The 144,179-nt window shown below is 38.1% G+C and overlaps 1 protein-coding gene across 1 annotated transcript; it reads right to left on the reverse strand.

Moving 5' to 3' along the window:
- Positions 1-315: 315 nt before the first annotated feature.
- Positions 316-76,999, reverse strand: LOC139708871 (uncharacterized). Its single transcript, XM_071620834.1, has 17 exons — positions 75,113-76,999; positions 71,544-72,464; positions 65,527-65,703; positions 55,013-55,126; positions 42,246-42,329; positions 25,943-26,122; positions 24,205-24,228; positions 14,215-14,241; positions 8,663-8,833; positions 7,467-7,565; positions 6,457-6,546; positions 5,176-5,239; positions 4,370-4,480; positions 3,243-3,422; positions 2,196-2,333; positions 1,198-1,306; positions 316-835 (listed from the first exon to the last, which is right to left on the reverse strand). Exons 1-17 carry the CDS (start codon positions 76,739-76,741, stop codon positions 667-669), a joined length of 4,287 nt encoding a protein of 1,428 aa, XP_071476935.1. The 5' UTR covers positions 76,742-76,999; the 3' UTR covers positions 316-666.
- Between the last annotated feature and the right edge of the window lie 67,180 nt (positions 77,000-144,179).

The raw sequence follows: 144,179 nt of genomic DNA on the forward strand, positions 1-144,179 counted from the left end.
AAGAGAATATTTTTGGCAAATCACTGACCCTTGAAATGCTGATCATCACAGAATACAAAACAAAAACATGATCCTCAGGTTGATGTAGTGAACGTCGGTGGAAGAGAGATCGCTCCAGATATAAAGGTCAGAGACGGTCACTGCTGCTCCTGTCCACCTCTAATGTGTGGTCAACTGGCTGATTTTAGTCCTCCCTGGGCGACTTAACTCATCCACTGTCATCACGAAACAGCCTGCGTTTGGTCAGACGCCCAAAACCTCCAATGCAACGCCAGCAACTTGGCGAGATGATGCAGCTCCCGACTGACACATCGTGCAGAGTGAATCAACTAAAAAACAAGTCTTTCACTTTTTCATACATACTAATCTCCAACTGCTGGATTTGAAAGGGGCCTAAGTGATGACGGAGAGCTTTATAAATAAGGAAAAAAAAATGGCGTACACAGCCAGCTGTCACCGACTTGCTTTTATTATACGAAGAAGACAAATCTAGTTTAAACATGCTTGTGTATTCACATGGTATACAGTGAAGTGAAATCCCCCATGTCTTTGATGCGCTTTCGACAAGGAAAGTCCGCAGATCATACACTGCTGAGTTTGAAGAGTTCATCCACAGGGAGGGGGGAGTGGGGTGCGGTTCATGATGTCTCCCGGCTTGACACCGCTTCAGAAGATGTGGTCGTACTCGAGGAGGACAAACTCCATCACCTGGTTCTGGTACACGGTCGCCATGGTCATGTTCATGCTCTCCCGCTCCGGCCACATGAGTGTGGGGCCAAATACCGTGGCCAGGTTCTTGGCAGGCATGCGGTTGTGTTGTACATTGTCCATGACCCTGGGGGTGGGGAGATCAGATGGTTGGGGGGGGGGGCAGGGTAGGAAGATAAAAAGAGAGTTGGTTGAAAATATTGCTTTGCTTTTGGATAGGTAAAAGACGCTTTGCCCTTTTATTACTAAAACAGAAATGAGACAAATAATCTCTGCAGCTACAATTTCTGACAAAATGTATGGCAAACAGGCCTACACACATTTTCACTTCTCCATATCAAAGCTGTGCCAATACTGTGATTGTACAGGTGAAGGAAAAGAGAGAAATCAATATGAAAATACCCGACCAAAGAGTAGCACACACACACACAGACATAACTACATGTGTAACTCTGGAAATGGACCCAAGGTTTTCTCAGCTCGGCTTACCGTTTGAGATGAGAGAAGAGTGTACGAATGGTTTCTCGGTTGACTGGAGGCATACCCCTGATCAGTTCTTGGAATGCTTTGATTTTCTGCTCTCTACTCGGTATCTTGGCTGCAACGAGAGGAACAAACAATGGCAACAAGACGGTCACATGGATGGTCAATGATGGTTAAAAAAAAAAATGTAAATACCACAAGACAGGGGAAAAATTTGCTGCTGCAAAGGCGCACAGATCAAAGTGAAAATTGACACCCCAGTAGGAATGGTTATAACTGTATGAAAAGAGGCATGTTGGATGATGATGTTGTCAACTGAGAACTTTCCAACTGTTTTGTGCATACCAGATATCCATACTTAAGCGATTTTAATCCTTTCTTCCCCAAACATCATCAGCTCGGTTATTGCAATACAATCAAAAGACGATGAACAGGATCAGACTATTTCTGACTGCTAGCGACAAAATGTTTACATTTATATGAGATTTAATATCTTAACAGGGCTCGACACTAACGGTGGCCCGGTGGCCCGGGGCCACCGAAAAATGAAAGTCGGGCCACCAAATTTCAAAAAAGGGCAAATTTGGTGGCCCGCCTCGGGCCACTAAAATTTTTTGAAAAGTATGTCAATAAATTTGTAACTTTTTGCGCGAGAAATTAGCAGTTGAATTTGTTTAAAGGATGGACGAAAAGGACTGAATGAGTGCCCGAGAGTGAGTGTTGCAAGTTTGTTGAAGTTTATTTATGAGTAGATATGTCCAACTTTTAATTCTTACTATCATAAAACTTAAATATTTGACTCATTAAAAAAAAGTACTTTTAATGTTTTTTATTGTTTCTTTTTTCGGGACACCAAATTTTTCTCTCGGGCCACCAAAAATTTGAAATTTAGGATTTTGGTGGCCCCATCTGCTCACCAAACAAAAAAGTTAGTGTCGAGCCATGCTTAATATCTTAATATCTTATATTTAATATATGAAATTTCTGAGAAACAGGAAGCTCACTTATTGATGCAATGAATCTATCAAAGGTGGCGAATGTGAAGAGAGGCTCGGGGAGTTCCCGAAAGTAAAGCTTGAGGGCACCGGTGATGACGTGGATGTCTTCCTTCCACGGCGATGTCTCGAGATCGACAGGCTTTTCTGGAATTTCACGGAGTAGATGGGCAAAGAAATGTGGACAAGACGAACAAAATATATTTTAGCACTCTATAACTGCTTCTTCATATTTTTGCAGAAATCTTCAATAAATAAGAAGCAAGTGAAAATTGTGTCTGTCTTTTCAAAGACAGAATCGTCATCACATTAACTCATCATACTTGTATCTACATTGGCCCTTGATCCAAACTAAATCACCATAGCTAGTAACTGATCAATCTTGCCAATTCTCACACTGTTGGGTTTGAGATTAACTCCACAGGATTTTTTTAATTGAAGGATGAGTTTCATCGAAATTAAAACTATGCAATTACCAAGGGTAATAAATCGTTATCAATAAAATTACCAAGGGTAATTAAAATCGTAATTAATAAATTGATAATTACAGCCAACTTGAACATGGTGTGAAATTATACCTGAAATACACATGATTTTTTAACGACAATCAAATGAAACCCGTTGATACAATGGAAAGTTGACAATTAAGAAATCATTGTAAACTAATTGATCACTAATTACTTCCTCAATTAAAATGAGACAATCTCTCAATACAGCTGCCTTTCCTCTCCTAATGAAAATCTTTATAGCTTTGTCATATACTTTAATAAGTGCTTTTCACAACACTCATAATGTAACTGCAACTATCATATTTATCTGAGAATTTGCTTTAGAGCAGGGAACAAGGAGCAAGGAACTTTGCCATGACAGTTTTTCTTTCTTTAATTCCTTGAATAAATGAAGGGGCTTTGACTTCTCTGAGGATAGAGCTTGCTTTTGTAAACACCTTGTTCTCTTTTCCATCGACCTAAGTTCACCAATCAGCAGGACTGATCAACTCTATAACATGTGCAGAAAACAAACAGAATTAAGAGATCGACGTCAAATTTGCGTTACCTTGGTCAACTTGGAAGCGCAGTTTCTGTATCATGGAGAGGTTGCCGCTGACCCTGTAGATTCCGTCGCACATGAGTCCCCGCTTGTCTATCGTGGCGATGCACTGGGACACAAAGTTGGGCACCAAAGTCCGCTCTTTGTCGCAGAGCTTGATGATGTGTTTGCCGAAGACATTTTCGTCTGAGCGAGAGCAAAGGAATACGAGAGATGATTATGAAAGATTACCCATATCTTTTTTTTTTCCTTTGCATGTAATATGTTTGGGCAGTGCCAGTCTTGTTAAGATTCTTCATTGTTTTCCTCTCTAATTTGCATAGCCAACAGTGAACAGAAAATTTCATGTTGAAGCTTACTTTCTACGGCAAAGTAGTGCAATCTAATTCTTTTCTTTTAAAAAAAAAAAAATTGCTCAACACAATGGAAACTGGTCTAGCAGAGGTGAAAAAAAAAAATTCCGATTTTAAAACTTAATCTTTGGGGTTTGCTTGTTTCTTGCATTTTTGTCTGTTAAAGCATTATCGGAAATATTACGTTATTCGCATGTGATAAGGCCTCACCACCGACAAGCCTCATCCCAATGGATTTTGTTCAGATCAAAACTTCATCACTTTTCTACATTTTGATAAGAAACTTGATTATTTCTGCACGTTTGGGTGTTTCCACACAGTTTGTGTTTGTTTTATCACAAGTTTACCAAATGATGCAAGCTGCGTGTCCTCAGGATTTCAAGTGCATAAATATAAAGATGAATGACTGAGTGCGTGTGCGCGAAATAAACCTCATGTGAGAGAAAGCATGCATGTTTGTGTCTTCATGAATACACACAAAGAAGGTATCATACATCCTTGCTAAAACAACTCAATAGCCGAATACAACATTCCATGATATAGCATCGTCACCAATATTGATTAACTTAGTGGCTATCGAGTTGCTCGTTGGCACATTGCATAGAGCATTTAGCAATGGCGTGTGTGTTCATTAGGCTGGTGTTTCTTTTGGTTGTAAAGCCCAAAATTTGGGTGTTCTGCCATATAGGTCTCACTGTACGATTACAGCTTTATTCATATTAAAAATAGCACAACCTTAACACCAGGGAATACAACAAAAGTGTTTGCACATCACGGTACCTTGTAGAATTCCTTTGCGCTTGAGTTCATCTTTCTCCGGTCGGCGGATCATGAAGCTCTTGAGTTTCTCGCGAATGTTACTCTTCTTCACTGCATGGGCTTCATGGGATACTGTTTGAAATTGAAAAGGGAAGAGGTTATTAAGGTACATATATACAAATATCATTAACCTATTTGATATAATGCACCCACCTATCATGTATAAACTATCACATGATCACACTTTTTTTATGAAACTAGAGAAATGTTTCATTTTGTAAGCATTTTTCTTCTTTTTTTTTCTTTCTTCTTGGATAGAAAACCCATTTAATACAAAACATGGAGAAAATATCTTCATTACAAAATGTGCAGTAACAACAAGTAAAGCTCCAGAACTCATCACTGAACAATCACATCGTCGGGCGCCCTTGCATTGGCCGTTAACGCAATACAAATTGTATTTCGTTAACGGCCAATGCAAGGGCGCCCGACGACATGAGAATTGAAATGTCTGCATCGCCATCTCCTTTCATTTCAATTAATATCTCTTTTCAGTTCTGGAACCAGGAAAATATAAAGAGAAATGATCTTCTCATAAGGCTGGAAAGTTTAAGCATTGACATATGAATCCAAGTGCCTCATTAATAACTGACAATTGACTGTTTAAAACGTATGTCCAAACAACAAAGATGGTATGGCCTGGGGAAGTATATTGATAACATTTCACGAGTCATAAATTTCTGATAACAATTTAATATTTTGATGGGCAACTAGTTGTCAACTGCAACACAAAGAGGGCTCCTTCATCCCACCTCTAGGTGTCATACCTGGACTATGGATATCGTTGATATCATCTGGACTTGGACTGGAATGCCACAAACTCCCCTGACCCTGTGAAAACAACACCAAAGTACAAACATTCTATCATGACTCCACTAAGTATAGATACAATGAGTCTACTTTAAATCATCTCAATTGCTTTGTGTATAGTTAGCCTTTACGCTGCTTCTCAGACCTATGCAGAAATTCAGAAAAGTAGATGCAAATCTTGAGATAAAGCTATGCCCTCTTTAGATACTGACCTCTATGGCTGAGCCAAGAAATGGGGCTGGACATGTCAAAGGAAATACCTTCTGCTGCATCTTACTGAATTCAGTGAATATAATGGATTTTTCACTCCCTTCCTGAACACAGAGATAGCTTTCTACTGATGTCAATTTTTTATCTTGAATCACAATTAGTTGCTTCACAGCCTTGATCTCACAAGAGAGAGTCTACTCTTAGATTTTTGATGTGTGATTTACAGTTTGTGTGTCCCCTTTACACCCCTTTCATAAGCTGGTATATTGTAAGGGGTAAGCAATTCAGACCTTTCCTCATGACGATAAAACTGAGAACTTCTTTATAATGGAGGGGAAAACATTACTGTAGTTTTCCAGTGAATTCATTGGACCTCTCAAAATGTTCAACTGTTATTCTCAGTGTAAAAGAGCAACGTATTGTCGAGTGACACGGGGTTAGTTTTTAAATTTCTTCTTAACAAATTCTGAGGTGTATTACCGTAACATTCCATACACGATATTGGGATACATTATTCTTTAATCATGGAAACTTTTGTGAAATTTGCAAAAGGGATACAAAACCTTCAAGGTAATGATCATTTTTTGACATTGCTCACAGCATTGCTAAATGAAACTTGTGCAATCATTCCCAACAAAGTCCCACTTATGAAAACTTGTGTGCGCATTCTTTGACTGTAGAAATGATGCGCCACAATTTCTGGAGATCATGCAAATGATTTCATCACTCACTTCCTCAGAGCTGTATGTGTATAAAACTGATACAAGCTCACATGGACTCTTTTCTTCTTGGCCTACTCCTTACAATCTACTGTAATTTTGTGAGGGTTGATTATCACAAATTTTGCACAGATGTCAGATGGTGAAAACATCTTGCGAAAATGTTTGTGACCTCCTCATTTCCGAAAATAGCCCTACGCAAAAATAACAGCTTTTAGAGTATTAAATTTTAAATGAAAACTGTCGAGAGACATGATCTAGAGACAGACATGCAGTCAGTTAGTGGTTCCCATGTCACGTTTGTCTCACCGATATTGCTGCTTTGATGGCCTCAAACCATGAATTGCTTGCCACCTCGTCTTCACCTTGTAGGATGTATGACCCCTGCTCCGCTTGAAGCTGTGTGATTGTGGGATAAGATACAATGTAATTGGTTTGTAAAACGTGATAGGTTTGATGGCTTGGATGCACATGGTGACGGTTAAGGAGGAAAGTTTCCACAAATGCATACAGTGGACTTCTGTCATAACGAAGTGTTCGGGACCGGCAGTTTTCTTTTGTCATACTGAAATTTCGTTAAAACCAAACAAATAAACAATGAAAATACATAGGGAGGATAATGTTACATCCTGAATTTTTATTTCGTTGTAACCGGAATTTCGTTATAACCGTGTTCGTTATAACAGGAGTGCACTGTACTTTTTTTCATTCACGTATGTGCACAACAATCTCTTTCAGTGCTAAATCCTTCACACGACTATCGAAAGCAACAACTAAATTTGTTTATAAACACTTGCAGAGTTTTAAGGTTATGCTTACTTTGAACATCCCCTTAACATTGAGAGAGCAGCTACGGGAAATCTTGAACAGTGAACAAATGGGCAAACCCAACAGTGGAACTTCAGTATTTTTCCCACACTAAATTCAAGATAAGGTAATGCAGTGTCATTGCTTAAAAGGGAATGAAACCAAAATTTATGTGAGGATTGAGTGAATGCAGCAATATTAGTAATAAAAACATATCAGTGAAGTTCAAGGAAAATCAGAAAATCCCTTCAAAAGTTATCAATTTTTAAACTTTCCATGCTGCCATAGCTTGATGAGATGACCACAACAGCTTGTGATGCTAATGCAGGACAATAATATGAAGAAATCATACAGAGAATTCCACCAAATGTCAGTATAGCCAATGAATAGACCAGCTGTAAAACTGCTGCCATCTTTCCGCCTTTCACTTGGAAGTGGAGCTTCTATAAACTAAAAGCAATAAAAATTCTTGAAATGACAGTGATGGGAGGGGGGTGGGGCAAGGGACTCACCTCAAACTGTAACCTCTTGGAGGGCTTGCTCCCTGCCTTAGTCCAGAAGATGTTGGCCTTCCAGAGACTAATGGTGATATCGGGATTGCTACTATCCTTCTGTGGGGACACAAAAGCAACGGGTGGATTTAAAGAGATCCATCACTGACAAAAGAGGCACATCCATCATCAGAGTGATACAGAAAGATATGCAGGAGCACATATTTGTTTCGTTTACAAAATGGTTGATATATCTTTGATGTCGTATATGGGTTTACTGGTTTGTAGAAAAAGAGAGAGACCCTCCAAACAACCCATCACAACATCAAATAATCATTCTACACCTTTACAATAGAATAAAATGAGACTGCTATTTGATAAACACACTTGCACATACACACCTACAACACATATCAACATCTAGATGGAGTTTTTCGACTTCTGAACAGCTGTCTTTGAAATTCATACATTGTATTACTGGGCATGTCATGCCAGTAAGTTATATTAAAGGGATGGTATCGTATTGGTGGAGATGAGAATTGGGCTTTTAACTTTTTGCGAGATACCAAGAAAGCACTTATGATATACTACAGAGCATACCAGTATAAGAGGAATTCAAAGTCTATTTGATGAAAATCGGGTTCGGAATGACTGAAACATCCAAAAACAAAGTAAAACAAAGCAATCATAATAAAGTGTGGGTCCCACACTTTTAGAATCGCTCTTTTTTGGATATCTCAGCCATTTCAAAACCAATTTTCATCAAATAAACATTGAATTCCTCATAGAATTACATGCTCTTTCATATTTCATAAGAGGTTTCCCATTATCTTAACAAAAAAATGTTAGAAACCTGAAATTAGGTCTCAACCAAAACTATATGATCCCTTTAAGTGTTAAAATGGTAGAGGGTTGGCAAGGTTCAGTCATTCATGTCACTGTGTGATTTAAATACATGTGGTGTCAAAAATGTGAAATGAGATATATATCACCACACTCAGAATCAAAGCATGAAGGAATGACTCTGAATTTTGATGCAATTTCATCCTCCAGTTTGAACTTGGCCAGTACAATAGGGTTGAAGGATAAAATTGGCCATCAGATTAAGGCAGCTCAAGGGCATGCAAACACACACTCACTCACACACACACACACACACACACACACACACACACACACACACACACTGACACATATACATATACAAGGGACATTACCTCATAATGCTTGCTGTCCTTGTAATGTTTCAGCTGCGATCCAGCGAGGACGCCGTGACCCGGCCTGGTCTTCCGCGCTCGACTTTTGTCCTTCGTGTGTAGGAGGGTCAAGATCCCTTCCTTCTCCCGAATACCCATCTCGTTCACTATTGGACTGTACACGCTTACCCTCTGTTCTCCCCCGCAAATAAACAAAGAGAAAAGATACACAGACACAGAGAATTAGACGTGGCATTCATACACAGCAGAAGGTCCCCCTGAGGAGGACCATACAAGGAGCTATTTATATGTGACAGTGCCCTCTTGTGGTGGATTATAACTATGTTGTGTGGATGACACCTACAACTAGACTGGTTGTGCTGTAGAGAATGTGTGCTGGGTGTGGGCCAGATATTACCCCATGGTCGTTATTGATGGCATGATTCACATCTTCATCTAGATGACAGTGAGATGACGTAACTAGTTCATAATCATATTTGCTTTTCTAAAAGTGCATTGCTAAAGCCATCATTTAATTTGAAAAAGAAATACAACAGATCCACAAACAAATGAAGAAGGATGGAGATAAATGAAGGGCAATGAAACAATGACCTTTCATCCTCTGATAAAACAATGTTCTCTTCCTGGTTATTATGGAGTATACATTCATGATTAAAATGGTAATAACAAGATCTTGTAATTTGTATAACATTTTTACTTTACAAGTCATACAGACTGCAAATATTGGAACCAGTGTGTTGCCCACAGGTACGCCATAGGAGAACAGATGGGTTTTGTAGGTGCACCCTGGTTTGGGTGGCTAGGAAAATGCTTGTTTGTTCTCTGGTATTTTTGAAAAGTTTATCGGACCATAACCCTTTCGATAGAATGTTATTGTTGTTAATTTTTGGAGGGATAAATTTCAAGTGATTTTGTATCAACAAAAAATCAGAACAAAGGCACCTACAAAACTTAACCTCTTGAGTCTCCTTTTATAGTTATAACAGCTAAATCAGGAAACTACGATGATCAAGTATGTGACAAATTTTTATTTTGGGTCAAAGGTCATAAGAACATTGCATATCTGGAAACATAACAACCAAAGCCCTTGTAATGCCAAAGAGTAGTGGTAAATGTAGCATGAGAAATACATACAATAAAGATACAAATAATATATCTGAGATTACAAACATGAATATCCTTTTAACAAATGCCAGCTAGGTGAGATCATTTCAATCACAGTAGAAAACTATTGATTGACAAAGGTCTTGAAAATGGTGAATGGAAAAAAAAAATCACAGACAAAATGTTAGTGGGCTCTGTGAAAAAAATACATGTACCATACCTGGAGTATTCGACACAGAGCATATATATGGATGAGAATACATATTGAGTGCCAAGAGATGAGTTTTTTGTTTTTGTTTTTGTTTTTTGTTTAAAGCACAGCAGCAAACAAATGGCAATTCTTTATAAAACGTGATGCAACTGACAAAGGATAATGCAATGTATGTGCCTCCTACACTCCAGAAATTTGTGAAAATCACCATATTGAATTAGATTGCACGTCAAGGGATTCATACAGATCATATGACAGTCGTGGCAAGAATGTTAGTCATCAATTAGCAGTTAAAGCACAAACCAAAGAAACCACTTACGTACAGTAGATGTCACTGAATGAGCGTACTGCAATGGAATACTTCAACAAGTCTTTTTTGAGGAACTCATGGCGTGTAGTGTATTGAGAAAAGATATTGGTTGCTCTCTCATTATATATGTATGAGATAGCAACCAATCTCTCCTGCCACACCCCAGTACTGCCCCCAACATAACCCTAACCACCCCACCCCCTTTCCCATCCCATCCATCCCATAACTGAAAACCATCCTCGAGTACAATATAACCCTCACAGTCCTCACAAGTGAAATTGACACTGACATTCTACACAAACAAGTCTCCAGTGGTAGTGCCAGGGCTACAAAATGCCCATATAAGGAAAGATTGCAGGCAATTAAAACTAAGCTCTCTTCGAGCAGTTTTAAAGCTGCACACCACTCTCTGCAAACACATCATTCAATTCTTTCACAAAATACACCCTCTTCTCCCAAATTCCAATATTTTCATCAGATTTCCATTAATGTATCAACCAGAGATTAGGCATACTTCCAAACATATAAGTACTGACATTACTAAGACCATGTTGGTTTAAAAACGTATGGATTTATCAGATTTTTTTTTTTCTTTTTGCTATGTTAACTTGCACAACATGGTATGGCAAAACAGACAGAAATAGCTAACAAGAGACATTGTAAAACAGGTTCCACTTCAAACTTTGGAGTTATGTACAGAAACTGAAACTTTATCCCCCCCCCCTCAAAAAAAAAGACAAAAGGAAAGCCCATTAAAAGTGTGTAGCATGCTAAGTTTATGACATAAACATTTCCAGGAGATTTTTTTTTTTTCATTCTGAATATCTAATTCAAGAGATAGGGGTATTAACAACACATATCAGCTCTGAATGTAAAATACCACCACAGATTCAATTTTATTTTAAGTTTTTAAAATAGAGCTACTAGAGGATCAAATGATTACAACAGCAGAAGCTTCAATGGCATTGGACATGGTATAATAAAAAGATACTACAATTTCAAAGTCTTCTTTGTTCATTAAACAGTGAGACATTTGTAAGTGTCGGTTTGTACATGGGAGTGGCATTTCACTAGAAGCAATTTGGTGCTTGATGCTTGACACCATGAGTCATAAAATAGAACTTGGAAGCCATACGAACAGGCCTCATCATATGCCGTGGAGCAATTCTGCATCTTCCCATCATATACCATGTCTCACATGACAAGATTAGGAAGGAAAATGCCGACTCTGGAACAGATCACATAAAAACAACAGAAGCAAAAACCATGATCTGTTGGCTAACTTCAATAACCAAGAGGACAAGTAGATGTCACATTTATTTCCATTGACCTCAGTTTACTTCTAGATTGATTATAAGTTTTTAGCTTCAGTAGGTCAGTATTCAGCTCAATTCCAAGGTTAGTTTGTTAAGTTCACAATATCCATGTTAAAACAACAGTTTGTAAAGATTAATCACAAAGTTCAAATTGAATTTGATATCAAAATTGAGTGAAATCAGAGAAACATAACGGTAAAAGCTTGACAACAATCATACAAAAACTTAAGTTATGGAATGGTATGGAAAGTCTCCACCAAGTGTTCACCAAAAAGGGTATCCTATATACTAAATTGATTGAATTTAACAACACAACTACCATTTTGTTCAACAGACATCACACTGTTCACTAAAAATCACTTGTACACTGTGTAGTCTTGCACTCTGCAATAGTCCAGATTTAGTAGGCCTATTTCTACAATGACTTTATCACTTTTCCTGATAAGAAAAAAAAAAATATGTGATACACAATCCTAACTCATTTTGTGACAAGATCAAAACTGAAGTGCATTGGTTTTTTAAAGTAGTACTGAGCAGTAACTTTGAGTCCTCTTCATTGCTTGATGATAACCAATCATTGCTTTCTCTAATTCTTTCTACTCTTGCATATTTGAAAAGTGATGGAGTGCCAAAAACCGCAACTTTTAAGTGGGTATATATAAATAGCATTTCACTGGAAATATGGTAGATAATGTTAGTACCGCACTTGGCAAATAGGTGATAGTGTAAACAAAGTGTACATTGTGTATGTAACATGGACAAGAATACTGTATTATTGTGCACTAGTGCAATACATACTATATATGTGGGAGTGAATATATGGTAATGGTTTTTAATAAAAAACCCTAAGGGGGTGAAGGATCACAACCCCATATACATTCATATCTAAAACAATTCTCTTTACTCCGATTTGGTTTCGCTGGAAGAATTCCACACAATTCATAGGGAAATGGATTGTGTGTCCATGAGCGAATAAATGACATGAGCCTCAGTTTTCAGTTCAGGAAATCAAATTCTTTGAAAAAATTTAGCTTTCTTTTCTGCTACCTTCATTTGGCCTTTGCTAGAAAGAGATCATGATTCACATTGAATCAACTGAATAAATGACCAACAAGTATTACCCAGTATTGTTACAGAGGAAAGATGATATACTCCATAAAACATGTGCATTACAATGCAGCACAGGTCCTTTCACTCTGATTGGAGCTGTTTGAGTACATCACATCTCTTCAAGCAGTGATTTGTGGTTTCACTTTTCAATGGCCCAGGGTCATCACATTAAAGGGATGGTATAGTATTGGTTGAGACGAAGATTCAGCTTTTAATAGTTTGCGCAATACTTACAGACCACTCTATGACATGCTAGACAGCATACACATGTACAATTCTTATAAAGAGAAATTCTAAGAGAAGTTTATTTGATGAAAATTGGCTTTGAAATGGCTGAGATATCCCACAAAAAGAGTAAAACAAAGCTATCCTAATAAAAGGTGAGCCCCACCTGTAATTATGATCCCTTTGTTCTGGACATCTTAGACATTTCAAAACCAATTTTCATTAAATAAACATTGAACTCCTCTTAAGAGTTATCATGCTCTTTCATATAAGAAGTTTCTCATTATCTCATGAAAGAAAGCTGGAAACCTTAAGCCCTAATCTCAACCAAAACTATGCCATCCTTTTAATCAAACACAACGCTAAGGATTCTTTGTTCTGTACAGTCAGTGGTTAGAATATATTCCAGGCAGATTTTCTTTTATCCGCATATCATATTTTGAACACTATAATGATGCTTAGATGAATCCATAGCTGTTAAAGATTACATGACCGTAAAATGGCCAGTGTACACATGAACTAAATAAACAAAACAAAGACCAAAATACACAAACACAGAAGTCCTAGCAATGTTATCTAAATTAACATGTTAATCTTGGTGAAAGAGAAACAGGTTTGGAATAAGGAGTTATTTTGTGCTTGAGAGGGAAGTGATCAAACACTTCTTTTATACTCAAGCATTTTCACTTCCTCTTCAGTTATGTGAGAACAGAGTTACAAGATCTGCTGTGTTTATAATTAGTAGGTCCTTTAAACCCCTTCTCTCTATAGCATTCAAATTATTTGGGTGTGGTAATAAGGATAGTAAAAATGTATACAACATTTTGCCCAAAGTGAATATCACTGGCACCATAATGCCCTCTTCAACTCCAAAAAGAAAGAAAAAATAGAAATGTTGAAAAAAGAAGAAGGAATACCCAGAAGTTTTGTGGTATTCCTGTGGAGTCACAAGAATACCATATAATCATCCATTCTAGTGATTAGCACACAGGTATCATCGTAACATGTAAACCTGATGCTTTTAAACACCATGCATAGCAAAGGGGTGCACTGATAATGCAGTTAATAGAATACTTGGTTATCTTTATTAATAGGCACAGCAAGTCTTCATCAAAAACTGGTAAACTTAAAGATGCCTTAATTTTGGGTTATCTCTGCAAACCATTCATCTGTTACTCTGCAAACATTAAAGAAAAAAAATAAAAACCAAACATACTCAAAACACATACCACACATTACATTTTCATGAGCATGTATGCACTTTTCCATAACTTACATTGTGCTTCCTTTTCATTTCACTTTTCTGTCAAGGGAAAAATAAAGGGGGGAAAACCTGATGATTAACACAGGGCAGAGATTAACAACCTCTATATTATGTAATTACGTGAAATGATGCACACATAGCTATGCATTTCCATTAAATAATAGCTATTGTTATGATAATCATTGTAAAGTGGCGTATACCTTTTACGTAATTCAACAATTGAAAGACAAACAGTGGGTATGTTTAATAACACTGCATTTCTGATTCTCATCAGGACTACCTCAAAGTATGATATCATTTTAAAGAGTAGTATGATACTGCCAAGCAAACATTGTCACAGAACATTTCTGGCAACCTTACTCATCCAATAAGTATCACAAGAATATAAAGTTTGACACTCTCAAATCATACCCGTTTTTCTGCTTTTCACTTCAAACTTTCATCACAGAAAAGATAGGATAAAGTTGAGCTTATTGGGACAATCAATGCCCCCTCCCATTAGCCAAGACATTTGGTAAAAACTTCAGAATGCCTTCAAGGACCATGAGTAGCTTTAAAAGAAAATCTACCCCTATGGAGTAATTGTTTGGAATGACTAATTGTTTGGAATGACATGCTATCAAATTGACAAGGCAGTTGATGTTTGTGCAAACTTTAAATATTTCTGTATTCTTACAAGAACAGGAAGGATAAATGGTCATCTATGAAAATTTTTGCTGTCTCTTTTTCTTATGACTAGAGTCAGGCTTTGATGCAACACTGCTATGTAAAAATCTTTCATAAAAAATATGCACTGTAATTACAGCTCTAATGCCTCTAGACTGATCATCCCTTAAATCACATTAGAACAAGGACTCATACATGTGCAGCAATTTGCTCTATTAACGGGGAAACACATCAGATAATGATCATACATTTTCTTCCACTTGAGAAAAACTGATAATATTGAGCAATTGCCAGAGAAGGGGCAGAATACAATGAGCATCACCAAATATGGTGAGTGCACGCAGTCTGGCTCCGCCTCTCTTGCCAAATATGGCAATCTCCTAATAAGGACGAATGTATACTGGGTGAACACACTTAAAGTGGTGCGATTCAAGATTTTGTGAAGAAGGTGGTCCATTCAGTGTATGGCTAATCATAAACCCAGTGTGCAAAGGTCGGGGGTGGGGTAGGATAGGGTAGGGGTGGGATAGGGGATGAGTTGGAGATAGGGTGGGAGATGGTATATTCCCCATTGAAAGCAAACAAATGAACCAGGGGCCCTGGTCACAGAGACTCCAACTCTCCCGTTTTCGACGGGAGATCTCCCGCCGAAAGCCCATTTTTGCACAATCTCCCGTTCTCCCGTTTGAGATTTGATTTCTCCCGCCCTGGCTCTGTGTCTCCCGGTGGAAAGGATTTCTTACTTATTTCTATCGTATGTTGAAAAAATAAGCCTTAGATAGCACCAGAGAACATCTAGAATCCTAGGAACTTCGCGCTTCGCACACATCAATTTGGAGCCTCCCGTTTGCTGGGGGTTTCAGGCGGGAGAATCTCCAGATCAGAAGGTGCTTGGGGTTGGAGTCTCTGTGGTCATCAATACCTACGCTGGTTTCTTCTCAAGTCAAACCAATGTGGCATGTAGCATAGATAGCATAGAGTGTGCATCACTACTTCCTTGTTCGATTTGCACTTCTTTCATTTCACAGTTTATACAGTCAGAAAGACACATGCATACTTGTGTATGGTGTATTCGGGAATGGACTGACAAAAAGCTTAAAGGGAATTCCACTCTATATCCGGGTTGACTTTAATGCATGCGCAATGATAAACAAAAAGGCTGCACTTTCACAAAAGTTAAACATAAAATGAAGAAATTTAAGGAATTCAAAGTTTCATGTTTTAATGAAACAATATCATTAGCAACTACAGGCAAATCACATGATGCTGATGCCATTGTGCTACATGTTTCCCAAATGGAATGCACAGAATCTCGCTTCTTTTTTTATGACATGAAGGAGTTACTTCAATCCTTGCAAATAAAAACTTGAAAATGATAAGATTTATCAAATTGACTGAAATTGCAAATCATAATAAAAACATAATTTTTGTCACACTTTTGCACAAAAAAAATGTGAAAGTTGTAATGCAATGACATCATCATCTGTATGGATGTAGTTGCAACAAATATCAATATTTTGAGAAAATTAATGTGATTTTAAAACACCATAATCCTCTAGTGTTTTTTATGATTCTAATTTTGATGAAACTTCCTTCTTTTTGTTTGATTTCACTCTATGTATCACAGTCAACTTGAATGTAGTGTGCCATTGTGTTTAAAATCACCTACAACTTGTATTGTATCTCCCCCCCCCCCCCCTAGTGTTGCAGCTTTTAGGCCAAAATCAACATTCAAAGAACCTTTGCAAGGGCAAATATGTGTTGACTTCTATTGATTTAAATACAATACTCTGATCATCACTTATGTGGACAAAAAAAAATACAATAATGCATGTCAAATATCTTATAATTTTTCTGCTTTCCTTCAGATTACTCAGATATGCCCACAAAAAAAAAAACCTTCCAAACCATGATTCTGTTGATGACATCATCCACTAATCACTGCTGATGTGCAGATATGCCAAACAAAAGACATTGTATGGAAACATGCAAGTTATGATCAGTCTAGGAAAAGGTGCATTGCAATGTCATTTGTCAATCATTTTATTATCATTATTATTATCCTTTTTTTTTTTGGCATTTGCAAAGCAATACAAGTAAATGACCAAACAACAGAAAAACAAACAAAACAAGCGTAGCACGTTGACAGCAATTTACAGATGTTGTCATCTACAGAATCCTGGTTTGGAAAGTTTTTTTAGTGAGCGTATCCAAGGAATCTTAAGAAAAAATAATGAAAAAAAAATCATTATATCAACATATGGCACATATTTACATATTCTTTTGGCCACATAAAATGTAAGTAATAATCAGTGTATCATCAACAACAACAAAAGTCAACATGCATTTACATTGTACATTGCACAGGTTCTTAAGCATGAGTTCTATCTGCTTTGGATACATAGGTCTGCATTCTTCCCTAGTTTCGCCAGGGCAAATGAATGCATCAAATATGCTAACAATTGCCCTTTCTTCTTCTTCTTTTTCCAGTACACAGCCTTGCTGAGGTGTTTAACTTTGATGGAAGTTCTCCAATAGTTATGAACTGAGTACAACATCTTACTGTGTTTTGTTTGTTTGCTTGCTTGCATATTATAGGCAGCCAGCCAATAGGCAAATGGGATTAGACAAATATATTTTTGTCATCAGTTTGGGAAAATCATTCAAAGAGTGATTTCTACTCCTAAATCCACATGACTGAAGTAAATGTTCAATGCTCCAGCAGGGATAGAATGGCTTGACAAAATTATGTTTAACAAACATAGGTTGCTTCTCTTACAGGCACTAATCAAATGCCCTTTACAGCAATCACATCTCCCGTGATCACAACAAAGTTGCCCCTAGATTCACTAGCAGTTTGTTGCCATTTCATTGCCTTTTAGTTGCCTTACTGTTGCCTTATTGTTCCCTTTTTGTTGCCTTTTTGTTGCCTTACTGTTGCCTTATTGCTCCCTCTTTGTTGCCTTTTTGTTGCCTTACTGTTACCTTACTGTTTCCTTAGTGTTGCTAAGCTTCAGAAGCTGCCATAAATTGTTGTAAAAATGTCATTGTGTATGCCATACACTTTGCGAGTATGGGTCACAAATCTGGACTTGTAGACAACTTTGTGACTAAATGTGAGTGGCTAACTTCACGAACAGGAACCACTGCTATGGAACAAGATATATGTTTCATACCTTTCCAGAATGCAAAGTTTGTGATTAACAACCTTAAAAATGTTTGCACCGCATGAGTGTAACTGGCAGGCAATATTTTGGTATGTTGCCATTTTTGAAATAATTACGATGACTTACAAACCTTTAAATTACGATGAAATAAAGGTATATAGTATAAACGATAAACTAGATGGCTCTATTTTGTGCGATAGAGCCCAAATTTAATTTACATACCATAGAATTAGTTATATCACATATGAAATATACTTTGTATTCACAATGATACAGACTGAACTACAACTATGGCAAATACCACCAAATTGAGAACATACTACCAAAACAATTAAAACTATTCAAAGAAAAAAAAAACACCAATAAATGTATGCTGCACTGTTTTGTCAAATTTGTTGTACTGTCAACTTCAAAAGATTCCCTGCATGCACTGTTTTTTCATGTCTAAAGGGCTGCAAAGCATTCCCAAGATGAGCACTCAAAAATACCAAAATGTGAACAGGGTCGATCGAATATATATACATATTTATATAGCAAGATTAATGTACGGTGTAAGGTGACAATCTCACAATACTGTAACAAAGGCATCTGGATATAACCAACTACATGTAATGATGATACAAATTCAATGACATCAGTGGGGTTTATCGGTTGGGATTATAAGGACATGGTTTATGAACCAGGATGACATCATTTTCTGCCTCTATTTCAATCTGTGCGCGGAATATCAACACAGCTATTCCATGAAATACAAAAATGAGTGATGAATATAATAGAGATAGACATAGAAAAATGACTGGCATATGAAACTGCCAATATAGGAAATGTTCATGCTATGACTTTCCACCATGGGCAAAATTCAGTGATCATCACTTGTTCATTATCTTATGGATGAGAGTATTTCCATATTCTTTTTTTTTTAATACCCTTCCTACTTTTTGGCTACTTCAAGACAGCGCAAAATTTGCAATGAAATGTTCCACTTTTGCAAGCATTGCTCCTTAGAGTAAACTATATTTTATGTTGAATAGAAAATGTGTGACATATTTGACTAGGCTAGGAGCAATGTCATATTAAAGCAGTTAATGAATGGGCGTCTGCTCAGTTAAGACTTCCTTTTGCGCACATATCGAGTTTCCACACGCATACCTAAACAGCGGCAAACTACCAAGGTAGTTACTTTCACTACATTAAAGATTTAATGTGAATAAAATCTGCTGACAGGACTCTATAATCACAGTCATTACCATAGCAAACCTGGCATGGGATGAGGGTAGGGAAGAGAAATAGTCTTTAAGTGACAGACCATATCTTTAAACTGTCTTCAGAAGAAAAAAATACAAAGAAACACACAACAAGAACAACAATATATTGTGTGACATTAGCACAATTGTCTATGGCTATACATGTCATGACAAGATTTTGCCGACTGTTTTAAAATGGCAAGGTATTGGACAACGCAACAATGGTGTACCACGAGTTCTGCTCTGTGACAAATCAATATGAGACAATAATATTCATACTTATGACACCGATACCAAAACTTGTGACAATGATGATGACGATGATAGTAATAATGATGACAACAATCATAATATCAAAGTTTATAATCACCATCACCACCATAATCATCATCATCACCATCATCATCATCATCATTATCACAATGATGCTAAACCATCATGCTATAGGGAAATTTTGCTGCAGAAATGATCCTCTTCCCTTCATCAAATTGGCAACTTTGAATTACACTGGATAGTTTATACTGGAGGATAAGATAGAACTATTCATATTTATCAATCTGCTCAAAATCAGACCCAAAAAAATAAGTAAATATAAAATTACAAAAATTTGCCCATTTGAGAGCCACACTATGTTGCCAGTTGAAGAATCAGTTCAATATTTCATGATAAATAACTTTGGAAAATTCTGCAAGTATAGACAACATTCACACACAATCAACAAAAGTCTGAGTGAAAGAGAACATTGTACTCTACCACTTGAACATTTACGAGGAATAATAAAGATTTACAATTTGAAAAAAAAAATGGTGTCTTGGAATGGATGAATTGATACACAGATATAATATCCATATGGGGTCTGACACAAAAGACTAATAGGATATGTGGTCTGTAGACATTAACGAACTTGACTTGATTAATGACATACCTTTCTTTCATAATACCAGTCCTGCAGAGACAAGAAAACCAACAGATGCAGCTCCTCATATAACATTTTTTAAACAAATCATGACCTGCGTTAACAAGGGTGCTGAGCTTATAGGTTTTAATGAGATTATGCTGTCTATAGTAAACTTTATAACAAGATATAAAAAGCAAATTAATTTTCATTTCTTGCTTATATATGCACGCAAAATGCCCTGTATAGTAATTGCTTCATCTATCAAATTCTTGGAGAAGTGCTGCAAAAATTATTAATTTTGTTGTTATTAAATCAAAACGTCTGATTTCATGACATATCTTTTATTGGAGAAAGATTACATGGAGATGGATAAATACATAAAACCTGCAAAAACAAGACCAACCTCCACCCCCTAAAATGTCAATTTGAGACAGAAACAAATAGTATTCATTTCAGAAATATTCTTAAATCTAGCAATTCAGAGGCTGTCAATCATCCTGCAATCAGAATAAACAGCACTTGGTATCATTGACTATGATAGGATTTAAATGATTCAGAGAGTTTTCATTCTACTTTACAACTAACTATCACTCAATGTTAAATATCATGACAAAGAGATACAGGCTAAAACTGAGAAATGTGTTTTCTGGGACCTTACACGCAAATTAGATTAGCTCTATGTTATCATCATACATATTGTAGTTGCTTGATTATGATTTTGTTTGTTTTGTTATATTTCCATTTGTCAGTTCTCCCTAAAGAGTATATCGTCCTTGTAAACTGATGTACTTGTACATGGCTGTACTATATAAGTGTGCATTTTTATAGAAACTTTGAACTGCTTTTGCACTTTCGCAGCATAAAAAGAGACACAATGGTCCTAAAAGTAAACATTGCAAGTACTTCCAACGTTGATGTTTTCCTCAAATGGATATTCCTTGTTCTCTCCAAACAGTAATTTGATGTATTAAACCCCCCCCCCCCCCCAAAAAAAAAAAATGGGCTCAGTTTTGATTAACTATGGCCATAAATGTTGCTATAGATTTCATTCCCTGTTAAGTCTTCAGTAATGAACATCAAACATGTAGGAAATCAGCCTTGGCCTGCAATTTAGCATTCTTTTTTTTTTTTTTTTTTTTTTGGGGGGGGGGGGGGGATTTATAGCATATTAAACAATGATAAGAGAGTCCATATCATTACGGGAATTATCACTCAGTAGCCATTTATTGAATGATATTTGTCACCATGTCCCTGCTTTCAAAATCTAGATTTTGAACAAGATGATATGCGAGGAAGACGTAACTATTGAGGTGCCGCATGTCTAGTGAGGCAGGTAATAAAATCATCAAAAACTTGGCATAAAATCTTGTTTTTAGAGATAGCATCTCTATTTGGTAACAGGACACCAATTTCATGATACATTAAATGCAAGAGGGGGAAAAATGACCTTGGTGTCTCTGTGCAGGTTTCAGAAAGAAAACAAACATTCAATAAAAAGTTTCCTTGATAAAGTGTGAAAAAGGAAGACTTTCAGTCTCATGTCATTTCCAACAAATAAGCTCCATAAAATGTTGCCTATAATCACCTGTACATCTATAAAATGCATGTTTTGAAAAGTAAGCACAAAAAACATAACAAAACATGATGACAGACTAATGAAAGAAATCTGGGTTGGCACAATGATTGGAAACAACACTGTGGGTGTGTCACGAGATACATGGATTTAAAAACAAACAAACATTTATCAAATGTTCTGATAAACATACGAACATTCATTAGCTGATTATAGTCAGTGATTCACAGTATTAAATGCTATTGATATATGTGTATGGGCCCTATATATGTTTTGTCCACTCCCTAATTACTGGCATTTTCTACAGAGTCAACGTGTGACTTCTTCATTTATACATTAACCATACAGGTTTTTCCCTTAATAGTTCAAAGGTAATTGTTTGAATATTAAGTCATTTCTGCTAGACTATCATTGTGATATAAAGTGTTGCAGACAGGAGAGGGATAAGTTTTTCACCTTCACAATCACCAACATGATACATGTGTATTCTGCCATGGTTGTACAATATGCATTCCGCATACTAGTAGTCCAAACCAACAAGAATCCTACAAGAAGCTACAGCGTGTATGCTTTCTGTAGAGTTGAACCGGTTTCTTTGACAGACTTGACTTACATAATGTATCCCTACACTACTCTCTGTACTTTGGATTATTTGGGGGCTGAATGGTGGTACTTGGCAAGTTTACAAAATATCAAAGTGACAGACATCGGCTCAGTCTTTTACTACTTCCTTTCATGACAGAGACAGTATCTATACTATGCATACATACAAACAAACAAACAAACAAACAAACAAACAAACAGAGTGACAGACAGATGACATATAACTACCAATCACTTCATGTTTTGCTGGGGTTTTCCCTTCTGACCCCTGAGACAGTTTGATGCAGCTGAAATATTGTGCTGCAGTATCATGATATTGTGGTATTACACATCTTGAACTTTCTCTTCCTTTTTTCAAATTTTCCTTTTTGTTTTGTTTTGTTGAAAACATCTCTGGTGTACAAATTATTGGCTCCTTGCACCTCACAAGCATGTGGTATCTGGTCAAAGCATAATTCTGTTTCTGACTCTTTTATTTTGAAATCTTTGAAAGACGCCACGGTCCTTGGAGTACTGCAAAAGTTTCATGCATTCCATGTGACATGAAATTAGAACGAAAATAAAAATTGCATTAATTTTTTGCTTGTTTGCGTTCTTGTTATTTGTTTTGTTGTTTTGTTGGTGTTTTTTTACATTTGCTAGTGTTGTAGCATGTAATGCAGACTAGTAACCTTTCACTGTATGTAGTTCATGTTGTCACAGCTGTTAACCACAGTGGCAACAGTAAGCCCTTTCTAAGTGACAGCTCAATTATTGTGACTACCAACAAAATCATAAACATGCAAAAGGCATCTTAACCTACCGCGATGTGATAACATTACTGATGATTATTATTTCTACACGTTCAAACTCCTTTCAAGCTTGGAGAAAAACTTTGGCAGGCACATGCTGCCCAATGCCAGTTGGTGTCTGCAGAATATGAGTGGAATTTTATGCCAGAGCTTGCACAAAAAACAAAGGGCCAGTACATTTAGAAGTTCAACAAAACACAAACAAACAGAGAGTTAAGCATGTGAACCAAAACAGCCCTCATGCCATCCAGATAATAGTTGTCCCCTTATGTCTACCACTTAGGGTGCATTCGAGCGCTCTAAAGCAAACCAAAGCGGACTGAACCAAAGCGTACCGTACGGAACTGTGCCAGATTTGAAGCGTTCGAGCGCTCTGTGGAGAAAGCGTACCTCACAAATTATTTTTAGAAAACGTCACTCTTGTTTGTAGCAAGAATGTCATTCACCTGTCGCTTGAACTACTTACAGCTGTCCCAAACAAAGAGAATGATGTTTTTGCATTGTGACGTATGCGCATGATATGCACATGCTTTACAGCAAACTTTCGGTACGCTTTTGGAGCACATCGGGAAGTGGTCCACTTTTGGCTCGGTACAGTACGGTACGGTACACTTTAGGAGCGTTCGAGCGCTCCTCTGGCGCGGGTACGGTATGGTACAGTTCGCTTTAGGTGAGCACTGGAACGCACCCAAACGCACCCTTAGAGATGCATATAATGTCCCAATTGATACATGTACATATTTACAGGCTGAGGAAAACATGACATATACTACCCTGTCTGCTGAGCTAATATTTTTGCGCATTTTGTGGCAGGCTTTAAGACACAGCTGCAATATTTAGAACCGCTTTTTGCCAGTGATGGCTTTCATTTGACAGAGCCTTTAATGTCAGCTCGAAACACAGAACATTAAATTGATGATAAAAATCATGCACATATAAGGTTAGCAGTGAAAGTGCAATAATTGCATGTTGGGTTTTCCATGCCATGAAGAAGAAGGAAAAGGAAAGAGCAAGAAGATAGTAAAAGTATTAAAAGCCGGTACTGTATGAAAATGAGTACCTCTTCCGTCATGGGTAGTCCACGCTATACACGGATTGTGCCATCGCAAAGGAGGAAGGGGAGAGGGGGGAGGGGGGAGGATGTAAAACAGAGAATGCAATGAAAGACGAAAACAAGACAGAGGATCAATCTGACTGTGACATGGGTTCATCGTTTCTTTCATACACACAGCTACTGGATGCGGGTGCCGTGGCAACAACAATGCAAATGTTATGCTCACAAGAGACAAAAGCAACAACAACGGGATGTTAAGGAAACCTTTTATCAGGTGAAGGAAATAGCAATGTACGCACAGAAAATAAAATCAACATGTATTTTCAGGGACAGCAGGTAAAAATGGATTAGGAGATATGTACTGGCACCACACACAGATTTTTTTCCTTCTTTTTGAACAAATTCTATAGTGGAGTGGCAAAAATGACAAGCTTTGTTTTCAGTTTTTTTATTTTTTCCCCTTTTCTGCACATGATACCACTTTTTTATTTGCATGAGTGTGCAGCCTATTGCTGACATTCTGGCTGTAATTTTTCACTAATGAAATACTGTATGAAGGGAAAATAGACAAGAAAGGATGACAACATTCAATTTTTTTTTTTTTTTTTTGGGGGGGGGGGGGGCAACAGGAAATTAAAGTAAGTCTTCATATTTATGACAATAATATGGCATGGTCTCTGACAAAATGCTTTGGTTTTAACATCAAAGCGCTTTAAAATATTTTTTTTTTCTTCTTTTTGCTTGCCTGCTACAATGTACCGAATCTAAAACCTTTCCTCATGAGACTATGAAAATGTTATAGCCTTTGTTTAGGGTCCATCACAGGCAATGGAGTATTAGAAAACAATCGGCAGGACAGGGTATAACAAAGAAAGAACCTTAGCAAAAATGCTGCAACTTGCAAGGCTTTACCAAAGGGGAAGGGCGATTAACTCTTTATTAATCAACTGATTAATCACACTTATTTGTGGGCAAAACACATTTACCACATACATGTAAACAGTAATAAGGCCATGCTTATAGCAGATGTATTAGATTTATAACCAGCCTTTGACGAAACTAGTCAACTTTTTTTTTTTAGTTTATTAGAAGAGAACAGGTTAATCATCTGATTTTCAGTCCCTAGCGAGCCTTCTACATCTTGAACAGAACTCCTTTACATGCCTCAAACATCAAGGAAACAAAGAGAAGAATGCAGTAATAACATGCCTAACAAAATGGAAACAATCACCATCTCACAAGAACAATTTAAATTAATGTTTGAAAAACGCAGTTCAGTAAAAGTAGCACGTAACTAACATCAATCACCTAGAAGATTCCAAACCCAAAGAATCTGCACAGTAAAGAGGTAGAATTAACCTCATATTTGAATTGAACTCATAACAGGATTGATTCCCCCCCCCCCCCCCCCCCCCCGGACAAATAGAATTATCACACAAACCCATGTTGTTGTTGTTTTTTCTTCCTATGAATATTTGGCCTGGCATCTGACACAGAATAACATTACTAGAGAAGCATCAGGCTGGTATCAAAATAACAAACACCATAATTGAAGAAATTCAATCTAAAAAAGGAAATAAGAAACACATTCAACATAAGATTTCTTGTCAAGACGGAAACCATACTACGGACAGAATCAAAGATTAGGAGACAGATAGACAGACAGACAGTCATAGAGACAGACAGACAGACAGAAAGACAGACACAGGCAGACCAGAGGAACGAGAAGAAAACACATCCTTACATCCAGAAACCTGCTCTCAGAAGGGAGGTTCGCGCCCGGAGATGGAGCTAAGTGTGGGTGGAAGGAAAAGGGGCGCGCCGGGCGTGTCTCGCCCCCTTGCCGCAGGGACTGGCTTGGTAACCTGGAGTCGTCTCCGCCCGCTCGGTCGCTGTCAGATACCATGCGACGGCGTGAGTTCACCTAGAAAGACAGATGCGTTAATGACAAGGGGAGTGGGGAGGTCAATTCAGAGGATGATTTATATTAGGAGTGTCGGGGTGGGGTCGGGCAGGGTCAAATAAAGAAATGTTATAGAGGAGCTTAGAGAAGTGGTGTAGTGGTGCAAAACGAGGGACAGTGTCATCTCATGAATTCTACTGAGCTGTATGGTTACCATCATCTCCATACAATTACAATCAATAATATCCATTTCCTTTTTCATTTCCTTTACAATGACAACATTGGTGGCAGAGTGAAAGACTCTCTCACCAAAGCATAGCATACTCATATTTCAATGTGTATGCGGAGTATGCTTCATTCATTCATTCATTTCATTCATTCAGCCAGGCACATTGCATCATACGCTTTAAATGAATGAATGAAGCATATTCAACTATTAACACATCGAAAGACTTAATACAGAGACCATGACCACGCTGCGGAATAGAACCAAGGATGAGGTTCAACAACAGTCTGGATATTACACAGTCTCCCAATCAGGTTATTGGGGGAAACAATCTTCACAGTGCTATTTCCTGCTTCACACACAGCACAAATTTAGAAACAGACCTGCCCCATTAATTTTTCACTTTCACTTTACTGACTGAATGGGACTATTACTCTACTGCTCGACTAAAGTCTGTTGAAGTGAATCACATGCATTCAAAACCTTCGCCCCCGAAATGATAATTAAAAAAAGACAAAATAAGAAACAAAAAACTTTGTGTGGCAAATTCTTATGCAAAGTAAATCTACTAGTGTGATTTCCTTTGTGTGTGTGTGTGTGGGGGGGGGGGGGGGGGGTTGAGCAGGGAGAAGTAGCAAAGTTTAATATGTATGCTAGAAGATATTATAGGATATTATATTATAGGATAAATACAATTGGTCTACATTGATATACGGCACAAATTCTGATTTCATCAGCTGGCACATATCCTCATCTCAGAATATTCTGTATACGATGGAACAATGGGATGAAGGTAATGCTTCAGAAAATGGTACAGAAAAATGGACTTGAAAGGGAAGTTATTGTTATATTAACATCGTTTTATTATGCTCACAAAGCAGATTGTCTCCTGTACTGATGCAAAGTCCAGTTATTGGTTTTTCCATTTTCACACTGTATACTATACGTATACTTTATTACTAGTCGAACAAATGCCTTAAAAACACAATCTTTTCACTGTTTGGTATCATTTGCTATTTGTTCAGAGGAAAATGATCTATTGTTCAGTACTCCACAATGTTCTGCCTTGATGAAGACATTACAAATGGATTACTATCACCTGATGTTTAGAAATTGTAGGCTGGTATTTGACTATTAAAGCACCTTCCTATGTTTGATGATGATAAACAATTACATCTGTTTTAATGATATATCAAACTGAAATGTAATTTCAAAGCAGCCTAACGCATCAGTAATCATATGTCTGATATCCTGATTTACATACGTCAGAAATATATGGACCTTATGAGGGGAGAAAGTGCCCACTGTTCAGACTAATATGAAAGAAGGCTTTAAGAGATATGTGCAATATACACATTCACAAGTATATACACACACACTTGCACACACATACATACACACAAGACACATGCAAATCATGTTTAGCAGTGATACACCCCAACATAGGTCAGATGGTCAATACACATCCTACATATATCATCTTTTACATAGAATCATAAGATAAAATATCATTTAATACTTGTTAAACATTGTTCTTTTAGGCACAAGATTGCCCATCATGCATACAAAGGTTAATACTGCCCTGTAGATGGGGGGTACACATTCCATCAAACGACAATACTGTAAAGTATACACAATAACATTCCGCAACTGATGTAAGAAATCATCACTGCTGCAAAATACAGTCTTACACAAGGATTAAGAGTAAAAAATGTTCTGATTTCCTTTTTGAAATACATACTGTGTACAATCGGCCACACAGCCCTTGGGTGCTACAGTATCAAAACTAGTGATATATTACAAACCAATGGCAAGCGATCAATCACTTGTTTCACACTGACATATCCAAGAAAATCTATGTTGGTTCTTATGCATATGCACATGGAACCACTATTCCACATGGACCGACCAATAGTAGTTACAGTCAACCTCCTCTACGTTGACTTTGCACAAGTCGTAAAATTGGCTAAGTCCAAGAAAAATTCTACCCGCATGGATACAAACATTCATTAAAGATATTGTGTAGGCCAAAATTCATGTTAAGTTGAAGAGTTTCCTTCCCTTCTACATCATCAATTTGAATAAGAGACACAATCTGTCTGCAGTGATACAGGAAATATATTTTGAGATATCTTTTTTTTTTTTTTCAGTTTCAAGGTTTGATTTCATTTCTGCATTTTTTCCACAGAAATCATGAAAATGACAACATGTGTATCTGACAACAACAAAATAAAGAAAAATTAAGTTATCTGGTTCTTGCACATCATACTCGACGAACGAGGAACTACTCATTACCTTCAAACAACTTGAAGAAGAATCACTTTTGTTGTCATTCTATACCCTGGACAACTGAAGAGTGCTTGAGTGTAAAGAGATGTCACAGTGACTGACCAGGTCATCTTCTCTCACCCCACTTTCAGACTAGAGAGTTCTCGTATGGATATATGACGTATGGATATACGACGTTTTTATTTGTCTGAATGCTCTTATATTGAAACGTCGTATCAATATACGTTGTATATCGAAACAATGGTTTGAGCGTTGTTTCAAATCATTATCCTATATCCATACAACGTATATTTGTGTCTGAATGCTCTCATATCCGTAAGTCGTAAGAGTAGGTGAGGCTTATTCACAGCGCGCACATGTGCGCACTTATAATGGGCGGCTGACAGATTGACTGTGACATAATCGAACTTGACAGCATAAACAATTTCTCGTTAATGATCTGGCGCGAACTTGTGAACTACCAGATGAATCCCAAAGCAGAGTATAAACACTATGCGCAAAGCCTGCGTAAATTACGTACTACCCATGGAAAAGATTCACGTCTACTCAAGAAATATCGCTTGTGCGCTAGGTCTGAATGCTCTCATACGATTATCGTAAAACGGGGTGCTGAGTCTGAATGCTCTTATATCGAAACGTTGTATATCCATACGTCGTATGAATGGGCCTATACGATAACTCGGTGTGTCTGAAAGTGCCACTAGTCTCGGTGACCCACAGGCCTGATGATATTCCTTCTAACAGTCACAACTTTGCTCCAACAAACGGCTTACCTTCACTTACACTTTCACTTCTACTGCCGTGTAAGACCAAAACTGCTACCACTGATAACAACTTCCTCCATGTTGGTAAGACCACTACACTGTACAAACACTTCCACCAGAAGTACTCACTCAAGACTCACATTTTTCACCAGGCATTCGATTGCTAACTCTCTTGGAGGAGTCTGCTCCTTTGAAACTTTCTTCAACAGGTATGTGGCAATATACAAATGCTGTCATCATCACAGAAAATGTACAACTCTCCTCTGCTCTGGGAAGAAAACTGCTAACCACTGAAAATAACTTTTCTCTTTGCTGTCATGTTCTCCAGTAGCAGATGTATTCCACATAGCAGGTGGGGACAGTATTATATATATTGCGAGTTTTGAAAAGTTTTCTCACCGGTATATGTGCATGGGTCTGTGATGTCTCGCACACCATGCAACAAAAAGCAGGACATACACTTGTAGGAGGATATTCCTGGAATTGGCCAAGCAGGAATTTCCCTATAAAAGGACCATTTCCACTGCAAGCCGGGCTGAAAAGGAAGAGGGCCCGAACAGTGTGATCACCACTTGTTGCTATTCGCTTCTATCATTGGCTACCATGGTAGTGGCAGCACTGAACATGAACAAACTGCCAGCCTTCCTGAAAAAACCAAACACAAAACAAAAACAAAGACAACCTCCCCCCCCCCCCCCAAAAAAAAAAAAAAAAAACTTCCTGGATGGAAGTTGCATACAAATGATACATATCATACATATTACTTCATCAAAAATTTCATGACATGAGCTTGTGGACTGCCATTCATCAAGGAATTTCAGTCAATGTACTCAAACACATGTGTGGACCACACGCAATACTGTAAACATTAAGTGGAAATTTTCGTGCATTTCGCGCAACCAGAAACTAGCGCAAAGATAAAAGCGTGTGAATATTTTTGCCTGTCATATGTTCCAGTAGTTGAGGTCTTGATTCCGTGGAATCAAAAACATCATGTGTGAGCGCAAAAACTTAGTCACGCGAAAATGTCCACTTTTTCAGTACTTCAAGATACCATTTCTCAAAATCTACACATATGGCTCATGAGCACTTACTGTGGACAAGTCTCTCTCTAGTTTCTCACTCTATCTATCCATTTCTTAATGTATCTCTTAGTTAAATACAAAGAAGTCTCAAATTTATATAAGAACTCAACTGATCTCACTGCCTATAGAATGAGAGAATAGACAAAACTGAGACCAACATTGGAAGGACCAACATTGGAAGTGAAAAGCGCAACATCAAACCAACTAATGCTGCAATAATCTCACCCTACTAAGGATACTGTTCTCTGTACAATCATGAATGCAGATTAGCTGGTTAACACTCCTGATACCCTCATGATCTCAAAATATGACTGATACTGTATAAGATCACTCACCTACAGTTATTGCAGAGTTAACAGTTCTTCAGTGGCATGTCCCAAGTACCCATTTATAGTGTAAAACAAGAAACGTGTTGTTCGAGTTGCTTCCCAATGCAGAAGATGTTGTACAAATGTACAATGTAACTATAGGCCACTCACGAAAGTCCATTTCACAGTGTATATACTATACCATATAAGGATGGTGTATCGGCTCATCCTAGAAAACTGAAACCACAATTATTCTTTCTTTCAATATACACCCAACCCAAGCTCTTCATGAACACAACAGCATTATTTTCATCTACATCAAAACAACTGTCTGCTTGCAGCGCCAACCATGAAAACTGTATCCTGTCTGACCACTCTTTGAAAGAAAAAAAAAAGAACAAAGAAATAAGCAACCAAACAAAACCCTAACATCCTGGAGTATAATCCTAATGCAAATTAGCAGGAGCACAAATGTGTTTACTTTTATTTTCAGAGAAAACCAAAAAGCTTGGGTCCAGCGGGAGGTGGATTTAACGGGTGTCCCTGGGTCCAGGATGGTCACTGTGACGAATTGAAATGTACCAGGAAACTATACAGGATGCCTTTACCAAAACAAACATATTAAGCTGTCAGATTCAGTTCTGTGATAGCTGTTACGCATTCCATGAAGTGCACTAATCCTCCATCTCTCCCCCTTGCTTTAAAAAAAAAAAAAAAAATCATAAAAAAAGTGTGGGGGGGATCTTAGTTATAGACGCATACAATGATGTGACCATTATCTCATAACTATCTAGAACAAGCAAACAAGGTTTGTCATCTAATGTTTGATGACAAAGAATGATGAATATGAGAACTGAATACACAATGGTGAAAACAAAACACAAATATGTGGATGAGGGCAATGTACAAACGTATGTGTATAGTGCAACTTTGTTTTATAGGTTTCATTAGATGCTTTTGTGAGATTTAACCATGATTGCTTGAAAATGCTGCAAACCCATGTTCAAAATCGGATAAGAATTATCAGAAGTAATGGTGTAAACAATCACATTTCTAAAGAGTTTTCACATTCTCCAGGACTCAAGACATTTGATTTGTATTCATGAACATGAAGAATGTTCCCAACACACTGATCATGAAGCACAACATATATTCTAATTAATAATCCAAAGGGGTCATTCATGTTGTGTTCAGTACTAATAGATCTGGTTAGCCTTGTTGCTTGTATGTTTTACAGCTGTCATCAAAAACCAACTTTCTCTACAGCCGCATTCACACACGGGAGTTCATGGTTTTTGAATCGCACTGCAAAAATGAATTTCATTTGCTACCGTATGCACAAACTGCGCATGACAATTATCCTTAAAGTTTCAAAAAAATAAAAAAATAAAAAAATCAACAGTGACCAGAATGTGACCATGGGCATTCTAGTATGCAGAACTATGTGGTGTCGGCTACGAGTTGAATAGTGGGATTAAAAAAAAAAAAAAATTGATACGTCTTCATGTGCTGTTCACACACACAGCAGAGGGCAAATTATCGTGATAGTTTCAAGAAAATAAACATCCGGCAGGACTGACTTCCACACTGCAATGCAGATCATGATAATTAATGACTTTTTTTGTGCAATCTTGCACCAATCGCGGATCACTCGCAATCATTAGCTCCGTAGTTGGTGTCTGATGTGTGCTCAATGTAAATGTGGTGTATAAGCACGCTGAGTGATTTTACCCTTCATACTTACCACGTCTTCCGAATCCGTGATGACAATGCGGGAACAGCCATAGCGCATCGAACTGTTCGTAGTCACCTGGCTCATGAGCTCAGGTTTGAAAGTGATGAGAGTCGTCATGTCTTGTGATTTTTAATCCTCTCTCTCTCTCTCGTCAATTTGATGTCTCTTTGTTTCTCAAAACACACATTCAAGAATATGCACAGTATTTTACCAGTCTCATCTCTGAAAGGTGAGGGGAAGAAATTCCCCTGTCACAACACTGCACTTGGTAAGGAATCCACCAAATACAGCTTTTTGTTTGAAGGAATTCTGGGTTTTCGTCAAGATATCAATATTGGAGTACAGTTCTGTTGATGGCATTGTTATCCATCAGTAGTGGAATTCCAACTCTGATTGAAAGATTACAGGCAACATGCATTGTCAATCGTACAAAATGTAGCTCCTCTGCACATAATCCATGTTGGGTGGACTTCTGGCGAACTTCTGGCGAAAATAACAACAATCAGAGATGCATACTGAGTATTCTCAGCAGACAGTTGATGTCCAACTTCCGGAAACAATCCCCAGAGTCTGTCGAGAGCATCTTTACAGAATTGATCTTGTTTGAATCATGGATGAATGGAAGACTAGTTTGTCCACTGGAATTCTTCAGGACAGTAACAGCAACTATCAAGTTGAAGGAGCTGAAATGGCTATCTGGGTGAGATCATGGATTATCAATCACAACCTCCCTGTTTCAAATCCCCTGGCTGTAGTGGTTGTGTCCTGAGGCAAGGCACGATATCCTCATTGCCCAGTTCTTTCCGAGAGAGCCCTGAAGACATTGATCTGGTGGTTCCTTGCAAATCTGCATTCATGCAGTGCTTCCTAAATAAACAAAATCCACTTAATAATTCAAAAAGTGCTTCTCGAAGGCAAGTGGTTCTCTCCAAGTGTTTCACTCAGCGAACGACGAACAGACTGCAGGTTGTTACTCCATTCCACATGCTACATATATATACATACACACTGTATCTCCGAGGAACTATGAGGTAACTCCCAGAGATAACGCGTTACTCAGCACGGAACCATAACATCCCTTTGTTGAAACTGTTGCTGCCATCAGACTTTATAACTAGTCATCACTGACACTGTGGAAACTGAAACAAAGGCTGGCTCTGGTCACAACCTCTTTCTATATATCTCTCTCTCTTTGTGTTTATAGTGATTGACTGATGCACACCTAATCAGCATCGGCCTACAGCTGTACTGTATGTGACATAGATAATTCATGGACCCAACACACTTTATTGTCGGTAGGAGGACAGTCACGATGACATCACAGGGGTTCTCCCTAACTATGGGTGTTGAGCCTACCTCTTTTTTTTCTCTCTCTTTTTTCCCCCCATTTCTGGCACAACTGAGTGAATCACCACAATGTTTCTATTATCACTCTCTCTTTTTTATTTTTCTGGTCATGATGGTATGCGTGTGAAGTCACACTATACACCTTTTTTTTCCTCTTTTGTATATGTGTGAAATGTCTACCTACTGATATGTATGACTGCAGCAGTACAAATACCTGTGTGTGTTTGTGTGTGTGTGTATAGGATTGTGTATTCCGAGAGGGTGTAGTCATGCATTTTTGCACCCTCTATTACTCTATGGTACACACAAGTGACCCTTGCCCAGATACTCAATCAACAAGGAAAAAGTAGACCACGGCACAAGCAGAAATCTACAAATACCAGGAAATGCACGTATCCTTGAAGAGAAGAATTTTTAAGAGGAAAAGATTACGTCTGCCCGAATATCTCAGTTCGCCATAAATTCAGTTACTACATCGGTTGTTACTTGGCAAAAAGGTGTATGTCTGAAAAACACCATGTTTTTGGTTTTTACCATTCGGGGGGTTTTCTATGCCGCAATTTTCATGTGAACACCTTTCATAAGTCATCAAGCATTTGTTGCCGAGATATTTGGGGCTATCTCTGTATCATTTTATCAGTCTTCCTGCTTTTGATGGCAAAACGGTACAATAATAGTGCTAACCCACACTTTCGTCAAAATTGAGTTACATGCATTTTCATAATCCTTATCCTTCACTCTGACCTCCGTGAAAATATCATATTTGAATTCAATCAAGAAGATGATAAAAAATGCATGTATTCATGTTTTATTAATGTACAATGTGTGGACTTTCCAAACATTCAACAGCGATTATCTCAAAATGACTATGCGGGGTTAGCACTTTTTTATTGCACCGACCCCTTCATATGTATATACTTTCATAAATGCACAATTTCTCATGGTGTACAGGTATGTGAAGATACACCTGGGTTGTAGTCCCTGTCAACGTGGTTTGGCAAAAAGTGTATGTCTCTAAAAGTGCTAATTCTGAAGTATTTTTTAAAGTTTGACGCAAGAAAATGATCAGGAAATGAAATTTGAAATGTATACTAAATCCTGGCATTAAATCCAGGCATTAAATCCCTGAGTGCTGCACAGTTAAGATGGCTTCTACGGTCAAGGAAACTGTCAAAACTTTAAAGTCGATTTTCTCGGCTTTGTAGTTGCTGTAAAACAGCAGACAAACACCACCGACATGATGCCACTACAGAAACGAATGAATGTCACATGACAATTAAGTTTAATAATAAATAGGCCTATAGGCTACATACATTCATACAGATGTTTAAATGAAAACTCTACAATACTGGCACAGCTGTACAAAGAAGACTTTTTAATCTACCAAAAAATAAATTTTGTAATTTTTATTAGAGAGGGTATTAAGTGAATTAATTCATGTGGCTGTATGCTTTTTCTGTGCCTACATGGAAGTCGTATGTGAGAGGAAATTACTAATTAATGTTAGCCTATAAACCACAAGATTGGCTGGAAACAAAAAAATAATGACCTTCAGGACTTGTTTTTTCCTTTCATTCTTTTTCCTCTCTGTTAGTGAATACACAAAAAATTCTCAAAAAAAAAAGAGGAAAAGAATGAAAAAAAAGAAAAGAAAAAAAAAAACTGGTGGTCCAGCATGCATTGATTATGCAGTCCACACAGCATACAGTAGCAATAGAGAAATAAATCACCCACTGTAATGGCCTCATTATTTTTCATCAGTCACATTCATTGCATATTTGTACAAATCAGCATATGAATATTTTTACTATGTTATATATTGTAAACATTAACCTTTGATGGTGGTGCTGATTAACTCCCAATGATCTCATCAATATCATATACTATGAAGTAAGATTTACTTTACAAAGCTGGACAAAAATCATTTGCAATGGTGACATGTAAAATTCAGAATAATAAACTCCACCTTTGCATGGATATCCTCCTCCCCCCCCCCCCCCCCCCCCCGCAAAGACAAACAAACAAACAACAACATCAACTCATTCAACAGAAATCTGACACAAGAAAAAACACCCATAGATGCTGGTTTGCATGAAATAGATCGTCAGAAACAGAAATGAGGGGAATACAGAAAAAACAATTGGAGCCAAGATTTTCCCAAATCCAGACTGATTTGATCATAAATTGCAAACTCCACCTCCTGTGGCAGCAATGCACAGCCATGCCCTGTTGTAAAACACCCTCCTATCCAGTCGGCAAACAAAGCCGATGCATTTATGACTTCTCGCCATCTCGTTAAAGTTCGGCGAGAATTGCGATGATTCACCATCGCTCCCACCAGCAATATAATGGCGAGACAAACCAAAGGCAACAGCGCCACCGCTGACGAGTGCGTGAGACCCTGCTGTCCATTAATATCACTTCTCTGCATTAGATTGGATGGAGTGTCATCAAATCATCACCGCATCTCCCATGCTTTGCTCATCGGCAGTTCTTGTCCAGGCCAGACACTCTCTACTATCACTGGCTCAAAATCAGTCTCCTTCGGTCTTTGTATAGGGGCATTTAACTCACTGGCACATGTGGATTCAGTGAAGGCAGTAATATTAGTACTATGCATCGCAAAGTTTGTGGAAATTCAGAGAATTCAACATATTTTTTTTTTTTAAAGGAAAAGTACATATTACTTTAATTTGTTTCTGACATGTATACATTGTATGTAAGGGGTGATGTTACTCCCCCTGCCTTCCGAGAGAGGTACAATGTACAGTAGTTCAGCTACAATCACTTGAATTGCGTCAATGACCAGTGCAGGGGATACCCAACAATACATGGACACAGTGACATTAACTTGTTACTTGGGTGTGGATGATATCAGCATCACAGTGTCAGCATGTACGCTATCACATATCACACTCACACACAGACACACACTTCGCATATTATGTGCATACAATTAACAATTGTATGAAATCAACTACAAAATATACCGTACTGAACAATACTACTGCACTGCTAATCTCTTTTATGTGTATTGTGACCAACACTAATGACTTCTATTAAACAATGTCTCAATGTAATTGCCAATTCTCTCTGAGGAAGAGACCTGTACCATCCATTTAATATCTAATTCTGCAATATAAATACACTGATTTGCCACATTATTTGGTAGCCCACGTAAATGGCAACTGGCCATGCAGCGGATCAACAGTCTTCCTGCATTGCACAATAGACTGCTTTTGTAATGAATTCAAATTTTATAATTATGCATGCTTGTTCAAAAAAGTTGCTCTTGACAACCACAAGGCTTGCTCTACCTAGCAAAAGCTAGTTACATTTAGACGGTGATCCTCAACCTCCAAGGATAAGCTACTATAAGTTTGAAGATCAGCTCTATGGGGCGCCAAGTGTCACATGGTCAATTCATGATGATCTGGCCATTTCATCAAAGAAATCAAGTCATTTCGTAACAAAATCAAACGTGCGACACTTGGCATCCCATAGAGCTTATCCTTGAGGTTAAGGATCACTATCTGAATGTAACTCAGGGAATATTAATGAATTCCAGCCAATGGAACTTAATGGTAGGAACAGGTGAATAAAATGCTTCATTACTACGCTGTAGGAAAAGAAACATCCACTGATTGTAATACATTACAAAAATATTCTTTAAAGATTGTCATACTTGTGTCCCCTATGATTGACCTTCTGCTTCCTTCAGGTAAACATACCCAGAGCTGCAACTCCAGCTCAGCACTTCCTGTAGAATATTTTCTTTTCTGCCTAAAAACCACCATTTTGGGGATTCCCTAAACTTGTATGCTGTTTTTTCATGTGAAATCCAGTTTGCCAAGACTGCAATGTCATTGAACTTAGGCTCACTGTCTTCCTTTCTAACTGGAAGGTATTCAGACAACTTTCCCTATTTTAATTCTCGACACATGACCTCATCCCCCCCCCAAAAAAAAAAAAAAAAAAAAAAAACCAACCACATACCCTGACACAACTCAAGCCTCTAGTCCCCCACATAACCTTCTTGAAATGCACATTCAGTTTGGCTACATTTCTGAAATAGAATAATGATTTTTTTTCTTCTTTTTTTCATTTGTAAAAAGCAGTATCTCAAGTATCCACTCTAAACTACCACACAAGGGAAAGTAGAAACCTGACAAAACCTTGCTTGACATTAACATCTACATATCGATCCTCCTTTCTTGGCAGATTCTGAGTGCAACAAACACACATGCTCAGTGGCACTATTAAGTCAAGCAGACTCTTTTATCTCTGAAAGGGCTGACATTGTCCTACTAACATCCATATAATGGTTTAAATAACATCACAACAGAAACTAAATAATGTGAAATTGTATTATCAAACATAATCTTGAGTTACTACTGAAGTCTCCAATTACCACAAACATGACTCTCTCTTCCTCACTTTCTTTCTTCACACACTGACACACAACTACTTGATAACAACCTGAAGACAAGGTGTAGTACTACCGGTAATCAATCGTGCGCTTAGAACAAGAAACTGAAAATTGCTTGCTAATAATTAACCTAGCACAGAGGTAATGAACAAAAATATCATCATCAAGACTGACACCTTCTTACCTCGTTGTAGTCAGTAATTATTGTATGCGGACAAACACTTTATATTAAATTTTTTTTTCTATATCACACAGAAAATGGATACATTTGTACAGTAATGACCATCATATTTTGTACATATTAAATTATATCACAGATATTTGAAACTGCAATGGAACTTTTGATTTCGCTCTACATGTTGGCCTAAATGCAGATCAAGGGGCAGATGTTTGAAAAACTGAATAAGCAGAGCATCATATGGCAAGGCATGTCTTCCTCAATTTTTCAGAAAATACATTAAAAAATAATTATATCGTATATGAGCTCAGAATAAAAGGCCGGACCAGCAACATCTGTGTCCAATGGCAACTATTTGGTGTTAGGGCTCTGGTTGAGAGAGATGCCTTTCTAATATTACTGTGAGATTATGTCATACTACTCACCTCTTTCCTACAGTGTAGCTAGATACAACTTGAAGAATTCAATACCTTTATGACTTTGGGAACTGCTGTTACATTGCAACATTTGTGATTGTGGCTACCCAGTGATTCACATGCAGACCTCCCAACCTTTCTAACTGAAAAATAGGCATGATTCGTCTCAAAAGTAGGAAAGAAAGAGCAGTTCCCATAGGAGTGTGTAGTAAAATTATCAATAAAAATAGGAAACTTGTGTCGAAACAAGAGCTGGGAATGGTCAAAATTGAGGTTCTTTCCTCCAAATTCAGAATGGTTGGGAAGTCTCCACTAGTTTTGGAACATCATTGTGATCATGAATACAAACCCGTTGCACAAAAGTTATGCACCACAAACTCTCAAAGCTCTCCTTAATTCTCATGACGAATTTGCTTTAAGTGAAAATTTTGAAATGGGAAATTCCTCAATATGAGGCAGAATTTCATAATATTTTCATTTTTAAATGATCCTACAAAGAGGGGATATTCCAAATTTCTAACTTTGAAAAGATGCAAGTAACTTAAAATCAGTGCCATTATGGTATTGAACCAAATTCAATAAACCACAGATGAAAAACAGTAGCTCACAGGCCAAAAATAGTAGATCAAAACATGGCCGGGCCACATGAGTCTTTAAAAAGAAATAATAATGAAAAAGAAAATATATAGTGATGAAAAAGAAAAGAAAATCATATGCAGGAAATATGGGAGATAAACATAGTACAACATAGTACAACAGAGAGTAAAAGAATATAATCAGATCTCATCCCAGCAATAAAAGCAAACAACTTCTGCAAAATTACCATGTGTATAAAGGGCAAAACACATATCACATTCATATCAGAACGTAGCATACTAGTATACTGAATCAAGCACTCTGATCAAAGGTTAAAAATATGGAAATGAGACAAAAACCACAGTATATCAATCAGCTGTACACACACACACACACACACACACACACACACACACACACACACACACACACACACAAATAGATGACTGAAGTTCAAACATTCTTTTTGAAACAAAACATTTGACTGAGAAAAAATAGCTTACATAATCATTTTGATGCAATTCTGCAAAGGTAGGAATGTTCACATATGCATGTTCACTATATGTATTCATGCATATGATATACATCATACATACTATGAGTGACAGTTAAAACACAAATAAAGCCTCAAGTGCATGTACACATGCTCGACACTGCAATGAATCTTTGGCTTTGCTTTATGAAACGTGGATGTAAACACAGAAACAAACAAAAGCAACATTTCGTATTTTGTTTGGATGTTTGTTTCTCTACATTAAAGATAATAAAAAGTTTTGGTACCTCAAAAGTTTCCTTGAATTTCCTTGTCTTAGTTTGTGTTTCAGGTTAAAGTACCTTTCATATAACTAACACTGTGAGACTTACTCGCCCCAAAGTGCTCTCATGTCTTAGTAATCATGCAATTAACTGCGACCAGCAGCCCCATACGCATAGCGACCAGCAGTCCAATACGCATAGCGTATATAATTGGGCTTCGCATTGTAGCATTCAGGATCATGACAGATTTAGTATCGCAGGATAAATGTCAACTTAAAATCCCAAAAATTCTTCAATTTGAAGACTTACCAATTAAGGTGAAGTATTGAAAACAGGCTTCGGGCAACGTTTGGTTCTGCCTATAGTCCCTTTCTGTTCGAATTGATGACTGAATGTGACTTGGTCGAGAGGACCTTGGGAGAGCTACATACACTGAATACTACAGCCAGTGCATGCGAACACATCACATGCGCACAAATTTCAAATCCATCAACGGATAAGATGTTTGTGTGCGCATGCGCTGGCCGTAGTAGTCAGTGTATGTAGCTCTCCCAAGGTCCTCTCGACCGAGTCACATTCAGTCATCAATTTGAAAAGAAAGGGACTATTGGCAGAACCAAACGTTGTTCGAAGCCTGTTTTCAATACTTCAAATTAATTGGTAAGTCTTCAAATCGAAGAAATTTTTGGATTTTAAGTTGACATTTACCCGTGATACTAATTCTGTCATGATCCTGAATGCTACAATGCGAAGCCCCATTACGCTATGCGTATAGGGCTGCTGGTCGCAGTTAGCTATGCGTATAATGGGCTGCACACTGCTGGTCGCAGTCAGTGGTTTCGTACAATATTTATCGACGCCGTACGGCGACGGCTCTGGTACGAAACCATTATTGCATGATTACGATAAAGACATGAGAGCACTTTGGGGCAAGTAATTCTCACAGACAACGTACTTTAACGTGAAACACAAACCAAGACAAGGAAATTCAGGGAAACTTTTGAGGTACCAAAACTTTTTATTATCTTTAACATGGCCTTACAACTGCTGATCACATAATCTAATCAAGGGTTACAAGTACCTCACACATTCAATTCTGGTAATAATAAGATATGTATTAATAATAAGCATAACATGCACCTCCTTTCTCAATATGATCCATGTACAAGAACCATTTCAAATTCATTTTCCCTCCCACATAAAATGAATCAACAGCATATAAAGCAGACATAAAACATACAAATTAATGCAAAGCAATAACAGCATTACAGGGAAAGATGTTCATATAGAACTCTCAGATAATAAAATCTGCAAATCCAAATTATTAACCTCTTAACGACTATGTTTCAGTTCTCTAGAGCAATAACTACAGACTGTTTGATTGCCCATAGTTAGGGGTTTGCTCAATACACACAAGCTTGCTTTTCAAAAGGCCATAAGAAAACAAGGCATGATGAATAAATGGATATGAGAGCAATCGCAATAATTCTATAGTCCTGCATGTGACTGAAGTTTTAAAACTGCACAATAAACTTCAGTTTGGTTTCACTAGTACTCTTTCAGAATTGCCATAGCGTCAGCTTTAGTTTATGATGAAACAAAATGAACCCACACATTCTGTAGGGGACACAAATGGCATCTTGACAAATACGAAGGCATTTGCAGCAATCAAAATGCATGTCTGTCATGGACAAAAATTATTCATTTTTCCTCCCACCTAAAAATACAAGTACTGATTCTTTGGTTTCAAGCCATGGTTGCAAGCAGTGGTCATCACGACTTCCCTCAGAGAATTTGGGACAAAAGCTCAAATACTCCTGGCTATGGTCATTATATTTCAGAGAATTTTACACGTTGTCATTAGTATCCGCAACATATGTCATCAGCATACACTTGAAAAAACTCTTTTCTCACACCGCCTGCAAGCAAGACCCATGATTCACCCATTTCTCAATTTATACATGAATAATTCATTAACTTTCCCTGTCAGATTATGCTGTGAAATTTGCAGCTAGATGCAGAGGATTGTACTCACCACAGCCGGAAGCTCCCAACACGTTTTGGATCTATCTTCGCTGTAGAAATACGGGTCTCCGTCGCTAGGAGTAGCTTTATACCACTGGAAAGAAACGATCAAGAATGATCAGAGTTAGGAACAGAGTCAAGATGCCAAATGCGCGTGCACCCAATAACCGTTGCATCGGCGACATAGATACGTGACATCAAACTGATGCCAATGTAAACAAGGTTTGGTGGAGTCTTCAAGTTGGCTCTCTTCCTTTCTAAACGTTTCCACAACAAACATCCATCCATCGATGCAAGTCTTTTTAATAGCCTGTACAAGCAGGTACTCCCCACCGCCTACTGCTTACACAGTATATCTTGCTGTACGTGTCTTCATTATCACTTATTTTGCAAGTCAATCAATATTCACAAAAATAGCACAACTCAGAAAAGTACTGCATCCCGTAACACAAATAAATTGCATATTGTGCATCTAGGGTGAGAAATTGCTATTTTTTCTCTCTTAAAAAAAAAAAATCATAGTACTTCTTCTCATTCCTTCAATGTGGTTTTTTACGTAAATTCGACCACTTGTGAAATTGTCTTACAAGTACCAACCAGTTTGTGAAATACTTCACTAGCAATATAAATGGCATTTATACTGCAAATCCAGTGGCAGGCATGGCCAATTTTCAAAGAAGACAAATACAGTATGGACTGTTGATCTCTTTTCATAAAGAACAGAATAATACATGGTGCCATTCTGCATTGTTGTTGTTTTTTTGACAAGCAACACGTTTCAGAAAAATTCTTTTAAAGTCTCATGTCATGTCAGATGCATGCTTGTACATGAAAATATAGAATAACAACACACACAAGAAAAAATAATCGAGCAATAATGAATGAACCTGTGCAAGTTGTGGAAGAACATGAGTGACGTAGATCACATTTGTACACCATCACACGTTGGAAATTGGTCCTGAAGAGATAATGTACAAAACTGACACTAAAATATCTGTCTACCTGGTCCTTTTCTTTTATACCTTATTTGCTTGATGTGATGAGCCAGAAAAGTGACATTTGCTGTAGAAGTATGCACAAGTTTTTTCTTCAATAGATCACTAATTCCATCATCTATTGAAAAAAAAAATAACACTAGTATTTTGTCCTATAGGACAACTTGTATTCTTGATGGAAAGACCACGGAAGTAATCAAACTCAAACTGTATCTCCAGAGGAACGCAAGAAACGATGAGAATTGAATACGAAGTGAAAACAGGATAGGAGTCACAGGACAACATCCATTTCAAATCAGAATCAGAGCAAACTCAGCTTTGCTGTGGCCGACCTAGCGACTGATTTCATCCTTCTCTGACGTTTGTGAGAGGTTCTTGCTATTTAACCCACTCACAGCCAGTCTTAAGCATCGTCTGGCCTGGGTCCAAGGCAAGTGGATATTATGGAAATTGAAAAAAAAAAAATCCTTGTAAGTGCTTCTAAACACGCTGCGGGCAACTGCGAGTTTCAACAAGCTTCACAAACATTCCCGAAGTTTATGTACAAGGTGAAGCCGCCAGCATCTAATGAATATTGCACACAGCTGTTGCATGGAGCGCGTACTATTACCACTTTAAGATGCTCTGATATACAGGAAATGATGATCAAGTGGATCAGATAGGTACATGTACTGAATATCACTTACAAATTCAAAGTCTCTGAGATGTAAAGCATCAAGAACAACTCCCATTGCATTGGAAGGCCAAGTCCAACAAATGGGTGCAAATGGGATATCACTTAAATAAAATCACAATCCAGGATCCTGAATGCAATTAGCATGATTTCACTTGTGTAGTTTGTAGAAATATTCATACCAACATGTCTTTTGTGAAAATGAACTGAAAAAAAATACCCTGACAATTCGTCACAAGTTTTTTTTGGGGAAAAAAAAAACACCACAAAAATATTGAATGGGCCCTCAATCCTCAAGCAAATTTTGTCCTCCCAAACCTTTGAAAGCATTATCTGCAGTATTCTTCAGGTGCATTTATGCTTTCATTTTGGGGGCCAAAATCAGGCTTTTGAAACGTGATTAGTGCAAAACGCCGTTGCGTTCATGCTCATTTCGATAGAAACGCTGATTCAAAACGCCGATCCAAAACGCACAAAAAGGTGCGTTTACGATCAGCGTTTCTGACTAATCACGTTTGGTGGGGAAGCATAAACGCAACAGCGTTTCTATACGCGTTTAGAGTGACGTCATCTAAACGCCTTTCCGGTTCACGTGAAAAAGCGCGCGCCCGGCCAGCCAGCTACCCTGGCCTGTGCAATTTTCCCATGTATTGTACATACGCATGTCTTTTCCAGCTGCTCTCCCAGGCCAGGCCACCAATCGCAGCACGCGCCCCAATTTGACCTGCCTCTGCTGAGGTCAGCGAAGTAATCGCAAACGCTCTTTCCAAGGCTCGAAGAAAGTGAGTACAAACAGTGCTCCCGTGAACGGCGTTTTGAATCAGCGTTTTGAATCAGCGTTTCACAACGCTGATTCTGCCTTCGCAAATTGAGCATAAACACACCCTTTGACTGTTCAGTAAATCACATTTTGAGGAAAAAAAAAAAAATTCCCAAAAAATTTTGGTCTAGTTTGTGAAATAGCGCGCTAATTTGTAAATTAGCACGCTCATTCGAACAACGTGCTGAGCCCACAGAACTCTACGTAGCATTCTGTGGTTGTGCGAGCTAAGTAAATGCTACAAAGTACGCATGTGTCAACTTTTGGGTTAATTTCCAAAGCGGGCTGTTTTCGAGCTGATGAAGACGCACATTCGTAATATTAGGCTATTGTCCTAAACAGCAAAATAGCCCGCTAGTTTGAATTTTGGTCTGATGAAGACATGCCTAGAATGTCTTGCTTCCATACCCATGACTTTTCATGCCATCAACTGTATGGTTTAGTGCAGCATGCTCAAATCATGAACGATGATATCAAAGAGACACTGCACTAAGCACTGCAGTTTATAATGACTTGAAAAAATATTGAACAACTGGAAGTCAGCCAGTCTGACATTGTATACAACATAACAAAATCAAGCATAGCTCGAGATCTTATAATATACATTGTACCAGCTTATAAACTTGGCACCAATTTCAGACGGTCTTCCATGACGCAGAAGGCAGATTCATAGTGTATCTTTAATTATTAAATGATGTGTTTGTTGAAACAAGAGACTGATATGAATGTGTATATAGATTCAAATGAGTGCCAGTATGTTTTCCATATAAAGTCATGGCTTTGTGTTGATCTACCCATAATTTCCTCGTGGCCACTTCCTCATAACAAGCCAAATGAAAACAACGAAAGCAGACTCCCTCAAACAATAACATCTAGTCGACACTGGGAGTACTTCAAGCTGTTGCAGAAAAGAAAAAGAATGAAATGATTCAAATTTTCTCCTTACAGGTTCAAAGCATCTATTGTCAGATCTCCAAATTCCAGTAATGTTAGTATGTTAGATGTCTCAAGCCCTGTTTTAACAGACTGTACCGCAATAATGTCGCGACAACATCCACAGAACAAAATTTCTTGGCTTGGGCAATAAAACAGCAGGGGAGAGCGAAGGGTACCATTTTAACAGACACACACTGAAAACCTTCCGCATAGGTTTCTACAAAGGGGGTGTGTCTACTGATGTGACTACACTGCCCATCGGCCAGCGCTGCCTATCATTCTAGATTGTGCGCATTCAGGAAGGCAATGATGTAATAGTAAGCAAAATGTGGTTACAATCACTATCTCAATTCCATAGAGATCAGTGGTTACAATCCCATGCACATGGCACACGGCGTGTCAGGCATTCTCTATTTGCAATGTTGCACATGTTGGTTGAGTGTATCAAAGGAATGTTACCATGGTTACATCCTAATAAAAGGGTTGTTGGGGTAATGTCACAGTAATTACCCTAACTGGCTAGGGTGGAATTCGGCAAAATTTTTTCCCCAAAACGTCCAAGCAACGTGAGGACCGATTTAACGGGCAGGGTAAAAAAAAAAAAAAGATTACTTGGATGCTACTCGAACTTTGTCGCAGTAACTTTAGCTCGAAAAGCTCTGTTAAAACGGGCTTTACGGACACTATTTTAGCCTTTTGGTGTGCTTTGAGTGTTGATTGGCACAGAAAACCACATAGCATTGCTATATAGACCAAAATCCCTGGTACAGAAGGGGTTAACATTATGGCAGCTCAATTCAAGATACTGTTAATCATTGCTGACAGATCTGTAGATTGATGTTAAAGGGAAATTCCAGTCCAGTCAAAAATTATTCTCAAACAAAAGAGTAAAATAAGACAAGCACAATAGGGAAAATTTGATGCCAAAGAAATGCATACAGAGTATCTCTTTGGCATTCATTATAAATATTCCAAATATCATTATATATTTTGCTTAAAAGAGATTCTCTAAAACGATGACTTTCAGTGTGTTGTATGGTGAGTTGAGTTGCACTGTGCTCATGCCAGCGATGGCATTGAATTACAATATTCATAAGGGAATAGAGCATTATTATTTGCTTCACATTCACAATATACATGATATTTATTCAATTGGTGATTCAGTCATTTATACGTTCATGGTTTATAAATGCATTCTGAAAGCTGAACCGGAGGAATACACCGAGCATCATATATCACAAAACATCAAGGCCTTTAACAGGAAGAAAACTAAACCATCTGACATTTAGACATGAAAGAGGATCTAGGGCATGAATTGTAATGTAAATTGACTATGGCATGCTCAAAGGCTCTTTCACAATAGAAACAGGAATTAAAGCATTGATACTTTTCTGCCTTGAGCATTCAGAGAAAGTCACCAGGGCCCTGTTGCATAAAAGTTGAGATCAAACGTAAGTCAGGAAATCAATCGTAAGTCTCTAAATACTCAATTCTGATTGGCTGAAACCTGACTTATATCTGATTTTTCTGACTTATGTTTGATTGTATCTTTTTATGCAATGGCCAAGGACTGATTACTTTCTCATTGCTCAAGGAAGACCTCCAGATGATTTTTAGACTTTTGCATCTGAACATTTCAGTTTCAGAATTTAAAGTGACTGGGATGAGACACAAGACTGTTTTCAAAATTTATAACAAATCACAATGAACAAGGATGATGACACTGCAGCATCACATTTAAAGAATGCATGATTGGGTGCTCAAGGAAACAGAACAAAAGAAGAGAACATCTTCAAATTCTTAATCGGTGAACTTGTTCACAAGCAAGTGGCATTATAACTGAATTACATTGCTGTATTACTGGAACATGTGGGCCTCCCATGTCATCATCCTTGATCAGTGTAACAATCATGCTTTGGGATTTTCAGAGTACTGGTTTTCTGCTCAAGGACCACAATGAATTCCACAAATCTGTGCATGGCACTATCAATTTATGTACTACCTGTTGTGAAATCATACAGTATCATTGTCTGGAATGCCCCTCTAAGCCACTGGTCACTGATACAGTACTCTCCTCGTAATCGGGTATCGCTTAAACGGGTATTCCGTTAAATTGGGTAGTAATGTCAAAATCAGTTCCAATGCACGTTAAAATTACCTGATAATCGGGTTGCCTCTTCGCATAAATGGGTAAATAATTTCTTCTAGTCTAATTTCTACCCACACTTTATTGCAAATATAAGGCTTTAAGAAATCAAGAATGTCAAATTTTCCTCGGCTAATTGCAGTCTCTGCTTAATTTGCAAAGAAGACCGATCATTTGGGGAGTGATTAAACATGAAAACACAATAAGAGTCATGTACCATACAGTACTTGCCACACGTAAACGAACATTGCACATGTAGCTGCAAAGGCACTCACTGTTGAATAGACAGACGGGAGTTGAACACACTTGCTCTCCTCCCTATAGCTCACCCGCTACAACATTCACAATACGGAAGTTTGCAACGAAAATCAGGCCATGCACCAGCTAAATAATTTTGCTTTCCTCCAGTCACTTCTTGAAAAGTAACCCGACATTCTACGTGACTAGTGCACGCAAATAGACGTTTTCATTTCGGAAAACGTCTGCGTGTTAGGCCAAAAAAAAAAATTGTTGCATTGGCGTAACATGAGATTTTCAAATAGGGTCGGTCGGGCGGATTTTTTTTTTTTTTTTTTTTTTTGCTACCTACATTTTACGAGTAAAACTCGTGCTCAGCTCAGTAAACAGTTACAACTGCTGCACCGAATGTGCTGTGTTCATCTATTCTACAAATCATTTATGAGGCCGATATTACTGGAATTATACCCCTTCACAGAATTTAAAGATGTTGAAATCCCTATCCTGAATGTTTTCACTTCATATTTTACTATTTTGACTTAGATAAGATAGATGCAAATTGACCCATATGTACCATCTTTTCATCGCACACGGCGATCTCTATTACAGTCCCACATATACAGATTCGTGTAAGTTCTCCACACAAGAAACCTATGGCAAAACTGTGCACAATACATCGCAGTCTGAATGCTACGTATACACTGAATAAATCTTGTTAGAGTACGTGTCCGTGTTGGAAACAGATGACGTACTGATCAAGGAAGGCTTATGCGAGGCGCTAGATCTCTCCCTCGTACATCCGATATCCCCAGAGCCGTTTCCACTTCTGGGTTTGTGCGATCGCGATCACAATCAACAAGATATTTGATATCGATAGCAAAAAAAAAATAATAAAAAAACATGGGGTCGGCGGAATTTTTAGGGTCGGGCGGGTTACGCCAATGCAACAATTTTTTTTTTTTTTGCCTTAGCGAGGAGTCTCTAGTCAAACGACAAAGTTTTCTGAAGACATATTTGTCCATCAAAACCAGTGTAAATCATTGTAAGGTTTGTATAATGGCAGTGCAAGCACACGTGTTAAGCATACAGTATAAGTATTTGGTGCAGTGTACAATGCATGAACATACACATAGTGTTTGTCAATAGATGAGACATGTTCTTCTGTTAATCGGGTACTCCGCTTAATCGGGTAAGAAACGCTCTGCCCGAGCCCACCCGATTATGCGGAGAGTACTGTATTAGTATTTGACACACACCTCTCAGATGCCACCAAATGAGAACCCATGTGTAAGCTCTGGTTTAGACTAAAGGGAGGGGCATGAAAGAGAAACCTTCTAACTCTGGGATATATTTGAGTCATCCCACATGATGATGACGTATTCAATTTTACGAAGGCAATATCACAGCCGTGAATATTCTGTTAGGTGTAATATCTATCATGAGTCATTTAATTTTCTACACCACAAGATATGCAATGCCATCAGCCAGAAATAAATTGATTGACAATATACTGACATTTCCCTCTTCAAGATTTATTTATTTATTATTATTATTATCTTTTTTTTTTGGGGGGGGGGCTTAAATGCATTATTTCAAAATCGATCTTTTGTGCTTTCTTTGGCAGTTTTGGTCATTCAAGTGTTCATTTCTGTGTTATCTCATATTCTGTGTTAACCATGTATAAATATGTTCAATGCTTCAGTATGAGTGTATAGCTCATTTTTTCTGTATAACTGCAGTATTTCTTTTAAAAAAAACCCACTGAACAAGACTATCTTGCTTTATTCTTTCAAACCAAATAAAATATATCACTAAATGGAAGATAGGATGAATACAATATGAATCCATTGGAGGCATGAAGCAAAAGTTTAAGACATGATATGTAGGAAATTAAAGCTTTATTCATGGGATCTCAAAAAGATTCAATATTCTAAGACATACCAGCACTGGGATGACAAATTTACATCATATCACCGTGATTTTGATGAAACTCACTTGGTGGCTTTAATTTTACTTCTTTCACATCTATGACAGCTTTCTCTGTGTAAGATACATCTTGAGTTGGGTGACATTCCCTTCATGTGTGTGTACCAATCGGCTTTGCAGAGTTGTGAAAGGAAACATCAAATCACCAAACTGGCTGCCTAGAGGGCGCCCTTCCAACACTTCAGTTCTTTGACATTGACCCTCCTGCTAGTTACATTCCAACCACAGTTGTTTATTGTTTCTTCCTTTCATTTTTTTTTTTTTTTTAAACCCAGCTTCATGGAGACGACAGACCAGAACACAGAGCTCAATTTGTTGTATTATATTTTCCTATTAATGACATGATGTGGTTTTTGATACCCTGGAATACCAAATAGAAATCTGCCATTTTGTTGAATTACTTTTTTAGCACTGTACCCTGAATTAACAAAAAATGAGTGAAGCAATTTCTTCTCTCTTTTTTTTTTTTGCACTTTATGCAAAATTTTGTTACACTTACATGCTATTGTACAAAAGACTCTATGAATTCCTTTTATGGATCTTGGTCTTCCCAATGTAACTTGGAAATTGGATTCTGTTCATCATCAAAATAAAAAAAGTCATCATTCTTCCCTTAAATTCTGTCTTCCTTTCATCAGATGATTTGATGAGGGAATGACTCCACTTTAACTTGCACACATGGCACCTGGAGGAGTTGAGTCTTTGACAATATAAACTAGCATCACATATATCAGGCTATCACGTAGAAGGCATACAGGCATGGACAGGTGAGGCCAAGGAAAGTGCAGTAACTGCATCTAAGCTTGAGCTTGAGCTTGCAATCATCGAAGCCAGATCACCAATATATATCAGCTTTGACAGCATTTTCTTTTTTGTTTTGTTTTGATAAACATACAACAGGGATTTGATAGGCACAAAATGAAAGAATGGCATATTTCGTATTATCTGAAAAAAAACAACAACAACAACACACAAACCACAACATGGCTGCCTTCGGCCAGTAAAGCATAATGCTTCTTGGTTTCTAAAATTACTTATAATTTGTCTGTCACTGGTTGTCAAAATCACCCACTAAGTTTCGAATAAATCATCATTTTGTCACTTGAACTCCACCACACAGCCACTGTATTGGAACTGAAGTGCAAGTTACACTTTATGTAGCAGGGAGAAGAGAGGGCAAAAGTGAGCTCAGCATGCTGGTGGATTACGTAATGCATTTTTCAGCAACAAATATTATTCATTAATGTAGTTTCCACGGCTGCTCAAATATTTTTGAATACCAAAAGGCTGCATTTTGTTGTGATTTGTCTTCTTTCAGTGAGGTGATATTTGCTATAAAATTTCAATTTTGCAAGAATATATGATGAAAAATGAATCTTGTCAAATGTCTCATCCCGTTTAAAGGCATTATTTACCAATTGCAGATGAAACAAAAACCTAGCATTAGTGCTTTAAAATAGTTCCAAAATGTGACTTAGGGATAGAAAATACTACTGTCAAAATCAGAATCCGTATTAATGATGTTAAATATTGTTAAATATACGAAATGTGAACAAAAGTTATAATAAAAATGTTTCAAGACTAAACTGTCTATAGTTATGGTTTATTGAGAAAAATACTGATATCTCCGTATATTTTAGGCTTTATTGCAAAAATTTTAAATGGTAGGATGTTTTGTAATACAACAAACCTACACATATGCATCAAATGTGATATCTTGAAAAAATTTTAAATCACTGCTCCCAAAGGTAAACTGGACCTTTAAGCAGGAATAATATGTCATGGAAATATTGCCACTATGGTAATACCATTTGATCAGTCTTCCAGTTTATCGGAGTTCCAATGAAATGGCAGCAACTGTACATCTACTGTCTAATTTTCACTGAAAGGGGATTCTATATTTGCTATAAATTAAACCATGACTGTATATGGATGGAAACATTTTTACTATAACCATTCTTCACATTTTGTATATTTAACAATACTTAACACGGATTATACTGGTTCAAATTTTTACGTTGGTTGCTTCTATCCCTAACTCACATTTTAGAACCATTTTGAAGCACTAATGCTGGGCTTTTGTTTCATCTGCAAATGGTAAATTTTGCCTTTGATGTACATTTTTGTTCCCCTCTACAGGAAAAAGCACAAAACAGATAAAGCAACTTGTATTCATCAAACATGATAGTTTTATTGCCAGGGAGTGTGACATGCATCTTATAAACAAGGTATGAGAACTACATTTTGGCCATTCCTTTCTGATATACTACTACAGACTCAGCGACGATCCTCAGAACATTGCTCAAATGTAATACAATAACCCTTGTCCATTTATCAAATCATGATGCATGCCATAACTAATAGTCCCATTAACATTTCAAGTAGGTGATCAAGTCATGATGCATAAGCCACAATATATCATCCTTTCGACATTTTAAGCGCCGAACCAGAAGTCTAAGCACAGGCGAGGAAAGAAAGCAATTGAAACGACAAAACTACAGGAATACAACCAAAACAGAATAAGAACCTATTAGGCAAGATACCTCATGGCTCGTTCTTGCAGAATATGAATTGCAAACAACATCTGATATTAAAGAATGGCCAAAGTATGTCGGAAATTGTTTCAGCGCCATCTGTGGGATCATTCCGTAACCGACTAACGGTTGATCACAGTGGCTAGACACTTTCTTCATATTTGTTACGTGCTTGTAAATATCTGTAAATAAACTGTATTATAATGTAAATAACACAGTCTGCAAGAATCTTCAGCCTATTGAAGGAGGCAGACTTAACCAGAAGAAGAAGAAGAAGGAGAAGAAGAAGAAGAAGAAGAAGAAGAAGAAGAAGAAGAAGAAGAAGAAGAAGAAGAAGAAGAAGAAGAAGAAGTAGAAGTATTACTGAGTAGGTCCCTGGAAGAGAAATATCCATGGAGTGGAACACACTGATAAACTGGCTGACTGCATGGATTGAAACAAGAATTCCAATACATGCTCTGGAGAAGGTAGTGACATGCTAGCATGTTTATACTCTATGCATATTTCGATAACAAACATAGACTGTTACAGCCAGCAGAACATTAACTGGCAAGACAACAAGTAGCAATTGATGAAATCTATGCGAGTTGTGTCTCACACACGTGTAGGTTTGCCTTCTATGTCATTTTAAAGGGTGTGTACAGTTCTGGTCGGGGTGAGGATTTAGCATTTAACGTTTTGCGAGATATTCAGAAACCACTCTATGAGATGTCAAAGAGCATGCAATTCTAAGGGGCATCAAAAGTTTATTTGATGAAAATCGGTTTTGAAATGGCTGAGATATCCAAAAACAAGGTGAAACAAAGAGATCCTAATAAAAGACGTGGCCAGTCGCCTTTTATTATTATCATCACTTTTTTGGATATCTCAGCAATTTGAAAACCAATTTTCATCAAATAAACGTCGAATCGAGTCGTTCTTGAAATTACATGTTCTTTCATATTGCATAAGAGGTTTCTCATTATCTTACTTAGGAATGTTCAAAAACATGAATCCCCACCGCAACCAGTACTGTCCAGTCCCTTTAAGACTGCACAGATGGTAATAAAATAGAAATGAGCAGGGCAGAACTGCTTTTCTTATATGCAGATCCACATACATTTGTAGCTAGATGGAAAGCATCGAAGCAGTTTTAAGGGTAATGAGTGTGAGCAGAATATCGTATGTACAGCCCAATTAAGCTCAGGCTTCTCATCTGTCTAAAACAGTTTCCTCTTCAAACGTAATAAATCTTCACATTGCTCCCGCGTGCTTATAAATCACTCGGCAATCACATTCCGGCTTCCATTATTGTGATCATTCACCTGCTCATATACATGAAGTATATTTCCTTAGATCATTAGGTCACATACCCTTCAAATCAAGCAGGTGATATTATTAAACTTCCATACATATGCCACATAATTCATAGCAAGTATAATTTTTCAAGAATCAGGATTTTTCTGACATTTTCTCAAGTGGTTATATTTGGGATCATGGAATAATACAGTAGTGATCGGAGAAATGTACTTGTGTCCTTTGCATTCATGTTAGGATCACACTTCACATTTTTGCATGGTGTTAAATTCACAAATGGTACTGTACTCGCAAAAATAAATCCTGACGAAATATAAGGCAGAGTGCTTGGGTGAGTCTAAACAAGGGAATACTCTTTCTCTATCTATTAAAGAATCTGTATCCATCATCTTTGAAACTTTAGAGACACATCCTTTCATATATATATATATATATATATATATATATATATATATCTCAAAATTGACTTAATTGGTATCAGGTAATTTCCATTGATTCACTTTGTGGTTATTGAGCTAAAAACACTTTGTAGGCCATATTTTGTGAATTGTTTTAAAACTGATATTTAATAGCAAACTTAAAGTAAACAAAACAAATGCCTCCCACATAACAAATGCAATGTTGGACTGCCTCCAAGATGGAAACTTCCCAAGTTGTGCTTCTCAAAAGAGTGATAACAAATTTCCTTAGCTGCTGCGGTTTGCCACTGCAAATCTACCAACTCGGGAAACCGACATACTTGTCAAAACTCTTGAAACATTATGCTCACAAAACATTCAAGCAGTAGTTCTGGGATGCCAACCATGAAAACAGCATTGCAGTATTCCCAGTGCAAAAAGGACATATTTTATGTGGAAAAATCAGGGATTTCTCATTTTCCATAAACCCTGCAAAATATTTCACCCCTCCCCCACATTTACCATGGAACCTGGGGGGGGGGAGGGAGGCAAAACAACATAAAATATGGCAGAAAATGAGCAGCTGGCATCCCTGGTATTCTTTTCTTGTGTGTACTTCCATTGTGTCCTGCATGAGGTAATTACTCTGAACCTATTATCACTGTTTTTATGTGTATGACCTTTACCACTTTTTATGGCTGCATTGGTATCGATAGGGTAATGAACTACACCTCCATACACATCTGTAGGACTCACCTTTTCTGAAGTGGATTCATTGATAAAAACAGGATCGCCTGTGACTGTCTGTTCTATTCTCCAGCCCTGGGGTACATCGTCCTGTGAGGGCGCTGTTGTAGTTGGACTGTGTGGCTGTAATGACAAGAGGAAAATCAAAATTTCATAACCAAAATTCAAATATCAAAATAAGGATTAAAATATCATCATGACATGATTGGCAGCTTAAGAGGAGAACAAAATGCACAAATTGCTATAACAGCAATATCAAATATGAAAGTCTTTTATGTAGCATATTTCAAGTATGATACCAAATAACTTTGCAATTGTTACATACATTTGTACTTCATCATATTAGTTTTACAGTCGCATACTACATACATCAAACAAAATTATTATACACACAAAATATCATCTAAAGTAAAGTCTTTTCTACTTTCAAAATTAACTGTCTTATTCAGGAAGATATGCAATTACCTCTGTACACTTTGTTGATTCATCAAAAAATTTTAACCATCATGAAAAGCATTTGAAATGAAAACTTTAATACCAAACCAACTCATCATTTACTCCATATACTGTACATATAATATAGTTGTATAAGACTTGTTTTTCATTTCTTAGAGAGACCAAAATGCATTGCCTAGTTTTTCTATTACCATTTTTCACGTGCAATCTCTAAAAATATAATTCCCATTTCACTTTTAACATACGTATGTGTGACATAATTTCTGAATTGCCTATAACATCTCTATATTGATTTTATTTTATCCAACACTTTTTATAAAATCTTTTGAGGGCAAAAAAAAAAAAAAAATCAAAGGTCATCCACACTTCCTCACTTTTCTTTCAACATGAATACCACTTACACTGAAAGCAATTATTTGTTATCCTTACATCCAGTAGGATTCATTTTGAATCCTATATTATTTCTACTGATAAGTGCAAACTGTCAAGAGAAATATTCACCACAAGTCCAAACATTTCTCAGTAAACTAGAACCGGAATTTGTCAACACTGACAAATTAGGTGATCCGATCTCTTCGAAAATCAATGATTTGAGTCCTGATCCAAATATTCATGACCATACAGGTTTCATCTGTGTTGACGGGACATTGGCCGTGTGATGTTTGGATTCTCATTTAGAAAAGGGAGTGTGACCTGCCATCTTTGGTACCGAATTCCGTATACACTAACGGAAATACAGAATGAAGTATATTTGACCTTTAACCTCACTTTACACACCCAAGATGGCGTCTAAGCAAAAAGTGATTATTCATGAAATGATTCTTGTAACATGGTCTTTGCGTGTGCAAAATATGGGAAAGATAGGACATGTATTCACCAAGATACAGGATGAAACATTTATGACCTTTGACCCTAATTTACATACCCAAGATGGTGTCCGATCAAGTAGTTGTTATTTTATGAAATAATGTACGTGACATGTACTAAACATGTGCAAAATATGGGATTGATAGCCATTGTTGTTGTTCATCTATTGCACAGAAAGTAGTAGAAAGAAAGAAAAATAAAGAAAAAATTATGTTATTTTATAGAAATTTGAAGGAGAAGCATAAAAAAATCAGAAAAAGATAAAGTAAGGAAAGGGAGATTAAGATTAACTAAAGAAAAAGAAGAAAAAAAGTGTTTAAAAAAATTTTAAAAAAATATTGGCAGGGGTGAGCCTTGAACCAGGGACCTTAGGATTACGAGTCGGATGCGCTACGCAATGACCTATTTCATTCTCCATAGGCCCTGTGTATTAAGCAAAATGACGCTGCATCGAAGCCTCGTGCCATTTTCAACCAAGTTTTTCGACGTGATGTCGACATCGTATGAAAAAATGGAGGGCACACTTCCGATAGCTCAAAGTCTCAGCTACAACATACTAAAATCTGGGAGAAATTCACCGAAGCGTAAGTGAGCTAGTGCTCGAAAAAGAGAGTCATGTCAATTTTCACTGCCAGGAAAACTGCTCTCCCATAGAGATAACACGTAAACTGGTCAAATTTGACAATATTACTTTCAATCCATTTTTACGAGGTGATGCCGTCATCCAATCAAAATGTTGTCATTATATTAATGAAAGAGCATTTAATAAGCTACATCATACTGAAATCTGGGTGTAAATTGGCAAAGGAGAAGTGAGATACGCTTGAGTGAACTTGAAATTTGATGACGTCATTTTGAAAATTTACTTTTTTTACTTTATTAAGAAATTTGATATCTTTTAGTCATTTTGTCAGCATCGCCAACCCATGAAATAATATGTCCAACTCATCAGCTTTCAGAATATGTAAAGGAAATGGGGGGTTACCGTCCATCCTAATGAGTAAAATCGGATATAAAATTGGCGTTTTTTTGGCATCGTTGCACTGTATATCGCCATTGACGCGCGCGCGGAATTTCAACTTTGACGGGCCCGTATGACGTCATATTGAGTCGGAGTGACTTGAAACTTGGTAGAAATATTCCTTGACATTTTAGGCATCCGATAAATGTAAAAAAACAGGAAATTTTCATTGCATATGAGCTGTGTGTGCGAATATGTGCGCGCGCGTACGCGTCCGTCCAATTTTTTCAATTTTTCAAAAAATGCTCCAAATGGTCTGAAACGTGTGCAAAAAAAATTTGAGCTCGATTTGAGCATACAAATATTTCAACGCGCGCGTACGCGCACGTTTTTAAGATAAATATGAATTTTGAGAATATGCGTATATTGCGCTTGACTTGAACTATATGTGACGTAAATTTGATTGAACAATTCTATTCCATTAATGAGATATGAATGAAAATGTGTTTTCATATAATGACGTCATAGTGACGTCACGGTCGACTGATCACTATGATTTTATTTGAGCTGTCGTCTTTGCGACATGATACATATATGGTATAAGTTTGACATTGATAGGCAATGCACTTTCTGAGCTAACCTCTGCACAACTTTTGTCCAGAAATAAAGAAGAAGAATAAAGAATCCGTACAGATACAGAAGGTGATCCGAGAGGATTCTCGGATCACCTAATAAACAAATAAAAACAGTATGATGATTACTGTGGTATACAATTCTATTCCTGGTGCTCTTGTTTCTTAGAACTGTGAGTTTTAACAACAGGAAATGTACTGAGTACAACACCATATAATAATTGGCAAGGTATAATACATTTTTATTTTGCTGAAAAGGGACTGGCGCAATGTAGGTCTATCTAACTAGTGATTAAATTCATGATCAACAGCACCAGAGATGGCACAGGAGATAAGTATAACTTGTATCTATCTTTTCGGGAGAAAAGTTTGGGATTTTCCCACTTTAGAAATGATAACAACAGTGCATTTGAGCTTGGATGGCAACATTTTTATGAGTTGTTCATTTCGTGAACATCACTCCATTCATGAAATATGTTAAGATACAAATACTGCAAAACACACAACAAATACTTGTACTTTGATTGCTTTTGGGTAAAGAGGGTAACAATGCATATTATTGAAATACAGATGTAGGCTCAAAGATTTCTTCTCAATCACAAGAAGCTAGACAAATGATTCAATAGGTGGTGCTACACTGGACAAATTACATTGTTACTATCATCACATAAGCTGGTATAGTATAAATTTGAAGTCTAGCACCAAAAATCATGTCAACGAGCACAACTGGGAGATGCAACTGCAAATCTTACAATAAAATGAACTGTGATATGATAGCAGTCAAACTCCACACAGAGTAGTACATAAATGTAGCATATGCCTACAGTGGGATATCTGGTCCTCATAATATTCACAGGAATGTCAATTTATTTGCCATACAATTCAGTGCAAACATTAAGCATTCACACATCAGTGCGCAAGTTTAAAGAAGTCCTGTACACAACATGAGTGTTTTGTGGCCAGCTGCCACAATCCATTATATTGAATTCATACAGAAAATGTGAAGAGAAGCACTGCATACTTGAAATACTGAAAGATGGGTATCTGCTACGATACAACGGTCTTTAAATTGACAGTACTGCTAATAAATGAGCAGGGTGACTCCAATTTGTTTCAGCCTGTGCAAATGTTCACATGCTGCACACATACACCCCATGATTATCACATTTGTGACTAGGCTGTTATAATCAAATACAACAAATGTTTCAGATAAAGAAAGTTTGACTTTAATACATGTAGAAACAAACATGTAGAGATGCAATTTGAGGAAAATGCCTTTGACTGGTTCCTCAGGGTAGATTCATAACATTTGACCTGGCAAAAGCCTCTTGCATATATCTTGGACTAGCTATTTATCTCAAGGAAAAAAGGCAGTTATTACAGTGTTGACCATTCACTCTAGATTCTACCTCCCAGATGCAGGCCAAACCTACTCTGGGCAACATGTTTTGGGATATTATAGGAAAATTTCTGTCTTGAAGGATCTTTGCCAAGAATCTTCCACCGCATTTGATTTTTATCCAATATTTCCTTACAGACAAGGAAAGGAAAAGGGGAATGAAAAAAGTTAAAAGAACATTAAATATTCATGTACACACAGTCTCTTTTATCAACATTCATATCAGCTGCTGAAAAACTTGGCATACAAATGCTGTCCTGATATGTAGTGCCAGCGCGTAATATATTGGGTCATGTACCCATAACCATTGAGGAAATGCCGCGAGCTATCAAACAATATTGAACATTATTGGTTCCCCCCAGTTAGTCACCTCGTGACGCACCATCTATGATTAAGCGGATTTGTGCAGTACCGATTCCTCATCAGTGGGAGCTACAATGTACATGTTATTCATCAGCCTCATTCGGTCTCATTCTTTTGAGGTGCATGTCTGTTTGTTAGCGCATACGCCGACACTCTGCTTTTCATTGTTTGAGCCAAAGACAAATGCCCTGAGCAACAGGAGATTGTCGCAGTTCAAAATACCACGAAACATCCATATCACATCATCATTTGCAACAAATATCTGCGATCGAACTGGTTTGGGGAAATATGCAGTAATCATTTAATAATCTAGTCCATCTACATGTGTTTGGTGATCATCAAATTCTGTCACTGTCAGCATACCCTATCTTTTATGTAAACGTAAAAACTGGGAGTGTATATCAACATGAGCAGACGAATGTAATTCACACAGAAGCACATTTTATTGACAATTTTCCAAACCCTTTCACACTTGTTGATATTTCTGCTAAACTCTTTGGCTAACAATAAATAAGACTAGATGTATGACCAATCTTGCAAATCTGATATCAGTTTGTTGAGCCAATATCCAACAAAACAGTCAAACAATGAATTTCTGAAACACTGGCCTCATGCGCGTAATCTATGCCGGTAAACATCCTCCCAAAATGAAACCATGCCTCGCACTATTACAAAGGCGACCTTTGCAACAAACAGGATTACGGACAACGGTTTCTCCCTGCGACCACTTCCATTTCGTATGCCAAATGCATCCACTCTGGCAGTTGCACTTTGCTGCAGGATATCATCAATGGGGAAAAGTCCATCCTGCGACTTTGCATAGCCAAAAAAACAAAGCATAACAAAACAAGACAAAAAGAAAACAAAAATACCCACAGAGATAACGGAACGCACATGGCAGCTGTTCTGCACACACAGTCCACGAGAACACAACCACTACAATTTTTGCATAGTGTGCCTTCAGTCCGTACACAATAACAATGGCATAGGGCAGCCTCAAAATGAGGTCAAATTGAGTTTGTTTTCCATACACAAAATTTATACTGATACATGAAAATTCACTTGAAATTGTCAAAAAATCCCTTTAAGTTGTTTTTTTTTTTCCTTTTAAATTTCACAGTTCCTACAAATGTACCTTGTTTTCACAAACATTTCTATCAATCAAAAACCACACAATGCAACTGATAGGTAAGGTTGAATACATCACAACTAAATTTGTAAGCAGCAAACTGCCAAATCAATTGCACAAGGGTATAAGGTTGGCAAAACAACATTGTAACATTCCTGACATCAGTAGTGTAAAAATGATGAGCTCAAACATCAAAATCTTTAGTGTCATTACAGGTATACATGTATTAAGACCTTAGACCTCCCAGAGCAAGTGTCTTCACCTGCTCTCTTCTGGAACATATAAATACATTGTAATGTAGCCATCTTACTGCACTTGGAAAATTACCTAAGCTCTGTCATCGCAGTCTTACTAGTTTCAGTTATGAAACATAAGAGGTTTCTCATAAAAATAGCTTCTCTTCTAAACAAATTCATTCTATAATACTGTGAAGGCAAACATTGCTCAGACGGTTCATAATGAAATGTTGCAGATCTTTAAAGCTGTGGTCTGCAAAAGTAATTTCCTCATACATTATGCGCTTAATTCCAACACAAACGTACAAGCAAGACTATATATAATACAACAAGTTTTGTCTTCCCGCAACAGCTACTGAACTACATGTACGCCTGAATAATTTCCAGTTGGTTCCTGTCTTGACAGAGATGCTATAGACACCTCACTGTTGCCAGGCTGATAACTGTCGAACTCGTCTGGGATGGGACATTTATTTTTTTTTCATTCATTTGATTATTTATTTATTCATTTATTTTTATTTTTATTTCTTTTATTGATTTATTTTTCTTTTGGGGGGGGGGGTACTAGCTACTTCTACTCTTTCTTTTCTGCAAAGAAAGTATTAAACACATTCCAGGAAGTTGTGTGGTCAGATGCAGCAAAATGCATAATGTAACAGAGCAATTCTTGGTTAAAATTATGTCAATGACAAATCCTATCATATCTTTGTCCTTGATGGTGATATAAAATGCTAGTGTGTTTGTTAAACAGATGTGTATGTATTACTTGTCCCAAAGAGTCGCCATGATCATTCTCTGCAAAATCGTTTGGTACAAGCATACTCTCAAATTTGCTGCATGAGAAGTGCACACATACAACTCCCAAAGTTTTAGCACAGAAAAAAAGCTAATTTTGAGCATTTCATTTATGTACATTGCAGGGTGCTACATAACTTTTTTAACCACTTGCCCCGTCGGGCAAGCAGATTGTCAAATTTGCTGCAAAACACTTGCCTGAAGAGTAATTTTGCTTGCCAGAAAAGAAAGTCCAAAATATAAGGAAGTAGAATAGAAAATCATGTGTACATCAAGGGCTTGATAAAACACAATCATTTGAATAAACAGGGCATTCTGATATATTGATTCTCAAAACAATGGAGTAACAAACTTGGTCCAATCAAGTGTTGCTGTTGCATTGCATTGCTTCATGTAAGTTTTGGAAAGTTGCTGAAATGAAATATGAATTGGCTTGTCCAATTCTAGCAAGCATTTGTTCTCATTGTTCAAAAACACTTGCCCGAATTTGATTTTCGCTTGCCCCGGGCAATTGGGCAAGTGCTTATGTAGCACCCTGCATTGGCTTCGAAATATCATTCTCCATTCATTATAATCATTATCAGTGTAATCACTGTTGTCATTACTAGTAGTATCGTAACAATTAGCCTTACTATCATTACTACACCTTCATTATTGTACAATCATCATAATCACTATCACTGCCATTAAATTATCATCACTGGCAATAGGGCCATGGAGGTAACCCTGAGGTGAAGGGGTGGGGGGGGGGGGGACTGTGAAATGACCATTTCACCATTTCCCTGATGCTACATCATTACATGGTCTCTTAATACTTGTCTCTATGCATCACAATATGATGAGAAGATGATATGGAATGGAATGATGGAAAAAACAAAAACAAAACAGCATTTGTTGACCTCCTCAACCGGCCATAAAAGGTATTAGTTACAAGAGTTGTACATTGAACGATGGCATTTGCAACAATTCTATCCCATTACCTGCCAGTACAATCATGCTGGTTAAAAATCAAAGCTGAAGGAGAGTACCCCTTACTCCAGAGCATGCACCATAAAAGCTATACTAGCTAGCTGATAAACAGTCAGGATTGATAAAGCTATGAATTACCCCTCCATTGCCCCCATACATACAAATGTATGCACTTCAAACGCATCATAGGATCACTCTGTTTGATGTCATATTTATGTACTAAATGACTACACAGCAAGTCACTCAGACAATTGAACACATACAATCTGTTGCTATCAGCATACATGTACTTTCTGAATATAAAATGTGCTGAAGTTAATTTATAACTGCATGATGTACAGTAGAAAAATCATGTATCCTCTACGTGTAATCTTTACATTCTGCAGAGCAATGAAACCATATTGTATTGATAATATGCCAGTCATATGAAACCAGGAAGATCTCACGACACTCAGCCCAATGGCATATTGATGTAAAATATTAGGTCTCTCTCACTCTCTGCCCCTCCCGCTCTCATGCCGTAAGATTTGAACATTTCAGCATGGAAAGCTGTCTGAATACATAGTGTACAGTGGACTGTCACATCAATATGTGACAGTATCAATGTAATGCACTTGTCATTTTATAAAGTGTACAGTATCTTTGGTGGGCTCTTTTTATTGGGCACTTATGGGGCTCTTAGGGGCGGGTATCAGCATACCTACAAGTTGTAGTTGTTCTTTGTATTCGCTATGAATATCAATGTCTCACATGGCTTAATTTTAACATTCTGTGCTGTAAAAGAGCTGAACATACTGCCCTTCTTGAATAAGAGAGTGAATGTAACATGTTCATACAGTTTGGCAATAGGAGGTATTCTGTGAAAATGAACCAACTTATGAAATTAATCCTAGACTTAAAATAGAGCAATGAGAACAATGATATCTTTGCATAAATTCAAACAAATTGACATTTGTATTCTAGGACCAATGCAGCAAAAAGATATTCAACAACCATCTATGATTCAGATTTTGCTAATTTAGCTGCTTTGTCACTTACTTCCTTCTGCAAAAACAAGGGTGGTCAACCCCTGACCTTGTACTGCATATTATCTTATCACTCTAACTCGGGCTCTTATGTCACTTCCAACATTTTGTCACTTAATCTTTCAAATGGTCTTGAAGAACTACCTTTTTTTCCCCATAACTTTGCATTCTAACTACCTAAAGCAATATTCACAACTGCATCTAACAATAATGAATGCTCCCTGTTTACAGTGTACAATTACTAAATAGTCCACACTCCTTCTTCACTTCATCATGCTCAGTTTTATGTAAACATTTGTCTGTGGTCTGAATATTAGTGCATGGGGCCAGAGAATAAACAGTGCATTAGGCTGCGTTCACATAGAAGTATTCGGTATTCGCTATTCGCTATTCGCTATTCGGTATTTGGGCACCGAATACACCGCCACCCGCACCGTCAACTCACCATCCCATGCAGTGAGGATTTCTTCCTCCTACATCCCAGCAAATCTTATTAACAATTTCTAAACTGCATCAGAATGTCAGTCTACATGCTTATTTTTGCTAAAGGGCAAATCCAGACCAAAAGTGTCATTATTTCATAAACGAGAGATGGTATACGCTGCAAGAAAATCGAACAAGCTCGATTCCCACTTTGCTATACTTTTCGCAGCTATTCGGTACTTTCGAATAGTGCCCTCTTATGTGAACCGGTGTGAGGAAATCCTATCGTTCGAAGCTATTCGCGTGCCCCCGAAAAACGAGCCCGAATACCCGAATAGTATACTTCTATGTGAACACAGCCTTAGTTTTACTAGGCAAGAGCTAGCACGAAGCTCTTTCAACCAAAAACATGACTGGGCATACTTGTAAAAAAAAAGAAGAAAGCACTGCAAGCATGCATGACAAACTCGAGCACATGGTATGAGATATTGTAGGTGTGCACACAGCAAAACTCATTGTGTAAACTCACTGTGCAAGTATGTCACATACCAAGAAGCAATTGTGTCAGTGCATCGGTGGTACACTGTAGGCCTATTGTGATACATACAGGCGGTATTAGCTGACACTGTAGTGACAGGGTCAATTTGAGGTCACAGCAGAAGGTGCTTGAAGGAACATGAAGGGAAAGTGTTTCATGTAGATCCAGCACAGACTCTTCTCAAATCAAAGAGTAACCATCTCTCATAACTAATAGTACATTAGGCCTAGCTTGATACTTTTAATACACAATTTTTATAAGCTATTGTGTCTGTTTCTGGTTTCATTAAATATAAAAGGTTGATTTCTGAATAATGTGTAATTTCAATAATGTAAACACGCAGAACTGAAAGGATATTTCTGTTGATGATCACTTATGTTTGTAAGTACTAACATGGATATACAAAAGTGGGACTGATAGCTTTTTGTTTCCTTTCAATTGAAAATGTCAAAATGTTGATTTTTATGTAATTTTCTTTGCAAACTATCATCATTAGTTTTGAACCAAAGGGTATTAACAGTGAACCCTTAAATTAATTATCAAGATTAATTTGTTCTCAACTTCTGTGACAATGCAAAACAACGCAAAACTTGAAGTTTTTCAGTTGGTAGGGAGTTATGTAGAATCTACACAGTTAGAATTTCAATAGAATTCTTGTTTCTGATTTCCTTTTTAGTGTATAGGCCCTACACAGAGACAATGATCATGAGATGAAATAATGCCCGCTTACCGTGCTACCACCTTGTCGTGTCTGGCCCTTTTGCCCCAAGCTGGATTGATCGTAGCCCCCTTTGAAAGTGGTCCCTGAGCCTTCAGGTAGCCTGACTGCCCAGTTGTTCCGTGTAACCGACGGCTGGCTCTGGTTCTGATCCCCATGGTTCCAGCTAGACTCTCGACTCGGTGGGTACTGTGATGAAATCATAAGGAGAAGGAAGAGAAATATTACACCCCTTTCAGTAACTCATGCATTTTTGGTCAGCTCCTGGTCCGAGCTAATTTGGCCTGCGTCAAGCAGTAAAAATTGCGTTCAGTAACTATAGCAGAGCCGTGCTACATTTATGATGACCCATTCACGAACTCAGCCACGTAAGGTACAATTACCATGGTAACTGAGGGCACGGAGGGCACGGCCAGGTAAGTATGACCTTGGACCATGCAAGGAATTTTGGCCGAGCCTGGCGCTGCTATCATTCAGAAACTCTTTGATTGACACCAGACCCCAAGCCTGGCCCGCGCATGGTGCTAGCTTCAGCAGCACCAAAATAGCCCGCTCCTGGCGCGGGCCACTTTGGCCCGACCCATTCATAAACTCAAAATTTTACAACTTACGGTGTAGCTTGAGCCTGGCCCGAGCCAGAGGAATTACTGAAAGGGTATTAGACTTCTATATCAAGAAGAGTGAGGACAGCATGTGCCCTTTTGCAACTAAAGTGTTTCTTCGACAAACATTGCCTACACTCAATCATGCAGTGTGACGGAAAGCTCCAAACAGACTTTGATTTAGTAACAGATCATAAAGTAAACAAAACTACAAAACTTTTTCTAGAATATGCACTGAAAAGTCTGTCAATGTATTGCACACAGAAATGTGTAGTGAAAATGGTATCATTGTTTTGACGATGGGAATGAAATGATGATTGTAAGAGAATAACAATGACTACCACGGGTACCAAATACTACAAACATTTTCATAACATCACTAAAGTACATTTCTGATTCCTAAAATCTAAATTCTTTCAATACCATAGTTTTGTGGTATATATTTTCCCCAAAACCTCTGTATAAATATGCAAAGCCTACAATAATTACAAGGTAATGTCCATGCAACTTCAGTTACAAAAGTGTGATGTCTGCTTGCATACAGTACTGCAATGAATACGGCAGACTCTGCACTATCTGTGATCATGCTGAGAGCCCAGGCAGGACCAGAAGTTTCATCAAACTGTATTTTCTTAATATAAAAACAAATTCTCTGTTGATGCACAACTTATACATTAAAAAAAAAATCAAAAATCACAATATCTGTATATCATCAATAGGCTCCTACAAATGTACATCTGTCACCTAAATTATATATTGGTTATACTCATGAATACTGTTGGGACGCTGAGCCCTACATGTACGTACATGTATACTGCATGCTTCCTTTTTCAGTGTAGGGTATTGTACACAAGTTTGGGAAATCAGTACAATTCTATTCCTATATACCTGTCCCTCCCCCCCCCCCAAAAAAAAAAACAACAACAACAACAACAACAACAACAACAACAAAGTTACATTGTACATATAAAATGTGTGTATCTAATGACTTCAGGTACAAAAATGTAAACCAGTTCATGTAATTAAGACTAAAGTTTTAAATACTGTAGCAAATCAGTAGAGTGTAACTTTTTCACACATGACCAAAATATACCACACAAGTTCTACATTATCAACCATATCTGAGCACTTTTGGCACACACAAAATTGTACAACATATGCTCTGTTAACAAATTTTTATCACGGTAAATCAAATCTCACCATGTCTATTGCATAAAATAAGTTTTGCAGCGATAGGGTTACAAAAATATCAGTCTGTTTGTCCAGAATTATTGTTGCTCTATCTATAGTCAGTAATACCCAAACTACACTAGATCTTTGAGCATACAATCTAATGGATTACAAATGTACTGACTGTACCCTGCATGCATTTGGCATACTGTAGATAGCTCATAACATTGACAAACTCCCTTTCAGTGGACATATTCCATTACAAACTGGTCTGTAATAGATGGCACACAGATATGCATTGGTGGGACTACTGTACAGTAAAAATACTTCTGCACATTGCAGTCTCCCTCTCTACAATATGTAGGATGTAATTGTACATTTGTAGATATGCTCTTCAAGAGCTTCTCTGCAATTCTGTATTCCTGGATGATTTCTGCACTGAAATACATTAGAACACATGACAACATCAGGAAATAACCGTATTAGAATGGTGCAAGCTTGCAAAACTATACCCTTAATGTTGTCAAAACAATGACTGTGCACTGATGTTGACATAGTGCATAAGATCTGTCTCTCATATAGCTTACAGCACATGTACATGTGTGCATCAATTTCACAGCCTTGTGACACACTTCCCAACACATGAGGGCAGAGCATTTTTTTTTTTCATTTATTTCACAGTGTTTCATTCAGGCGACATTGCAATTTTGATATTGATGCAAACCTCAGTCACGTAAGGCAGCATGTAATGACTCCAACATTGTTGTGGTAAAACTATATCCCATCCCTTCCCCCTCACTTTTGTTTCCTACCTTATCTTCAGAATGCGGACAAAACCTGTGGTGCAACAGGATGCAATACATATATTTGCCCTGCGTAGCATTACATGGTCTTGTAATAAAAAAAAAAAAAAAATAATGTTCAACCTCCTACATTGTATTGAACAATACAAACATTACTGCTACATATCTTGGTGCAAAGTAAAAGATCAGCAACAATAACAAGTCAAACGGGATAGCCAGATTCTAACTGTAATATTTTATAACAAGCACAAATTTACAACAACTATCTGCATTGCACAGTTGTATGTGGATTTTATGCAGTTCTGCAAGAGCTTCAGAATTCATTAAAGGGAACACAAACCCACAGAGCAATGTGCATTGAGTAAAAGCATTAACATTAGCAGAACACATCAGTGAAAGTTTGAGGAAAATTGGACAATCGATGCAAAAGTTATGAATTTTTGAAGTTTTGGTGTTGGAATCGCTGGATGAGGAGACTACTAGAGGTTATGACGTATGAGTGGACTACAATATAAAGAAAATATGAAAGGAATTCCACAAAAATTCACTTTTCTAGCAAAATGAAAGAGAACTTGACTAACCGCTTCTTCAGCAAGCAGGTGGAGTAAGTGCTACCCCTAACATATGTCAGTATCAAGTTGATGGAATGTGTAATTTTCATGAAAAATGAATTTTTATTGAATTTCCTTTATATTTTCTTTATATTGTAGTCCACTCATACGTCATAACCTCTAGTAGACTCCTTACCCAGCAGTTCCAACACCAAAACTTCAAAAATTCATAACTTTTGCATCGATTGCGCGATTTTCCTCAAACTTTCACTGATGTGTTCTACTAATGTTCCTGCTTTCACTCAATCCACATTGTTCTTTGGGTTTACATTCCTTTAACCCGTTGAAGACTAGTCCCGAGTATACTTGGGCAGGTGTCTATGGGAAACAGGAGTTATAAAATAGCGCTCAATCAGCTCGTCCTCAACAGGTTAAGATACATGGTATATAAATACAACTTGTACATGTGCGTACACTGTCATACAATGTACAGCATATGTGACTGTGCACCTCAAAACGAACATAAAGTCACACACACTGATTTTGATTGAGGACTGAAAATAAGTGAAATGGTTCAACCTAGCCGAACTTGACTTTTTCATATTTTCTGAAAGAGCGGGTCTTCTTTTACATTATGTTAAAATTTGGTATCATAAAACGGGCAGGTAAGTGTGTTTTTTTAGCAGTTTATCTCGAACATTTTTGATAGAATAGTGTGATTAGGTGTGTCTTTAGAATCCCTTTTTCATTTCTGAAAAACCTTGTCTACACTCTTCACTTTCAACTCTAATAACTTTTGAAAGGATAGTGCTACTGCTTTGAAAGTTGGCATTAATTATGGACAGAATGTGTTAATGAGGCATGCTTAATTTCAGTTTAATCTGATAATCCCTTCATTGTTGTTACTCTGGTGGATTACTTCCTGTTTTTGTCCCATTCATCACACAGCCAGCACGCTTTGGTAAAGATTAAGCGCTTGAGTGGACAGTGTACTTCAGAGCCTCTTTTTGCAGTTCACACTTTTCCTGAGTTTGTGCTTTCTTTCCAATATTTAGATAGGTTAGGAGAGTCCATTTGATTTGAGTAATACATCATTTTAAAGCTTAAAGTCTGCCCTTTCAGAATATGGTCTTAACTAAAAATTCATGTCTTGCGACTTTTTGTTTGTTTTGAGGTGCAGGGTCACATATGGACATTCAGACCATTTCTTCACTGAAACTCTATGATTTCCAATCATGAATTTGGTAATGATGATAAAAAATTAATTTATAATGCTACAATTTATAAAATAGACATCTCTTTACGTGTTAACACTTACACTATTGTTCCATTTTTTGGTCCCCTTTTTCGGGAAAAACATAACTGAACAGAAAATCTGGAAAATTTAATTATTCTTGCTACAAGTCAGAACACATTCTGACTGATGAGAATACAATAGACATACTGTGTACACTGCTAACAGATGATTTTTTCCTGTTTCAACAATTCAGAAGAGAATTTATGAGGGAAATATCAAAAAGAGATGAACTGTGCAGGTACAAGTGCGCTAATATGCCTGCTAACAGAAATACCACACACACACACACACACACACACACACACACACACACAACACATACACAATACTATCAACAAAACTGTTTCCTGTTATTGGAAATCTACATGTTGAATCCCTTACTTGATTTAAGAGTTGACAGCCACACTTTCACTTCAGAGAAGATGACACATTATATGCTATGTGTTATTTAAAACAACAACAACATGTTATGTGTTTAGTATATATTTCAAAAAACATAACCAAGGAAAAAAAAACACACACACACACACATAAAGCACACAGAAAAAAAAAATACAATGTTACCCAGGATTTAAGATCATACACACACTGTATATTGGATTGATCCTTGCTTGGAAATCACAGCTGACAGCTACAATTTGAGAAAAGATGTTTTGATTTGTGGCCCATTTTGCTTGATTATGTATCTTTGTGTCCCTAGAGCGTAATCAATCTCATAAATGAATTATCTCATTTGGACAGTAATTTGAAAATTTGACTGAAGTTAAAACTGGTTAAGTGTTGTGTCACAGTTGATTTACTGAACTCATGAAAACCGAGTTTTATTAAATATTTCTTGCATTACAGCAAACACTATGCAATCTTTAAGCATCTGAATAAAACTCAATTTATTCAAATATTGTGTGCGAAGTATCTTTACCTGAGCTTCCATTGCACCAAGCTGGACTAAATTGGATCATATGTTTCTTGAATTATTGCTTGGAAGAGAGATTTAATAATACAAAATGCCTAAATTTCATTACCACATTACCATTCTCAAGTTCTTAGCTTTCTTACATAAATGTAAAACCTGCACATACAAGAATGTGGCTGAAGTAGACATATCATTTTGACACAGCTAACGCATTGATAAGATAAAGAATGCTTCTTGTGCTCTTCGGGATGAAGACATAAAAAAGGGAAAGAGAAGACCAGTTTGAATGCATGCCAAGATACAAGAAATGCCAAGTCAGTCCATCATTTCCTGTCATATCAACTATACATCTGCTCCCCTCAGATGAGAGATCAATGCACGGCTTTGTGCATGAAACATATCTGTCAAGATCGTAATAAGAATGCAACAGAGTGCCAGAAACCGACATAAAACTTTGAGAAGGGGGGTTCCTTGAACAAGTCAAATACTGTATATGGGATTACAAGCATTTTGTGTGCATGTGTGGTACACTTCTAGATGAGAGGATCTAGGAAAAAGGAAGCATTCCTTTGAATATCAGAAACAGTGAATGATACGATCCTTATCAGCAGTATTTCACAAAGTGCATACATATTACTGGCTAAGGTGCAGAAATTTGCTTTTGTGTGATAGGAGCTTGCCAACACCTTTTACCTGGTCCGATTTTTTTGCATCTTCTTTGCCATGTCCCGTTTTGACACTCCTGGACACCCTGGCTATCTTGCCCAACTTGGCAGTCACATGCGCCATCTTGTGGGCCATTTTCTCGTGGAAGCCCTCGCTGTCCGACAGGCAGCCCTCGCTGGCGCTTCGACCCTTAAGAATGTACAGGTGCCGCTTCTTGTGGGTAGTTGGCGTGGTCTTGTGTTTGGACTCCCTTGCTGGCGGCTCAGGACCGATAGTCTCAGATGCTATCGAAGCACTGCTCCCTTCATCTTCCTCATAGATGGCCTCTGAAATGCTATCAAGCTCTGATAAACTTGAGGAGAGGCCCATGGGGAGCCTTTGAGAACTGTTGTCACCATTTGTGGCTCCTGCTTCATGGCCTTCCCTACGCCGTTCCAAGAGGTCCACCCTGGTCTCAAGAGCCCGCAACCTGGCTTCGACCTCATGATGTGAAGCGATGCACCTCCTTACGAGGGCATCCTCTCCCTTTCCCTCACCATGGTTGACGTCACCCCCCTTTGGCTTGAGAAAGTCACGGCCATCTACCATTTCATAATCGTGGTCGGACATATCGTCGCTTCCTTTGCCCGTATCTGTTCCCTCCTCCCAGTCAGGCGCACCTACAGCACTCTCCTCCAAAGCTCCTATTCGTTTCTGCACCTCCACCACTCGTAGCATCACTTCCTCCTGCCTGTCCACCACCTGCTTCATTGTGCTCAAATCGCTCGCAATTCTTTCTTGGCGCGGATCGCCATCACTTGAAATGTCCATGGTTGTGAATCTGAACTCTTTGACAAATACCCTGACAAAGCCAATGATAATATATCCTTTGCTTTCTCCTTTCCCACCACCAGTCAATGCAGGAAGCAAAGGAGATCGAAAGCACAGCGTTCCAGAGTATTTTGCTAACTACAACCTGTATGCTTCCTTTTCAAAACTTGCTTTCTGTGTTTGGAGTCTTGGCTCTCTGTGACTATTGAAGAGGGATGTACTATCTCCATTGCACCGACTCCCTAAATCCTATGTAGTGTCTCATATAGTACTTACCAGTAATTTCCTTATTCATTTGCATTTTCAGTCACGTGATGAAAAGGAATTTGGATCATCAGTGTTTCCTGCAGCAAACTAAAACGTTGGTCAGTTTGGATGTACAACATTGTACTGTTGTATGCACACACTTTCTTGCAGTTCATCCCTGAAAAGTTCTACGGTCCAGCCTCTTCAACCTACACTACACGGAAACCTTGGATGCCACAGCCATTACAAAGAGTATAACCCTCTGCTTTACAGTGCTTCTACCAAAAACACAGCAGAGAGAATCATGTAAACAAAAACAAAGCAGCGTGGATTGGCAGCTAGCAAAACACTTTAACAGGAACTCATAGAATGACATGTTATGGTTCATTTTACAATACTGGCATGTGCCTGATACAACAACAAAAGACAAAAAAAAAACAACGACAACAACAACAACACTGTACATGTACATTGCAAACGTATACAAGTGAACAATGCAAACAACTGATTTGGAAAAAAAGGGAACAACAAAACAACGGCCTATATACACTACATATTGTACCTGACAAGGAACTTCCCCAGCGTCCTTTTGCAATGTGGGACACATATTCTTGAATGTCACTTTATGCATAAGAATAGACACAATAATAGATATCTATGATCCCCGAAAATACTATAATTACTGACACAGGCAGCAAACCAGGAAGGAAAGTACATTTGTACTCCAAGACCAATCTTGGGTATCAAAGCATGCTGTAGTTTAGACAAGTAATTTTACACGATGGGCGACAAAAGATGACTGCATGCACTTAATGGGAGTGTTATCCTTCCAGGCCACTGCTCTTGATTGGTTTCAGGACTACTTATTGACACAAGTCCATGATTCCCATAGCTGATATACAGTAGATGAACATATAATTCATAAACATTAATTTGCAACATGCTTTATTTGTTGTTGGATGTTGGCTTTTGCAGTTACTCTTGACAATCTGTTTTCATTTGTTTGTTTGTTCGTTTGTATTTGCACACTTTTCAAGGTACAGCCTTTTTAAGATGACTACAGAATGTACACATACTTGCAGCATATGTCGACCTACAAAATCAAATAATAACAGGCGTATTTATGACATTCGCAATTAAATACAAATTTACATTATTACACTAATTATTACACTATTTTACATTGTTAGTGTTCATGTACATCTGCTTTCTTTTATTGAGATATGTGAAAATAAAATGAAATGAAATGAAATGAAATGAAAACAAAAATCAATATTCTTGATTAACACAACTCACAATTAGGGCCAGAAAAATGAATGAGGACCTGCCTGCTAAAAATGGCATGGGATCCTACAATGTACGCTGTAGTCACTCAAGTACTTACAGACGTGGAATAAATCTTTTCTGAAATGCCCTGGAATGAAATCAGAATCTCATGCATATTTAGCAGATTATCATCACACAAGTGCTACAGTTCATTTTGTTCCTCACTGATGAGCACTGATGCAGTGCAACATGTTATTGTATATATAGTTCTCAGGAGGGCTCAAAATTCATCTTCTACCATTTGGAAGTTGCTTGCAATATCAACAGGGCCTACCAAGAAACATGATGGCCTGACGCGATTTGCTAGGATATTGAGATGATACATTAAAATGTGTGGAGTGTTTGAGATCAAAGCTAAGGGGTAAAATAATTTTGATCGAAGTACACAACTTTTATTCCTGAAGCACCCTCTCCATTCAGTATGTAGTTAGTAGGTGAAAAGTTATGTGATGATCAATCATGCCCTGGCAATCATATTTTCCAACAAGCGTCATACATGCTATTCGTTCTAGTATGGAAGATCGGTGGCTCTTGCTGTGGCCTGATTTGTTGACTCTCGATAATCAATGAAGAAAAGTTATGTAGCAACCACGATCAGTAAAGCTCTGAGGACTGCAGTACTTCCGACGAACCTTTTTGGCTTATATTTCACAGTTTCCTTGGTGCCCACCGGAAATCATGCTATTACAGATGTTATTTCACACATTTCTTACGCATACAACCTGTACATTTTGGAGCTGAAATCAACAATTCCGCAGGCATATGAGACCTGTGTGTTCACTTTAATTAAATAAACTTCATGCATGCTACCCAGTAGAGGTACAGGTAAAAACTCATGCATGCTACTCGGTAGAGGTACAGCTGTAAAAGGGCACACAAACTGGGAAGGGTGCTAACCACAGATTCTACATACCCTTCTTGTCACATAACAGGGCAGTCAGTACCGTAAACACAAGATATTAGCTGTAGAGTAAGACTTGCAAAGTGCACACTCTACTGTACCACGAAAAATAATTTGAGTGCAAACATTTTTTTTTTCAAAAATATCAAAATATGGGCTGATATGCTTCTTTAAATCTATTACAATCTATGAATAATACATGTAGATCTATGAAACTAAATGCAAATAAACATCACTTAAAATTGGCCGAATAAAAAAAAAATAATACTAACTAGACATAACCTTCCACTCTTACAGGAGTCTTTGTGCTTACCTTGGGAGGTAATGGTAGATCATACTCTACAAAGTCAGGAATGGGCGGTTTGAAGGTGCTGGTCAAGGCGGGCCTATCATAAAGTAGTGGCTCAGCTGTCTCTAGGTTACCAGATGCCAGATGAGAAACGTGATAGGCCTCAATTGGTGGCGGTGGCGGAAGGTTTGCCATTACTTCCCGTATATCCTCATACACATGGTCTTTGTATTCTCCTTGTGGTTCCACTCTCTGTGATCCAGACCCTTTGCATCCAACCTCCCTGAGTCCATTGGAAGGGGCGCCCTCTTCTTCCTCCGATGGACAGAGTGTATAGTATTCCCTACCCTCAGTCGCAGGGTTTTGCGAGTTGAGGGGGCTGCCTTCATCTTCATCCGATGGACAGAGCACAGCATACTCCCTGCCGTCTTCCATGGGTATTTGCAAGTTGTTGTTATTGCCAATGTCACTGTCGCTGCCACTTTCACAGGCGGTACCTTTCAAATCCTTGCTCAACTGCTGTGATGGTCCTGCTCTATCCACACCAATGAGATCATATTCATGTTTACTCTGAACAGTGTCTCTCTGGGCAGGTCTTGTCACCCTGATAACCACACTGTTTTCCTTCCGAGTAAATGCAGGGCTTTGCTTGGCTGGGTCACCCCACACAGCATTTTTGGGAGCATCCCCCAGAGAAGCAGACTTGGTCAGAGCTTTCTTAGGTTTAATGCCCTCCCCTACCTTCAAGTTGCCCTCATCAAGTGGCTTCCCTCCTTTAAATTTGAAGCTCGCCAGCTCCTTGACCATTTCCTTGTTGGAAGGTGCATTCTTGCCAAACTTGCTATTCATATCCCCAGCTTTGGGGTCACCTTCTTCCTGATTGCCACTAATCTTATCTCTTTTGCTATCCTTGGCATTGTCCTCTTTCCCTTCATCAGCCTTGTGTGCAGTCTTGGATTTGAACCTTATGCTGGCAAACTTTCTAGTTATCCCCTTTGACTTTTTAGCACTCTCTGCATCTCCTTCTGCGCCTTCCTCCGCATTCTTTCCTTTAGGTTCCTCTGCCTCCACGCTCCCCTTTGATATACTCCGCCTTCCACTGCCTCTCCTCTCGAAAATGAAGCGCCCAGGCAAGACATGGATGTTTCCTTGCTGGCCCTCACCGAGAGTCTCCATGCCCACCTTTGGGGAGAATTTTGGCGAGAACTTTGGCGACTCTTTTGGTGAAAACCCATTCTTGTCTACACCCAATCCTGCACCAGCGTCAGCTGTGGCAAAAGACATCTGCACATTCTGGAGATGACTGGAAAGTTTGCGTCGAAGAATAGGACTTCCTACTACAGAGATGTCATCCAGTTTTGATGCTGCCTTTTTTTCTTGAGGCTGTGTGTCTACATCAATCTTTCCCTTCACATTCTCCTCCCCTGTGGCTTCTGTTTCATACTTCCTACCTCTAGGGGGTTCTCGCACACTCCTCAGTCTTGATTTTGCCCTCTTTAATTCTTCAGAGGCCTTCTCTGGTTCAAGCCCGGGGAGTTTGAAGTTGTCGTTGTCATCTGTCAAGGCTTTCTTGCCTCTGACACTGGAGCGAGGCCTAGTATTTGCACCTTGCTTTGGCGGCACCACCACATGCTGTTCTCCCTTGGCAGCCATGGCTAAAACATTGAAATAAGTGTTTTCCACTTGTGTATCATGCACAGCTTATACAAACTCAAGAGATCAAGTCAAGCATAGCCAGTAGTTCCCCTGCGATGATAAAGAATGAGGAAGTCCCATCCATGCCAACGATAAATCATACTGCACAAAAAGTCACACAATCACTGGTAAACTTACTTCACATGTTGTTTGAAATACAGTGCAGTTGGTAATCTCAGTGCAATAATTATGGTTCCAAAGTTCTTGTTTGTTAAAAAACAAATCGAAGAACAGCCACACTGCCTGTATGCACCGCTGTGCACACCTGGGGGAAGTTGATCTCAGTAAACCAACCTTGCGAACCACCGGTACCTTTTCTGCGACAGACACTGACAATCGCCACACAGCCAATGTTGCTCATGCAACACCAAAATAACACTTTAATAAAGTAACAGCGGCAGACACTGCATCAGTTCTGTCAGCAGCACACATGGTCACACATAACACCAACTGGGCGATAACTTGTTCATTCTTCACCTCCTCCAGTTCCCAAAACTCTGCTATTATGAAGACCAGCATGCAAAAGAGAAGTACCGGTACTGGCACAATTGAAATATTGCCAAATCAAATTCCAGTTTTATGCATGCACAAGTTCTCCCTCCACAGTTTAAAGCCTTTTGTGTACAAAATCAATGAATAAGAGGGTTCCACAAAAGCTGGCTGGGCCCGAGAAAAAAACCCTCACAAGTAGAAAAGTTTTTCCTGCTGTTGAAGAAACAATCTTGTGAACTTCTCACAAAGCTTCCCAAATCACACCACAAACATTCAATTGGCAATGCTGCGCTGATCACCCTGTACACCCTCCCATTCAAAGTCCAGCTCCTATTTTTTGTCTGCTTCTTCTCTATTCTTTCTTTCTTGAGTGTGTATTTTTTTGAGACACACTTCCCAGTTCGGAGGGGTATCATGAACGTTAAAAACATAGAAAAAAAAACAAGAACAAACAAACGGTATGAAGTCACATGATTCTCTTGCGTAAGACAAAATGCACCACAGAAGTACAAATAATTAAAGGGTGAGAGCTTGCAGCAATGTCCGACTGGCCATGCTTGTACTGACCAGCACTGTCCAGAGGAGTGCATGAGCTGACAATGGATTTTTCCGTTTTTAATAAACACTTGAGGATATTTATAGTGTTCTGTCATCACGCCACAAAGGTACACACTTTCACTTTGAATTTTCTGAAGGCAACTCCTCCGTCATGAAGTAGTAACTAAATATACAGTTTTTAGCTTATCAACATTGGTGGTGGAGGCAAACTTTATCACTTTCTCTGGCACATACAGGTAAGTAAATACTGTCATGATGTCAGAAAGGAGTAATGGCTAAAACATGAAATTAGTGTGTCTAGAACTTCAATGGTGTCACCTCGTGGTTGATTTACAGCTTGGTACACTGTATATCATAAAGGCACTGTTCAAAACATTTCAAGTTTGAGAAATTTGAGATTGCACGGTCCCACATGCAAACAAAGTATCTGATATTGTGGAAATACATTGTATGACAGCTAAAAACAGTACGGCTGGCATTTACAACACTAAAGTGTTTCAAGAAAGTAATAATCTATTTTACAAATGAACAGATTTAACATACCCAATGTTTCTCTTTAGACAGCAGTGTAAGAATGAAACAATACAATAAAGCATCATTAGCGAGGTGATGCTTCTCATACAGATCACTTGACTGTGACTGCATCATTCTCACAGCTTTTGTTTGCTGGAATTTTACTAGAATTGAAAATGATCATACAGCTCAGCCAGTGAAATTGAACAAGTTCTAAAATTGAGTCACCACAATGATCACAGTATCTTTAACGTACAGTATTTCACTTTATCTTACCATGAGATACAATAGGGTACATATTAAACAGAAAAGATGTTTCTATTTACACATTTAACCTGGGAAATCATGGAATGTCAATATCCCACTTTAACTACACCATATGAGCAATAAAGAATCCCCATACGTGTACAAGTCAGATAGGTGGCCCTTTTGCTAAAATAAGTAAAGCTAAGATAAGTAAAGACCTACCATTTTTAAGTCAGTTCTTTCCCAGGGCTGACAAGCACTATTACTCTATCTGCAGAGAAATTTTACAATACTGCACCATTTCACACAGCATGGAACACAGGGTGCATCTGATAAATGGTACACTGATGTTGAAGTCTCAATAAGATTTGAATCAAACACTTTGACAATACTTCAGAAAGCATTATTAATCAAGGCTGAATTACGTAACTTACACGAAGTATGAAAAAAATCTTTGTCATGAAGTAGACTCAGTTCATTGAATTATCATAATGGGCGCAAACAAACATAAATGAACATATTTGTCTGATGCTCTCTCCATCCCTTTACACTATTTTCATATCTGCATATCCTCAACCATAAAATGTTCACAAATGATTTTATAAAAAACAACAACAACAACAAATACTTCCCTTTAATTCCCCTTGTTCTTGTTATTTTCTATTGCGTGACGACTGTCACAAATGGTTAGGTTATCAAATCTCGGAGGAGGGGGGTAATAGAATCTGACTGATGTCACAGGCTGTTCACATTCCTGATTATCTCAGAGAGGAAGCAATTGTTCCAGACAAGTCATTGAAGGGCAATTGACTTGATATGCTAGTAATGACCTCCCACTGTCACCTAACGACGGGGCTCCGGCTTATTTCTTTTTCGCTCGTCCGGCGGGCCGTGGAGATATCCAACACAAGCAGTGCTTGTACAGCACATGGTACATTGCAGATGACGGGACAGAAATACCACACATTCACCCTAGTAATTATATGAAGACATCACACTCACATGAAATGACAGCAGTATGGCTTCGTTGTGACTCCCCTGTGAGCACGGCACAGATCTATACAGTTTTTAGCAGACTAAAGATATACAAAGTACTCTAATGGCTGCATAATATGAGGGAGGTTTCTTTGTGTGTTTGTTTGTTGTTGGTTTTTTTGGTTGTTCTCTCTCATCCTTTTTTTTTCTGTTAAAATGTAATTCACTGGATATTTTGTTTCAAGAACTTGTGATCTTTTTTTCAATGAAGTTCCAATAGCAGATAAATTTGCATACAGTAGTTGTAAATGACATAGAGTAATGACTTATTTTACTTGAAGTTTTGTCCAAAGAGACAGATTTGTCACTAATTTGATCTTATTCAATAAAGTTGACATAATAAAAAAAAACATAATAAAAGAGGGATAGAGCAATTGAACAAATGTATAGACCTACTGTCTTGAAATATGAAAACAAATTGTACATGTAGTTGTATTAAGAAAAATGCAAAGAACTTGTAATGTAATGTAACATCTGGACAGGAAAAACACAATGCTCCACAGGGCCTAGACGATGCCTAAACAATTTAAAGACAAATAAATTTCCGGGGATAGTTAACCTCCAGGTTTTATTATTCTACAATAACTAGAAATGTCGCTATGGCGACTGGTACAATGTATGCCTCCGTCATAATGCATGATTCTCCTATTATAGGTCTATAGTACGTCTTGACAATGTGTGATGATAGTTTCACATAATTGGCAAAACATTAAAATTACAGGTTTGTCACAAATGTGTTGAATATTCACTTTCACTTTCCTTGAACAAGGATTAATTGGATGAATGGCTATACTGTACTGGTTATATTGTATTTGGGGATTTGAGGATTTTTACTTGAATTTTGTCCCTTTCATAAGTTTATGCATCGTGAGTAATTTTCAAAGTATGAAGAAAAAGTGTAATTTCAGTATCAAACAGTACAATTTTAGCATTTTAATCTGAACTTTGACCCTTGACCTTTGACCCTAGAATTTCCAAGAGAATCACTATTGGGTAGAACATGCATCTAGATATGTACTAAATGTCATGATGATACCTTGAGTCACTTTTGAGATATGGAGGTAGAGGAACTTGGCACTTTCACTTGACCTTTGACGTTTTAACCTTTGACCTTTTGGCAAGAAACTTCCAAGAGAATCTCTATTGGGGACGTGATACATGTATATAATCAGTTTCAAGAAAAATCCTGCACGCATTGCATTTATAAATTTATATGAGGGAAATAGTGAAATTTTGAGGAGTTGACCTTCACCTTTGACCCCAACCTTTGACTCATGACCCCAAATTCCCTACATACTCACTGCCAGTCAGTACATGCATATGTTCTAAGTCCCATGAATATACCTTGAACAATTTGCAAGATATGGAGAAAAAAGTGAAATTTTAACATTTTCACTTGACCTTTGACCTCATACCCCAAACTCTCTCTGGAGAATCTTATATCAAGTAATACTTGTATACACTAACCCCGCGTTCACATTGGTCCCCGCGATGCGGGGAAAGTCCCACGCTGAGGGACTTTCTCCTCCAAAACCATAATGTGAATGCTCACTGGGACTTGTCCCCTCGTCCCCGCGAAGCAAGTCGGGTACGGGGACAAGATTTGGAGGGGAGAGTGACCTTGGGGCGCAATTGATATCGTCCAGCTGTGGTCATCAAATGTGCGCATGCGCTATGCCTGGATTCAAGTGGCAGAGCTCGCTCCAAGCCCCAAAATGCCCCCACAGGTCGGGGACAGATGAGATACCAATGTGAACGGTCAGTCGTAAAAAAGATAAGATCTCTTGTGGCTGTCCCCGCGTCGCGGGGACCAATGTGAACGCGGGGTAAGTTTCACGAAATTACCTTCAGGCATTGCATAGATATGGGGGAAATAGTGAAATTTTTAGCATTTGACCTTGACCTTCTGACCTTTGACCTTGAGCATGTGCACCCAAAAGTTGAAAGGCACAACTTCGCCCACTCATACATATACAACTGTACATGCCAAGTTTCGATTACGATACTTCAAACGTTTTTTTAGTTACGCTGTCCACAAAATTGATTACGGACAGAAGGACGGACGGACGGACAACCTGAAAATATAATGCCGCAGGCGACACTTTGTACTTTGTACGTGGCAAATGTGTTCCTTATAATACTAAAAACCATACCACCTCTGTCAAGCTAATTTGGGTAAGGATATCTAACCACTCCTTCTGCAAGATGGCTACCATACATTGTAACTTACAAAAAAGTGATACTCATATAAAAGGGTCATCTTCCCCACAAATGGCTGAAGTACATTGTACTGTATACTCAGCTAACAGGAATGCAAAACCAGTTTTCATCAAATAAACTTTGAGTTCCTCTTAGAACTGCATGCTCTGTAGCATTTCGTAATGTGATTTAAAGGTGCATGGTCCCGGTGTTTTAGTCAAATGCATACGCGGGCGCACGGCGCAAGTTTCCTATAGAGACCTACGCTATCGACTCCTCTTTACCGCTTACGCTTTGGCCCACTTCCCCCGAGTCCGAAGAAGTCCGATCCACTGTAGTCAGTGGTCTGATCACAGTTCGGCTCATGATTCGGCTGAGGGGGATGACAGCTTTAGCAAACTTCTTTTGTGATGTCATAATAGGTACTTAGCAACACCTACGCACTTTACTCTTGATGACAGCTCAACTTCGGTAATCTTCGTATCAATGCTAACGGTGATAGGCAGTATCATCAACAGCGCCCTCTACACTACTGGGACTATGCCCCTTTAAAAGTATCTTGAAAAAAAAAGGCTACATCATCACCTCAACCAATACTACTTGTCATTTTATTACAAATATTTGGCAAGAAAAAAAAAATCTCATATCAGAGAAGAGACATCAGCTCAAAGCAACAATAGCACTGTGTCTTTCAATGAACTACTCGATCAACAACAACAAAGACATATGGTTTAGTCAAATACCGGTAAGTGATTGGCTAAACACAGTCACGTGATGGAGGCACATTGGTTATGTTCGTCCATGGGCAGAACATTTTTGTAATGGTCTCCCACGGGAAAACATTTTCAAGTAAGAAATGACAAATGATACCAAACGATTGAACGATCATATTTTTCACGCAATCGATAGGATAAATTTGCCTATTCCATACAATGTGAAAAAGCAGATGACCAATTATTGTAATGCATACGAAAGTGTGATTTGACTAACCCATATAATATAACAGATGATGACTTTTGCTGTCGCGAACATGTACCAAACCTTCCACCCTCAGGGTTTGAAATGCTATTTCAGGAGGCTCCGGGACCCTCCCTCAATAGCATTTCAAACCCTTCGGGTGGAACATTCGGTATGTTCCCTCCCCCGCCAGTCATCATCTATATAATGTTTATCACCATACATTGCAACAAACAAGACTGAATTTCATAATTGATACACTTTTCCTTCATCACTGCTCATTCTTTGAGATGTAGGCCTACAATATACATTGTACAATACCGTGATGTACACTATACAGTACTGTAGGTCTGTGGCTCTGACCCGATCAACTGTGACTTATTGACCCATACACTGTTACTAGGCAGTTTATCTCTGTATCTAGGCAGTTCATCTCTACAAGAGAAAGAAATTTACATTTTATTCCAGGATACAGTACATTATACATCTACAAGTACAAGCTGTGCCCAACTGATCTTGGAAATTCCATGGAATCAACAAGTGTTGAAAACACAGATAGCCAGATGCATGCATGTTCAATGTACAAATTATACACTCTCTGGTCCCATCTGTACAGGGTTCCCGTTCAAGAGATACACTGTACAGTATATCATGTACACTTGTACAACATTATGCAGGAAGAAACAAAGGAGCAAAATGACATCATAATGTCACTGATTTGACACACACACTGTTCAAATCATGAATGCCAGGTACATTGTACAGTGCACCAGGATATGAATGCCAGCCTCATTATATCCCATTTGCTGATTGATTCCAGAGAGCGATGTGCCAGCAAGAAATCTGCCAATTCGGCCAGCTGGGAAAATGATGACTCACAGTTGGGCTTTTAATAGATTGATGTACAAAAAAAAATTGGAAGAAAGCACCCACGATTTATCTAATTCATCCATCGTTTTAGCGCAGGAGATTCCTCGTCTGGCACGAGAGAGCGAGTATTGGCACAGGATATACGACTTTCCTCATAAACCTCGCAGCTGTGGAGGAGTATCATGAGCTACCACATACACTTGTACACGAAGCGAGTACTACCATTAACCAATGAAAGTGTGAAATGGTGATGACAACATTATTGCCATGTAATCAATAAACAGTTCCCCAGACAATTTCATCTTGGCGTAATTTACTTTCAAAATGACTCACACAAGAACTACTCGTCCTACAAAATGCATTTTGTTATGTTGACATTTATCCTGCTGTATTATACACTTTTTACACACATGTACACTTGTATGGTGTATATCTTTAAATGCATTAATCTATCGAGATTACTTTATGTGAGTACCACATGTGTGTTATGGGGTTTTATTGGCACTGCAGCTTCTTGACATCCTGTGGCATAACATACATATGTTCACATACATTTGTACATACCTGTTCTTTCAGTTTGGGTGAAATTCTTTACCCTTCATCACTGGCATAATTGCTGCCATCTCATCCAGGCACACTCTTGTAACCCTATCACACAACCAAGTTCATTAGTGGAATCCTGAACATACAGTAAAAAAGCACACTGCTGCATGCGAAGGACTGTAAAAGAGTATAAGGCCAAGTAAAAAAAGATAGTAGTTTCTCGTCCGGGTTTTTTGAGCAAGGCGATGAGGGAGGTCCTTACTATTTGATATCTTACTATTATTTCGAGGATTGTCAAAATGAAAGTAATATGTGTTTCTCATCCGGTAATTCTGAGAAAGGTAACGAGAGAGGGCTTTACTATTTTCTTATATCCAATTTATGAAATGAAATATCACTCTGGTAGCTGTGTTATGAGGGACCAGGTCCCAAGTGTACAGTATGTCTTGCCTGCACTCTGTGCATTTTCAAACAAATAGATTATGTACCATACTTGAAATGAAACTTCATGCATGCAGAAATACATTTGCTTTTTCTTTCCACTACAGATGTCAAGGGAAAATGACCATCTTAATACTGGTATTATTAGTGTTGTAATGGCATTTCTCAGGGGCGGATCCAGGAATTCTGTGAAGAGGAGGCGTGACTAATATTTCTCCTGGTGCCACTTCCGGGTTTCATTTCATATTTTTTCTTTTTATTTTCTTTGTTTTTAACGAAAATTAAAGGGGGGCGTGCGCCGGTTGCGCCCCTCTCTGGATCCGCCACTGTTTCTGATACCAGTGTTATACTTGCAATTCTGATGTATTGTGCTACTCAGAAACAGGTATAAAACATGTCTTTCAACAAAGAATGTACGACTGAAATAAATTCTATGATATTCAAAACACTGCTTTATTCATCATTGGTGTTTGTGACTTTTTGTGTCCACACAGCTGGTATGTATCTGCATTTCTTCACAGTACAATTGTAGCACATTTAACTGGAAACTGTTGTACAATTGCAGATGGATGTCAAAATGATACTGATATGGCATTATAGCATTAAACGTTTAAAGATGTTTCTTCATGTTCTAAAAAGACATTTGAAAATCACTCATCATTTGGATGATGAATGATTGTATACCACACTACAGATGATACGACTCACGGCCGTGTCCGTGAATTTACATCGTAAAGAAAAGTATCCCGCAGAAATACGAGACAAACCAGAATCCGTGGAAAAGTTATTTATTTTGCAGATACACCCATTTGATAATTCTACATTTGCTGGAAAAGCGCATTCACTTTCTCTTCAAAATAGAACAATAAATCGCCGTCAGCGATGCAACGTTACAGAGCAGAGTGTACGGGCTTGGCACATTCGAATGTGTTCATGCGTGCGTGCAGACAGCTGACAGACAAGTCCCGTTGCATAAAACTTTTTTAGCAACCTTAAAAAATTCAGGTTGGGATTTGCCCAAACTGAATTTTTTAAGGTTGTTAATCTAAGTACGTAAAATCCGTTGCATAAAAACTCTGGTTGGGAGCTTCCTACCGGAATTTTGTGATTTCAACCGGAAAAAAATCCAGTTGGAGTTTTATGCAACAGGCCCCTGGGGATGGTACCGGTGACCGACCCTGGACAGCTACATGCATATGTTAAATACAGACACGCACACTTTGCCAATACGGTGCGGCACGGCCACTGCACCGGCACCGTACCTTCCGACACTGCACACACATGCACATACAATTGTAGTCACAATGACATGAAAATGTATACAAACTCGATACAATCCTCACAAGCATTTGTACAGTACAATTCATCCGCTTGAAATATGAGAAACGGGGAAAAATACGAACAATGCGCGAAATATGCGTGGAATATCAGCGATTGATCGCAAAAAAATGTTGCCGCTATCGCGTTCACGACGTACCGAGTGCGCTGTTCATCACAGCTAGCCCAGGCCGGCGCCGCCCGCGCCCGCGCCCATCCAACTACAGTTCGACTGCTTTGTTGGTCATTCCTTCTTGCCGAGCTCGTAGTGTGAAATGCATGCGTTACGCGTTATACATACACACTACAGAAGCTACAGCTGTACTACAGCTAAGTAGAGGTCGCAAGGCGTAATTAGAAATGACATCACGATTGGTAGGTGACAGTATTGTCGATCTTTTTTTCGGCGGCCGAAAAAATAGTAAATATCAAAAAAATTGATGCGGCAACTGAAAATCGAGGCGGGCGGGGAGCGGGCCGGGACGAGAATTATGAATTTCTTGGTATTTTCAGCGCCATTTTGAAAATAGTAAATAGTAAAAAAATTGATGCGGCGGCCAAAATCGATGCGCGCGAGGACGAGAAACTGGTTTCTTTTTTTACTTGGCCTAAATCATACGCGTGCAATTGTACAAATTGTACAACAGTAAACTGGTACTCACTGTAATAAATGACACTAAATGTTTTGTATCATTCACTGTACATACAGTACGCGCAATAGAAAACGCCCGACGAAAGTGCGTCCAAATTTCGTCCCAACGCTTTTTTCGTTGTTGATTTCGTCGGGGACGTTTTCAACGCTTTTTGCGTCCAGACTTCATGGACGGATTTTGGACGAATTCAACGAATTCAACGAAATCCCCGAACGCTTTTCCGAAGCTGTGGACGCATTCAACGCTTTCAGCGCTTTCAACGCTTTCAACCCTTTATTACACGCGATCACACACACACAGGAAAGTTAGCTCTAATCGCGAATTGCTAGCTCTTCTTTCGTCGAAGTTCTCTAGGTTTCCCGTCCATTTCTCTCATTTTCTCTCTTTTGCTTTCGTATCATTGTATCCCTTTCTTTTCAGAGTACAATCATACTTTAGAGAGTATTTTTTCTCATTTTTATTAAGTGATTACTGTGTTTGCCACAATTTGGGGTGAGTTTTTGTTCGAGTGTTTGTTGAGTTTTTCGATTGAACGATGTGTCGATTATCTTCGTGTGTGCGAGAATATCGTACCCACTCGTTTGTTTCCGTGTAAGTATTTTTACCGTAAAGTGTCTTCATCGTTCGTCTTCACGCATCGGGTTTTCACCCTAGTTTTCCTCATCGTAGTTTTCCACATCCATTTCTTTTTCCGGTGCAAGATACTCTGTGTATTTTCTGCTACGGTAAAATGCCATCGTCGATATTTTTTGTGTATTCATCGTAGTTTTCCACCTCCATTTCATTTTTGTGTGCAAGATGTGTAGCTAGGTCTGCGATGTCTGAATCGTTTACAGATGTGTTTTGTGAGAGTATTAACCACGATGATTTTGAGGATTTTGAGGGTTTCGCGGTGGATGAGATCGACTGGAATGATAGTGATAATGATAATGAATCTACACTATCTAGTGGTGTTGATATAAGAGCTCTTATGATGATGCAATTTATTTCGTGTGACCGACCATCATGACGTTGGCGATGACGAGTACGAAACGAGTAGCCTATACATGTACAATGTAGGCCTGTAATGATCTAAGACGAGAGTGACACTGACGACATGGCCTGGCCCTGGGGGCTGTTTTAGTGTTGCCTGCTGAGTAGGTGTTCCATTCTATCCTTTCAGTTATCTTTCTATCACTTTCTTCTTTTGACCCTGGATGAAAAAAAAAAACCCTATCTTGCCATGTAAAGACAGAACACATACCATCATGAAATATCATGACATTACTAAAGTAATAAAAGAAATAAGTAAGCGATGAAAATTCTTGTTTGTAAAATCATAAATCAAAGGTGATTTCATATGAACCAGCTCTTTGAAACGTATTTAATTTGCCTATTGATACTTGCTTTGCAAGTACAGTCAAACCTGTCTGTAGCGGCCACCTAAGGGATACGGAAAAAGTGGCCGTTATAGACAGGTGGCCGCTATAGGCAGGTAATCCAACTTTGTGTGCATTGCCTACATGTACATGTATCATCGTTGTATATACATGAACATTTATGTGTGTACATATGCACACGTGTGTATCATGCATAGAACAATGCCGGTGTTTATGAAATTGTTGCACAGTACACTAGATGCAGCATGTGCACAGTCATGAATTAGTGCATTATTGTGACTGAATAAGTGATGAATGCAACGGTGGCGATCACTGCATGTTGCCCAGAAATGACTGGCACGGCGAAAAAGCAGAAAAACACCCTGAATTATCAGCTCGGCTACGGCTCCATCGGGTTTTTGGCCGCTATAGACAGGTTAAAATCTACCGCGGGAAACAAAATTTGTGGCCGCTGACCGCGTTAGACAGGTGGCCGCTATACACAGGGTCTTTAACATGGCTTTTCTCTCGGGGGGATTTTTCAGTGGCCGCTATAGACAGGTGGCCGCTATAGAGAGGTGGCCGCTAAGGCAGGTTTGACTGTATACATTTTCTCTCCCATGGACTTTGTGTCCCCCCCCCTTTTTTTATGTGCTTTAATGATTATTCTAATTTGTTTTGTCAATATCATCATTATTGCTGTATTAATATTACCATACTTTGATATGGTTAATTGCATTTGTTGATTGACTCTAACTTTCATTTTGTTGCCTCCTCTTGGTACTTGTACAGATCCTTTCTAGGGCTTGCTGTTTGCTCACCCCCCCCCCCCTTTGCTGTTGCTATTTCACTCTTTACCTTTCTTTGTCTCTCTGTTGTTCCTTATCTTGTTTGATGTTGCCTCCATATTCATCCTTTTCCTTCAATGGTTGCCCCCTGGCCCTCACGACCATTACTAACCTTCCCCTGCCTTTTGTCTGTCCATCCTCCTGCTCTAATCCCCCTCCCTTTACCTGTTGGGCTCCTTGCCCATGACATCCTACCCTCTCCTTTTGTTTTCTTTGTTCCTTGTCCCTTGCCTGTTCCTGACTGTTCTTGTTGTGTGAAGTCGCTTTACATGTGTGTGGTTGCTTTTTCTGCCTATTTGCCATTTTGCTTCTGACGAAGATTCTGCTATGATCGAAAACTTAGGTCCCTTTTGACTCTATCCTAAAAACATTCATGTACACTCCCAAAACTTGCTGGGCTAGTAATGAAAACTTCCATTATCTAGCAGGGGAGAGGGAATGCTTTCATTTTCTCAAGAGAGCTTTTGTGTGAGAGAATGCAAAACTTGATTGAGTGTTGCCAAGTTGTTTTCAAACTTCTTCATTTTATTTGATCTTAAGCATAATCACTTTCGTAAGCACATGTACAGTATTACGATTTCTTCTCCCCTGACTGTAATCGGAAAGTTTGCCATAAGGACGATCGCTAATGTGTTTGGATGTGCCGATATGCGAAACACGTGGTTCAAAAGAATGCACCATGTGCTACTTACAGTTGTACTGCCTTAAAGGTTACTGCAAGTTGAATGGATCGAATGCGCCATAGGCTTAGTTACGGTAAACAGTTTACGTTCGATGCGAATAATTATTACGTCTTTCAGGATCGAGGAATAATACACACAAAACATGCAAACAAACAAATCCACGAACGAGTGTTGATAACCAAAATTCATATGAAAAGTAATAGGCAGTTTTGATGAGCGTGAAATTTTATTGTCATGATTTTGCCGTTTAATCGGGTGGTGGCTGCATCACATAGGACATCTCAGTGAATTTGTCTAGGCATATGAGACTTTTCATATAAATCTGTGATTGCATTTTTGAGTGATTAATCAATTCCTTTTTACAGTTCGGGAACCAGAACATCAGAACATCTTTGCAATGATTCCTTTAACTCAACTCACCCGCGAGTTCTTCGATCGATATACTACACCAAATGCGCGCATTCTTTCGTCTGGCACCTGGGGTCTGGCACGCACCTGGTTTTGTGGAAATTTCCACAAAGGGAGAGGGTGGGGTTTTTCCAATCCCAAGAGACCGCATTATACACAAGAAGACAATCTCGTCGCTTCTATCATTTTCCGTCACTCGTGTTTTCCCCTTATTCTTTGCTAATAATGAACATTTCGATTGAACTTAACGATGGTTGTTCACACGTGGTTCCTTTTGTTGTGAGGTGTAGGTATTTTCTTTTTTTATCATTCTTGGGAGGGGAAAGAAGAGTAAAAGAGGGAAAACTTATTTAAATAAACGAAGGGCACGTACGCTCAGCATCCACAGCAAGCCGTCTTTTACATCAGCATCGTTGATTATCATCACTTGCACTATCATCAGGCATCACTCGGATAATTTTGTCCTTTTTTTTTATAAACATTTAGAAACACGATCACCATCACTCGAGATAAACACGTAGCAGTGGCAGATCCAGAGGGGGCGCATGAGGCGCACGCCCCCTTTATTTATCGTGGAAAAAAAAATAGAAGTGAAACCCGGAAGTGGCACCAGAAATATTAGTTGCGCCCCTCCCCCCTCCTGTACAGAATTCCTGGATCCGCCCATGCCTGTACGAAAATAAATGTCAACAGACAAAGTATCAACAACCTCCCTGACAACCACATAAACATTACCACAGAGCACACCGAAGCGGCTGGCATCAAACACCCTTCGAAATACTGCAGCAAAGCGCGAAATCGCCGTTACGAAAATGCATGTATATATACACAGTGTGAGGCAATTGAAAGATTACCTTTAAATATTTCAGAATATGAAAGGAACAAATAAAGTGATATGAAACGAAAGAAATCGTACACCGAACGAAAGGTATAACGACCTCCAATAGGCCCTTAGCCGCAGCATATCAATAAACATGACGTATAAGCACACGGAATATGCGTGTTTCGGATTCCTCCCTTCTATATTTCTTTCCTGAACTATTCCCAATGCCCGAATAAAATAATGACTAGTTTGTTACACTGATTTCTTCTTCTGAGGTAAGGAAGTTCGTTCGTCCGAAAACAAAAGGATTGACACTCCGAAGGTTTGCTAATCGGGCAATACCCCCCCCCCAAAAAAAAAAAAAACAAAACAAAAAAAAAAAACAACAAAAAAAAAAAAAAAAAAAAAAAAAAAAAAAAAACAGCCCACAAAATGCTCGTTAATCAAAACATTGGTTAATAATGTTAAAGACGATAATAATAATAATAATAAAAATAATGATAATAATAATAATAATAATAATAATAATAATGATAATAATGATAATAATAATATAACAATAGACAGAAATAAAACAATATATGGCCCCCTATAGCAATTACCCGCAGCATGATTACATTTTCGAATCAACAAACATGGATAGGCACAAGGAATATGCGTGTTTCGGATTCGAAATAACGCCGTAACCATCGGAATAGCGCACCCGTTTTCTTTTTTTCGGAATAATGAACACCACGGAAATGAATAAATGATTTCAAACTAAGAATCCATCGTAATTCTTGCCTTAAAGATTTTCCTCCCTTCTATATTTTATTCCTGAACTATTCCCAATGCCCGAATAAAATAATGACTAGTTTGTTACTCTGAAACATGGTGTTGTGAGTTAAGGAAGTTCGTTTATCCGAAAACGAAAGGATTGACACTCCGAAGGTTTGCTATACCCATCGAACAATGGGGGAAACAAAATAATAGTAATACATTTTATTTTCACACTAGGTACGAACATCTACAAGGTGTAAGGAATTTGCGTGTTACGGAACATTTTATCACTTTCGCATCAGCGAACTTTACGTGCATTGGGTACTACAAAAATGCCTCCCCCCCCCAAAAAAAAAAAAAAAAAAAATGTATATATAATTACACCAATGCTTGAGCATAACAACAAACAAGCAATCAAACAAACAAATAAACAACTTAAGATTTAATCTCATAGCTGCTTTGAATATTTCACGTTCCGTCTGCATGACTGTATATATACTTCTTTTCAGAATTATCTCTCGCTTCCCGCTTCACAACTAGGAAATAAACGATGTCAAACTACAGGTATATAAGAATTAAACTTATTGTCTTACTCTGAATATAAAATTCATTATTTCAAAAGTTCGTTTATCCTTGAATACAACAGGCTCGATACTACAGTACTCCGAAGGTTTGCTAATCCGACAATAACGCACCTATCCAATCACAAACATTCGTGCATTTTCGAATTATGAATCATAATTTGACTATCACATTTACGAACATCTATTTTTCGTGTAGGGAAGTCGCGTGTATCTGAATGTTTCATTTTCGTCCTAATGAACCTTATGGGTGCATGGGTACAACGAACATGAACCTCAAACCCCCCCCCCCCAAAAAAAAAAAAAATAAAATAAAAAAAGAAAGAAAGAAAGAGCCAAGTCAAACTAAGAATCAGTCTGAATTAGTCGCTTTGAAAATTCCACGTACCGTCTGAATTATCTCTCTGTCCAATAAAGAAATAAACGATATCAAACTAAGAATTAAACTTATTGTCTTGTTTTGAATATTACTTTTTTTTTTTTGCTTTTCTGGGGCCCGTTGCATAAAACTTACCATTGAATTTCAATAGTAACTACCGTCAGCATCAATGAGTATAAAATTTACCGCTGATTTAAGACTTACCGCATAGAAAGGAGCGGTAAGTCCAGCGGTAAGGGTTTTATGCAACAGGGCCCTGATTCAATAAAAAAACGGGCAATGTAACGCGCAATTGCTGAAGAAAGAAAATATATTTAATGACCAAATAACGGCGAACAAATCCTTCTAATTTCTTTTTTCCTCTTTTTGGGGGTTAATTTTCTTTCTATACTCAAATGGATTTTACGTACACGCAATTTTAGTGAAACCATTTTCTTTTTGGTCGGCATTCTACGATAAGGTTCCTGTGGGTTCCTGTGGGTTCACCCTCGCCAAAATTGCGTGATTTCTCTTAAATACTATGAACCCGAATGATCTCTGATTGGTAATTTAGTCTATTTCATGATCAACAGTTGTTTATTTTCTGCTTGTAAAAAAACAAAAAACAACACGTGAACAATTAGTAGGCCTTATACTGGGTCTTGTCATGTATCGTACATCTCTGTTTCGTTCAGCCGAGCGAGCCATGCCATGGCAATTGCGACGCACATACAGCGCACTCGCCTTTCCCACACGTGCACATTCCCTGGTTACATGCAGCCCGCATACCAACATGTGATGTATCAGGTGACTTACAAATGCAGTGAATAATCTGCTAACGGTGCCGTACTTACAGCTAGGGTAAGGGAAACTAAAACTTTTACAAATTGCTTCAATGAAAACGGCATCGATGTATGTATACATGTTACCATTCTTAATAGTATTATGTGAATCAGGTGAATTCCACGCCTGTCTACTGTTCTCATTCCCGACCGCTGTGCTACTACTAGTACTTGTTGAGTCTAATCTTGCACTGATTCTTGCCGGCTAGCGGCTGTGGATGTGGCCACTACACACACACGTGTGTACTGTATTCCATGTGCGCCTTGGATCACGGACGCTTTTAACGAAATTTGGACGAAACTGCCGAGCTCCGAACACGCATTTTCCGAACGAGCAACGCATTTGCCGAACGAAATTGAGCGGGCGGTCGTGCGTGAAATGCGTCCACAAAGCGTCAGAATCGTTGCTACTGGATCGATAACGAAATTTCGTCCAAATTTCGTCCAAATTTCGTTGCTACTCGATCGATAACGAACTTTCGTTGGAAAACGAAATTGACGGAGGCGTTTCTTATTGCGCGTACTGTACATCGAGAGCAATAAACATCATCATCAGATTTGCTAGCATATATCCCAAACCCACTGGCCTCAATCAAGATTACCATCTCAGTTGTCATTTTAGACAATTGACACCATACACACGTACAGAATAACGATGTGACCTTTACAGGCAATCCACTGTATCAAAGGACATACAGTATGATCAGGACACATTCCTACTGCAATACATAGCGAAAGCCTACAAGTAGCATTATATCAGTGAAATGGCTGATCAATGAATACTCACAACAACAACAAAAAGAAGTCTTTGAAACTCAAACAATACAATAATATAGACAATTTCCCCCCATTCCCTCCAGACCCAAAACATTATGTTGAATTAAATGACAACATTTTCAAAACAAGCACATCAGGCCTTTCAATACATTTGATATAAACATACAGGTTGTACAGTGTATACTACAAGCCCTACATTCTTCTGTATATTACATCTAGTGGTCTCTGAACACAAAATTTGTGATATTATGAATCAAAGAAACATTCACAGAATAAAAGACGAATAATAATATGCACAATAAATGTCTATCATAAAACATTCTGCAGGGAATTTTACCCTTCCTTGTAAAACCCCTAAAATATACGTGTATATTTCCTGATCTACTACAGATAAACAGAGTTTCAATAACAAGAATTGAACTCAACTGTACAGATGAAATCCCCGCATATTTTTCCTATTTGTTATCATTCCAAACAGATGGACTAAGAGCTGAAGCTTTTGTTATATAGAAGTTTTGACAGTTTCTATTCAACCACATTCACAATTCTACCATAATACAGTTGTACTTCAATACTCCATGATTCCTGTAGAAATTATAAAACCTTCTACAGTACATGTAGCACAATCATGTTTTGGGGACATAGAAGATCTTGTTCCTTGTGCAACAATACCACATCATCACATGCACTTTGTACAAATGATAATGAATGTGTCTGCATTTGTGATGAAGTTTATTTTAATTCATTTGCATACACTCACATAAATATAAATACATGTATACAAAAAGCACATACAATGTACAACACATACACACACACACACACACACACACACACACACACACATACACAAAAATATCTGCTTCATTAAAAGAAAAAAAGACAAGCCATAAGATTCTGATGAAATGACATTCAAAAACATATTGGATATAGAGTTACACTGTAAGCATACTATATGTACACGTATTATGTGTACTAGAGCTTTAGCCTTGAAATGACTTGTATTAATAAAAAAAAAAGGTAGAAATTCAGCCGAATACATGATCACAACTCAACTTGCCATGGATACATGTTACACATACAATTTGGTAGATAGGATTTCCCATCTAAAACAGTCAAAGTAAAAGGATAACTTCATAGGGCCATATGATTCTGCTATGACAGTCATATGACAGAAAATATTACTCAATTCCACAGATGGCCATAGGCATACATAATACGTACAGTATGATGAATCTGAGCCCTCCTAAAGCAAACACAATATAGTTTACATAGTGTGACGTGATAGACTTTGGTTTCCCAATGGATTATTTGACTAAAAGGATTTTATAGTTATGAAAACAATCACACATGAGGTCTACAATACACTGTTTCCTCCAGCAGGATCTGTTGAAATTAGGGTCTGATGTTCTAATCAATCAGTAACGCTATTGCTGGCAGCGGAATAGAGAACAGGGCAACAAAATTTCAGAGCACTTTATTCTGTTTATAACTCTTATTCCATCTGACCTGGAATGTTCAAAGAGATTTCAACATTTGTCACAGCATTTAAGCTCTCACAGTTGAAGTGCTCATCTTTATATTGCTGTTAAAATGAAGGTTTCTGAAAGAAATGAATCACACCTAGGTAGATTTAAAGGTAAAGTTGCGGACAGACAACACAGGGGGAGGCTGCCATACGACCACGAGGGCACATTGGTGGGTGTGGTCCACAGCAGCGGGGTTGTGAAGGCAAATCTTGGCAGGCTGATTCGGGGTTAATGCCCCAATATACCATATCACTCTGATGCCAGTTTTAAAAAGCAATTCAAAACCTGTTCAAGATGACTTTCATGAACAGAGCAAAATCATATGTTCTGGATGGTAAAAATATCATAGAATACATAGTGAAACAAATAAATGGAATTTACACGATTTCATCACAAAATAATAAATATTGGTGACATCACGATGCAGCTTGGATGAGGTATTAATGATGTCATCAATTCATCACTATCCCATTGGTTTCTGCACCAAATTCCAAGAGAATCCACTGTCGGTCAATGCAGCATGAAACATTGGCAAATTGGAGACAAATGCCTTTTCTGCAGCATGAAACTTTTGCAAATTGCCTCTGGCATTGAATGCATTGTGCAGACAAAAAACTTCATATGCATTTTACAATCGCGAATCTTGCCTCCTCGCTAAATTTGTGAAAGCTTCTGGTTTTACAGTAATTACTCCACAAGTTATCACTGCTGGATCATTGCATGATAGAAATTATGCAAGCAATACAAATTTTTTCTTTATGATTTCATGTGGAAAAACAAAAAAGATTTGGGGCAAAACTTGCATACAGGTCAATGGGAGACAAAAAGAGCCATGACATTATTATCTCATCTAATTTGCATACATGGTTGCTTCAAATATAACACACTGTTTTGTCACAAAACATAAACATATGACATCTCGTAACTTTCTTAAAAGGTCAAATTTTACTGAAACCTCTAAAAAAATGTTTCTGTCTGATTGTACTTTTATTTATAAATAGTCTCCTCGAACATTCTTAACATCTATTCTAATATCAATTGCCAGGAGTCATCCACAGGTTAATAAGATCAGAATAAAAGTGTATCAGGATAATTACCCCCCCCCCCCCCCACCCCACCCCGGCTTCATACTGGTTTAAGATAGGGTTGAAGTACAGATTAGGGTTGCATGTAGGGAGGGTTAGGATTAAGTTCAGGATCGGGATTATGGTTAAAGGACAAGTTCACCTTTATAAACATAAGGATTAAGAGAATGTAGCAATATTAGTAGAACACATTATTGAAAGTTTGAGGAAAATCAGACAATCCGTTCAAAAGTTATGAATTTTTAAAATTTTTGTGCAGCAACCGCTGGATGAGAAGACTACTGCAGTGTATGAATAACTTGCGTACAACAATATAAGGAAAATATAAAGAGAATTTCACAAAATTCCATCTTTTGAAAAAAGTACACATTCCCCTGACTCGTTACCAACAAATGTTATGGGCAATATTATTCCCCCTGCCTTTAGAAAGAGGCAAGTCAAGAGCTCTTTTATTATGCGAAAAAAGTGAAAATATGTTGAATTTTCTTTTACATTTTCTTTATACTGTTGTACGCATATGACTCACAAGCTGTAGTAGTCTCCTCATCCAGCGGTTCCAACACAAAAATTTTAAAAATTCATAACTTTTGCATCGATTGTCCAATTTTCCTCAAACTTTCACTGATGTGTTCTACTAATATTGTTGCATTCTCTCAATCCTTATGTTTATGAAGGTGAACTCGTCCTTTAAGGTCAAGGAAGGGCCTAGGGTACAAGCAATTGTCCAGGGGTAATTGTCCTAGAACTGAATAAAAGGTCTTTATTCATCCTTGGCAGAAATAAATAGTCTTTACTCATCCAAGGAGGAAAAAAAAAGGAAGAAAAGATGGTTTGAGGCTTGCATACTCACCAGAGGGCTGCTCGTGTCAGAATACGGACTGGGGAGTCTGTCTCTGGAGTCTGGAGCTGGAACAATAATGTCCAAATTGGTCGGCCGAGCCACAGACTTGCTGAGCTCATCGTCGACTATCGTGTTCCTGTTCAACCTCCTCACCATCTCATTCATCATATTTTCGTGGTTGCCATGGCGACTGCCTTGTAGCGGGTCCCGCCTCTCGGGTATGCTTCCACTGGTGGGCGGTGCCGTGTCCTGCTGCTCCTGGAGGTACGTGGCCGGGAGGTACACGGGCTTCTCGCCATCCTTGCGTACATACCACCAATCATTGTTTGACTTTTTGATCAGTGTGAACACATCTCCCGGCTCCATGTGGGCGGGCAGCCCATTTCCATTCTTGTAGTCATACGCGTATTTCGCCTTCACTGTCGCAGTAGCCATCTTTGATGCACGATACCCTCCTTTCGTACACTCTACTGTCGTGAAATTTTCATGCTCTCGAAGCCCAGGCCTGCATGCAGTACACCAGGGTGGCAGACGGAGACAGGAAGAGCTCAATTAGCTTGGCATCAAATGCTTGGCTCTGTGGGACACAAAATCCAATTCCAATTTCAATGATTGTATATTTCCAGGCACAGAAATGTGTGCGACTGCCAGAGGGAAATCATGTATGTACTAACACAATCCAAGGCACAAGCCCAGGGGACAGTTCTTACAGACGTAGAGAGAGAAGCTCACGCCACTGAGAGAAGGCACAAAATATTCCCCCAATCAGATTCACAGAGCATTGGTACACTGAGCACGGATTATCACCACCAGATTGATATCACAGATATACAATTGTATCTCCTCCTTATGGTGCTTCCATCCACACTGGCACAAGCACACTGTGAAAGGCAATTGCAAGCACTGCACCGAGTGCGATCTGGCTATTAATAAAGTCCCGTCAGAGTGAATGGGAAATTCTCCATTACACCTTATTAGACAGACATCCCACCACGACAAAAGTTCACCTCCAACACAGGTTATGTGGGTTATGTAGACCTCCACTCCTCGTGTGCAGGCCACAAGCGGTGGGAAGAAACCCCCAACTATGACTAATTTTATAATACTGTTCACTCCCAAACAGTGGCGTCCTTCCTACATACAGTACAGTAGAGTGCTCTCCAAACCAGCTCTGTGCTACACCGTGAAATCGACCTCAAGCCCAGCACAAATTCCCCTTTATCTGGCCACAAATAGAGGTATTGTGCTTGCCCCACAGTCGGGTAGTTCCAAAGTCAAGTCAAATACAATTGCAGCAACACACTTGGAATGCAATAGCAAATCTGACTGACAAATGATAGTCCAGATATAAATTTATCTTTATAGAAAAAAAAAACAAGAACAAGAAGGAAACGGGAACACAAAATAAGAATTTCACAAAATCTGAGGCACAATTAAAATCTACTCTTTGTACGCGTATTCCAATGCAAGGCCGTGAAAACTGCTGCAGTTGGTACTGTCGCTGGTGAGATGGTGGACAACACCTGGAATCTATGGCGATACCGGTTGTGTTAGGGTGGCGGCATGGTTGGTGGCAGCCACGTCTTCAGCAGAGTGTCTCCTGCAAAACGAGAAAGAGAAAGAGGGGGATGGAGACATATGAATGTTGAAACAAGGAAATGCTAGAAAACAATGGGTGGGGGTAATGGGGGCAGGGAGGGGAACAGAGGAAGGAGGAGAGTGGGATTATACATTAAAGGCCCTGTTTACCATTGGGAGCAGCAATTGAAAAAAATGTTTGAGATATATCACATTTGATGCATGCATGCACATTAGTTGCATCCCAAAACATCCCACCATATAAAAATTTTGCAATATATCATAGCCTAAAATATACAGAGATATCACTCTTTTTCTCAATAAACCGTAACTGTATACGGTTTGGTCTAGAAACATTTTTATTGTAACTATTGTTCACATTTTGTACATTTACTGTAACAATACTTAACATTGATAATACTGATTCAAATTTTTACATTGACTGTTTCTTTCCCTAACTCACATTTTAGGATTATTTTGAATACCTGAAGCAGGGTTTTTTGTTTCATCTGCATTGGTAAATAATGCCTTTAAGCATGTCATGTCTGCCATTCTTTGGCGGACAGGAACTGACATGGCACACAGGGCTGCACTTATACACGGGTTAGGGGCGAACGTGAGCCTGCATTCGGGGACACGGCAAGCGGCCAACACCTGTGTGCCGGTCTAAAATTGGATTGTCTGGGGTGAATCAAATTGGAGCGCTCTCTGTTCCACGGACAGTGCGCCTCTTTTCCGTCAGTAATGAATGCCTCTGCTGCAAGCTCGCAGCCTGTCAATCAATCATATGATGCTGTCAGAGTGGTAACTCCCTGATTTTGCAAATGCTTTTAAAGGATGGTATAGTTCTGGTTGAGATGGGGCTTGAGATTCCAGATGTTTTTTGATGATTATTTTGAGATAATGAGAAACCTCTAATGAAATCTGAAAGAGCATATAATTCTATCATAAAGAGAACTTCAAAGTTTATTTGATGAAAATCTGTTTTGAAATGGCTGAGATATCCAAAAACAAAGCGATCATACCAAAAGGTGGGACCCACCTTTTGTTAGGATCACTTTTGTCTTTGGATATCTCAGCCATTTCAAAACTAATTTTCATCAAACCAACTTTGAATTCTTCATAGAATCGTGTGCTTTTTAATATTTCATACAGTGGTTTCTAAAATGTAAGTATCTCGCAAATTAAGAGCTGAATTTTCACCTCAACCAATACAATACTATCCCTTTAAGTTTCCCATTTTGCTTGGCACTGAACACAAAATGCATTGCAGCTTGGGGCAATCCAAAACCTGTTTGCGACCCATCGAGTATTAGTTTTCTGGAAAACTTTAGGGCTCACACAGGATATGATGGAAGCTACAAGTAATTAATCATTGTTTTGCCAGACAAATGCATGAAATGGCCTCTAAAGAACCCAACACCACCAACTATAAAAATTCAAACACACAACAAGGTTACTGCATGCAATGTACTGCATCTGTACAAGAAAATTATTCAATTTTATACAATCTTATTATCCTGACTTTTTGAATAATTCTTTTAGACAAGCCACTTTGGAAGTCTAGGGGGAAAAAACAAACTGGGATGACTGTAGCTTTACAATATGACCTTCAGTGTGATTGCTTTATCTTGACATTCATTTTGTGATCAAAGTGTTAATTTCACATTCTGAGTGGGTAAGTGAACATGTATCAAAATTCTCTGTAATATGCCAGTTCAGTTTGTAAATAGCTTACATGCACAATGGTACAAATGACCTTTCTTTTTTCTCTCGGTTGGTTAGGCAATTCGCTCGTTTTAATGTGACATATGCACAAGCTTATCTTTATTCCTGCCCCCTTCTCATCCCTACTCATTTTATCCCTACCCCTGCCCTACCTCTCTCCCTCTCATCATATTCTCACTGTATTTGTACTGTAGACAATCGTTTCAGTCAAAGAATAAAGCAATACATTTCTTCCATAGTACACATTGGAGAAAGATTATCACAGGTGATAAGTCACGTTTCTTAGAACACTTTATCATCAATGAATCAAAAGAAGAACACAGGTTTAGGTTTGTGTGTATCGAGAAAAGAATACCACTCTAGTAGGAAGTTGATCACTGAAAAATTCTCTAATATCCCTTTAAAAAAGACAGAAAGGAGTGATATTAAGAATAAAAATACACAAGTGCTTGCTACTGCAACAGCAAAAAATAAATGTCGGAACAATTTCCTCTTTCACACTTCTTATTCAAGGCTGTGTATGTAGGCTGTCGAGTCAGGAGCTACATAATTCAGGCGAGGTCTGCACTTATAATGTGAAAGAATTGCCCATTACCCTCGAAAGCAGATCATAAACTCAATAGCCCATTTAATGTGCATAAAGCATTAACATGATCACAAAGTAGTTTAGCTTTTGAAGATACAAGTGCCATATTCCTATAAGACTCAGCTCATCGAAACAAAACATGATGCAACATAGGCGCCGACTCCCGTTATAACAAAGTCCTCGCGACTGGCAGTTTTCTTTCATTATATAAACATAGAAAATTCATTATAGCTGAAAAGGAAAAAACATGAAGATATAGAGAATACGAGTTGGAATACGAAAACTTTCTTTTATATTCTTTTTTACTTTATTGAGGAATCAAAACCTTCAGCACAATGATATTGTGGTACTGTTGAAAGGTAAAGCTCTATGGTTCTTTTTCTCATATATTTCACTGCATATCATGAATAATCTACATGGCTTAATATTTTTCTTTTTGTAACTCTGTGGAGAGTGGATAAACAGCTGTATGTCAGCTTTGCATCTACCAGTATCTCCATACAATGCCATTGAACACACAGCTGAAGTCCAATGTGGGATATCTTCCTTTACTACTGGACCCACAGGGATAAGAAAAGTGTAAAGGGCTTTTTACACTTGTGTTTCTTAACCCCGGACTTTCTCTGACCCAGGACTATCGTTAGTCCCGTACCAATTTTTTCAGCTTTTTACACTCGCCAATTAGTCCCGTACTATCTCTTGTCCGGGGCTAAGGAGAAAACTGATCTTTTTACACTCGTATTTCTTAGCCCCGGACTTTCCAAACCACATGAATATTCATAATTACGCTGTGTACTGTACACGTACACGCACGCACCGGCAGCACTTGATTACCTCGTTTCTGATTGGTCAGTGAGGGTCGGATTTCGTCTCTATCGCTTAGCCCAGGATTATTTTTTCGTTCTGTTTACACTCACTTGCTTGGCACCGCAACTGCGGTGCTAGCACCGCAATTGCGGTGCTAACCCCTGCTATTTTGCAGGGCCAGATAGTACCGTACTATCGGTGGGGCTAGCCCACTTTGGCAAAAACGAGTGTAAACAGAAAGTGGGCTAAGGATAGTCCCGTACCAACGGTGGGGCTAAGGCCCCCCCTTAGCCCCACCGTTGGTCCGGGGCTAAGCAAAAATTTACAAGTGTAAAAAGCTCTTATGTGTACCCCTCTTAAACAAAACAAAACAAAACAAAACAAAACAAAACAAAACAAAACAAAACAAAAACAAAGCCCCCTAAAAAGGGACTTTCAATTTCATTGAGGAACTGCAGCTATGCAGCCGTTGAGTGATGATAGAATAGATTAGTATACCGAAGTCCAGGTGATTACAAGACTCACATTAGGATTACTCATCCTATAGTCCTGTGCAAGTGCGATGAGGGTAAACAATGCACCCCTTTGGGACAATAGAACCCAAACTCTCTGTGACACACCCCTTTCACTCACTATCCCCATGCTGAAAGAGCTTTTGAGAATGATAGAGATGGAGGGGGGGGGGGGGGTTGGTGGGAGGGGAGGGAGAGAGGAAGGATCACGTTTACACGGACAGATCTCTCACTGCTTTGCAGGAGATTGCTTACAGAACATGAGTACGTACGCAAAACCTGCGGGATCATTACTAATTAACCACTTTTATTCACTTCCTGGCAAGACTTTACTAGAGGCATATCCAGCACACAGACATTGGGTCATGCAATGTCTATGCAAGTATTCCATATTGTACCGCTAACAATATCAAGGGATGTGATTATCAACCAGGTTTTCCTGAGGGTATGTGCCTTTGAAATCATACCTCGAGCTTTAACATTGCTTTGTAAAAACAGTATACACAACATTGTATGTATAGTGTATGTCAATGTGCGTATACTGTAGAGCACAACACACAGACAGAAAGTCATTCACGATTTAAAGGCATAATCTACCATTTGCAGATGGAACAAAAACCCAGCATTATTACTTCAAAATAGTTCTAAAATGTGAGATAGGGATAGAAACAACCAATGTAAAAATGTAAAATACTATGCCATACAAATATATTTGCAAGGGTTTTTATTTTCACAAATTTTGCGAGTAGGGTGCCATTCGCAAATATAAATACACACAAAATTATTAACTCTGATCTTGACATACATATCAAATGCACACTATGTTTCTAAGTTGATTAACTATAATTATTTCTAATTTGATTACTACAGAACTCCATGATAGCAATTAAACAACTCGCGAATTTGATGGGAAGTCCCAATTCCCTATAAAATCTGACTCCTAAATATATAGTGTATACAGTAACACCCTGACATTTATAAACATGATGTTACCAGCATGAATCTGTTGTTCCACACCATCTGTGTTACCTACTAGGCACACACACACACAATTAGTACAGTTTAGAACTGCTTGATATTTGCTCATGAAACGTACAGTATTTAAATGACCTCATAACTTCTTCTGCCAGTGAGACCAAACCCTCTGAACATAATATCAAACTGAAACACCACCAACATGAAGTTTAGGACCTCATGGAGTCAGTGTCAATGCACTCTTTATAGTATACTACACAACGAACAATCTAATATGCTTTCTAGTTGAACTTATCTGAATCTGTATAGCAGACTCCCACGACACATGGCTTACCGTGTATATTATCTCCTCCAACAAGTGACGGTGACCACTCACATTGGGGCAAAGTGGATTAATGGAGCTTTCAGGTCCTACAGACAGTTTTAGTGACTGTCTACAGCCACACTAAACACCGACACTGAGCAAACGCCTCCCCTTTTATTTGCCAGGAACAACAGTACTGGGACGGCACACCTAGAATCAATACCGGCACATAGCAGAATCCCCGCACTGCCACGAATACCCCTGGTGTCACCAGTAATAATGGGGCAATAAAAGTCCTTTTAAAGAAAAGGTTTCACACGTTGTGCCCCTTGTATAGGGAGATTGTCGGAATGGCTTACAATGTACACCCCTACACATGTGTACCATTCTACAGTGCATATCGAAGGTACTGTTTACCACTGGGAGCAGTGACTGAAAAAAAAGTTTCGAGATATCACATTTGATGCAGATGTGTTGGTCAATTGTATCACAAAACGTCCTACCATTTGGCAATTTTGCAATGAAGCCTGAAATATAAGGAGTTATCATGATTTTTCTCAATAAACGGTAACTGTAAACGATTTAGTCTAGAAACATATTATAACTATTGTTCACATTTTGTACATATTCAACAATACTTAACATTGATTACACCTATTCAAATTTTCACATTGGTTATTTCCATCCCTAACTCACATTTTAGAACTATTTTAAAACACTAAAGCTGGGTTTTTGTTTCATGTACAAATTGTAAACTATGCCTTTAAAGGGCGACACCACTCCATTTTCAAGTTGTCTCAATATAATACGAGAATAAATGAAGTGAAAACACATGATAGGCAGGGCATCATGATATGTGTAAAAGTTACAACAGTAACAGAATATTCAGGTTTCAAATGTGTATGTTTTCAAACAAAACAGACTTTGATCACAATCACATTATGAAAAAAAAAAAAAAGAGACAGTGTAATTTCCCCGAGTCTTTCACTGGTTTACATACAAAAATGCAAGCTATACTTCACATGAATTCAAATTGAAGAAATTATATCCTCTGCTTGAAATCATAACCAAAATAAAACAATGGGGTGACTTTGTTTCTGATAGAGAGAAACTTGCTAAATCATCAACAATGGAAACTACTTTGTATTTAATACAGTTTGTACAAAATTCACATAAAGAGTTCTGATAGGATGATATGATCACATTTTAAAGCACGAGTTCATTTTGTGTGTGAGACCAATTCATTGTTTCACATGAAATACATATGAAATTTTAAAATTCCATAACTTTCTATTTTTTTTTGTCTGATCTCTATGAAGCCTACCAACTGTGTGTCTCGCTTTTATTCATTATTTGTTTGGTAATAACGGAATTTCTATACAATGAAAGAAAACTGCTGGTCCGAAGGAGTTCGTTATAACGGGAGTCCACTGTACTGGAAGCTATCCCTGCCATTAGCTCATTAAGAAATAAAAAATAAATAAATAAATAAATAAAACAGAAGGAAAAATGATATGTGTGCTCAAGTTTGATATGCATTAGGTTATGAATATGCCCATGCTCTATGAATGGAAAAATAACTGTCATGAGTCACATCCTGAATGGTGGCAAACAATCTGTCAATGTCCTCTTTATTGCTACTGTATCATTAATGTCAAGTCGTCATATCAAAGAGTGGTGACCAAAGGAGATATGCTGCTTGGTTTAGCTTTCATATTCTTTTACACCTATGGTTGTGGACTTTTGGAGGAAGAGCACAGATTGTCTATCAGTTTCTGATCTCTTATATTTCCATAGCAGTACAATACAAGCAAAGTGAACAGGTGGAAATATTATACATCATTATGTCTGCTTTGAATGCTCCTGCTACAAAACTTTAATTTTAGGCTGTACAGGAAATGGATTCATGTACTCGGCTGTTTTATTTTCGGCGAAGCAGACATGAACAGCTCATGCCATGCTACCTACAGATATCTCCTTGTCTATCCTTAAGTACTCCTAGAGTCCGTGTACACACAAGTACGCTATACGGCATAATTTTATCGGCCCTTCACGTGTATGTGACAACCCTGAAATGCACAACATCTGACTGTTGATGGAGAGATAAAGATATGCTAAATCGGTTCCTCGTTATATAACATGGCAGCATGGCAGCATGCTGGAGTACGGTACAGTAGACATAGTAGACTTTGACTTGCCCTGTGTCTGGTACGTTGAAAGGTGCATTAAGCAATACTGAGCTTCACAACTGTGTACAAAGGTACATTACCTAATGGTCCAGTTCAAGTAGAAATAGTGTTGTCATAATTATCGAGACTGATATAAAAAACTGACGGAAATATATTGGCCTTAAGAGTAGAAATTAAATGTAATGCATTTATGGGTTATTTGGACAGACAGCATATAATCTAACAACCTGAGATGAAGTCAAACATAAGTTAGTTTTGTAAGTTCTTTATATAGGCCTACTGCTGATGTATCAATACATCAAAAGACTGCCTTGCTTCTTTCCATACATGTGCACAGATAAGTTATCTAAATGCCTAAAACAAATTTACACCATCTACAAGATAGATTTCGTGGTAAGATGATTTTTTTTTTTCCCTGGGCCTGTAATCTTCTAATTTGGGCAAACAAACAATAGCAAATTTTGAGATTTACAATGTCAAGGACAAGTTCCTCTCAATATACATGTGAATTGTGAAAATGCAGCAATATTACATTTGCAGTAGAACACCAGTGAAAGTTTGAGAAAAATTAGACAATAAAAGTTAGGAATTCTTAAAATTTCAGTGCTGCCATCGCTGGATGAGAAGACTAGTACAGCTTGTGATGTGATATGCGTAGAATAGATGTAAAGAAAATATGAAGAAAATCTGACATATTTTCAATTTTCTTGCATGATACAAAGAGCACTTGACTTGCCTCTTTCAGAAGGTAGGAGGAATAACATTATCCTTAACATAATATTAAGTCAGTAAACAAGTTGAAGAAATATGCATTTTTCAAAAAAAAAGAAGAAATTTTGTAGATTTCTCTTTTTATCTTCCTTATATTGTTCCATGCAGGTGACATCATAAACTGCAGTAGCCTTCTCATCCAGCAGTGACTGTGGAGAAACCTTCAAGATTCATAACTTCTGAATGCACTTTATGATTTTCCTCAAACTTTCACTGATGTGTTCTACTAATGTTGAGCACTGCATTCACTCAATACACATTGATACTAAAGTCAACTTGTCCTTTAATGACATACACACTGTAAATTGGCAAGTACCTTTGTACATGTACCAGTACAAATGTGTACATGATACATTAAAATAATCGTAGAGCCTAGTAGGCCTATAGCATGTATGAGAAATTCAAATTCGCAAGTCTGTGTCTGAGATCGCCTCTGTAGAACCATCAAACTGTACTGTATTTATATGCCATATACATAAATGTACATAGCGAGTCTAAATTTTCGCGAATCGGGACTTCCTGACGTTTTTGCGAGTGGTTAAATTCGCGATCGTGGAGTACATTTTGGTGACATTCATATCGCGATCAGAGTCATTATATTCGCGTCTTTAATTTTGCAATTAGCACACGACTCGTGAAATTCGCGAAAATAAAAACCTCGTGAAATATTTGGCGTATAGAGTATATATTAATTTTGTAATTCCTCCCTTAGCAGGCTTTCATATATGTCTACCTCCTCAATATGGGAAATGATGCACTAGGGAAGGGTCTGAAGGGTCCAAAGAAACAAAGTTGTAATAATTAAGAGTTATGCTTTGACTACCATTATTCTACTGTATTTCAGTTGTAAGAGCCCCTTGTGTAAAACCTCATCCCTTACATTCATCAGTTGTCTAATTTCCTTAACTCTAAATGAAAAGGAAGTAAACGGATCTGTATGTTCCACATGCTGGAAAGAGACCCTTAGATGAAAACTGGATCTATTTTGATTGACACAGCCGGTGCCAGTGCTGGAATATCCCACCAGGCGTACATCAATAGCTACAGGGTGTTCTAAACTCATTGTGCAGATTTGACATATTGACCAAAAGCATGTTTGTGAAACCGCGCACAATGTAATGTTTCAGCAACAGTGAGTTCCAATGGGGTTGTACTATCAAAAATATGTGTGTAAAACCCCTGTTCAGCCCAACTGAGAAAACAAGTACAGACAAATTCCTGGCTTTGTGCTTTTCCTTTGAGAGAGTGCAACACACACACACAACACACACAATTTGAACAATACAGAGATCTGCATACTGCAAGTGCATTGAATCATGCACAATTTAGCCTTGTATCAAAGCTGAAAATATTCATGTTCTAGATATCAAAATTCAGTTTTGTAGTACTCTTTAGTCACAACATACTACGCATATAGGTCAAAAAAGAAGAAGGGCATGAAATGGAACAAATATGCTGTGCACTTTTCTGAATACATTCAGTGAACAGAGACACAATAGCGAACTGTGTCTCTATTTACATACCATACCCGAGCACTGTTTCATGAAGAGTTATGATTGATTATAATATAGTTAATTTCTATCATAAGTTAAGTCTATGGTAGCCTGTGTGGTAAGGGAATCTATAGTTGATTACATCTCTTGACAAAACGGGGCCGAGGTTGGCAGAGTTTGAATGCAAAAACAGATACCGTACACACCATTTTCAAAGCTTTTAAAGTGAGGCTTCATCACATGTATAGAAAAAAAATACACCTCAGTCTTTTTAGTTGAATATGATACTCTCGTTGAAGCATCTACCTTTTCTGCTTTATTTGAGCCTTTTCTATTCTTTACAGCCAACTTGAACATGTTCTGCAACTGCACGTATGACATGTCAGTATTTTGAGCAATGGTCCCCCAGTGCTCCACGCTCCCCTACCAAGATTTGCAACATACAAAATTTTTTTTGTATATGTGACAATGAAAAAGTAATGGAAGAGTATAGAATGGGCAGAGCTGTCCCACAGCCACATAGTAGGCTACACTCAGCTGAGCAGTCCTTCAAAATCCGGGATATGACAGCCTTCGAAATGACTTGTGTGCGATACCCTCGCTGCCTGCTTCCTCAAGAAAGGTTGTCATAGGGGGAAGGAGTGGATTAGGGCCAGGATGTTAACCTTTTTCCTTCTTACTTTCTTCCTTTCTTTTTTTTTTTTTTTTTTGCACAATTCACAGGAGTGTAGCTGACACACACACATCAACAAATGTGGTATAAAAGCCCAGGTGTGTGCTCAAAGACGAAAGTGCGAGATAAGCATTCATTCTGTGGCTGTACACTGTACAATGTACATACACTGTATATTGCTAGTTTGTTTGTTTTTTTGTCTCCTGTGAGGTGTGTGTGAGTAATGCATTCAGCTACTGCACAAACAACTGCAAACATACAATGTACATGGGATAAAGTCTACTTGCACATATCTAATATCTTCAAGTGACACAACTTAAGCTCATGTAAAAAAAACAATAATAACTGAACTAAAAAAGTTTTGGTATCCAAAGGACATATCATGTGCACATGACTGTACTGTACAAAGTGTATATGCTGTTTATCCCAGGTACTTTGGTGACCCTCTACATGATTGCATAATACACATCAAAATTATAAAGTTGTACATATAGTATGCACAGCATTGATCACCTACATGTAACTGGTACATGTATTTCCTATCGTACATTCATCCAGGACTAAATGTATTGTAAGTACAATTGTATATTCTTCACTCACTGCTTTGTTTTTATTTGTTTTTGTTTTTGTTTTATTTTCATTTTTTTTTGGGGGGGAGGGGGGAGAAAGTTTCAGATATGACCTATACTTCATTGGAAAAGTATGACTAAATTTGTTATCATTATTACATATTACCTGTAAGTGATACTAATTCACATCTTTTTCTGTATTTTACTGTCTACAAGCATCTAGAGCCATTTTTATGCTCTTCAAACCGTACGGCTTTCCTGCTTTGCTATAATGTGAAATAATTATGGTTATGGTTTTGACATTAATCCAAATACAAGAGTGCTTATCTTTTTAGTTTCAATTCATATTTATATGAAGGCATACAGTGTGTCCATCACTTGAAGGTAAACTGGAACTGACAACACAGCTGATACAAAAGTTTTTCATCAAACATAATGTATGCATTAAAGTTGGTCATTACTCTGCATACAATGAATCTTATTTCTTTTTAATCTAAAATTAAAATATATTCTTGACATGCCATGTTTTCTGATTAAAAGTAGTTTCAAAACATTAAGAAAACATCTTTAAAAAAATAAACAGTTGGAAGTGCTACATGTACAACTACACGTTAATGTGTATATAATATCTTGCCTCACACCAGGAAGTAAAATGGCCAATCACTCACCTTGCTTAATACCACAAATAACCAAATAAATTGAAGGAAATTCATGTAAAGAATAGCCATAGAGATGTAGGCCTACAAGTTTGGTAAGAACTAATTACCTGCAATCCTCTTAAAAGAAAAATACAAAGAAAAATCACTTGGAGGGCTGTACTTGCTCTCATTTACACTAAGAGGTAATATACACACTCTGTACATGTTCACAGTATCTCTTTTAGCATACAGACATAAATTTAAAAGACACAACCATACACTCATTTTAGTGGTAAGACAGTATTCTTCCCTTGAGGACCTATGAGCAGAGTTAGAAACAATGTCCCCCTCCCCCAAAGGCATAAAAGTCTACACAGGATTGAAGTGACATAACTAGGTTTACATTACTATGTACTTTGATATGGATTATAATCAAATGTTGGATCTTTGCTGAATTTTAGGTACAGTTTTGACATTTCATTTCTGACATGTGCGGCTACAGAGAATCTATACAGGTTTGTGAGACCTCAAGGGTAGTGGAAATCTACGGGTCACCCAGACGGTCAACAATGGCCAATTAGATTCTCAAGGGGTCTCGAGCACTCTCTAGCACGCTTACTTGACGGTCCTCGTCGCTATATAGTGAAATCCAATCATCTCAGATTCACCTTTTGCCGGAAACCAGGCAGCTCCATAGGATCACGATACAAAACCAGAAAGGCTACACCATATTTATGACAACTATAAACACTTGGTGTTTCACAGTGTGGAAGTTTCCTTGTTCATGTGGCTTGTTAAGACACAATATTAGATTTGCAGCCATGAAGATTGTGCTCAAGATGTGTTTGTCAGTACACTGGTCTCATATTCTGTCTGGTGACATGGCATCAGTTTACATTAAAATTGTACACTATTCGTCTTCCACAAACAAGTGCATACAATCAACCTCAAGAAAATTCCTGCTTTCAAACTATCGAATTGCACTTTCGAACAGAGCATGCAGAATGCATTCATGTTACCGCCATGGTCACAGTGTGCTTTGTGAATATATCATACAGGAAATACTCTGTGGTACACCTACTGACTACTGAGAACAATGCAATTGACAAATGAAACACAAATACCACACTACAATCACTGCCACTTATCGAAATGAATGGGGGGTAGGTCCAGAAATGAGCCAGATATACACCATAACTTGCACGCACTTTGAATAATATTGAGCACAAATTCCAAGGGTGGTATTCTGAAAATCTTCCTAAGTTTCTTCCTAAGTTTCTTCCTAAGTCAGAAACTTCAGAAGTGCCTAGGAAAGACAGAATTGGTATTTTGAAATTTCTTCCTCGGAACTTCTTAATGCAAATTAGGCCATCCTTATCTCCGCCCATGTCCTTTCTTAAGCCAATACACAATGCCGTATCATAAGGAACCAACCTATGACAATTGCGCATTATTACACTTCATATGTCGTAGGGTGAAATATATACTGTGTGTGCAGCATGTCCCTTTTCTCATGCCCATTTCGCGCATGAAAGTACATGTTGTGCGCAGTGAATGACAAGCACCTATCACAATGTTTTGCAGCTTACTATATCTTAGCAACGTACTTAGGACAGGGGAGGGGCTGTCCTACATTTTCATCCTACAATTCTTTCCTAAGTGCATTCTAGAATACCAACTTCCTCCTAAGTCTGAAATTTGCATATCTCATCCTCATTTGCATATCTTCCTAAGATTCCTCCAAAGTTTAGGAAAATGTTAGGAAGACACTAGGGAAGAAACTTAAGAAAGATTTTCAGAATACCACTTAGGAAAAATCCTCAAATTTCTTCCTAGGAAGGATTCCAGAATGCCACCCCAACTCTGCAAAACAACAATGTAAAGAAAAATTTGTATTCAACAACTTAACCCAACAATTTAAACCAACTCTGCAGAATTTGGGTTCTGCAAATACACAAGTGCCTCCAGATCAGTACTACTTCAAATACATTGTGGGATGGCTAGATTGAAGTGTAGCAAAGTTGGATGCGGTCTGGGCTACATCTTGCTCAAAAGTCCAAGCACTTGTATTATGTGACCAGGATGGGTCAGGAGAAGCACCAAGCCCTGTAGGGCCATCCAAACAACTAATACAAGTCAAGACTTTTATCCAGGATGATGTGTTGTTGTTTTTTTCAGATTTCTTTGCCTATCATCGAGTGACCAACACATTGCAGCATTGCAGCGACAACCTTTGACTTTAAGGCCACAAATCAGTCAAATTAAAAAACCAGTAAATTCTTCTACACCAAATTCTAATTGAGGAAAAGAGTAGTATGAACACGGTGCGCATATTACATAGTATGTGGATGAAGACATTCAAGCTATTTTGTACAAAATCTAACTGAGTGCGACAATACTATAAAGCTACAGCCTGTATCTTATATACATGTAGTACATCTGTGACAAGGCTCTACAACGGTGCTTTGCGTATTGGCAGTACCCGAATTGCCTTTTATTGATGTAAATGATGCTTTTAAACTACATGCACACTTCAACGTTGTGTAGATTGTCTAGCTGTATGATGGAAATGACTGCTCATTAAAGCTCCAATGTATGGGCCCACTGCCTTGGCAAACCCGAGGACTTCCCTTCAGTGCTACACAAAAATTGTACTATTAACGAGACATGTTTCAGGCAACACAATGTCTGCAGAGATCCATAAAGTATGACTCATAAAACATCATACATTGCACAAAGCCTAACATTAAAAAAATACAAGTAAATATCTTCTGTCATGGTGCAGAGGGCCAACAAAATCACATCCACACTTTCTCTTGACCATAGCAGCTATCGAGTGTATCCATCAAACTCACAGACCTTTCTATTTTTCTTTCTTCCTTTCTTTTTCTTTCTGTCCATAATGTTTTGCACTCACCTAAAACTAGAGAAATTTCAACAGCTTCTGACCAAATTAATATTTTCATATGGATTAAAGATGCTAATACACCTTTCTGTCATGATAGTGAGAAATAGGACATAACTAGAACATTGTGACATTTTTCATTAGCCTGCTGGAAACAACAATGACTGTAATCCTTTTTATTTAAAATCATGATAAAAGTTGTCCAGTGTAAATTTTGAAAAGGCCACAAAGTATTCCCTTTGTACTGGCCTTCTGCTTCAATACTTTAAAGAATAACAGCTAACTGTTGTTTAATTGTCAAAGCAAAAGTACAGCAGTTTCCACTGAGTGGCAAATTTTTGTATTTTTCTCTTCAACCTTTAAAATGCTATCCCCATCCATACTGATACAGTCCCCATCTTCAACAAGATACAAACTCTCTTGGAAATATGAGAGAGGTCCTTGACATTTTCTGTTTTGAAAACTTACGAAAGTGGTAACTATTCAAGTACACAAACTACATCGTATATATACACAAGCATATTGTACGTCTCTCTTCACTGAGTTGACAATCTGTATTCTAGTTTTTTCCTCAGGTTTCTATATTCTACCATATAACAATACTATACTAATCTGTAACATACTCAAAACTCTCTAAGCAATGTGAGTGGTCCTTGACACTGCGTTTTGAAAACTCTTTAGAAAGTGGCGACTATTCAATTTTAACACAACGTATAAACACTACAATCTATTCATTTCTTCAGTGAGTTGTATAATCTGCATCAATCAGTTTTTCCTCAAGTTGCTATCACAAAAGAAATATATGATACAATCTCCATCTCCAACAAGATGTAAACTCTCAGAGACATAATGAGGGAGGTTTTGACACTTTTTGTTTTAAAACCCTTGTCACTCGTTTACATGGGACGGTCATATTGCCATTGTGTATAAGGCAATTGTATGTAAGCACGTACTGTATCGGTCCTTAACCTACGAACAGATGGTACATCATGGCAAAATACACTATGCCCTGGTAGTAGAGGTGAAACACAATAATTAAGGAGACAATTGGGTCTGCTAGACTTTTCTAGCTTCAGATAGTCCCTTTAAAACAGGCACCCATGTGGATTGCTTCAAAGAATAAACAAATGCAGCACTAGTTTTTGTTGTTGTTGTTGTTGTTGCTGTTGTTCTTTTTTTTTTTTTGCTTCACATGAACAAAACATGCATTTGTGTGGAATGTACATGACGTACAAATGATAATGAAAATTCACTTTGTGTATATGTACTTGTATATTACTAAAATCAAACCTAAATTACCTGTATTTGTAATATGAATATAAAGTTTACTGGTATCAATTTTGTGGATTCCTGTTAGTTGCTTGTAGCATGTACTGTATATCCAAGTCAATCCCTTTACCCTATTATTTCAGTCTCACTGTAATGAACAGAGCAAGACCACAGAGAAATTACTTTTTTACATTGTAAAGTAAAACCCCTTTTGTTATTCTAGTATTTCCAAATAAATTATACAAGTTTGCAATGCCTTAAAAATGCATGCTTCAAAAACCCTTTCCAGGAAAATCTTGCAGTGATTTGACAAAAGTCTGTACAATGTATTGGTGTTTGTTATAAGTGTTCAAATTTCAATATCATGCAAAATTGTTTATTCCAATGCTACTTGATATATGTAGGCCTATGTCCCATACAAGACAGTACCGTAGCCCTTTTTACATTTGTGTTTCTTAACCCAATACTTTCTCTGACCCAGGACTATCGTTAGTCCCGTACCAATTTTTAAAGCATTTTACACTCACCAATAAGTCCCGTACTAAGCTCTCGTCCTGGGCTAAGGAGAAAAACTGACCTTTTTACACTCGTATTTCTTAGTCCCATACTTTCCAAACCACATGAATATTCACGATTACGCTGTGCACTGTACAAGTACACGCACGCAGCGGCGACACTTGATTACCTCGTTTCTGATTGGTCAGTGGGGGTCGCACTTCGTCTCCATCTCTTAGCCCCGGAGTATTTTTTCGTTCTGTTTACACTCGCTTGCTTGGCACCACAACTGCAGGGTTAGCACAGCAATTGCGGTGCTAACCCTGCTATTTTGCAGGGCTAGATAGTCCTGGATTATCGGTGGGGCTAGCCTACTTTGGCAAAAACAAGTGTAAACAGAAAGTGGGCTAAGGAAAGTCCGGCACCAACGTTGGGGCTAAGGCCCCCCCCCAGCCCCAATGTTGGTACGGGACTAAGCAAAAATTTGTAATGTGTAAAAAGCCCTAGTTAGGGTTAAGCACAAATTGTAATGTACGCAAGAAGCTGCATACTTGGGGTTTGTCATCACCAGGTACACCTCACTGCATCCACATTACTTCTGATTGGGGGGGGGGGGGGAATACAAATAACTTGCCAGAAAGCAGATACATAGATTGGGCTATTAAAGTGGGACTGCCACATGGCAGTAGCAGGGTTACGATATCTGAAACTTGCTCGCTGAAATGTTAGCATACTTTGTGTTTTTCAGAAGATTTCATGAACATGAACATTACTTGGTGTTTGTTATACAACATCCAGTGTACATATGATTTGTGCATTAAACATCACACACCTTTTGATAATAATAATAATGATAATAACAATAATAATAATAATAATGTATTATTTACCCAGGGTACCTCTTCAGTGTTGCCACTGCTCTACCAGAGGGCCCTGCCATTATTATTACCCTAGCGTCGCCATACCCATTTATACACCTGGGTCGAAGAGGGACATGGTGGGTAAAACATCTTGTCCAAGGACATATAAATATATCAAAGCACTGGGCGGGATTCGAACTCGGGTCCTCCAATTGGGAGTGGGGAGTCTTATCCACTATGCCACAGCGCCCCTCATTCAACCTGTGGGGACAGTGGGTAAAAAGGATGCACACTGGATATCTAAACACAGTAGATTAGTGTACAGACACCTTTATCGTATGGAGTACTGCAGCCCAGTTTGGAGCCCCCATACTCATATTGGCAAAGCACATCACCCAAATTGGAGCAGTCCAGAGGCGAGCAGCAAGGTCTGCACTGCCCTGATAGTGTATCAGCCATGATTGCAACACCTGAAATGGAAAAGCCTGGAGAGATAAAGGATGACTGCAAAACTCAGCCTGATCCAACACACTGGATGATTGCACCAAAAAGTAGAAGTACCCATGGGACCCAGCGACACACAACAATCGGTACAAACAAAAACTGCTGTAAGGACTCGTTCATCCCAAGAACTATCACAGACTGTAATGCACTCCCATCAACAGTCGCAGACATCACAAACAAAGACTCCTTCAAAGCAGCAATCCTTCACTACATCCAAGAACAAAGCAACTACAATTGTAGATTCTAAACTTCTCTCTCCACGCAATAAACACCAGTGCACCCCCTGTCCGGTTGGCCCCTATTAAGGGGTGTTGGACAGTACCAAAGAAGAAGAATATCACCCTCATAGACACAGATGATTTCTACTCCAAGTACTCCACCCAAGTGTACCAGCTTAGCATACTCTCCTAAAACAATAGACCTAGAACTTTAACACTGTGGAATTGGCTCCCGACCAACACCTTTGATGTTGCTTCACTAACAGGCCTTCAAGAGAGCTTTTCTGCCCAGCATCTCAACTGAGCTGAGGGATTAATTTTTACTTCAACTGCACTTACAAAATAATGATGCACACCAACCAACAGATACACACTGCTACTACAAATTGTACATCTTCAATGTGCCCAGGTTTTTAAGTTTAAAAACCTCAGCATTCAGCATGGCCTCTACATCATCATTCATATGGATCCTGCGGAGTATATAATTTTTGCATATTATCCTCATAGAAATAGACCTGGGACTAGATGTAGCCTAGAACTAGAATAAAACTACTAGTTTTCGACTAAAATAAAGCATACAAAATCCTATCTACACCAACATACATATCAAACTTCTTTTACTACAATTTTAATTTTGTTATACATCATAGAATTTCAGAAAATCCAAAAATATATAATTTTAATAGCCCACCAGAATTCGGCCACACACTACGCGCATTCAAGGCACGCTGAGCTTGCAATGAGCAAAAAATCTCAAAACAGAAAGGCATTGATCTATTTCTCGATTTTTAGCACTTTTTGCTGACCTGATTCTTAACACTGGACTTAATTCACATGCACTTTGGAAAAGTTGCGCAGATTTTGCCTTTTTGATGGGAAAACAACTAGGGATTTCTGATGGATTTTTGGAGGTGACTAACCCATCGACTTTCCTGTTGTGAACGACAGCGCCAGCATACTACTACGTAGAATGATGTGATATGTGTGTGTTGTTGAGTCAACAGTGATACACTGATATAAGTGGCCGAATTCTGGTTGGTGGCTAAAAACTCTAGAGCCTAGTATATCTCCCCCCCCCCCCTTCTTTCCACAACCTATACCTACCTACACCACACACACACACACACACACAGCTAAAATTGAATTGATGATTGTTGATCACTGTAGTTCTAAATCAGGATTGATGTGCATCTAATGATAAATGTATATAAATAAATTGAATGGGAACAGCTGCCGACTACTCAAGACACAAAATCTGAGTAGGGCCTACGGTAATTCAGATGACTCGTTAAAAAAAAAAAAAAATTAATTCCTATCTTTTTGTAACAATACTAGATTAATATTTATTTTTATATTCCACATATGGTAACATCCCCAGTATTCGGTCACTTAAGCTTTTTTGCAATATTTTTCAAACTAAAATAATACATACATACATCATATCTATAGCAATGTATGTCAAACATATCAAATTTCTTTAATCTCAACTTTCATTTTGTTAAATATCACACAGAATTTCACAAAATCCCCAAATAAAACACCTTGAAAATTCCCAAGTGTACGGTCACCGGCACCAGTATTCTGTCACGCGATATGCGCGTTCAAAGTCAATGCGTGTTCAAGGGTAAGGCAGCTGAAAAATGCGGACATGCACTACCTTGTTGGCGCAAAATTGCATCGGGGACGTTGCGGCGCCCGTTGGTGACCGAATACTGGGGAATTGGCACTTGCATTCAACCCTTGTACATCGAGACACTGTATCGGCACGTATGGAAATTTTGTTTTTCTTTTGTGTTTTTGACGATACCATCACACTCCGAGTTTGCGATAAGCAAAAAATCCCACAAGAGAATGGCGTATTTCTCGATTTTTAGCGCTTTTTCGGTGACCCGTACTCTTAAAACTGGGCCTTATCCGCGCCCACTTTTGGAAAGTAGCGCCGATTCTGCACTTTTGACGGTAAAATTTGGGATTTTGGATGGATTTTTGGAGGTGGCTAAGGGAGTTTCCTGTTGTGAATGAGTGTGCAAGTATGTGCATTGATGTGATTTGCGTGTGTTGTGACAGATGAACTTACTGGCTGGTGACTTGTGATAAGTGACCGAATACCGGTAGCTGACCGAATACTGGTGCTCTTACCCTACTAAGAATCTTGCTATAGGATTGGTCAAGAGCTGATCATGTGACAAAGCGTAGTTTTGCCCATCACATCACCTGAGAAGAACCAAGTCACTTGATAGTACAAAGTGCAACGCACTTTCCCTTCAGTGTCGCGCAGTGCGCGCAGCAAATTCATTGTTTTGTCATCTATAAAGACAGCTGTTTGTTTTGCTGGTCTCTGGCAGTCAATACAGTCTTAACGCGAGATGAGTACACGCGAAGTAAAAGTGCGTTGCACTGTGGACTATCAATACAATCATTTAACTAGGTCACTTGATAGTACACAGTGCAGTGCAACGCACTTTCACTTCAGTGCCGCGCGGTGCGCGCAGCAAATTCATTGTTTTGTCATCTACGCGCACACGTAGCCTAAGCCCCAAGGATACCTAACGACAGCTAAAACGGTTTCAGATGTGTAATAAATTGGGAATTTCTAGGACCCTAGATACTGTGGAATATAAAGCAAATAATCAACTGTTTTAGTTTCAGGCAATGAGACAAACTACCACTTCCTCGACGATCTGAATGTGTACGCTATCTTTCCTCAGCTGCGCTTCGGAAAGCTCCATCCAGATTGCCTCGAAAGTGACAGTTTGTCCCATCACCTTCACCAACGTTGATTATTTGCCTAGTAATGGTGTCAGGTCAAAAGGTCTAACGTTAACAGTTTTGTTACTGTCCGTCTCACTCATGACGTCATGTCATAGACTCTGGACAAGCTTCTAGAACAGTATCTACTAAACTTTACTAGTAGGGCCTAGGCTAGACAGAAAGATCCGTCTGTCCGGAGAACTCCGTGAAGCCAGACGCAGTCTCCGCGGAACATTCCCCGACGGACAGATACAGACCGATCTTTCGGTCAAGGCCTAGACGGTCTAGGCCTACTAGTCTAGTAAATTCACTCTAAGCTAACACTAGCTAGCATAGCTAACACTAGCTAGCATAGCAACTCAGAACTCTCAGTCATTGGTAAAACAACATTTTTAGTCAGAACATTTCGTTTGTCATTTACATTTGTTCTAACTTAGGCTGTGAGTGTTAGTGTTAGGGCAAAGCTTTAACATGTTAGCTACTTCTAACCGTTAGACTAGACCCTAGTAAAGTTAAATAAAGAGAGTGAACGTTAGAAAGTTTCTTATTTACCAAGATAGGACCCCTAGATTTACTAGAATACTACATACTGGGTGCCGTACATTTTTACTGAATTACCGGACTACAAGAGGATACTAGTCTTGCATTCTAACTGAAAATTCCTAGGAAGTGATCAGCAATTGGTACATTTAGAGAAATACAGACTTGTGGACACGCTTGATTCGGTCCATAGTCCCACCTGTGATCACATCATACCACATACTAAGCCATAGGGTCTACCACTGATGATCCACGCGTACGTTTCGCCTCCCCCTGTGGCCAGTGGGGTGGGCTGTGTGTGATTTACTACGTTCGGGGCATGGCTTCAGAGTCGCGACCCTGTACTTGGCCCTCGTCACAGGCTTACTTGTTGGAGCTGAAAAGTGACTATTGTATAGCAATTTCCATCATAGCATATTCGCACGGTAGCACCCGTATATTCTTTTCGCAGTCAATGTCCAATGTGGCCAATACCTAAAAACACACCTACGGTAAAACTCACGTTTCCGTAATTTGTACTCCCGATTCCACAGCGCCGATATCGCGATGGATAGCCTAGACTTCTAACCCCCATGCATGCCTCGAATATACACACGCAGCTTAGCTAGCTAGCTACTCTTGTTAGGTACGAGTGGAGTACGAATCCATCCACTAGTCCCTCTCAAGATCCGTCGACCAAGGCCATGCGCTTATGCATGTTACAATGTATATAGCACCACACGCACACACATTGACATGATTGTATGTGTTCCTGAGTGTGAGTGTTTCGTGTCTGTGTGTCTGTGTATGTGTGTGTGTGTGTGTGTGTGTGTGTGTGCGTGTGTGTGTGTGTGTGTGTGTGTGTGTGTGTGTGTTTGTGTGTGTGTGTGTGTGTGTGTGTGTGTGTGTGTGTGTGTGTGTGTGTGTGTGTGTGTTTGTGTGTGTGTGTGTGTTTGTGTGTGTGTGTGTGTGTTCGTTTAGTTGAGTGTTTGTGTGTATAAGTGGGTGAGTGCATATTGTATGTGTATGCCTGCACCGCATACTGCCAGCGACACAGTAGTCATTAGCCTAAAGCCATTCGTAGATGGCGCTCTCTAGCTAGAATTCTAGCCTGGTCTGTCCGAGACTTTTTTCCTATCGTCGGCACAAGCCTCCTTCAAGAATACATACAATGAAATCTGTTTCATTACCTCAATAAAGCCAAATATCATTACACATGGTAAATCGGACAGGTACTTTTAGGGCAAATTTTCAGTGTGAAAGCAAGATAATTGAAAGTTGAATTCAAAGAGACGAGGCATCGTAATTGTAAAGAAGCCGTTTTGGTACACTTTTCTTATTCTTTTCTTTTGTTTTCTTGCTTTCTTGCCTTTTGTTCCATTTCTTATCTTTATCTATTAACTCATTTGTATTTGAGATCATCTCAACAAACTCCGTGAACGTAAACGTGAGTGGATAAGATATTGCCGTGTCTTTAATTAGCATGCAGAGTCATTTAACCAAATTTGACAGACTGATGCATGTAGGCCTAGTTATTCATCTTTAATAATCATAATCTTTTCATGCACTTATGCCCTTCCTATTTCTGGCATAAGAGAGGAAGTGAAAAGTATGATTTTTTTACGATCAACAGGCATCATGGTTTGTTTCATACACGAGAATTCTATAAAATTTGGTATCATAGACCAGATAATAATTTGAAGAGTTTGTTCGCAAAAAACGATAAGTCCATATTTGCCAAATAGAGATAGGGGTCCTGGGATAGTTGCATATCAATCACCTCTAAATATAAAACAGTGCATGTCTGTTGATTCAAATACAACCACTAGTAGTTTCGTGCAGGCATCTCAATAAAATGATGCAGTTCCCAAACGCAGTCCCAAATAATACTGAATTTCAGATTCTACCAATTGGTAACCGTGCAACTCCATACATGAATGCAACTATTTTCTATACATCATGTGCCATGAGTCATTGACGGTGTAAATTCAGAGTTTGCATTTGTGTTCATGAAATTAACTGTACATTTGAATGTTTAAGAAAAAAAATCCAGGTGCATCAAATTTGGATCATAATTGTGAGTTTAAAGGTTGATACAAGAGTTGCAGAATAATAAGCGGATGAGAAAAAAAAAACTTAGTATCTATAGAAACAGCAAAAGGATGAGGCATCGATTCAGACAAGTTGACACGACATATATGCTCCACTTGTTCTGGTCATCCATGTATAAGCTCCGAGGACTTATAGGGTTATAGGGTTCGGGTAGTGATAGGGTCTTAGGTTTAGTTTGATTTTATGATTAGGAGTACGGTTAGGGTTATGCTCAAGTTCAAGTTCATAGTATTTCGCTTTCCACAATAAAATGACATATCTACACGCAAATCTCACTTTCTTCAGTGACAGAAATAATGCATGTCAATTTGAACAGAGAAAACAACAATAATTGAAGACTTACAGTAAAAATGTATACACTTCAACGTTTGTGGGTAGAGCTTATGTTTGGCTAAGCGTGGCATAAGCGTGCAGATATTTCCTGGGAACAATATGTGCACTGCATTGTCGTATGAGCATTATTATTTTGTCATGGAACCAAGAAAAGAATGCATAATTATCTTGGGTAAGAGTCAAGGCAACAGCATTTATTCATGGAATGTGTATATCTCTGTCTCATGTTTTATTTAGTTTGAATTGATTGTGACCTATGGTTGACCTGATGGTGAGACACGTATTGAAGGAGAAAATTAAGTATCAGCAGGTGCCACTTACACAATTTCATGCTGATTGCAGGATCTTTCTTTTCATTCAGCTATCCACACCCTAAACATGCCCACTACGCAAAATTTTGTAGGTGAATCGTTCTTGTATTATTTTTTATCTGATTCAGTTGTCAACCAGAATATGATTTAGTAGAACAATTGTTTAGCGATTGAGAAATTGTTTCAAAATCATTCTTGATGCTCTCACTTGAACCTTCTCTGCTTTAAAAATTATTATGTCAGTGCCATTGAAACTAATAGATCCTTCAACAGTATTGGTCTAACGTTTTGACATATAACAGTGTACCACACTAAGTGTCTCCAAAAACTTTTATCATATTCATGAATTTGGTCTTTTCGTAGGGTCTGCATTATACTGCCCTTGCTGGTCAACACAAAGCCACATGAATACGATCATATAATAATCATATCGCCACCATCGCCATGGTACTCTGCTTCGAACCGGAAGAGCAATGTGGATTGAGTGAGGGCAGTAATATTAGTAGAAAACATCAGTGAAAGTTTGAGGAAAATCGGACAATCGATGCAAAAGTTATCATTTTACAGTGGTGTTGAAACCGTTGGATGAGGAGACTACATATATGACGTCGTGTGTGGACAACATTTTAACTGACACTACTGACATAATAACTAAAAAGGTAGCAATCCCCCTGCTTTCTAAAAGTGGTTAATCAAGTGCTCTGCCATTATTCTGAAAAAAGTGAATTTTTGCGGAATTCCCATATCTTTTCTTTATATCGTTGTCCATACATGACGTCATAACCTTCTACATCGATTGTCGGATTTTACCTTCGTGTTCTACAATCGTAGAACAATCATCGCAGTGCCGTATATACGGCACGGCACTGAATCATCGTATCGCAGAGCAACACCGATTGATCAATACCTTGTCACTGCTCTCTACGGTATATAGAGATAATTATACATTTAGGTATATGAACTCAATCAGTTTGGATGTTGATCATAATATTCACCAACTTATCCAGGGTAACAGAGTCAAGTACCAGTAGATAGTAGAAAAAAAAAAATCATAATAGTCATCGAATACTGTACTAGAACGGAGAGGCTAGACAGCAAATGCTCCATAATCGATCATCACATGCTAATCGATTACATTTGAGAGCCGGGGTTTTTTTTCTGAGCAAATCATGATTTAGAGAAAATGTACAATTTCGTTACTCAGAAGGAGTATCGATGAATATTAGATATAATGTACTGTTGATGGATTGAGTGATAAATTATATAACTGCTCGACGCTGAAAGCAATATATTTTACATTTTAAGAATGCTATTAAACAAATGCTTTACCAACCGTGTATACAGAGTACAAAAATAAATATAAATATTGTATTGGCCACTCTTTAGTGGCGGACGCGGCGGAACGACGGCGGAAATTATACAAGAAAATCTCTTCTTTTTTGAAGTGAGTGCTCAGGCTAGCTACCTGTGGCTATCTCACCATACCACAAGCACTACATTGTACTGTACTAAGTGTTTCAAAAACCATATCCCACCTCTGATCAGTAATAGCTCAAAAACTATTCATCCGATAAAACAGTCATTGATATGAGTAATAGCTGAATAGTGTACAATATTTTGTTGGAGGTGTCGGTGATTTGAATGTGAAAGCATAGATCAGTTTCATAAAATCTAAGATTGTTTTTGAAATAAGGTTTCAGATTTGGTCAAATTTTAACCCTCTGTACAAAGATTGAACTTTGCAGAGAAACCAATGATGTGTATGTGAGTGTGCGCTGACAATGGCCCTGAACAATGGACATGCCTGAACCACCTGTTGACTAGGCGTCAGTCTCGCGCTCCCAGGCACATGCATGCTTAATCAATAATTAATTTGGATTGCCCTGGGCACTGCTAGTCTGAATTCATGCACGGTAAAGGGTAAATTGAATGCACATGGAAAAAGTAAGCACATTTTTCCATGTGCTTGCAAACACCACATTTCATTCCAGCTGGCAATCATTTTCAAATTTTGCTTCACATATCACTAAATTTGGGATATAAATAAGCATAAATGATCTTAAGTTCTTCATTTTAATACAACCATCTACTAATAGTCTGACAAATTTGTCGCTTTTTCGATAAAAAGAGATCATTTTTGGTAAAGAGTTCAGCAGCATTTTTCATTGGGGCGATTTGTTTCACAGTAGATTTATTTAAGGTTCCATATCAATACAAAAGTATGTACTCTAAATATAATTGATTTTCTTTGCTTCCTGTCACCATGCTTACGACAGAACACTACAACAGAAGGTATTCGTTGGAATTTTGTTTTTCAGAAGTAGGGAGAGCACTGACGCGACTCAACGACAGTATCGGCAGGTGTTTAACTTTACACAGACACTGCCAGAGGCTGAATAAAGACTAATTGTGATAGTGGAATTTCTCATGAATAAATAATGAAGCATTCAAACCCTGGACATTGTTCAGGACCATTGTCAGGGTTTTAACGACACACTCCCATACACACCCATTGACCCCTGTGCAAAGTGAAAATTTTGTACAGAGGGTTGAAAATAGAGCAAAATCTGGAACCTATAACTGAAATTAATCATGGATTTCAGGAAACTGATTGATGCTTTCATATCTAAACCACATTCAACAAAATTGTACACTATTCAGCTATCACTCATTTCAATGACAGTGTTATCTGATATATAGTTTTTGTATCATTAAGAATCAAAAGTGGGAAATGTTTTTTGAAACACCTAGTACTACTGTGCACTATACAGAAGTACAGTTTGTGCACTAGAACACTTATTGGGTGATCTAATTTCACAAAGCATAGTACCCCTAGCAGTGTCGCATCCTACTACATGTAGTAGTACATGTATATCCGGCGCTAGGCCCTAGATAATATGGAGTAATATTTTTCCTCCTTTTCATTTTCTTCCTTTGGGGGGGGGGACATACAGAGGACCATATGTACTTAGGACCTCACTTTGTCATACGGAAGTATCAAATGCGATTGCAGAAATGCCCTTACTTTCCATCCAGTCTGCATTCCAACATAGTCGAGCTAAATGCAATAGTTATCATACCGTAGGGTGTATTCATAATCTAAAAACCATCGTATTTGCGTACCATTTATGGTGTGTGGCAGTGCTCACTGAGCCTTATGGAATTTACATTTTTGTGGTTTTTCTATATAATGAAGATTGTAATGTATTTTAGTAGGACAAGAAGTAGCACTTTGAGCTCTGTTTTGAGGGATTTTCAATTTAGACTATTGCATGGAGTAGTGTACACAAATCATCACTTATTTCATTTTAAGTTTGTAAATGATAATTTATGTTCCTTTTGTCATAAAGAGGAAGAGAAGTATAAACATTTATTTTATACGTGTGAATTCTCAAAGAAGGTTTGGGAAAATGCAGTACTTTTTATTATGTTTAATCATGTTGATTTACAACAGTTGAGGTGGGAAGAGATTTTTTTTTTTTTTTTTTTTTTTTTGGTATAGAGCAGAGCTACCAGATATAGGAAATGCTCAATTAGTTAATCACGTTATAATTTTGGTGAAGACATTTTTTTTTTTTTTTTTTTTTTGAAGAGGGAAAGATAACACACCCCCTATTGGAACTTCATGAATAGTTTTGTGAAGCAAGATAAGTTAGAAGAAGAAAAATTAGCAGTTATACGTAATACGTTTTCATTACATTTGCAAAAGTGGGAAAACTGGAAAAAAAATGAGAATTTGTTTTGCTTTTGCAACTGATTGACAAATTGCCCTACACATCGACGTATAAATAAGCACTGAATTGATCAGTGTTTTAGTAGTAGCCATGATTAAAAAAAAAAAAATCATGGGCGTACATACTCGAGTAGGATTCGAACCTATGACCTCCTGATCACCGGACAGGCGTCATCTTTACTAGACCACCGAGATTTCGCCCGATAGCAAGTGTTGGTTCTAAGCCTTTGTTTTGCTTTTGTTTGATAGAGTAGGGCCTACTAGAATACTGCACATCCACCGGGAAATGCCTTTCCACGCACTCGTATTGAAATGTGTGTTACAGTGTATGTCAGGACATACTGAGTACATGTTTTAGTTGTCTCTGAGGTATTGTTGTAAGGTGGGATTTGGAAGGGGGAATTTGGTAGGGGAGTGAGGGAGAGAATAAACTTCAGTCAGTAAATATTGATAATTAAAGTTGTTTTAAACTAATGTTGAAAAGAAAGTACTTGAGGTTAGTGATTTAGATAATAAAATTGATTAAAAAATGCAATGAAGGAATAAAATCAGAAAATGAGGGATTAGTAGTGTAAAAAAAAAAGAGTATAAAAAAGAAGTGCGTGTGTGAATTGTGAAAAATGTATCAGAGTGTATCAAAATGTATCAAATTGATGTTAAGTTTCCGTATAAATTTTTGTTTCCATCGATGAATGTGATTATGAAATTGATGTAAAAAGTTTTGCATAAATTTGTTTGTACATTGTGTTTCCCATTGATGAAGACTAAAATATTCTTTAAAACAACATACTGAGTTCAAGGGGTTCAGGAGCGTGGCTGGAGAGCACGTAATGCCCTATTCATAAAGGGACTACAATGTACTCTCAGTCCAACATTGTGAGCGATTGCTAATTCTCGATAACCGATCAATAAATTAGATAATCGATTACAATTTGTAAATAACAGTGATCGTTGTTTCAGCTTAGCAGGTTTATGAAAAATTGCAAGACTATTGTGCTTTTTTTTTCGGATTAACCGTTCATGAATTTCTTAAAAATTTTATTTGTTGCTACATACCAGGTGCCATTCATAAAAAACACTATAATAGAATTTTGGCTAAGCGCTAGACGGTTGCATTAATGTCCTTACCAACCATGCATACATGTTTTAAGGCATATGTACATTATAATGATTCTTACAATTGTGCGGCGGACGACGGATATTTAAGACGGACGACGGATATATTTATCCTAGAAGTTAATTGATACTTTTTAGAAGTGGGAGTCACCGGCTAGCTACCGGTGATACTCACCATAATCATAGGCATGGAAAATCAATCACGACTTTCTACAGAACTATGTGGTTGTTTTACCCCGTTGCGAGTGGGTATGGAGTCTTCACTGATGCGCTTTGTGTATGTCAGCTGTATCACAATACATTCTATACTCTATTCCCGATTAATCTAGCTTCTGGACTCTTTCTACTCGTACGTAGCAGTGATTCAGAAGAAAAATACGAACATTTATTTTACACTTGTAAGCATGTGAAATTAATCTGGGAATGATGTGAGAAAATGATAGAGGATGTTGAAAAAAAAATACTTGGGAAGAAATTCTGTTCGGGAGGAAACAGTAAGTATGGAAGGACCCGGAGCAAGATGTCCACGGGGAAGGAGGAAGGGAGGGGAAAGGCTAGTCGGGAGGGGACGAGGGGGGATGATTAAAGGGTATATCGATTCCATTTTGGTGTGTGTATAGGTGGATGACGTGTTTAAGTATTCTTTTCTTTTTTTTTATGAATGTACTGTTATGCTGAAAGTACAGTTCGATTTGTTTTCAACGAAAGTTAGCAAGCAGTGTATTTTTTTTCGGTGCATTGTATATTCTTCACGAATGTACTGATTCAGCTGAAAGTAGAGCTTGGTTTGATTTCACTACAATTCTGTTATGCTGAATCGCGGATTTTGTAATACATGTGATTTGATTTGTTATGAAATTGTTTTGAATATGGAATCAATGAAAGATTCCGGAATAAAAAAAAGCTGGGTATTTTCCTTGTCACTGCTCTCTACGATATGTAGGAGATAATTATACATCTAGGTACATGAACACAGACAAGTTGCAAGTTGACCATTATATTCACCAACTTATCCAGTGTCAAATATCAGTACATTATAGACTAAAATATATAATATTTGAAGTAATCCAATACTGTACTAGAACGGAGAGACAGCATTTTTTTTTGCTACATAATCGATCATCACATTTTAATCGATTACATTTGAGAGCTGGGTATTTTTTTTTTTTCTGAGCAGCTTATGATTAGAGAAAATGTAAAATTTCATTACTCAGAGGGAGTATCAATGAATTGTAGATACAATGTACTATTGGTGGACTGAGTGATATCATCTAACTCCTCGACGCTTAAGGCAATATATCTTACATTCTAATTATTTTTTTCTTCTTTTTTTATAAATGTACTGTCATGCTGAAAGTACAGCTCGATTTGATTTTAACGAAAGTAAGTAAGCAGTGTATGTTGTTGGTTTTTTATTTTCCCGGTGCATTATATATTCTTTACAAATGTACTGTTTCTGCTCAAAGAACAGCTTGGCCTGATTTCACTATAATTGTGTTATGGTGAATCATGGATTTTGTAATACATGTGATTTGATTTGTTATGAAATCGTTTTGAATATGGTATCAATAAAAGGTTATGGAAAAACAAAAATTATGCGATTAAACAAATTCTTTACCAAACCGTGTATACAGAGTACAATGATAAATTCAGATCTTGTTTTGGCCAATTACTCAATAAACGCGGCGGAACGAAGGCATATACAAGGAAATCTATACGGTACTTTTTAGAAGTGAGAGCTCAGGCTAGCTACCTGTGGCATCTCACCAGCAACACAAGTACACTGTGCAATGAATCATTAGATCGTTGGGTGATCAATAGAGGAGGCATATTACGTATAGAGCTACCAGATAAAGCAAAAGCTCAGTTAGTCAACCATGTTATAATTTTGGTGAAGAAATTGCTTTTTTTAGAAGGAAAAATAAGACACCCCCAACGGAATATTTCATTAAAAGGTTTATAGAGCAGGATATGTTAGACGAAGAAAAGTTAGCAGTTATACGTAATACGTTGTCAATACATTTACAAAAGTGGGAAAACTGGAAAAAGAATTGAGAATTTGTTTTGCACTTATTTAATAGAGTAGGGTCTGCTGCACATCCACCAGGAAATGCCTTTTCATTGTCTTCCTGGGGGCATACAGAGGAACAAATATACTTTTAGCACCTCATTTCGTCATACAGAAGTATGAAATGAAGAAAAATGAATGTCCTATACTTTCCAATCTGCAGTCCAACATAGTCGAGCAAAATGTTATAGCAATATCATTATTACCGTAGGGCGTATTTTTAAGCTATAAATCATCATTTTTGTGTATCATATTCTTGGTGTGCGTGACAGTGCACACAAAGCTAAATTATACTGAAACGTCAGTCAATGGTTATTGATGTATAAAGTTGGTTTAAATGAATGTTGAAAAGAAAGTATTTTGGGTTAGTGATTTAGATAACAAAATTCGGAATGTAATGAAGGAATGAAATAAAATAGAGAATAGGGGATAAGGAGTGTGAAAAAGAGTTAAAAAAAAGAAGTGCGCATGTGGATTGTGAAAAAAAATGTATTAGAGTGTATCCAAAATGTATCAAATTGATGTTATTTCCGTATAAATTTTTGTTTCCATCGATGAATATGATTATGAAAATGATGTAAAGAGTTTTGTATAAATTTGTTTGTACATTGTGTTTGCCATTGATGAAGAATGAAATATTCTTTAAAACAAAATACTGAGTTCAAGGGGTTCAGGAGCGTGGCTGGAGCGCACGTAATGCCCTATTCATAAAGGGACTACAATGTACTCTCAGTCCAACATTGTGAGCAATTGCTAATTCTCAATAATCGATCAATAAATCAGATAATCGATTACAATTTGTAAATAACAATGATTGTTGTTTCAGCTTAGCAGGTTTATGAAAATTTGCAAGACTATTGTGCTTTCCTTCAGATTAACCGTTCATGAATTTCTTACAAATTTTATTTGTTGCTGGATATTATTTGCTTTTAATCAAAAACAATGTGATAGAATTTGGGCTAAGCGCTAGACGGTTGCATTATTGTCCTTACCAACCATGCATACATGTTAAAAGGCATATGTACATTAACATGATTCTTACATCAACGTAGCTGACGGAATTATAGGACGGACGGACATAAATTTGTCCAAATGTGTTGATAGTTTTTGGAAGTGGGATTTACCGGTTAGCTCCCGGTGATACTCACCATATATTCATGAGCAAGACAGACAGTCACGACCCTGGGGAACCAACTGATTGTTGTTACCCGGTGCGAGGAGGTACGGAGTCATCACATTGATGCCGTTATATGTGTAGGTCTGTTGTATCACAAAACATCATAATGCCTCCGCCACCAAGTGGTGCCCATTATGTTTTCGTGTTGTCCGCCGTCCGTTCCGTTACGTACGTACAATGTGTCCGTCCGCTTTCGTTTACGCGATAACTTGAGTAATATTTACTGGAATTTTACCAAACGTGGTCCAAGTATGAAGTATGATGGGGCAATTAGTTGATTAGATTCTGGAAGGAAATCGGCTAAAGGTCAAAGGTCAAGGTCAAATCATGAAATTGTATCCGTTTACGCGATAACTCAAGACTGGATGGAGCAAATTTCACCACACTTTGTTGGAGGATGATGTATGATGGGACAATTACTTGATTAGTTTGTCAGTGAAATCGGACAGAGGTCAAAGGTCAAAGATCAAGGTCAAATCCTAAAATTTATCTGTCTACGTGATAACTCAAAACTGGATGAAGCAGCTTTCACCAAACTTGGTCCAAGGATGATGTATGATGGGACAATTAGTTGAATAGATTATAGTGAAATTGGCAAGAGGTCAAAGGTCAAAAGGTCAAGGTCAAATGCTACAAATGTTGCAATTTCCCCCATATCTATGCAATGCCCGAAGGTATTTTCTTGAAACTTGGTGTGGACATGTACTACTGCGTAAATATTCTCCAGAGAGAGTTTCATGTCATAAAGTCAAAGGTCAAAAGGTCAAAGGTTAGGTGAAAATGTTGCAAAATCAATTCAATTCAATTCAATAGTTTATTTATTTCCATCATCACAAAGAAAAGAAAAAGTTGACATAATCCAAAGTGATACACTTTTTTTTTCATTTCTCTTACACTCGTCTGATAAAGGATTTTTTTTTCAATACAATATAAAGTATATTATACACGAATGATGTAAAAAAGAAACAATCACTTTCCTCGCAAATGGTTCAATGTATTTTCATGGAACTTGGTACATACGCATGTACTGTCTGGCAGGGATTCTCTAGGGAATTTAGGGGTCATGGGTCATAAGTCAGGGGTGAAAAGTCAAAGTCAACTCCTCAAAATTTTACTATTTCCCTCATATACTAGTATATGCAATACTTGCATTATTAGTTTCAAAACTTAGTACATGTACATGCATTACCTGATGGAGATTCTCCAGGAAATTTCCAGCCAGGTCAAAGGTCAAAGGTTAAGGGTCAAAGGCCAGGTTTCAATCCCCCCCCCCCCAAAAAAAAAAATATATATATATATATTGTACCGTTATCACACTCTTTCTTCATACCTTTGAAGTTACTCAATGCATAAACTTCCCCGAAATTCCCCAAATATGTATACCTGCACTCTTAGAAAATTATGGCAAACCCAGTTCAAGACATTTCTGACAAACCTGTCATTTCAATATTTTTTGCCAGTTATGTGAAAATGTCATGGATCACACATTGTGAAGACACTGTATTATACGCCTATTGGGAGAATCATGCATTATGGCGGAGGCATCAGTCGCCATAGCGACATTTCTAGTTTTTTTTTTTCTATTCCCAATTTCCTCAGTTCCCAGCACTCTTTATAGTGGTAAGCTTTTCACCCTTCTTATCAATAAGCGTAGAAACCTAAGAGGGTGCACTCACGAGATTTTGCGTCGTACGCTTACGGGCAGCTGCGAGCGCCATTTTAGGAAGCAAAGCGATCGATAGCGGGCGGATTTTTAGGTGACCCTCAATGGAGAGATATCTCCCTCCCTTTCATTTTCTCCCTTTTAGGGAGGCATACAGGATAAAAGAAGAACTTCGGACCTCATTACGGCATTTAAGTGTCATTCCTGCCTAAGAACGAAATATGAATGAAGGAATGCTCTCTAATATCCAATCTGTTGCAGTCCCTCAAAATTCGAGCTATGTGTATACCTTAACCACGATGTGTGATATGCGTGAGGTGCTCACAGCTTCAGAGCCCTCTCTCCTGGCCTCCCTCTCAACTCTTCTCTTGGTCACCAATGTAGGCTACTGTACCATGACTTTCAATATAGAACAACCGATAGAAATCATCGTAGGTGGTCAATACAACTTTCTATAATCGTTTCCAGAAAAGCTGCAGAACATTATTCCACTTCCTTTTTTTTTTTTTTTTTTTTTGGGGGGGGGGGGTATCTCTCTTTCTTATCATTTATTTATTTATTTATTTTGTTAAAGAGGGGGGGAGGGGTGAATACCGTGGATGGGGTACATAAGCTAGACATCATAGACATCATGATAGGTCTGACCTTTTTCGCTGTGTTGTAAAATTTGTGAACGTTATGTCTCTTTTTGAGTACTGATCATAACTAAAGACATGAACATGTTAATATCCCTGCATATTATGACCGGGTCGCTGTGTATATTTTCAATGACACCCATGTCAAATTTCACATAAATTGCTCGTACATTTTGTTGAAAAGTGAAAATGAAATCTGAATTTAAATTGGAATTGGAATTAACATGGACCAAACGGATGCGGTATTATCATTATTATTATTACTATTATCATTATTGTTATCATTATTATAGTTGTTATTATTATTACTAATATCATCATCATTATATTTACTGTAATGATACATGGACATGAGGAACAGCCCTTTTGGCTGAATCATCATCGTGTCGCCCGGAGTAAATAGAATTATGAAATGAAATAAACAATCATTCTTATCAATCATGGCTCTCTTCTTCTAAATATGATTTATCTTATTTATCATAATTGTGATCTTTGTCGCCATCACCTTACATTTTCACATTATAATGATCCCTAAAAACAACAACTCTTGTTCCATATCGATTATTCTTGCCCTAATAGAAAAATATTCCTGGGTAAAGTAGCCATGTAATAAAGAAATGTGTGTGTGGGGGGGGGGGGGGGGGGGGGGCATTGAACGCACATTAATCGCCTTTTAGATTGAGATCGTCTCTCTTCGCCGCAAATAAGGTCTGATCAGAAGACTAACTTGTCTGTGCCACTGTCCCCTCGATACCATCGGAGCTTTTCGATTTTTCAAGATAATTCAACAATCTTTGCAGTGCCCATACTTTTGTGGAATGATATCTAAAATATTTTTAATAAAAAAGATTCTGGGACGGAGATTTGTTGAATCATATCATCTGTCACCTCTTTGTCTACTTTGTTGGTCTTCGCGGTATACTGTACATGATGGAGTGTTGGAAGTCGACAGTGGGGGGGGGGGGGGGTGCTTAGAGGATATCTCCCTCCCACAAGAGGGAGCTTTTGTATTCTCAAAATTGATACGATTTGGTGCACATTTTGTGGAATATTTGCAATTTCTAATTAGAAAAAGGAGGAAATGTAGGGAAAATGTGGCTAATGTTGTTATTATTCGTGACCTCTTTATCCAGGATCGACAAAATATGCACGTCTTCATTGTGTAAGAGGTGGACCGAAGGGGCCAGGTAGGGAGCCTATGCATTTTCATAATTAAAATTCAACCAGGTGATGCACACCTTTGATGGAATATGTGAGAACTTTAAATCAAATATTTGTAATCTTCAACATAATTATGTTCGCATTGCAGATCATCGTGAAAAGGTCAACACAAGAGTGCTACAAAAAAATAGAATAATAAGTTTGAAAATACGGGGGGGGGGGGGGATCTTCAGACCAAAAAGAAAATTAAAAAAATCAGGAGATACGTTTTCCCCTCCCAAAGATGTTATATTATAAGGCCAAAAGAGCAGGGGCAAAAGAGAGGAAGAGAGAGAGGGAGAGATGGAGGGAGAGGCGTTTCAGTAGTGTTATAGCTCGAACTTTGAGGGGCTACAGATTCAAGAATAATTTCTTCATTTTATTTTTCATCTTTAGGCATAAATGATGCTTCTAAATGGAAATTTGAGGTCATAAACAAATCTATGCCGCTGTTTGCCTCCTAAAAACGGAGAAAATGGAGGGGAGGCAGAATTCAGTCCTATTGGTCACGTACTATATGCTCGCGATAATCCAGTGGTTTGCTTCCTTAAATGGCCGCCGTTGGGCCCCATGGCGTACTACACCTGTTTACGAGTAGAATCGCACCTGGCACGAGTGCAGCCTCTTACGTTTGTACGCTCTTTGCTTCTTATCTGGCAATTTCCCTCAGAGGTACCCACGTGATACAAGCATAGTCTTTTGAGTTTTTCGTTTCTTTTTTTTTTTCTGACCTGAACTGAACGGAAAAGGTGTTTTATTGATCAATATCTTTCGCAGCCCGGAGGCTTAATTACAGACATTGTTAACAAATGGCCATGAATACATTAAAAATACTTACAAAACATTGTGTAGCAATGAAAAAAGATACATAGAACAACAAAGGGTCAATCTTATTCATCTTAACCATTGCACAATTAGATTGACTTATAATACAAAACAAAACAGATATTACAAATACAATATATCACTATTCTCAATGATTATAAAAAAAAATTGAGTTTATGTTTTTTAAGCCTGTCATTTATACTTATACTAATTAATACAAATGTTGTGTTGTCATGTACAGCTCATATCAACACATTCTACACAACAAAGATAATCAGTTTGATTCAAAAAATATTTTCTCACAATCTTCACTTCCTAAACATAAACTCCAATATCAGAATACATTCAATCTATACACAGCGCATTACATCAAATCAGTCAATCAATAAATAAACACTATATTCGCATTATTATGATACATATATACATATATATATATATATATATATATACAAAAATACCATCTGATAATTGACATCTCTCTCCCTCTCTTTTCCCCTCTCTCTCTTTCTCCCCTCTCTCCCTCTCTCTTCTAACTCTCATTCCACTAATACACACACTCTCTCGTATATCTTACAAGCAAAATACGCCATTGTTTCTATAACCAACACTCTGTGTTATACTATTGCACATTTTACACCAAACTTCGATCTTTCAAATAAACAACACCAAAACGCTGAAACATAACATTATGAAAGAATTTAAACCGTTTCTGAGGATAATAATATAAAAAAGATACAATTATGGTTTTTCAACTTGTCGTTAAACCCTTGATCCTGTGTGATCCACAACCTTTTTTTTTATAAGTATTAATGATAGACTCCCTGGCAACGCATACCATACACATCATAATTTGAAAAAAAAAATACTTTCAGAAATTACATCTTCACATAATGAGGGAAATAATGAATGTTCTGCGGTAATTTATGAAGGAGACATAAAACAAAACAAAACAAACAAACAAACTATACTATTCATTCAAAACAGTCTGATATTTGGACATCTCTCTCCCTTTCTCTCCCCCCCCCCCTTCTAACTCTCATTCCACTAATACACACACTATCGTACATCTAACCAGTAAATACACTATTTTATCTTTTAGTGATCGTGAATTCTGTAATCTCATTGGTCAATCAACCACTGAATATATCCCGTATTCCGTGATAAGGTCATATTGTGCGCATGCGCTAAATCCACCACTGAATATATTCCGTATTCCGTGATATGACGTCATATTACACAGCTAGCTGCGCGTGTACCAAAGACGCTTATAGGAAAGTGCGCGCTAATCCTGTACAAAACAAATGGACAGCGCGTGGTCCTCAAGCGTATTACGCACATTATCTGAGACCACTAGACGCTTGATAAACGACAACAGCAACTTACGTATCTGGCTACTGCAGTATGGTATGGCTTGTACGTATTTAATATTTGTACATTGTATGCGCGCATACAGTAATCAGCTCGCGAGACGTAGGCCTAAGTCAACATGGTCAGGCGCGCCGGAAGCAGTTTTGGATTGGGGGGGCAAACATTGGAGGGGGCTCAAGATTAGACCATGCATATGTTACACAATATACACATACACAAACACACACACACACACACGCACACACATCTATTATATACATATGTAAAGTGGCGTACGGTGGGTCGAAACATAGGGGGAACCATACAGTAATTTTGACGGTCTGTATGCTTGTGCGTGTGTGCGTGAGCAATAATGGGACTACAATACATTACGGAATGTGATACATTCAACAACGCAGTCATTGAGGAACATTGTAAGTTTTCCTTACATGGATTATGGAATGACGGTGTGAAACGATCGACAAATTATATACTGTCAGCAACATAAGGTGAATGGCATAACAATAAAATGCGAGCGAGCGAAGCGAGCGAGCTTGAAAATTTTGATATTCTACAGTTCCAAAACTGGAGTTTTAATTGTAGCTACATATTTCGCTTTGAAATAAATGGGGGCGCATCGGGCGCAACTGCTGGCAATTATTGGCAGCAACATTAGGAGAATGGCATAACGATTCAATGCGAGCGAGCGAAGCGAGCACATGAAAATTTTGGCATTCTACAGTCCCAAAACTGGGGTTTGTAGCTTTATCTTTCACTTTGGAAATTAATGGGGCGGCGCATCGGGCGCAACTGCTGGCAATTACTGGCAGCAACATTAGGAGAATGGCATAACGATTCAATGCGAGCGAGCAAAGAGAGCGAGCTTGAGAATTTTGACATTTTACAGTCCAAAAACTCCCGTTTGTAGCTATATCTTTCGCTTTGGAAATTAAGGGGGGCATCGGACGCAACTGCTGGCAATTACTGGCAGCAACATTAGGAGAGTGGCATAACGATTCAATGCGAGCGAGCGAAGCGAGCGAGCTTGAAAATTTTGACATTTTACAGTCCCAAAACTCCCGTTTGTAGCTATATTTATCTTTCGCTTTGGAAATGAAGGGGTGGGGGCATCGGGCGCAACTACTGGCAATTGCTGTCAGCAACATTAGGAAAATGGCATAACGATTCAATGCGAGCGAGCGAAGCGAGCGAGCTTGAAAATTTTGACATTCTAGAGTCCAACAACTGCCGTCGTAGCTATGTTTTTCGCTTTAGAAATTAAGGGGGAGGCGCACCGGGCTCAACTGCTGGATGCGAGCGAGCGAAGCGAGCGAGCTTGAAAATTTTGACATTTTACAGTCCAAAAGCTGCCGTTTGTAGCCATATTTTTCCCCTTTTATTCATATATATACATATTTATTTTATTTTCTTTGTTTATTCATTTATTTTTATTATCATTGTTATTATTATTATTTTTTTTTTTTTTTTGGGGGGGGGGGGCTTTTTGGGGGGGCAAAAATGCGTTTTGCCCCCCCACTTTTTGGATTGGGGGGGCGGCCGCCCCCCCTGCCCCCCCACTTCCGGCGCCTATGAACATGGTCATGGCTGACAGTCGGCGATTTCAACATCATTCACGAGGGGAAATCAGCGAGAAGAAGGTTAGCACTTACACTAAAAGATAAAATCGTTACCCCCTGCTTGTTCTTACGAAATACGGGAAATATCTACGGTCTGGTGCCATATTCCATTCGGCCTTCGGCCTCATGGAATATGGCACCAGACCGTAGATATTTGCCCGTATTTCGTGAACAAGCAGGGGATAACTAATAGTATCTAACCAACACTCTGTATTATATTACTGCACATTTTTACACCAAAATTTGATCTCAAGTAATAAACAACACCAAGACACTGAAACATAACATCATAAAATATTTTGAACTGTTTCTGAGAATGATATAAAAAAGATACAATTAGGCCTATACTTTTTCAACTTGTCAATACACCCTTGACCCTGTGGTCCACAACCTTTTTTAATATTGATGATATTCTCTCTGGCAACGCGTACAATGCACATAATAATTTGCATAATGAGGGAAATATACTCTGTGGCACCTTATGGAGGAGACATAAAATTTAACCTCAGAGAGTGTGTTTCTATGTTTCTTTTTTGTACTCATCATGTAGACATGACCATGTTATCTCTTGCTGGCTATATGTATATTCTCAACGACTCGCATGTCAGATTTATCATATTTCTTTGAACATTCTGTTGATAAAACGATTTTCTGTTCATACGGAGTTCAGGGGGGTTTAGAAGCGTGGCTGGAGCGCACGTAATACCCTATTCATAAATGAGTGACTACTCTCAGTCCACCACTGTGAGCGATTGCTAATTCTCAATAACCGATCAATAAATCAGATAATCGATTATAATTTGGAAATTAAAGTGCGTGTTCTTATAGCTAATCATAGAAGGTTTATAAAAATATGAAAGATTATTATGCTTTTCTTCAAATTAATCGTTCATGAATTTCTTATAAATTTGATTTGTTGTTGGAAATCACTTATTAGTCATCAAAAACAACGTAATACATATAATTCTGGCTAAGCGCTAGACCGTTGCATTGATGTCCTTACCAACCATGCATACATGTTATAAGGCATATATACATTAAGGTATCTCCTTCCTAGCCAGTTTTGACGGAACGGACAGACGCAGGCATCCCTAGCAAGTGCCAAATTGTGTCTAATTTATTCTCTTTTTGGAAGTGGGAATCGTCGGCTAGCTACCGGTGAAACTCACCAAGATCAAGTGAAAGACAACTCATCTCTTACTCTAGTGATGCCTGTTGGCAGGTTGTATCGCAAATCAACCTACCATAATAAATCAGTTAATATACGGAGATACCACTATTTTTCTTATTCAACAATAGTTATAATGTAATTATAACTATTGTTCGCATATTTTTTTTTTGTTTAGCAATACTTTGATTATTGATTATTTGATTACTTAACAATACAGTGATTATACTGAAAAAAAATTTTCACATTGATATTTTTTTCTATAGCTAACTGGCACATTTCAGAACTATTTCAGTGAGAAGACGGAGGGCATTTCATGATGGATCCTCGTAACTTTCCACATTGTTTGTAAATTCGGCTCCTTTTATTATCATTCATGACACATACCATGCATTCTAAAATAATATAGTATGATGAGTATCCCATCGTAAACATTCAGGGCAAGTCTCAACTTTTATAGATTGTATTCACACAAACACATTTAAAAAGGCCTCATCCCTGTATGGAATACCTTTCTCATATAAATCTAAAGCAGTAAGATTTACTTAAAGATAATATAAAGTTTTGGTACCTCAAAAGTTTCCCTGAATTTCCTTGTCTTAGTTTGTGTTTCAGGTTAAAGTACCTTTCATATAACTAACACTGTGAGACTTAATTGCCCCAAAGTGCCCTCATGTCTTAGTAATCATGCAATTAACTGCGACCAGCAGCCCCATACGCATAGCGTATTATGGGGCTGCGCATTGTAGCATTCAGGATTATGACAGACTAGTATCGCTGGTAAATATCAACTTAAAATCCAAAAATTACTTCAATTTGAAGACTTACCAGTTAAGTTGAAGTACTTAAAACAGGCTTCGGGCAACGTTTGGTTCTGCCAGTAGTCCCTTTCTGTTCGAATTGATGACTAAATGTGACTCGGTCGAGAGAACCTTGGGAGCGCTACACTGAATTGACGGCCAGCGCATGCGCACACAGACATCTTATCCGTTCATGGATTTGAAATTTGTGCGCATGTGATGTGTGCGATATTTACCCGCGATACTATGTCATGATCCTGAATGCTTCAATGCGCAGCCTCAATAGCTATGCGTATGGGGCTGCTGGTCGCAGTTATCATGCAATGGTTTCGTACAATACGAGTATATTGATTCTCGCGGTACCGCGTCGAGTCAACACGGCTCTTATACGAAACCATTATTGCATCATTACTAAGACATGAGAGCACTTTGGAGCGAATAAGTCTCACAGTGTTAGTTCAAGGTACTTTAACCTGAAACACAAACTAAGATAAGGAAATTCAGGAAAAATTTTGAGGTACCAAAACTTTATAATTATTATCTTTAATGTAACTGAAGTTACATGTACACTGTATGAGTACGAAAGGTTACCTTCTCCCAAGGGACTGCTAGAAGTAGCTCCTTGTTCCTCCTAACAAATATCATGCACAGAATATTCACCGAATTCCACTAGTTTTCCGGTGACCGTTTGCACAGAATTTACAGCTTTTCAGGAGCGCTCCTCAACCTCAGGAGAAGTACTGTAATGCTTGATCCAAGGCTCGATTGTCTCTTCGTACGGAGTTCAGCGGGTTCAGGAGCGCGCACGTAATGCCCTGTTCATAAATGAGGGACAATTCTCAATAACCGATCAATTAATCATATAATCGATTACAATTTGGACATTACAGCGATTGTTGTAGGCTTATAAAGATGTGCAAAACTCTTAAATGCTTTTCTTAAGACAAACAAGTCGTTCAGGAATTTCTTAAAAATTTTATTTGTTGCTAGATATCACATACTGGTAATCAAAAACAATGTAATAGAATTTTAGCTACGCGCTCGACCGTTGCATGAATATTTTTACCAACCATACATACTTGTTATAAGGCATATGTACATATTAATGTTTCATCCTTGAATGTGTCGACCTTTACCGAAAAGGCAATTCAAATTAGTTTGACATGATCGTGTTTTTGGCTGTGGGATTCGTCGGCTAGCTACCACGGACACCCACCACAACACCACAAATCTACGAATTTTAATAGATTCTCACTTCACATATCGGTCCTAATCCAGCTCTCAAATCACAGTACCGTATCAATAATTTCACAATAAAGCCTGAAAGGTTAGAATACTAGTATATCTCATTTTTTCTCAAAAACCATGTATAATATAAGTTCTTCTAAATTTGGAAGCAATTTCGTAATAGAATTGTTCACAATTTTTATTCAACAATACCAACATTTTCACATTGATTTTTTTTTCTATCCCTAACTCACATTTCAGAACTATTTTGGAGCACTAAAGCTCGGTTTTTGTTTCATCTGCAGCAATAATGCATTTAATGAAAATATGATTACAATTGGGGCAACAACTTGACTTTCTACATTCAAAATTAAATCATCATTGAAAAAAAATATAACAGATAAAATTAGAGTGAATACACCATAGCACTACGTACAGCATAAAATAATCTGACATAATAAGATTGTGGCCATATATCTTTCGATGCCAAACCCTATAGATTTAGAAGAATTAGTTATTGAAAATGATATCCTTTATCAATCAAACATAACATTCTGGAATAATTATAAACAGGCACAACATCCAATAACAGGTAGGGTACCTACTAAGTGTCCTTGGGAGGGGGGGGGGCTTAACAAAACAATGACAAAACGAAATAATATGGGCATTATGTCACAATATTTCTTGAAATCATCTGTAACTTTATTATTATTTCTTTTTTACGGAATGATGCAATTAAGCCATGGACTTCGTATAAATTTATGTTTAAAACTGTTTCGCAGTTTGATCCAAAAAATCTTATGCTATTATACTCATAATTTATAATATGCAGTGGGACATACATATACATCGCATGGATTTATATGAATTTATAGAGCTGTTAAATTAAGAAAATAAACCTTAGAATGGAATGCCATAAATGCAGACATATTTTGTCCCACATACCTTGCCCCATATACCACACCCCTTTCCCTATTCCACCCCTTCGCCCCCCCCCCCCAAAAAAAAAGGGCAGGCATTTGAGTTTTCTACAGGAGAAACACCACATATACTTTACAATGAGTACAGGAGGGCCTTTCATGAAGGATCCTCGTAACTTTCCACATTATTTGTAAATTTGGCTCCTTTTATATCATTCATAACACATACCATGCACTCTGTATGTAGAATAATCCACCTGGTGTACACGCTGAATTCAAAATTGTACTGTTTCTTTTCTTTTATGTTCAACTACTCCCTGATGTTCTTCCTTGTTGGTTGGAGAGGCCCAAGGGTCATAGTGATTTTGATTGCTTTTTTCCAACCCGGCTCCTTAGGGAAGCTCAACAGGGAAAGCCTGACACTTAGTTTTCTTGTGTTTTGTTTGCTTATTTTGTTTCTCTGTTATCACTTGTCTTGTTTTGCAAATGCCGAATAAGTAATGATAATGATAATAATAATAACATATGAATATTCCATCATAGACGTTCCGGGCAAGTCTACACTTTTACAGATTATATCCAGCCCCCCCCCCCCCCCCCCCCTCCCTTTTCGCCTAACTTTCATGGAGACCTTCGAGAGCGCGCGTGGACACTCCTAACAAACTGCATGCACAGAGTGCTCACCGCATTCCACTAGTTTTTCGGTGACCGTTTGCACAGAATTTACAGCTTTTTAGGGGCACTCCTCAACCTCGGTAGAAGCATTGCAATGCTCGATCCAAGGCTCGATTGTCTGTTCCACGATGTGTAAGGGCGGACTCACACTGTGCGATTTTTGCTGCGATACGCTGCGCTGCGACAATGTGCGATATCGCAGCCTGTTGCACTCTGTCGCAGGTGCTGCGATGCATACCCACACACTATGCGATTTGTGGCCTACGATTTACATCGTGCGCATGCGTACAACGTACGTTATGGCAAGAACGGTAACCATGAATGAAGTTACTCGTGACAGGCTTGCTTGTTTTGTTTTGTTTTTTGTTTGTTTGATTGTTAAGTAACTATTCAGAAATTACTAGATATGAATCGAATAAAACTATATTCTAAGAAATAAAGTTAATAGTGATAGAAAAAAGAAATATGCAATATTTTGGTATTGATTTGGATCACTGCCTGTATCAAAGCCCCCCCTTTTTTTGGGGGGGGGGGTGGTTAAAGGATTCTTGATCATTGGGAAATAAAGTCATTTCCAGCATAATCATGCATATATGTAACTATAACAATCGGTAAAAATCACACTAAGGGAGAAAATGTACTACTGCTTGGCGGAGGTCTGTATTCTCTGAGTGCTTTCCAGTGGCTATGATAGTGGAATTCTGACATTGTGGTTTCTCAAACACATAAAATATTGTGCTGACCTATTTTGCAGGTTCGCCCTTGAAAAATTCACTCTTGTTTTGTGTATTTATTTACCATCCGGATGTAAGAGAATCACACTTATTTACAAAATTGATTCACAAATAAAGAACGTGACAAGAATAAAGAGAATGATATATTCAAGTCATTAAATTTAATATACAACGTAGATTCATAGATCACTCTTGCTGTACACCAATTCAATTCAGTTAAATTCAATTTTTATTTATTTCCATCATCAAAAACAGTAGAAAAAAAAAGAAAAAGAGAAGATGATACAAAGCGGTACAAGCTGTCGATTTTTCTTTCAAATACACGTCTATGCTTAAATTAGTTAAATACAATTGTACTGCCAAAACAAAGCACAAAAATGCAAAACTAGTACTTTAACAAAGCAATATCATAATTGTGGTGTACAATTCACATACACTAAAGTATGGATGTCATAATTCATAAAAATAGCACACAAAGTGACAAAAGTCATCATCTTCCATTTCTCTTCGACATAAAAATAAATAAATTCAGTCCACTTGAACATCTACAAGAAGTTCCGCTATATGAGTGACCATTACAATTTGTACGAGACAAATATCTATGCCACCACAATTTCCCAAATCATGTTGCAAAAAACAAACAAACAAACAG

Source organism: Diadema antillarum, unplaced genomic scaffold, assembly GCF_040938485.1.
Source record: "Diadema antillarum isolate AM-2024a unplaced genomic scaffold, OU_Dant_1.0 seq00001379_RagTag, whole genome shotgun sequence".
Classification (NCBI taxonomy): domain Eukaryota; kingdom Metazoa; phylum Echinodermata; class Echinoidea; order Diadematoida; family Diadematidae; genus Diadema; species Diadema antillarum.

What these genes read in the sequence shown, in the direction of transcription:
- LOC139708871 (XM_071620834.1), bottom strand. Translation starts at nt 76,741, where the DNA reads ATGGCTGCCAAGGGAGAACAGCATGTGGTGGTGCCGCCAAAGCAAGGT. An exon ending in CACGACAAGGTGGTAGCACG is followed by an intron (nt 55,127 to 65,526) that starts GTAAGCGGGCAT and finishes TTGTCATTACAG; the next exon opens with CCACACAGTCCAACTACAAC. An exon ending in CTCTTCTCTCATCTCAAACG is followed by an intron (nt 836 to 1,197) that starts GTAAGCCGAGCT and finishes CCCCACCCCCAG; the next exon opens with GGTCATGGACAATGTACAAC.